Genomic DNA, 144,179 nt, shown 5'->3' on the forward strand with positions numbered 1-144,179 from the left:
AGGTGAAATAAATTTATTTTTAAAATATTTTGCTAACTTATTTCACATTGTATGTTAATGTTTGTTTTGATAGAAGACAAAGAAACAGACGACTGCTATTTTCAACTTGATTTGTTTTTCTACATATAGATCTGGAAAACTGGATATAGTAATTGTTTATTCAAAGAAAACTGGATTTTCCCCTCAATTGGCCAGGCTTTTTCCAAAAGGACAGTTATATTTCTGGCATATTTCACTTATCATTCAAATCAGGTATTTCCAAGGTAATGAATAGAAAAGAGAATTATAATGTCTACCATTTAATCAAGTTGAATCCGTGTTAGGATTTGTTTTATTGTTTTGATTTCCTCATCTCCCAGTCTTTCTTTTCCAATTTATCCTTTATGGTTAAAAAACAATTCTAACATAGCTAGGAACTGAGCGAATGCCGACCTGGAAATCATGTCCTATTGAAACTTGACAATGTAACTTAACTTAGAATAATCTGAACCAGAGTTCTCAAATCATGTTCGTGCACAACACTTTAGGTATTTTGTGCCTGAAGAATCCCATGGACAGAGGAGCCTGGAGTCCACGGAGGTCACAAAGAGTTGGACATGACTGAGCACTTAGATTAAATTTGAATAATATTTTTCACCATTTTAAATAAAAAGTAAATCAGTTCAGTTCAGTTCAGTTCAGTCGCTCAGTCGTGTCCTACTCTTTGCAACCCCATGGACTGCAGCACTCCAGGTCTCGCTGTCCATCACCAGCTCCCGCAGTCTACTCAAACTCATGTCCATTAAGTCTATGATGCCATCCAACCATCTCATCCTCTGTATTCCCCTTCTCCTGCCTTCAATCTTTCCCAGCATCAGGGTGTTTTCAAATGAGTCAGTTCTTTGCATCAGGTAGCCAAAGTATTGGAGTTTCAGCTTCAACAGCAGTCCTTCCAAATTATTCAGGACTGATTTCCTTTAGGATTGACTGCTCGGTAAATGGAAAAAGTAAATAGAATCTTCTAAATCTTAACCTTAACCAGCCAACTCATTGGAAAAGACCCTGATGCTGGGAAAGATTGAAGGCAGAAGGAGAAGAGGGCAACAGAAGATGAGATGGCTAAATTGCATCACCGATGCAATGGACATGAACTTGGCAAACTCCAGAAATGGTGAGGGACAGGGAAACCTGGCATGAGTCCATGGGGACTTGAAGAGTCAGACATGATGGGGCAACTGAACAACAGCTGTTACTAAATTTTTGCTCTACCATGACTCATAAAAAATAAGTATGTGTTAAATACAACAGAAGACTGAGAAAATAAGCCATTATGCTTAATTTAGCAGACTGGCTTTACTTGTTTTGGATATAAGAGTCAGTGGTTATGCTATGTGTTAGAAGCATATAATACTGTCATATGCATGAAAAATCATTAGTTTGAATAATGGAATTGAGTATATCACCATGTCTTAATAATCAGCAATACCTTCAAGTGCTCACTATATATGAACATGTTTGAAAAACAATGGTGTGGAAGTTGTGGTGTTTCTGCACAATGATGGTTCTCTTATTTTAAAAAAGTAACACCACTGAGTGCTCTAAAAGACATACATGGTTGAAAGAGAGAAGTTACTTCAGGAGAGAAGAGAGAAAGGTGGTGGATGTAATAAAGACTGAAATATACTGTAGTCATTCTTACATTTAAAGACATTTCAATCACCTAAGAGTACTGTTTTAGACCATATAATATTCTGAATTTACTACTTTGATCCTTTTAATGGGATGAGTTAGCCTTAAAAGCTTTTTTTTTTTTTTTTTTTATAAATACAAAACCAAAACTATTCAAAAGCTACTGATAAGGGAATAAGGACAAAAAACTACCCTTTCCAGTATTTATCACAGGAAAGTCAGAACATATTTCTGGAGATTGTAAGTAGGAATTATTTGATAATTTTAAATACTGGGGCAAAAGGCAAAAAAGGTATGAGGACAGAGAAGACCCAAGAGATCAAAGGAAGAGAGAATTTTAGACACTGGAAAAAGTGGAACATTTTAGAAGACTAAATTAACACTTATAAGAAATAATCATCTCTGACCATAGCCCTCTGACTTGTCACCATGAAGCTGAAAATAAAAAACTTAAAAACTCTAGTGGGAAATCATTATTTTATAAATGTATATTGTGTATTTGATTAAATCATTAAGCCTTAATTTCAGCTGGAGTTGGAAAATAAAATGTTTATTTCTTAATTACTTCACATAGGTTTTTGAAGCTGAGCCCAAACATTAATTTTCATAAACTAATACTAGTAAGTATGCTCTAGTTTGAAGCCTACAGCCACTGAAATTGAAATTTCTGTGTTCCAAAAATATTTTCACTATTTCCAGCCCATGCAGAAGCCTATGAACTGCCTCTTATTTATTGTCCCAGGTAGCCACTAGACATGTCTGGCTATTTAATATTAAGTTCACACAACTAAAATAAGATCTAAAAATAAAAAAAATTCAGTTCCTCAGTCTCACTAGCCACATTTCAAGTGCTCAATAGACATTCAGAACATTTTTACTCTGAAGTATAACATCCAAGACCACAATACACAAATGCTTTATCACATTCCAATTTTTATCATGATACAAGAGATAACACAATTCGACTTTTTTTGTGGTGGTTGTTTCAGCTAATTATAAGAAGGATTTAAGTATATTTTCACACTTCATCTTAATAACAGATAGAGTTAGGATTAGTCTTGAGCTCAGATTTCTGTTTAGGAGATAAAGTCAGTCAAGGGTTACAAATAAAAATCTTAACACCCTGCATTCCATAAGCTCTGTTTACACAGTCACAGATCTGGCGTCTGTAGCTGTCTCTAGGTAAGCATGAACTCTGGCACATGTGCCAACAACTGGAAGGAAAAGCATTAGGGAATCCAAAGAGTGCACAAAAAACAGACCAAATGGATTACTGCCTATATTTCCAGAGATACTATAGAATATTGTGGTCAAGTTTCTGTAGATCATTTTTGTGATAAACACAGTGACTGACTCATCCCAGTTTGCCTGGGAAGTTCCACGTTTTAAGACTGAAAGTCCCACATTCCAGGAAACGCCTTGGTCTGGACAAAACTGGAGAGGTCAGTCACCCAAGAGGTGAGGGATGGTGCTATGTTTCTTGTATATTTTCTATAATAGAAGCCTATATTGGAATCAAATAATTTTTCTATATTAACATTTATATAGTGGTTAATATGGGTTTCCATATTGACAGTTATACAATTGCTAATACTTCACAAAACCTGCTCAGTCTGTTTTTCTGGTTATTCCACTTCCATGAACTTTGTGTTCTAATGATACCGAATTTCTTGGCTTTCCAAAGTCATGCATTGTAACACTGCTGTGCCTTTGCTCAGGCTGTTTGCTTTTCCATCCCTCCAAACATATAATGAATTTATCCAACAAGGTCCAATTCAAATAGCATCTTGTCACAAATCTTCCCTGATATTTCCCTTCTTCCACTTCCCCTCTTCCCCAATAAAGTGACTTGAGTCCTCTGCAATATTACCAGCATTAAACAAACAAAATTTTCTTATAGCATTTGCTTTCATGGACTAATATGTATCTACATGTTCATTTTCTAGACCACAAGCACAAAGGACTATTTTTATTACCAGTGCCCAACCATTTCTGGCACATAGGAAATGCCCATTGTAACTCATCATATGTTGTTTCATAAATTTTAAATCTTATTTCACATAATCTCATCTGGTCCTTTCAACAATTCTTTGAGCTTGACAAAGTTGATTGTAGTCTATTCATTTAAGCCAATAAAACGGCTTAAAGATAGGGTCTTAGACTAAGTTAGGTAGAGATAATTAATGGGCATAAATCCCAGTCTTCTGACTGCCACTCTCTTTATCAAGTCCCACTGAAGGTTAAAGGGTATCCAACAAGCAGGATTATTCTGTGTGTCGATAAAAGAAAGGTAATCAATATATCCGAAGAGCGGAAAAAAACAAAAAACAAAAAAAACCAGGCTTTGCGTAAAGCTCAGCTTGTCTTTCCCCATCCTTCAAAACCCACCCCAGATGAGCGCTATTTCCCCAGTATAACTCTATAGCATAAGAAATCTGGGCTAAACCACTTGATCTGTGATCAAATTGCCGAAACTCCAATAACCGAACAAGTTTTATTATTGATAAAAATTTTTTTCGTATCATGACTGTCAAGAGATTTTGCTTCAATGTACTCTTCAAATTTTCAGACCGCCTGTCTTGATGGATTCTTTCTACTTTGTCTCGTCTGGCTTCTAGATGCCAGAAAACGAGCCATCATTGAAAATGAGCCATCATTGTCCAAATGGGAGAGGCCTGTGTTAGAAGTCTAGCAAGAGAAATGGCTGTACTGCAGATCTGCATTCTAATTCTGGGCTTTTATCTTGACTCATCCCACTAACCTGGGGAATAAGGCCACACCCACCTCACGGGATGCCGTGAGACCCAAAAGTCAGAGCAACTTTTAATTTACAACTTAGAGCAACTCCGAACTTAGTTCGGAGGCCATGGCAAATGTTTTCATATTTTATCACTTGTGCTTTCCCAATATAATATGATCTAACTAATTTTGAAAATAATATGACCTTAGTAAAGCAAAGTTCAGGTCGGTGCAACGCTGGCCCACCGCACCCGTCTCCCACCCGCTTTTCTCTCGGGCCGAGGGAGGCTGAAGCGGCGCGCTCGCTGTGACGTGTACTCATTCTTGGGCGACTGACGTCACTACCAGGCGCCGGGAGTCACGTCGGCCGGTCCTTCGGCGGGCTTTTCGGGGACAAAGATGGCTATGGCCAGCGATTTCTACCTGCGCTACTACGTAGGGCATAAGGGCAAGTTTGGACACGAGTTTCTGGAGTTTGAGTTTCGGCCGGACGGTGAGCGGAGGAGCGGCGACTGCCGCTACTGGGAGTGATGCTAAGCAGGGGAGAAGAGAGGCGGAGAGGCCGCGAAGGAGGCAGGGTGGGTGGGTGAGCTTGCTCAGGCTCGCGAGTGTACGGTTGGGTCCAGGAGCTTAAAAATGTAGGAAGCGTGGATTGGTTTAGGGGAATAAAAGAGAATTAATCGGTGTCAATTATTTCAGAAAAGCCTATGCTGCCTTTGATCCTAAAGTTCAAACTATAGTAATCAGAATTCTAGAATCATTTCACCGGAAGGGACCTTAAAGGCCTTCTAGTTAATCAACCTAATACTTGGACATTTTTTGAAAACATCCCCACCACACGGTGGACCCTTGGACGCTTAAAATCTTCCTGTAAATAGTAATTTTCAGACGGCCCATTCATCCTGAATGAATTTACTCATTCAGGCACTGTATGGAAGGCAACAAGTCGAAAAAAGCAAATGAGTCCTGCTCTGAAGGCGGGAAGCCCAACGTGTAGAAAAACGAGTGTAATGATGTCTTTCGGGTGCTTAAATACAGTTGTTCTCTATTGGATGCATTAAGACTATAAAAGGGGGCGTGGTTAGTTCTGCAAAAAAGAGTCGGAAATCTTTCGAGAAGGCGACAGCGACAGTTGAGATGAGTATTGGAATGAGAGGACATATTTTCTTGGTCTCAGGGAAAAAAGGAGTCAGACTCCTGAGCGCCGTATGAGCGGGGAAGGAGGGGGGAGGGGAGGTGAAACTGCCAGTTCCCCAACAAGTATGCAGCAAATTCTACATTTTTAAAACTAATTCTGTTTATAGTTGTACTGTATATTGAACTGTTATTGTAACAACAGTAGTCCAACTGCATAGACTGTGTTTTTGAATGCATATTATGTGCTGGGCAACACGTAAAAACAAAAATTGAGGGTACAGTAGTGCATAAGACGTTTTCATTCCCCTCAAGGAGTTATATCTTGGTGGATAACATAAACATAAAACTAAGTGTAAAGCTATATGCATATTAGGTGCTGTGTTCATGCTTTGGACAAAGTTCTGGGAGAGTATGCAAGAAAAATTAGGGGAGGATCACATACTAGGAAAAGGGAAGAATATCAGACATGTCAGGTAGAAGTCAGGGTAACTACATTCTGCAATTATTTGGGGACCTTAATCATCCCTAATCTTCCTGGTTCCCCTCAGGTAATTTCTAAATTTAGCTCAGGAGCCAAATTTACTTGAATTCTCTTTAACTTTTCTTTCTTCAGACTTCCTTGGTGGTTCAGATGGTAAAGCATCTGCCTACAGTGTGGGAGGCCTGGGTTCAATCCCTGGGTTTATACTGTCTTCAGGGTCTTGGCTCGTGAACAGCTTTTAGCTGGTCCGTGTCAATTTTAGCCAGTCACATGGATTAAGCAGTCTTTTCTTAATCTTCAGTTCAGTTCAGTCTCTCCAACTCTTGGTGACCCCATGGACTGCAGCAGACCAGGCTTCCCTGTCCATCACCAACTCCTGGAAGCTAAGTTCAAACTCATGTCCATCGAGACAGTGATGCCATCCAACCATCTCATCCTCTGTTGTCCCCTTCTCCTGCCTTCAGTCTGTCCTAGCATCAGGGTCTCTGCCAGTGAATATTCAGGACTGATTTCCTTTAGGATGGACTGGTTGGATCTCTTGCAGTCCAAGGTACTCTCAAGAGTCTTCTCCCAATACTACAATTCAAAAGCATCAGTTCTTCCACACTCAACTTACTTTATAGTGCAACTCTCACATCCATACATGACTACTGGAAAAACCATAGCTTTGACTAGAGGAACCTTTGTCAGCAAAGTAATGTCTCTGGTTTTTAATGTCTCTGGTGCTGTCTAGGTTGGTCATGACTTTTCTTCCAAGGAGTAAGCATCTTTTAATTTCATGGCTGCAGTCACCATCTGCAGTGATTTTGGAGCCCAAGAAAATAAAGTCTTACACTGTTTCCCCATCTATTTTCCATGAAGTGGTGGGACCAGGTGCCATGATCTTAGTTTTTGAATGTTGAATTTTAAGCCAACTTTGTCACTCTCCTCTTATACTTTCATCAAAAGGCTCTTTAGTTCTTTGCTTTTCTGCCCTAGGGGTGGCATCATCTGCATATCTAAGGTTATTGATATTTCTTTCGGCAACCTTGATTCCAGTTTGTGCTTTATCCAGCTTGGCATTTTGCATGATATACTCTACATAGAAGTTAAATAAGCAGGGTGACGATATACAGCCTTGATGTACTCCTTTCCCAATTTGAAACCAGTCTGTTGTTCCATGTCTGGTTCTAACTATTGCTTCTTGACCTGCATATAGATTTCTCAGAAGGCAGGTAAGGTGGTCTGGTATTCCCATCTTTTGAGGAATTTTCCACAGTTTGTTGTGATCCACACCATCAAAGGCTTTGGCGTAGTCAATAAAGCAGAAGTAGATGTTCACGTACTGTTGAAGCCTAGCTTAGAGAATTTTGAGCATTACTTTGCTAGCATGTGAGATGAGTGCAATTGTGCAGTAGTTTGAACATTCTTTGGCATTGCCTTTCTTCGGGATTGGAATGAAAGCTGACCTTTTCCAGTCCTGTGGCCACTGCTGAGTTTTCCAAATTTGCTGGCATATTGAGTGCAGCACTTTCACAGCATCATCTTTTAGGATTTGAAGTAGCTCAGCCGGAATTCCATCACCTCCACTAGCTTTGTTCATAGTGATGCTTCCTAAGGCCCACTTGACTTTGCATTCTAGGATATCTGGCTCTAGGTGAGTGATCACACCATTGGGGTTATCTGGGTCATGAAGAACTTTTTTATATAGTTCTTCTGTGTATTCTTGCCACCTCTTCTTAATATCTTCTGCTTCTGTTAGGTCTATACCATTTCTGTCCTCTATTGTGCCCATCTTTGCATGAAATGTTCCCTTAGTATCTCTAATTTTCTTGAAGAGATCTCTAGTGTTTCCCGTTCTATTATTTTCCTCTATTTCCTTGCATTGATCACTGAAGAAGGCTTTCTTATCTCTTCTTGCTATGGAAGAAGTCGGCATTCAAATGGGTATATCTTTCCTTTTTTCCTCTGCCTTTAGCGTCTCTTCTTTTCTCAGCTATTTGTAAGGCCTCCTCAGACAGTCATTTTGCCTTTTTGCATTTCTGTTTCTTGGGGATGATCTTGATCACTGCCTCCTGTACAGTGTCAAACCTCTGTCCATAGTTCTTCAGGCACGCTGTCTATCAGATCTAATCCCTTGAATCTATTTCTTACTCTTACTGTATAATCGTAAGAGATTCGATTTAGGTCATACCTGAATGGTCTAGTAGTTTTCCCTACTTTCTTCAATTTAAGTCAGCTCCCAGTCTTGTTTTTGCTGACTGTATAGAGCTTCTCTTCTTTGACTGCAAAGAATATAATCAATCCAATTTCCGTGTTGACCATCTGGTGATGTCCATGTATAGAGTCTTCTCTTGTGTTGTTGGAAGAGGGTGTTTGCCTCTTCCAGTGTGTTCTTTGGGCAGAACTCTGTTAGCCTTTGCCCTGCTTCGTTTTGTACTCCAAGGCCAAACTTGCCTGTTACTCCAGGTGTCTCTTGACTTCCTACTTTTGCATTCTAGTCCCTTATGATGAAAGGGACGTCTTTTTTGGGTGTTAGTTCTAGTAGAAGGCCTTGTAGGTCTTCACAGAACCATTCAACTTCAAGTTCTTCAGCGTTAGTGTTGGGGCATAGACTTGGATTGCTGTGATAATGAATGGTTTGCCTGGAAACAAACAGAAATCATTCCGTCATTTTTGAGATTGCACCCAAGTACTGCATTTTGGACTGTTTTGTTGACTATGAGGGCTACTCCATTTCTTCTGAGCGATTCTTGCCTCCAGTAGTACATACACTGGTCATCTGAGTTAACTTCACCCATTCCAGTCCATTTTAGTTCACTGATTTCTAAAATGTCAATGTTCACTCTTGCCATCTCCTGTTTGACCACTTTGAATTTACTGTGATTCGTGGACCTAACATTCCAGGTTCCTATGCAGTGTTGTTCTTTACAGCATCGGACTTTACTTCCATCACCAGTCACATCTACAACTGGATGTTGTTTTCACTTTGGCTTTGTCCCTTCATTCTTTCTGGAGTTATTTCTCCACTCTTCTCCAGTAGCATATTGGGCACCTACCGACCTGGGGAGTTCATCTTTCGTGTGTCATATCTTTTTGCCTTTTCATACTGTTCATGGGGTACTCGAGACAAGAATACTGAAGTGGTTTGCCATTCCCTTCCCCAGTGGACCACGTTTTGTCAGAACTCTCCAGCATGACCTGTCTGTCATGGGTGGCCCTACAGGTCACGGTTCATAGTTTCATTGAGTTAGACAAGGCTGTGGTTCCATGTGATCAGTTTGATTAGTTTTCTGTGATTATGGTTTTCATTCTATCTGCCCTCTGATGGATAAGGATAAGAGGCTTCTTAATCTTCGATTGAGTATTTTCAGGGAAGTTTCATTTCAGAACAGTAGTTCTCATCTGCCACCACTGTTTGACAACCTTTCTATCAGTAATAATGAGACCCAAAGACAGCAGTTCCTTAGAGATTCACCTTATTAAGATAACCTATCATTTTAGAGGATCTGGATCACGTAACAACTGTACCTAGGCAACTGAACAGCCATGAGGAGAAGCGTACATCAGGGAGTATATCAACATTCAATGTAAATCAGAAAACAAACTAGCCAGTCTTTATTTGGAAGCAGCATGTAGTTTGTATTGCTTCTTAATTACAGTTCTAAAATAGTAGCATTACCATAATACATTGAATTGAAGGAAAATAAATGAAAACGTTTTGGAGTCGTGAGGAAGGAGTGTATATTGGTACAAAGTAGATTTAAGTCTGAATCTTGTGTGACTCTGAGCAAGTTACTTAACTCTCTGTTTTTCTTAACTGTGAATAGGTGAGAGAATGAAACCTACTTTTTAGGGTTGTTTTACAGATTAGATTAAGTGCTCTGGGTAACTCAGCACCAATAAGACATAAATAAGACAATCACACAATAAAGTAAGGTAAACTTTAAAAGAAACGTTAGTTCTTTTTTCAGATTCCCTGTTTAAATCATGATGTTGCTTAAGAAAATGGGTTTTGAAAATGACCCTCCTATTATATGAAATTATATTGAAGGCATGGAGTATAAACAGTTGATTGGCTTCAACTTCAGCCAGCTTAACAGCAAATGCATATCCAACATTGATCTTATACCAGGAGGGAGGAAATATTAATAAAAGTAGTATAATATAGTTTTTACCTTCAAAATTGCGTATGATGTCCTTTCTTTATTATTTTTTTTTAGCAGTTTTTGCTGTTAACAGATTGAATTTTTTTGTACTTCCTATAGGAAAACTTAGATATGCCAACAACAGCAATTATAAAAATGATGTCATGATCAGAAAGGAGGTACGTTCTTTTCAGATGTCTAATTTTTTTACATTAAGCCTGTTTTCCTCATGTCTGTGTTTTTACTTACCTATTTAAAGTACAGGTAAGGCTATAGAGAAGAGGCTGATTTATAGATTGAAAAAGGATTCTTTGTAGCATGTATAACAGCAGAAGAATCAATCTGAATATATTAAGTTGTAGTCCCACATTTGAGCATATCAGTTAATTCATTTTATAATTAACTTGGTCTTTTTACTCTGCTCATTATTTAAAAATAATTGACAATCATGTTTTAAACACAGGATGCATTTTAGATGAAAGTCTCAAAAGTTAGGTATAAGAAAGAGTTTACCGCACTCTGATGTGTATTTGCATTTGTCACTGTTCACCTCACAAATTTTGTGTTAACCACTCAGAGATATTTGATACAAGGTTTTAAGGAGGGAATAATGATACGAAGAGGGAAAAATACGTTTTAAAGGAAAGGGCAAGAGAGTGAAGAAAAAGCAATAAGAGAGATGAATGATTCTCTCCTTTTAGAATCAGAATTAAATTTTTCTCTAATGTTCTATTTGAATACTTAGGGTTGGTAACCACGTTTTATTATTTCTTTCTAAGTTGTGTCAAGACGTAGACCCTGACATTTTATTCCTTGCTTTCAGGCTTATGTACACAAGAGTGTAATGGAAGAACTGAAGAGAATTATTGATGACAGTGAAATTACAAAAGAAGACGATGCTTTGTGGCCTCCCCCTGACAGGGTTGGCCGGCAGGTTTGTAGTTAATAATTCTTTAAACGCATAAATTGTAAACATTATTAATAGAATTGTTGTGTTTCTCCTTATTTGTATAGAATAGATCCTCATTAAATCTTAGATTTTTTTCATCTAGTAGGCACCTGGTAAATGGTTTATAATTGGATTTCACTTTCCATCAATTTGTGAGCTACCTCCTAGTAATAAAGAAGTCAGTTTAGACATCTTTCTGAACAGTCTTCTCTGCAGCCACCGCAGCTAACCTTAGGATGTTTTCACAGTATTAGGATTAATTTCCATTATAGGTTAAGTACTTTTATTAGGACTAATGAGATCTTGCCTGCATGTATGCTCAGGCTTTTCTGACTCTTTTTGATCCCATGAACTGTAATCCACCAGACTCCTCTGTCCGTGGGATTTTCCAGGCAAGAATACTGGAGTAGGTTGCCATTTCCTCTTCCAGGGAATCTTCCCGACCCAGGGATCAAAGCCAAAGCCGTGTCTCTTGCATCTCCTGCACTGGCAGGCAGATTCTTTACCACTGGCACCACCTGGGAAGCCCAATGAGTTCTTAATAAATAATAAAAATACGTAGAAAAAAACACAAATGTTTGTTAAATTTGAGAATTAGGATTCTCACTATGAAAAATTCACTTTCTCTAGATATACAACTTTGAAAATTCTTATTTGCTTCTTTACACTCCAGAGAGAGATTTGATTGGTTTCTTTGTTCAAACTGACCATTGCCTTTGCCTGTCATATTCCCTTCAGAAAAATTGGTATTTCTCAAAGGGCTGCTGAAGAGCTCTGAAGGCCTGATTTCACTCTGTAGAAAGACAGTTTGATTTCTGAATTGGGTCTTTTCAACTGCTGGAAGAATGAGATATGACTGCAGGAGGAAGAAACACTTAATTTCGCTTTTGTGTGTTCCTGAGGATTATACTCTATAACAACTTCTTTGACTAGAAGAAAATGTGGAGAATAGATGCTGATGCTCTGTAGCAGTAACTTAACGCTTCTATTTAAAGAAACATTATTAGGAAAGCAAAGGTAATAGTTAACAGTATTTATTGTATTTACTGTGAACACTTTTAAGAAGTAAATTTAAATCCCTATTTGTTTTAGACATATATATATGTATATATATAGGCATTAAAAATCAGAAACAACAGCAGCAAACCTTTTATTATCTCTTAGACTCAAGGAGAAAGCAGTGTTTTCATCTACCCACTTGATCATGTGTTCATGTGTTTTGGATAATGGGGAGGATTACTTATGCTCTTGAAGTTGTCTGTTGGATTTTTAGGTAAAAGATTTTGATTGCTTGAGAGCTTTAGTTAATTATCCATTCTGTGTGTGTGCCATGCTGCTGCTGCTGCTAAGTCACTTCAGTTGTGTGCAGACTCTGTGCAACCCCATAGACAGCAGCCCACTAGGCTCCTCTGTCCCTGGGATTCTCCAGGCAAGAACACTGGAGTGGGTTGCCATTTCCTTCTCCAATGCATGAAAGTGAAAAGTGAAAGCGAAGTCGCTCAGTCGTGCCTGACTCTTAGCAACCCCATGGACTGCAGCATACCAGGCTCCTCCGTCCATGGGATTTTCCAGGCAAGAGTACTGGAGTGGGGTGCCATTTCCTTCTCCCATGTGTGTGCCATAAAGGGGCATGATTATATCTATTCTGATCAAATACAGAACTGGGAGTGTCTTTAATGGCATCTGTTAATTTAAACTGAAAACTCAATACAGACATAGCCTCTTAATTTTTCATTTTAGATTTGCAGATAAAATATGGAGAAAAATTTATACTTAATTTTGTACACTGGAAGCATAAATCTGTTTTATGCTGTTTTGTTTTCCTAGTTCTTAATTGCAATTGTTTTGTGAAGTCAAAAGAATATGAATCTTTCAGTTTTACAATCCGAGAGTTAAATATTAGTACCACCACGTATTAGTGGTTGCAAATACAAAGTTTTTTTTTTTTGTCTGCTTTTGAGTCTTGGGCTTCACATGTGTAACATCAGTCAATAAAGCTGACCTGAGAAAGACAGGCTTTATTAGCCCAGTTTTGGGGATTACAGAGAATATGTTTTTAAAGTCCCTATCAGCAGGCCTGATACACAGTAGGTGTTAAATAGTGCTGTTATTAACATTATGCAGTTTATTTGTAGAGCCTGGTAGAAAGGATAAATGTATTTGTATTTATTATATTAAAAATAGGCTTAAACCCATATTATTAGTTTTTATTGACATCATAAGAAACATTTCTGTGTAACTCTGAAGTCTGTCATTCATTCGATAGCATCTTCTTTATGAGATCTCGGAAAGCATTTCTTGATTCATCCTAATACTGGGGAACTCTGAGGAGTTGATGAGATTTTTACTTTACAGACATAGTTTATAGTTAACAAATTGTTTCTTTTTTATTTTTACCCCCTCCTCTATTATGGCTAGAAAACTTGCAGCTAAAATCGGGACCTCTTGGTTGTAAGAGGTGAATTTTTACATTAACTACATTTCTCTGTTTTATTTTTTTCAGGAGCTTGAAATTGTAATTGGAGATGAACACATTTCTTTTACCACATCAAAAATAGGTTCTCTTATTGATGTCAATCAGTCAAAGTGAGTATTAAAAGCATTAATAAAAGTTAAAGCATTTTGACTAAATTGACATGATTTATTAGAGAGGCTCATTTTAGAACCATAGCCAGTTTGTTGAGATTACTGTAATTGTATCCTATAGCAATTTATTATGTATGTGTAATCCTCATTTTTATATTAGTGAAGACTTGTTATCAAAGAAGTTAACAGTGTATTTTACTGATTGCCAAAAAATCTTAGTCTGGATGCAGCCCCACAGAATTTAAAAGAAATCCTTCTTGAATATCTCAGCCTTATTAGTTCCGTGTGACATCATTTGCCTCCTTGGGTTTAATACTTGAAAGAAATGGAGAAAACACAGATATAGCTTAAGTATGGCTGTAGCGATATGTGCCTTCCCAAGCTCTGTGTGTGACAGATACCTCTTACTATTATCTGAAAAATCTCTCTGCCTCCTACTACTTCTTTCCACTCTTTCCCCTCAAAATGTTCTTCTAGTGTTATTTTCAAGTTATCAGCGTAACTTGTAATAACTTACTTGTTTGCTTAACTGGTTACAGTGTAAAAGAGAGATAGGACTTTCAGAGAAAAGTTCAGAGAAAAGATAAAGATAGAAATTGTCCAGTACATCAGTTATATTAATAGTTATCAGAAAATCCTTTCTCCTCAGTTCCTTTAATTGTTTTTGGTTTTTGGTCTCTGTTTTGTTTTAAGAATTAATTTATATTATTATGTTGTTTCATCCTTGGAATAAAAAACTAACTTTTATCTTTTAAATTTTAGGGATCCTGAAGGCCTTCGAGTATTTTACTATTTGGTACAGGACCTGAAGTGTTTAGTGTTTAGTCTTATTGGATTACATTTCAAGATTAAACCAATCTAAACTATATGTTTTTTGAAACTGGGTTTATATTTAATTAAGGGGTGGGTGAGGGAGGATTTGTTCATTTATAATATTGCGGGTTGTATGAATGTGAAGCAAACTTTTTTGTATGCAAATTGAAAATAAGACAATATCTAAGCAGGCTTAATTGTTATCTTCACCTAGTCCAAGTGGGTTGAGCAGTCACCACACACATTAAACTGTAAATAAAAGCCACCTTTTGTTGAAATTTTGCTCCAATAAAACATCACAGCCTGGATGGAGAGTGCTTTTGGTTCTTCAGAAGGCCAGATCTCTGATTCATTTTAAAGATGAAAATTGTTCTAGAAGGTGTAACCTATGACAGAGGATCTTTTTTGTAGAAGCATATAGCCAGATTCCCATCTGTTTAAAAGCAATTGTAGATCTCCCCTTGTTTCTGCCACACCTGACCGAATTTAATTTTTTGGTGCTCATAGAAGTTTATAGAAGCTTTTGGATTTTTTATGTTTGTCACAAACTCCTTAGGGGTTATTCACATTTAAATATTTTTGTATAAGCAGTGATTTCCTCAAGGTTACAAAGGTAAAGTCAGTATCCAAAGTTAGACACATCTTTAATTATGTGCCTATTCCCATACTTCACAATACACATGTTTTGTATATCTGTGGGAAATAAATGAGTTCTCATCTCTACAAATTATTTAAAATTTGGACTTCCGTGTGTGTGCGTTTGTGTGTGTCTGTATTTACATCCTAACTCCTAATGAACACAAGTCCCAGTCATATTTCCCAGTTCCCTTCAACCTCTTTCTGATAGACTTGATTACTTTGCCTGTTAGTAACTCATACCCTGGTATTCTGTTACTTTTCCATCTGCACCTTCACTCTGAAAGTATGCAGTCCTGGCAGTCATCATCCACTTTGCCCAAAGATCAGTCAGGTCCCCTCTAGGGACCTTAGGGTGGAAGAACTGGGGTCTGACAGCTAGCCAGGGCTCTGGAGCAGCTAGACTAGAGCAACTCTGGTAAACTTCTGTGCAATAATAGAGATGCTCTCTGTATGAGCAGTCCAGTAGGGTAGCCACTGGATATTGCACGTGGCTACTGAGTAGTTGAGATGTGGCTAACATAACTGAATTTAGAGTCATTTTAATTAAAAGTAATGTTTTCCAATGTTTTATTATGAAAAATTTCAAACATAGAAAACTTAAAAGACCCATATATGTCAATTTAGATTCTATAACATTTTTCCTTTACTGTAAGAAGTCTAAGTTATGTCCTCTTGTTGGATTTTTCATTTACAGATGAAATAACAGGCATAATTGGTGCCCATAGACTTTTTTTTAGTGCTATTTAATTTTTAATAGGTTGAGATAGCCAAATGAGGCTGGTGGCTACCCTTTGGATAGTGTAGCTCTGGAGCACGGCTTGGTCACTTGTTTACTGTGGAGTGCCTTAAAATGCGTATCTTCTTCTGGTTTGCCATGCAAAGTCACCTGGTCTCCAAACCACATCTGTGAAAAACTGCTGTACTCCCCTTCAGGTTGCTTATATGAAAACAAGCATTTCTATTCAAGCTGTAGACCCTGATGAATGTGCAGTATAAAACCATGTTACACTGGATGTCAACTTCAAGGAGAAAAGGAGAAAACTCCTGTGGGCCCACAATGTGTGTGTCTGTATTTACATCCTAACTCCTAATGAACACAAGTCCCAGTCATATTTCCCAGTTCACATTTACTTCATTCTGTGGGTCCTGTTGAATAAGGTAATCCACTCAGGACTGAGCAAGACTGCAGAGAATTAGTCCTTGGATGAGAAAGTCTTTAATGTGTTAACTCTGTCCTCATTCATAACTTCCCCTAGGCTTCCCTGGTTGCTCAGTGGTAAAGAATCCGCCTGTCAGTACAGGAGGTGTGGGTTTGACCCCTGGGTTGGGAAGATCCCCTGGAGAAAGAAATGGCAACCCACTCCAGTATTCTTGCCTGGAAATTCCCGAGGACAGAGAAGCCTGGTGGACTACTAGCCATAGGATCACAAAGAATCCGACACAACTGAGGCAACTTACCACACATGCAGCGTTATATGACAATGAGGTTAAAAATTAAAAAAAATTAATGAATGACTTGAGGGTGAGCCTATAGTCCAAACCGTGTCATAGAGTAGCAAGAACTCTGAAGAATTAAAGTTCTTTATTATGGCACTGCTTCATGGAATTATTTTCCCTTTCAACTTGTGAATAGACTTTATCTCTTAGCGGCAGAGAATCGAATAGTTATCCAAAATCCTTTTTTTTTTGGCCATGATTTTTTCATGCTTACTTAATTTTGTGAGGTGTTCCTCTCATTTTGTTAGCAGTTGGAGGAAGGAAAATTTCTGTTCAGTTCATGGCTGGAGCCTAGTTGGGACAATAGAAGATTTTAACTCAGAATAGCTTTTACTGTAAAGATAAGAAGGACTAATAAAGTAGGTAGTTAGGGAAACAGGAAACTTCAAACAAGATGTTTTGAGTTTTTACTGTAAGAGCCAGGAAATTTCATATGGCTCTGGCGTAAAGTTTAGTCATTAGGACAAATAACCATGGGAGGGGGAACATGGCCAGGTGAAGTTACTCCTCCCAACAGAGTGATGCAGAACATCTTTCCCTGGAAGCTGGTGGTTATTCCTGAAACCTTCACTTCAGGCTGGGACAGGAAGAACAGCCTGCGGCTGTGAAAAGATAAGCCATTGAGGTTTGAAGGTGTGACTAGCAGCTGTGTGCTAAGCCTCTAGCTGACGAAATTAATATGATCAGGAACGGATGGGTAAAATGTGTGGTTTCCTAAATAACACCTTTAAGCAGCCAGGAAGTAAATAAATAAACGCTTTATGTATTCATGCTGTGTATGTGTCATGTGTGTTTTGCACAAAAGTGAAATCAGAAGACTGTACAAGAACATTCAAAATTTTCTTTAATTTTTTTTTTTTTAATCGTTCTGTTTTCTTAAGGAGTGGGCGTAATAAAGTTTAGTGCGTCCATCTTGGGCTTCTTTGATTGAAAGACAATGCTAGGAGTTTCAGTGAGTCCCACCTGAAGTTACTGCTGTTATTTTGTGATGCTGGTTCTCTTCTTATTTAGGAAGAAATTTGCCTTTCTCAGAAATCAGAGCTTAGTAATAAAAATAAACTGGAGCTTAGAGGGAACAGCTACACAATTTGTCTTTCTAGTCATTAACCTCATTCTGTCTCTCTACAAAACTATGAAAAATCTAGGTTTTATAGTTAGTTCCTCTTTTCTTTAACCACCTTGTTCATCAATGGCACATGTAGGCATCATATGTCTTCTGTGTGCTACAGTTACAGTAACAAATGGGACCAATGCGGTACTCAAGGTATGGAGTTCATATATATAGAGGAAATGTAAATACAGGTATGTAAGTAAAAAAAATGTTCTACTCTCATCTAGTCTCCATGAGAGCTGTCCCCCCTCTTACCAGCTCTAAGCATATAAAACAAAAAAGCTCAACATCACCAATATCTCCATGGGGTGGTAAGATATAAAATAACCAGATCTTAAGTCACAATGCTTTTTTTTCTAGAGAGGCAGTGGAATGCTGCCATGTTTCCCAGCTCCTCCACTGTGTTAATATGTACTTGCCCCCCCCCGCCCCACATACTTTCTTCTAAGCATCTGCATTCCAAACTTGACATGTTGAGAAAGAGAACCTGGCTCACTGCGTCAGCATTTCTGGATTGCAGTCCTGGCTCTTTCACTATTTATAGACTCCTTGAACAGAGAGAAGAAAAAGAACATTCACTTATGTTTGAAACCTAAGAAATCCTGCCTGTAGAGCTAATCTAACTGAATTTTTCCGGGTCTATGAAGTAAGTGACATTCATGTTGAACCTGTGAGGAAACAGGCTTGGAAGAGTCTCATGTTCAAATTTTTACAGCTAGAAAGAATTTGAATCTTGGACTTCAAATGATAACATTTAATATTTAATGTTCATCAGCATTAGATCTGGTTAGCACTTTATATACCCTAAGTCTTGGGAGGCAAATATCACTACTTTACTTTTGGTGAGTCTGAGGTTTAAAGAAGTGAAGTGACTTGCCTCAAGTCACCCATGGAAGAGAGGGGCTGGTATTTCAAGCCAGATCTACTCAATTCCAGTGGAAAGAGATTTGTTGAAAATCCAGGCCCTTCTGAATTCAAAGTCCATCTGTGCTCTATGTATTCAGTCAAGCCTGATTTTAAACATGGGTCAAGAATTAGCCTGACAAATAGATGGGGAAACAATGGGAACAGTGACAGACTTTATTTTCTTGGGCTCCAAAATCACTGCAGATGGTGACTGCAGCCATGAAATTAAAAGATGCTTACTCCTTGGAAGAAAAATTATGACCAACCTAGGCAACATATTAAAAAGCAGACATTATTTTGCCAACAAAGGTCCATCTAGTCAAAGCTATGGTTTTTCCAGTGGTCATGTATGGATGTGAGAGTTGCACTATAAAGACAACTGAGCACCGAAGAATTGATGCTTTTGAACTGTGGTGTTGGAGAAGACTCTTGAGAGTCCCTTGGACTGCAAGGAGATCCAACCAATCCATCCTAAAGGAAATCAGTCCTGAATATTCATTGGAAGGACTGATGTTGAAGCTGAAACTCCAATACTTTGGCTACCTGATGCAAAGAACTGACTCATTTGAAAAGACCCTGATGCTGGGAAACATTGAAGGTGGGAGGAGAAGGGGATGACAGAGGATGAGATGGTAGGATGGCATCACCAACTCAATGGACATGAGTTTGAGTAAACTCCAGGAGCTGGTGATGAACAGGGGGGTCTGACGTGCCACAGTCCATGGGGTCACAAAGAGTCAGACACGACTGAGTGACTGAAGTGAACTAAACTGCCACATTTTGACAACATTACTATTTCGCCCAGCCTACTCCCTACGTTCTCTCATCAGACTTCATTCGTTCATTCATTTCTGGCATTGGGATCGAGGGCTCAGAATCTTTCTGTTTTGAGATCGACATAGCCAATGTGGGGTGAGGGTAAAGAGAAGAAAATGCCTAGCAGTAAATATTCCTGAAGTGTCCAGACTCTACCCATGAAATTTTGCTTGTGTGATTGGATTAAATTAGGTTCTGGGAGGTAATTCTGTTGACCACTTGTCCACGATGATAAATGGCAGACTCAGTGGTGATTCCAAGATTAAGGGTTGCATTGGAGAACAGGAGAGAGCCAGCTGAGGACCAGACAACAGGCAGCATAACCTAGGGGGTGGTAGTGGTCAGAACATTCAGTTGACTGTTTATCAAGTAGTCTGGGGAAGACCTGGGAGGTAAAGAATGGGGATGCCTTCTAAAGAAAGGGTGATGGTTTGGTTGTGGCTGAAAGAGAAAGGTAAGCAAGGAATGTGGTTAGAGCCTGGTGAAGTAGGGCTCGTTTGTCTCTGCATAATCAATTTCACCGTATGTTTTCCACATCACTTTCCCCACACTCCATATTCACCATTATCACCTGATTTGGAGAGCAATGTAAATTGATTTCATAGAACCGTACACCTGAAGACTGACAGTATCTGCATCAATTGAAAGTGAATGTCACTGAGAGATTTGGGGGTATTCTGGGAAGATCTGACTCAGAGAAACAGACTTACAGAAACTGATTTCTTTTTGCTGAAAGATCATGTCTTCATGAAGTAAGATTCATAGATGAAACTCAAATAGGAGAATAGTTTATCAGTATCTTTTAAGAATATCAAATGTTATCATTTTCATACAATTAGTATTGTGTAAACAGAAATAACTTTTCTGGGGGGGGCAATTGGTAATATGTATCAAAGCTCTTTAATTTACATACCCCTTGACCCCATATTTTGTTTAAAATGTTTTCCTTAGAAAATATTCAAAAGTACAGGCCAAACATTTTTTATATTCACAAAAAGTTGAAAACAACATAAATGTCCAGCAATACAGGATTTCCTGAATAAATTATGGTATAATCTATATCGATAATAACTATACAATTGTTTTTAAGATCACACTTTAGATGAATTATTTTTAAATGAGGAAACAGTAGAAAACAAGAGATCAAAAGTACTGTGTGTGGAATGACACCAACTCTGATAGCAAACAAAACATACAGATAAAAAACTAGAAGCATATACACCAAAATTTTATAGTGGAATTATGTTTTAAAATACTTTCTAAAATACGTTTATCTGCAATAAACATAAATGGAAAAAGAAATCTTTTATTGTTTTTTTAAATAATTATTTATTCATTTTAATTGGAGGATAATTACTTTACGATATTGTGATGTATGGCCTCTGCCATACATCAACATGAATCGGACATAGGCCTACATGTGACACCTCTCTCCTGAATCCCTCTCCCGAATCCCTCCCTCACCCATCCCCCCAGGTTGTCACAGAGCACTGGCTTTGGGTTCCCTGAGTTATACATCAAACTCCACTGGCTATCTACTTTACATATACATAGTACATGTATATGTTTCAATGCTGAAATCTTTTATTTTCAAATAGCAATCTGTAAGAGAAAGTTCCTAAGAGATGTTATTTATTTAGTCATAATATTTCTTGTGTACATGTATCTAATTTATGCACATACATTTTAATCAGTTGTTTTTGCTAGTAGTTTCTAAGGATGCAAGTTTTTGTTAAAAGATTTACTTTTTGTTTCCGCCAAAGCTATGTTTGTTTGTTTTTTCTGTCCTTCAATGTAGATTTTGAATGCACCTAACTGGTTGGTTAGTTGAAATGGAAGAAGATATATTCATGACCATTTTCCTTTCTCGTCAACATCAGCTTTTGTCATACAATTTCCTTTCATCACTTTGGTCAAGAGGAGGAGCAGAAAATTTTGAGTTACAGCATGATTCAAAGACAATTCATGTCCGCCTCCATTTTACAGCCTCTCATGCACCCGAGGAATCAGGGATTGTAAATGCCAACCTCTCTCACCTTGTTCTGGTCTGTTTTTTCCATCTGCATCACTGAACGGCACAGACACAGGTAATGTTCACTTTTTATTGTCTCAGATCTTTGTAGCTGAGTATCTATTAGTCCTACTTACTTAAAAAAAAGATTCTAGAGAAAAAAGATTCTTGGAATATGATAGTTTATTATAAATGACTTGGCATGAATATAGGAGGGATAGGAAAGCATGTTTTAAAAAAATTGATTGGGTTAGAACTGCATTCACTCTATGGAGATGAAAAATGTAGTTCAGCATTTATGGAAAATTATTTTCTTTTTAAAAAATTGGTTACGATTTTTTCCTTTGTGTTATCAAAATAAAGAGGGATTGGGGGGGGTCAATAACTTTTTATTTAGGTCTAATGATTTGCATATTGTCTTATCCATCTTGAAGTGTTCATGTGAGTAATCAAGTTTAGATACTAAAGAAAAGAATTAAAGAATATAGTTACATGTGCTATTTGTTTTCATTTTTACTGTTTATTAGCATCTTTTCACACTGATTAATATAAAAACAAGGTACATCATAAATATCTACAGTTTAAAGTTTCTTTTTATATTGATATCAACTGATAGATAGAGTCCTTTATGGGTATTAACTAAAGACTGCCTGTTAACAAATTTTATTTTCACATAGGCTTCTCTTGCGGCTAGAAGATTATTTCTCTAAGTTTAAAATGCACAGAATCATTTGGGATTAAAAATCCACGTGTCTGGGCTCTAATGTAAGAGATTTTTATTCGGTACATCTCCCACGAGGCACTGGAATCTGAAATGTTAACCAATGTGCAGTGTTAACCCTCAATAATTTTCTTTTGCAGATAGTATATGGGATATACTTTGGTAGAGTCATATTATAGTTGAAAAGAACAACACAGTATATTTATCTACTCAGGTCAAGAAATAATTATCACAAACTGATATTCCAATCCTTCTAAGAACATTTTACTATTAATAATGTAGATCTGAATACATAATATATATGTATATGTATATACATACACTTTTAAAGCCAAGATATTTATGTTTTTCAAAATCTCAAAAAAAAAATTTTTTGTTTTTTGAATTAATAGTTTTAAAAGTATCTCAGTAATTTGTGATGGTATCACTTTGCCTAACACTTGTATATGTATGTTGAACATTTTGAGCTAAATGGAATAGGACCCAGCCTATTTAATCTATCAGTAAATTAAAAAAAAATTCTTCCCATATTTTCTAATAATATGGCTATAGTTACTAGGAGTATAAATGACTTTAGCAAAAATATTGAAAGTTTCTCATTTCTTATATAAATCAGGCTCAGTCTACGTACTTTAGGCCCTTGAAGGAATTACTGAGCATACATCCACATGCGCACACGCATAATCTTCTTAATCCTAGTATATTTTACAAATGGACATTTTAATTTTTCTTTGGAATGAAATCATTCAGTTGAAAGTTTTAATGCAAAACATATATTTGTTTACTCTAGAGATGAGTGATCAAGAAGTGACTTATTCCACCCTGAGATTTCTTCAATCACCTTCAGAGTCACAAAACAGATTAAGACCTGATGGTACTCAAAGACCTGACAAGACTGAGGAAAAAGGTACACGTTTGAGACATCTAGATTCACTTGACTCTTGTGTGCTTGCTAAGTCACTTCAGTCGTGTCCAACTCTCTGTGACCCCATGGACTATAGCCCACCAGGCTCCTCTGTCCATGGTATTTCCCAGGAAAGAATACCAGAGTGAGTTGCCATTTTCTCCTCCAGGGGATCTTCCCGAACCAGGGATTGAGCCTGTATCTCCTGTGGCTCCTGCACTGCCAGCGGATTCTTTACCGCTGAGCCACCAGGGGAAGCCCTCTTATGGACTGTCAGACTTTTGACGTTAGAAATAAAAAGTTCTATCCATATTCTAGGTGTTTAGTTGATAATAAGAAACCATAATGGTCTTTAATGATCTTTTAAAAAAATTGTGCGAATGTAGAAATTAATGCATTCTTTTAAGCTTGAGAAGGTAATAGAGTGTTTTTATTCAAATTTGGTCAGGAGAAATTCACAAGGACTCTTTTTTAGTTCCCCAACTAATCGAATCTGCACCCTGTGCACTGGAAGTACGGAGTCCTAACCACTGGTCGGCCAGGGAAGTCCCTTGTGAGGGCTTCCAAAGTAAGAGACAGACTAGAGTCTCAAGAAAACATTGCAGTTCCTAGAGAAATGTCTTACAGAATGTGAAGACATGAGAAATACGTATTAGAAGCAGTGTTTTTATTTATTTAGACAAAAGGTATTTTGGTGTCTTAAATATTTACCAAACCTTAATGGCAATGAAGAAACAAAAATGTTCAAATCAAAAGGGCATTCTAACTTTTCCATTCTCTCTCTGTACCTTCGAACAGTGTCACAAACTCTAAACTGAAAATGACTTTTACTGATTTAATGTAGTGTCCATCAGAGATACAAATTTTGGAGATATATATATATATATATATATATATATATAGAGAGAGAGAGAGAGAGAGAGAGAGAGAAAGAGGATCTTGAAAGTAGGAGAATAAATAGAGCATTGCTAGAGAAAAAAATTTTGAAGATAAATGGAGAAAAATTGATTTCTAGGAAGTTCTTAAGAGATGAAGCCCAGTAACATTTGCAGCTTCAGAATACTCACTCTTGGCTACCAATTTCTCATGAATATTGCCTGCTTTTTCCTTCTTCTTCATGATTAGTTGTGATCACAGAAATATGCCTGTCATTGTGGATTCTCATAAGTGAGTATTGTGTTTATTGCCAACTGTGCTTTTGTGGACAGAGGAGCCTGGCAGGCTACAGTCCATAGGGTTGCAAAGAGTCATATATGATTGAACAGCCTCCCTGCAACCCCCGCCCCCGCCCCGACATACACACACCTGTCTGTGCTTTTCTAAGGGATGCACACACACACACACCTTTCTGTGCTTCTGTGCTTTTCTAACAGAAGCATTTTAAAAATCCTCCAATATTCTTTTTGTGGTGTAGAATTTCTGCAATGGGTGAATGTAAGTAAAAAAAACCTGAGACTTTAAAACTATAATTACTAGATGGCAAATTAAAAACAGTGTGTATCATGGATTTCTGTAAAACATTTTTAAAAATTTTATGTATCTTATTTTTGCCTGTGCTGGTCTTGGGTTGCTGCTTTTGGACTTTCTCTAGTTGCAGTGAGCAGGGGCTACTCTCTGTTGCCGTGCACTGGCTTTTCATTGTGGAAGCTTCTTTTGCTGAAGAGCACAGGGGCTTACCAGGTGGCACAGTGGTAAAGAATTCTCCTACCAATGTGGTGTTTGACCCTTGAGTTGGGAAAATTCCCTGGACCAGGAAATGGCAACCCACTCCAGAACTCTTGCCTGAGAAATCCCATGGACAGAGGAGCCTGGTGGGCTACAGTCCATGGGGTCGCAAAGAGTCAGACTACTGACACGCACACACATGCACGTGTGTGCACGCACGCACACACACACACAGACATACACACAGAGATTCTAGGGCGCGAGGGCTTCAGTAGTTGTAGCACACAGGCTCCGTAGTTGTGGTGCATGGGCTTAGTTGCCCCGCAGCATGTGGAATCTTCCTGGACCAGGGATTGAACTGGTATCCCCTGCATTGCAAGGCAGATTCTAAACCACTGGACCACCAGGTAGTTCCTGAAAATTTTTAGAGAAGATTGTTTCTGTTTCAAATGGTGTCCAGGTTGAGATGAGTAGTGGGTCAGGCTCTGTCCTCAACGATCACTTTCTTCCTTCTTTATTTAAAGAGTCTTCAGTGCCCTGGCATGGCATTGCAGTGACTCTTGGGATCCTCTGTTTACTTCTCTTGATGACAATCACCGTGCTGGGTATAAAGAGTAAGTAACTGAAATACATCCAAGTCTGAGTACTAGAAATAACCACTCATTGTGTAGGTACCAACCACGCTCTATCAATTGTTCCATGGTATAATCAGAGAATGTTCCAGGGAGTTTTTTCTTAGTGATTTTTTCCCCAGATATAATCACGGTGTGATTTTCATTTTGTTTATCTATTCCTGTATCTCTGAAGCTGTAATGAGCTGTCTCGTTCTGTATAAGGCATGTTAACATTCTTTCTGATATAGGACTTAGCACAGAAGACCCCCTTTTCCATGGGGGATATCATCTCAGACCCCCAGTGGTGCCTGAAATCACAGATAGCACTGAACCCTGTACATACTATGGTTTTTTCCTATTCATACACACCTACGATAAAGTTTAATTTATAATTTAAGCACAGTAAGAGAATATCTGAATTGTGAGCATCACTACTCTTGTGATTTCAGACCATTATTAAGTGAAATAAGGGTTGAATACAAGCACTGCATACCCTGACAGCCATCTGATGAAGGCTACCAAGTGACTGATGAGAGTGGGATACGTTCAACAAAGGAATGAGTCCCCCTCCTGGGGAACACGAGAGGGATGGCACGAGTTTCCATCACACTATGCGGAAATGCGTGCAATTTAAAACTTATGAATTACTTATTTATAGAATTTTCCGTTTAATATTTTCAGGTTGTGGTTGATGGGGTAACTCAAACTGCAGAAAGCAAAACCAAGGTTAAGGGGAAACTATTGTAATATTCCACCTTCTAAATTTACACCACTTTGAATCTCAGATACAAATTCTTTGAGAAACAACTGTTTGAAAGTGAATTATGACTTTCTCTTAATTTTTAAAAAATCTATAATAAGGAAATGATTTAGTAAAATGAGTGAGTCTATGTATGGATGTTAGATGATGTTGAATGTGCCCTTTAGCTTTCATTTGAGTTCCTTGACATCTTTGGGGAAAAGTACTAATATGTTACACTCAGATAAAACTATGTATTTGGGTCTTCCTCTCTTTTTTCTTATGGATATTCTGTCTATTCCAATGATATTGGTGCAATTTCTTCATGCTGTTTAGTGTACATTTTCATACTCAGAAGATGTGTTGCTAAGTGTTGGTCAGTTTCTCCTTTGGTACCTATTTGTAGACGACACGCTAACTTACAAAGAAATTGAACTGAATGCTTAGATGGTACCATCATAATTTTATTTAGAAATCATGATTTATTTATTCTACACTTAGGTGGCCCATAATGAGAAATCTGGTGTTTCAGTTTATATGGTCATGTTGTAGAGGTGTTACTTTCTAAATGTAAAATTAATAATTAAAGGAATGAAATAGGTTGGTTGTCAAAGTGAGATTTTTTTCTCCTGTCCTAATTTCAACAGTGAAGCTTTATGAGTACTTTAAAAATTATATCTATGCTGTTAATTTTAGTTTCCCAGTATATTCTAGAAAAACATCAACAGGAGGAAGCTCTACGGAACCTCAGTCAGAAGTATGATGTTGTGCAAAACGACAACTACTTAAATAAGCAGCTTTTGACAAAGAAGACTTCAGAATGTGATAGACTAAATGAAACTCTTCAGCAAATAAAAGGATTGTCAGACTTAGTCTTTACAGAAAAGAAGGGGTGCTATCACAAAAAGAAGTCTTCAGAGTCTTTGCCAAATACAGGTATGGAGGAAATCTTGAATTGAAGATTGCACAATTTTCCATTACTTATTCCTCCTCCAAAAGTTTTGAGGCTTAATACAGGCTTATGTTATGTGTTAGGGATCCAGGTCTGCTAGACAACTTTTAATTTGTGCCTCTTAGATGTAGCATGGTTATTTGAGTTTGCTTATCTCAAATACAGGATTGAGACACCAGGAATCATGTTTGGATGAAGTCTTATACTTCCCAAACTCAATTGCAGTTCTTGCCTTCTTATGCTCCCAGAAGGTAAAATAGTATTATATCAGGGCCCCTGAAAATTTGGATTGCTTTAGACCTGCAGGCAAAGTAAGACACTTCAACTTTGTTGCTGACATGAAATATGGAGACTATCAGTAAAAATACATTTAGGCTAAAATAAATGCAAGTCATTTATTTGTATGCTGTTGTAAAGATAACTGTGTGATTGTGTTTCCATTCTGCACTGACTTCAGATATTTGATCTATTTTATGATCAATATGTACTCCCTCCAGGGGTCTTCCCTGGCGGCTCAGCGGTAAAGAACCTGCCTGCAATGCAGGTGATGCAGGAGACATGGGTTCAATCCCTGGGTAGGGAAGATTCCCTGGAGGAGGGCATGGCAACCCATTCCAGTATTCTTGCCCAGAGAATCCCATGGACTGAGGATCTTGGAAGGCTACAGTCCGTAGGATCGCAAAGTCAGACAAGACCGAAGTGACTGAGCATGCACACGCATATTCCTTCTAATACATCTACAAGACTTGCCAGAGTGTTGATGTTCGTGTAACACTGTGTGATGATACTATTCAAAACATCTAAGTAATAATATTAAATCTCATAAAATAATAAACTCTGTTATGCATAATGATGGAATTAATCAACTTGTAAGTATTTTGTTTAGTGTTTATTATACAAAGAGATTTTGCATATTTGATATTATTTAGGTATGGTAGTTAGTAGAAATGTACTGTTTCCTATTACTGAAGAATTAATAATATTTTATTTTTTTGTTTCTTTTGTTTTATTTTTTTACTACCTATAAAAAATTTAGATTTCATGCTGTAGAAAGGTTCACGTCTTGTTTTTTTCCCCTTCTGTGGCCATTTTTCCGTAGCCTTTTTTTTTAATTGTTTACTTTTGGCTGTGTTGGGTTTTGTTGCTGCACGGGCTTTTCACTAGTTGTGACGAGTCGGGGTTTCTCTCTAGTTGCAGTATGTAGACTTCTCATTGCGGAGCCTTCTCTTGGTGTGGAGCATGTGCTCTAGGGCACACTGGCTTCAGTAGTCATGGCACAGGGGCTCAGTAGTTGCGGCTCCCAGGCTCTGGAGCACAGGCTTGATGGTCATGGCACATGGGCTTAGTTGCTCCATGGAATGTGGGATCTTCCCAGATTAGGGCTTGAGCCTGGCTCTCCCGCATTGCCAGGCAAATTCTTTACCACTGAGCCACCAGGGAAGCCTCTTCCATAGTTTTAAATACTCCTCACAAACATGTTTTTTAATGTTATATATTATTGCATTGCATTTGTAACAATTTAAATGTTTTCTTTATTAGACTGTTAGACAGTTTTGTCTTCTATAAATAATCATAAATGTACTTTGAGGGATGAATAATATTTTGATTTGGTATATTTTAAGCAATGAGGACAAGAAAAATTTCCGAAGAATAATTTTAATTTTCTTTAGAAGGCATTTCAGAATCTCTAAACATGTATGAAGTTAATTTTATTATTATAAAAACAGCTTTTCTGAGGTATTATTAATATGCAAAAAGCTACATATAATTAATGTATGCAACTTGATGAGTTGGGACATATGTATATATGGGTAAAAACATCCACAATTAGGGTAATAGGCATATCTATCACCTTCAAAAGTTTTCTTATGTCCCTTTCTGCTCTGTGGTAAGAACACTTAGCATGAGGTCTGCCCTTTTAACAAGTTTTTAAGTGTTTGGTTCATTATTAGCTACAGGCACCCTGTTGTACAGCAGATCTCTAGAATTTGTTCACCTTGAGTAACTGAAACCGTGTACCCATGAAACAACAGCCCTCCCCCAGCTACCCCTTTTCTACTTTCTGTCTGACTACTTTTTACATCTCATACAAGTGGAATCATGCAATATTTGCCCTTTGTCATTGGCTTATTTCACTTAGCATAATTATCCTCGTTTCATCCATGCAGTTACTGATGGCAAGATTTCATTCTTAAGGCTGAGTAATATTCCCTTTATTTTTTATATGTGTGAACTCTATATTTAGTTTTGGCAATAGACAAAAAAGTAAACATGACATTGTTAATTGTTATGTTTCTTGATACAGGGCAATAAAAACAATGTTGATTCTGTAAAAGTAGTCACCTTTGGTTAATCAAGAATGTGCTTCTCAATTGTTCTCTGTCTCTGTTTTCATATCTCAGAAGCCCAGTGCTGGAAAATTAATATTCCCTTTAGACTAGATCACATTTTCTTCATCCATCAATGGACATTCCATTTCTAGACTATTGTGAATGGTGCTGCAGAGACTATGGGAATGCAGAGTTCTCTTGGCATTCCAGACTTCTGATGAAATTCACATTATCATTATTGATAGCTGTTAAGATTTTTCATAATAAGTATCTTCCTCTGCTTAACAAAATACCAGATGAAAAGACGTTTAATGCTTCACCTTATGTATTATAGGCGAACTCAAGGAAGTCTCCTGGTGGTGTTGGGGAGTAAACTGTTACTACTTTACTGCTGAAACTAATAACTGGATGGGATGTAACCAGATTTGCCAAAGTCACAATTCGTGTCTTTTGAAGATAGATGATGCAAAAGAACTGGTATCATGGATTGTTATATGTACTTTTATCCTCTAGGCCTCTGTCTCTTTGGGCCCAAGATACTGAGAAAATGGGGGAGTTTAGAAAGAGGAGCCTTCACTTATTCCTTGTGTCATGACTGTCAAGTGAACAAAAATTGTATAGTTAAGAGTCTCAAAAAAAAAAAAAAATCAAACAGATTTTCCTAGTGAAATATCTTTGGTCTTTCCTTCTGTTAAACTAATTACTTAAAAGTAAGAACCTAAGAACATGAAGACTGTATCACAGAGAGCCTCCTTGAGGATAGGAGTGGCAGTTGCTTCTTGGAGATCGAAACTGATGAGCTAAGTGTGGCATTCATCACAATCCCTAGTAAATATTCCCCTCTTGGTGAATGCTATTCTCAAATACCTTCTTGTTTTCCATAAAAAAGATAAAAAATTAGTGAGCAGAAGAGCTTGCCTACTAATAAGAATATGATCTTGCTATTTTATAAGCATTCAGTACATATTATCTATCAAGATGAGCATGATTATTTCCGAAATGGAAACCCCCTTTAAGATGCAATTTGGGTCTTTGCAATCATCTCCTTTACTTAGGACTCTGAAAAAAAAAGCATACCTTTCCTTTAATGAAGTACTTAGTGAAGTGTAGTTGCTCAGTCATGTCCAACTCTTTGCGACCCCACAAACTGTAGCTTACTAGGCTTCTCTGTCCATGGGATTTTCCAGGCAATAGTACTGGAGTGGATTGCCATTTCCTTCTCCAGGGTATCTTCCCAACCCAGGGCTCGAAGCTGGGTCTCCCGCATTGTAGACAGATGCTTTACCATCTGAGCCACCAGGGAAGTCTTAACCCTTTGGTAAATGGCAGCCTGGAGCCAACAGTTATTTTTTTCATATAAGGTGGTAACTGAAAACCCAAAGGCAGTGTAGTTTAGTAGTTACTATTAGGAATCCAGGAGCCAGACCGCCTGGTACTGAATTCAGTTCTGCCGCTTACGAGCTGGGTGACCCTAGGCAAATTACTTAACCGCTCTGGGCCTCAGTTTTCCCACCTGCAAAATATAGATAATAATGAGAAACATAAAAGTGATGGTAGTTTTACAAATTAGCTTTATGGTAATTTTCATTGCATCTGTAGGCAACGTTCTGGAGGAGGTAATGGCAACCCACTCCAGTATTTTTGCCAGGATAATCCCATGGACAGAGGAGTCTGGCAGGCTACAGTCTGGGGTCTCAAGAGTCGGACACAACTGAGTAACTGAGCATGCATGCATGTAGGTAGCATTTACTTGATCAATATTTGTATATATTATATCAATATGTGTATGTCTCAAAAATAATTGTAAAAAGAGAAAATACAGTGACAATAATATTGCATTTATCTTTTAAATTTATTGCAAATAAAAACTATCCACACACACAAAATGTGTTTTTATAGAGAAACGGTTGCAACCATCAGTCTGAAATCTCTACTTTTATCTAGAAAAACAAAACAAAATTTCTATGCAAATCTAGCAGATATTTTAAATCATAACATGAGAGAATTATGATGTCAAGTCATAAAATAATTTTTTATGTTTGTTGCACTAAAATAATTAAAATTATATTTAGAAATATATTCAGTCATTTGACCAGACATTATGTACTATGTCACTTTGATATATTACATTTGGGGTCATAGTACATATTTCCAAATATGGCCCTGTTTCCCTCTACCTCTTCCAACTACTGAATTACAGCAAGTCTTTTTTTTTTTATGAAGTTGAAGGCTCTAATGCACACATCCCCACAAACATTTGTTATTTTAATAATTTGTTTAGAAGATTTCTTCTTTCACTTGGAATATGTAATGATTATTTTTCTTAACCCTTAAGTTTTCTCTGGACCATGACTTGAATGGTTTCATAAAATGTCATGTATTATTTAACAACTCTTCTATTGTTAGATATTTAGATTTAAACTTTTCCACATTTTAAATAACCTAGTAGACTGGCAGCCATTTGTAACAGAAATAAACTATTAGATGAAAATTAATTTGGAAATGAAAATACAGGGGTTGAAGGAAGAGAGGGTCTTTTAGGAAAGAGGGATGAAGGATCATGTAGAAATTATCAGACCACTGGTAGTAGAAACAGCTGGATCTTTTACCTGACTTTATTTTCATTAATTTAACAGATGGTAATGTAGTCCCATGATATGTTTTGTTTCCTTTACAGAACCTCCTTCAATCCCAGACTTGTCAAAATTACTACTGGATTGGATTAGCATTTAGCAAAATGGAAAATAGGTGGAAATGGATTGACAATGGCATACCTTCTAGACTGTAAGTTTCCAGGATGCATTCAAACTCTAATATTGGTTTTGGGTTGGAATGACTGTTTCTAAAAAGAATCTTCATGTAGCTCAACTCATTTTCAGGTAGAAGTCATTAGTAAGAAGAAGGAGAATGATTTAAAAAGTGTTTCAGGAAGTATAGTTAAAAAGGAAGAGAAGCCTCATACAGAGTTATTAATATAAAATTATGATGCTAAACAGATGTTCAGAAGCATGTGTTATGAGGACCCCAGACTAAGACAGAATCATTAGGTAAGGTGATTGAACCATTCTGAGTCAGCCATAGTGATCCCTTCCACAACCACAAATAAGTATTTTGAGTATCCTCAAAATTCACTTGAAACTCCTTTGTATTAGTGGTGGTGGCAATGGTTTAGTCACTAAGTCCTGTCTGATTTTTGCTGCCCCATGGAGTGTAGCTTACCTAGCTCCTCTGTCCCTGGGATTTCCCAAGCAAGAATACTGGAGTGGGTTGCCGTTCCTTTCTCCAGGGGATCTTCCCAACCCAGGGATTGAATCCGTGTCTCCTGCATCTCCTGCTTTGCATGGAAATTCTTTACCATTGAGCCATCAGGAAGCCTTTGTATTAGTAGTTTATATTAATTATAAATAAACATAAATGTGAATATAAACATACACACATGCATGCATACACACACACACCCACATCCTCTCTATAGTCCTTCTATTAAGTGCAGTACTTTGTGAACTCTTGCATTTACATTTAGTTATAATCTATTCAATGATTTTTTAAAAAAATCTGAACTGTTACATTTTTTATTTTAAGAGTTCTCTTATATCTTCAAATCTGCTTGCTAGTTACTCATGATTTAAAACTGTCTTGAATTTATTGATTTCTTGAAAGATATTTATCATCCTCAATTTATATTTGGTATCTGATCGTTTTAATATTTGAAGTTTTGTGGGTCCAACCTATCACGTCTTTTGTTCATGATGTCATTTTCTTTGTAGTGGTTAGTGATTTTTTTTTTTTTTTTGAGCCTCTGGAAATTATTTGAGGATTGAGATGAAGGTGGCTTCCTCAAGGAAAAAATTTGCCTTTGTTGGCTGTCTTGGGGCATTGTGAATCTGAGCAGTTTTTAATTCTAAATTTGGGCTCTGCAAGTAGTGTGATTCTGGGCTGCAAACCTACAAGAAATGTCATTCAGGAAACAACCTTAATGTAATTATAGTCTGTGAGTACAGTTTCAGGTGAACATTTTCAGGGCCAAAATAAGATGCTCACATTGCATAATTAATTATATCCACGTTAAACACATAGCACTATGCAAGGGGAAAGAAATGGGATAGCCTATCACACTTGGATGGAATGGGATAGGTTGTCACAGTTAGGAGAAGGGGCAAGTGTGTGAAAAGATGGCCTGGATCCTAAGTTACACACTCATCGTCTGACCTAGCTCTGTGGTATCACACTTCCCTGATAATGGTGGAAGGGGCAGACTTGAGATTTTGAGTAAGGGGGCCAACAGACAGAAGGTTCTTGTGGCCAGCACATACCTTTTTTCTACTGGGTGGATACAGGAGCAAGCATGCCTGGTAAGAGCTGCAGCTTTGCAATTAACCTGAGGGGCAGCTATGGATTCTACTGGAGTTCCTCAGGCAGGGGGCCAGAATGAGTGTCACCCATGGGTGACAACCTTAAGACTGAATGTAGAGTGTCTATGTTCATCATGTATATTTTATGTATGATAGTTTATGTCTGCTTGATTCTTTCTTCCTTTCCTATGTTCAGTACACATGGGTTCTACTTACTCTTTGTCTTTGTGTTCAGTTGCTCAGTTGTGTCCAACCCTTGGACTATAGCCCACCAGATTCCTCTGTCCATGGAAGTTTCCAGGTCAGAATACTGGAGTGGGTTGCCATTTCCTTCTCCAGGGGATCTTCCCAACCCAGTGATTGAACCTATATCTCCATTGGCAGGTGGATTCTTTACTGCTAAGAGAAGCCCTCTGCTTACTATATCTAACAAATCGCATAGGTTACTAACTTACTTAACGCGTCTAGTACTTTCTGCTTGTGCTTCACAAGCTATTAATTTCATTTATCTTTCTTAGTTGTTTCTCTTTTTATCTATAGCATATTCAAGTATTCCTAGGTAATATAGCAAATGCAAATTGCATGAGGTGTGGTTTGTGATTTTGGATTGTTAGGTGGGATTATTCCTTTTCTCTTCTGCTTAAATTCAAGGTTCAAGACAGTCCTAAGGTAGTTTGTATTGGAAATATAATCACTTTTGTCTCAACCCTTTTGGTAGCTCGTTGTCTATGCATTGAGTTGGCCACAAAGTTTGGGTTATTCTGTAAGATGTTATGAACTTTTTTGACCAACCCAATAGAATTTTCATCTTGGGCAGAATTCATTCTTTAGTCTGCTACATCTAAGGGAAAGACTGGTTTCAGTGCTTCACTTACCCTTCTGGGTTTCCATCTTTGCTTAACCCTCATAGTCTGAGCATGAATCTGCCTATTGCCAGTCCATGAACTTACTCAAGAGGTTTAAAAAATTTTTTTCAGCATTTTAAACTATTTTCAACAGGAAGATAGTTTTTCCCTATTCTACCACTTTGCTGAAATACAGATCTTGTTTTAGATATTTTTTTCAGTGAAATTTTAATGTTTTAGTTAGTAACTATTAGCTCTGGGGGTAATAGCCCCATAGCTAACTGGGAGAGAGGGAAAGAAAAGATATAAAACATCCATTCAACAACTTCATCTCTGCCTATATTCCAATTCTACTTTTTCTTCTTAAATTATATTCACATGCAACCTTGTTAGTATCATAGAAATTCAGTTCCTCTACTTTTAAATATCTCATTTTAATTGAAATAATTAACACAAGAAAGCAGGTTACTATGCCATGATCCCAACTAGCAATATTGCTCTCTGATAAAAAATTCCCAGTGTGAAACATGTGAGGTTATAGATGTGATCAAGAAGATGTTATTCTATTTAATGGGACAAGAGCAATAGAAAATCTTTTAGTTTATTTATTTATTTGGCTGAGCCGACGCTTAGTTTCAAATATACAGGATCTTTCACTGTTGCATGTAAACTCTTAGTTGTGGCTTGTTGGCATGTGGGATCTAGTTTCCTGACTAAGGATCAAACCCAGCCCCCTTGCATTGGGAGTATGGAGTCTTAGTCACTGGACCATTATGGAAGTCCCAAAAATCTTTTAGTGATGAACTTATTATTAATATTTCCATAGGCCAGATGTTTAGAAAATAGATTTAAAAATATGATTTATGTTGTTGTAAGCTGCAGAATTAAACAGTTGACCATGTATGTTTTCTGTCCTACAGTCATTTGACAATAATGGATCATCGTTTTGGGAAAGATGAATGTGCGTTTTTAACCTCAACAAGAATAGAAACTATTGACTGCTATAAAACCTATAATTGTATCTGTGAGAAGAGAATTGATTGCTTCAATAAACACTAAGAAGAAAAGGTGAAATGGAATGTTGTAAATTTTTTTGTTGTTGGTTTTCTATAGTAATTTGTGGTTAACTATAAATTAATGTTTTTGACTGCAGGACTTAGTTCACTGTAGAAACAGAGATGAGATGGAAGAGGAAGAGAAAACGCTTTTGGACTGTGATCGAAGACATCAGATGCCATGTGTCTTTTTGGGGAAGAGAGAATCATTTTGTCCTTGGAGAGCAATTACCCCTTTCTTTGAATGGCCTTGAGGAATTGCTCTCTCTTTTCCTGAAACAACCCTAGAATCAATTAGACAACTTTGATAAATAGCTTGAGTTTTTTCCTTATTAATAGGATAAATCATTTCAATAGATTCTGGCTTTGAGAGATCATAATTAATAACTGAAAAGTACTTATCCTCCCTCCCACCCCATCTAGATACTTACCTCTCATTAAAAATAATTTTGCTGTAATTTCAAACTTACTGAATAGTTGAAACAGTAGTACAAGGAACTATCATGTAACCTTTACCCATGGTTACCATTTGTTTACATTTTACTGTATATGCATTTTTATAGTTTCTTCCTCTCTGTATCTTTCCTTGCTGATTCATTTGATAATAAATTTAAGACGTTATGCCCTTTTGTCTAAATTTTTCACAAGAACAAAGATTTTGTCCTCTATAACCATAGAACAATTGTCAAAATCAGGAAATTTAGCACTGCTACAGTACTATGAGGGAAGTCTGGTGTGCTGCAGTCCATGGGGTAGCAAAGAGTTGGACAGGACTGAGCCATTGAACAACCAATAGCAGGCTTCCAGTTGATACACTGTCTTTTTCATCAGCTCTAGACGTGGCCCTTCATAATTCGAAACACAGCGTTACAATGTACACAGTGTTACATCACTTTTTATACAAAATGGTAGTGGAAAAGGAAGAAGAAAAAAGACATAATGTCTTATCGTATAACTATAAAAATATAGCTATAAAGAGAGCTGTAAAAAATAGCTACCAATACACTTGTCTCTGTAATAGGTTATGAAGCCATAGTTGAATTTATCACTTTCTATTCCTCCCACTCATTTTTCTCATGAAGCTAATGCCTCAACTAGTTGTGCAGCTGACTGGTGTCGTGATGGTGGCTAGAAGAGCTCTAGTACTGAAAGGTTGTTGCTGAACTACGAAAGACGCTGGGATTCTTGGCCTCTGGAGGAGAATTCAATCCAGGGCCAGAGACAAGGCTTGATCACTCAGAGCTTTTGTGTAATAAAGTTTTATTAAAGTATAAAAGACATAGAGAAAACTTCTGACATAGACATCAGAAGAGGGCAGAAAGAGTGCCTCCCTGCTAGTCTTTAGCTGGGTGTTATATAGCTACTGCTGCTGCTACTGCTGCTAAGTCACTTCAGTCGTGTCGACTTTTCGACCCCATAGACGGCAGCCCACCAGGCTCCCCTGTCCCTGGGATTCTCCAGGCAAGAACACTGGAGTGGGTTGCCATTTCCTTCTCCAATGCATGAAAGCGAAAAGTGAAAGTGAAGTCGCTCAGTCGTGTCTCTTAGCGACCCCATGGACTGCAGCCTACCAGGCTCCTCCATCCATGGGATTTTCCAGGCAAGAGTACTGGAGTGGGGTGCCATTGCCTTCTGCTAATTAAAGAAAGGAAATGTCTCAAAACTCAGAGAATGACACCAGGCCCCTCACCCACAGCATGCATTTTTGAGATAACATTGGCACCAGGATGAGTCATCCTGGACCATAAAACAATTGACATGAATCTTGAAGAAAGGCAGATTTCAATACAAATATATAGTTTCATTAACATAGATTAGGAGAACAATGTATTGAAGGAGGAAACAGAACAGGCTCTATTTTGAAACCAGGACTCCATCTTGGGTTGGACTGTGGACTTGGAGCTACATGCCCAGTATTTATGGAAACGATATACCAACAGGAAAACCAGGCCCCCAGAAGGAACAGCCCCAGCACTCTCAGTCGCCTGAAAGATACCCTAATTATCTGTGTAACCAAATAGAATCATACATTCTATTATGCTTATTGGGGTATGACCACAGGCCTATTGATAATTGTCCACTGTTAACTACCTAGGCTTAAGGCATATGAATCATGGATTAACTTTTACTGTATCTTTCTTTTGTTCAGACTAGTTTCAGCGAATTTGGGGAAGTGGGTTTGGGCATGTACACTTAGGGTATATAAGGTTTTCACAAAAACTGGTCGGGGTCCTTGGTTAAGAGGAGACTGCCTTGGGCCCACCCGTGTCATAAATTGCACTCCACTATCTGCATTGTCCTTCTGAGTTTGCTTCCCAGAACGCGTGGCTACAACAGTATAACATACTGGTTTGTCAAGTCTATTCTGAGGGTTCTGAGCCTTTAGGTGGAACTGACTTGAAGACAGAGTCTGGGGTAAATACATAGCACATTAACAGAGCTTAAGACAAACATTTCCGTAAGAAAAATGCATTGGTTAGCTCAAGGTTTAAGAAAAGTTAAGCTCAGGTGGAACCAGGTGTCATTATGGCAACACAGCATTTTAAAAGAAACTTCTTTTTAAATTTCTATAGAGAAGGGGAAGGAGAAGGCAATGGCAACCCGCTCCAGTACTCTTGCCTGGAAAATCCCATGGATGGAGGAGCCTGGTAGGCTGCAGTCCATGGGGTCGCTAAGAGTTGGACATGACTGAGCGACTTCACTTTCACTTTTCGCTTTCGTGCATTGGAGAAGGAAATGGCAACCCACTCCAGTGTTCTTGCCTGGAGAATCCCAGGGACGGGGGAGCCTGGTAGGCTGCCGTCTATGGGATTGCACAGAGTCAGACACAATTGAAGTGACTAGCAGCGGCAGCAGCAGAGAAGGGGAAAAAAATGTAACACTAGTTTGTTTCTTCCTGCCACTTACGGGAGAGAGAAAAAAATGTCTGACACTTGCAGCCTATTTTCACCGTTTGGAGACCCCTGGCCTTCCCGCCTATTACCCTGTCAGTACCACAATCCTTTATGTCTCAGCACAGAGAGGAATTCAGTGAGAGGAAAGTGGTAGATAAGAATTGATTTATTAGAATAGGACTCTTGTCAGGTTTACAAGTGGGTGGGTGAGAAATGCCATTCCTGGAGAACTTAGTGGGGTACGGTTTAATAATAAAAGGAAAAGTGGGCATGGGGAGAGGAACTTTCTTGTCTTTCTTGAGTAGTCCTTATGCTTCCATCATCAGCTCCTCCTCCACGTTGGGCAAGGGAGTTTTCTTGTCCCTACATGGTCAAGCTAGGTTCATAAATTATTGTTGTTCATGTGTGCACAGAGCACGCCCTAGGGATCATTAACTTTCTGAGCTGGGCAGGATTTGGGTCTCATACCACCATTGTTTTATTGTTTGGGGGCATGTCTTGTGCTTTTGTTGCATGGCTTTGTTGCTAAATAAACTTGCTTGGTTTAGTGGTTAAGCAAACACGATTTTGCTTACAAAAAAGATCTTCATGATCCAGATAACCACGATGATGTGTTCACTCACCTACAGCCAGACTTCCTGGAATGTGAAGTCAAGTGGGCCTTAGGAAGCATCACTACAAACAAAGCTGGTGGAGGTGATAGAATTCCAGTTGAGCTATTTCAAATACTGAAAGATGATGCTGTGAAAGTGCTGCACTCAATATGCCAGCAAATCTGGAAAACTCAGCAGTGGCCATAGGACTGGAAAAGATCAGTTTTCATTCCAATCCCAGAGAAAGGCATGCCAAAGAATGCTCAAACTACCACACAATGGCACTAATCTCACTTGCTAGCAAAGTAATGCTCAAAATTCTCCAAGCCAGACTTCAACAGTATATGAACCATGAACTTGCAGATGTTAAGCTGGATTTAGAAAAGGCAGAGGAACCAGAGATCAAACTGCCAACATCCGTTGGATCATTGAAAAAGCAAGAGAGTTCTAGAAAAACATCTACTTCTGCTTTATTGACTATGCCAAAGCCTTTGACCATGTGGATCACAAGAAACTGTGGAAAATTCTTAAAGAGATGGGAATACCAGACCACCTGACCTTCCTCCTGAGCAATCTGTATGTAGGTCAAGAAGCAACAGTTGGAACTAGAGTTGGAACAACAGACTGGTTCCAAATCAGGAAAGGAGTAGATAAATGCTGTATATTAACTTAAATGCAGAGGACATCATGCTGGGAAAGATTGAAGGCTGGAGGAAAAGGGGACGACAGAGGATGAGATGGTTGGATGGCATCACCGACTCAATGGACATGAGTTTGAGTAAACTCCGGGAGTTGGTGATGGACAGGGAGGCCTGGTGTGCTGCAGTCCATGGCGTCACAAGGAGTCGGACATGACTGAGTGACTAAACTTAACTGAAATGAAACACAATTTGCCCGGTCTGGTGACTCAGCAGTAAAGAATTCACCTTCCAATGCAGGAGACAGAGTTCAGTCCCTGGGTCAGGAAGATGCCCTGGAAAAGAAAATGGCAACCCACTCCAGTATTACTGCCTTGGAAATCTCATGGACAGAGGAGCCTCAAGGGCTAACAGTTCATGGGGTCGCAAAAGAATTGGACACAACTTAGTGACTAAACAATAACAAAAACCTGCTTTCTTGAGTAATCATTAACTTACAGAGGTCTTACATATTTTTTCTACTTACAGTCCCCGAGTGGCATTAACGGCTTGATCACTTACTTTGTCGCTTTATTCTGTCCCTATCAGTTGGGATCCCTTATCTAGTGTAATGACCCCTCCCAACTGTTTCTGTCCTACTGTACAGCCAGGCTTTATTTAATTAGAGTATCTTTGTTATGTCTTCCATTACCTCAGGATCTCTGGGCTACTGTATTTATGTAACTACCCATGACTGCAAGAAGATCAAACAAGTCAATCTTAAAGGAGATCAACCCTGAATATTCACTGGAAGGACTGATGCTGAAGCTGAAGCGCCAGTGTTTTGGTCAACTGATGCGAAGAGCCAACTCATTTGAAAAGTCCCTGATGCTGGGAAAGATTGAGGGCAGAAGGAGAAGAGGGCATCAGAGGATTAGATGGCTGGACGGCATCACCAATGCAATGAACATGAACTTGGGCAAACTCCAGGAGATGGTGAGGGACTGGGAGGCCTGACGACCTGCAGTCCACGTGGTCACAAAGAATTGGACATGACTGGGCGACTGAACAACAGCAGCAACTACCCATGAAGGAAACCTGCCAAACTAGGCATAGAAGGGAGCTAGGACTCGACTGCCCTGAAGGACATCCCCTTATTACAAGTGTTCAGGCTCGGCATAATTTCTCCATCTTGAGCTTCCTGACCTATTACAGAAATGAGGAACCTTTTATTAGATGGAAGCATGCCATTGTTACATAAAATTTAAATACTAATGTAAGGATGGCAATGAACAACAAGGTTAGAATACACACCTTTGGGCCTATTTGTGTTCAGGCCTATCCTTTGCTCTTCCCTCCTCAGCTTCTTATTGTGGGGAAATGAACACCTCCAAGCAGCACTTCCCAGTGTCTTTAACCAGACAAACCCTGAGACAAAACTTAAGTGCTATCAATGCTGATGCAATGCTGGTCCAATACTTTGGCCACCTAATGCAAAGAGCTGACTCATTGGAAAAGATCCCCCAAAGCTGGGAAAGATGGAGTGCAGGAGGAGAAGGGAGTGATCAGATGGGATGGTTGGATGGCATCACTGACTCAATGGACATGAGTTTGAGCAAACTCTGGGAGATAGTGAAGGACAGGAAAGTCTGGTGTACTGTAGTCTATGGGGTCACAAAGAGTCTGACAGGAGTTAGCCACTGAAAAGCAACAACAGTCAATGCTGCTGTACGGCATAGGGCTCGGCTTGGTGCTCTGTGATGACCTAGATGGGTGGGGTGAGGTCGTGGGAGGGAGGCTCAGGAGGGAGGGGACATATGTATACATATGGCTAATTCACTTTGTTGTACAGCAGAAACTAACACAACATTATAAAGCAAGTATATCCCCCACCCCGCCCCCAAAAAAATGTTTTATAGGGCAATGAAACTGAGGGAAAGAGGAAGTGAGGTGAAGGAGGATGGGAAATAAATACAAAATGATACATAACTGAGCTGCCCACTGCTTCACAAATGAACAAAACAAGGTCGTGTGACCTTGGGGAACTTGGCTCTAAAGAAACACTGGAAGTGTAACCCTTGTTTAGGGGGGAGTAGAAGCTTCTGGATACGGCTAAACTCTGAGTGTCCTTATTGAGTTCTAAGTAGTTTCTTAGCATCTTTGTCACCTTCTTGATCAGTAAGTAAGTAAGTAAGTGAAAGTTGCTCAGTCGTGTCCGACTCTTTGCGATCCCATGGCCTATGGACTACACAGTCCATGGAATTCTCCAGGCCAGAATACTAGAGTGGGTAGACTTTCCCTCCTCCGGGGATCTTCCCAACCCAGTGATCGAGCCCAGGTCTCTCACATTGCAGGTGGATTCTTTACCAGCTGAGCTACAAGGGAAGCCCAGTACCTTGAATAAAATTTCCTCTGTTTTAAAACAGAGAGATTTGTTTTCCTTGCTGGGCTTTGATTGGTACAATGTATTTTCTTACTTTCTTATTATAACCATCCTGTGGGATAATAACAGCTTGGAGGTGTTGCAGGTTTGCTCCAACCACTATAATCAAGTCAGTATTGCAATAAAGTGAATGTTGCCATAAAGTAAGTCACACAGTTTTTGTTTGTTTCCCAGTGTATATAACAGTTATATTTACATTATTCTGTAATCTATTAAGTGAACAATAGTATTATGTCTTAAAAAAAAACAAACACAATGTGCATACCAGAAAAAAATTAAAGTTAAAAACTAAAACCAATGTGCATATCTTATTTAGAAAATGCTTCATTGCTAAAATATGCTAGCCATCATATGAGCCTCCAATGAGCTGTATTCTTTTTGCTGTTGGAGGGTCTTGCCTTGATATTTGATTATGGCTTACTGACCAGGGTGGTGGTTGCTGAAGTTTGGGGGTGACTGTGACAATTTCTTAAACTAAGACCTGTGATACATATGTGTACTCAGTCATGTCCAACTCTTTGGGATGCCATGGACTGTAGCCAGCCAGGCTTCTCTGTCCATGGAATTTTTCAGGCAAGGATACTGGAGTGGGTTACCATTTCCTCCTCTAGGGGATCTTCTTAAATCAGGGATCAAATTTGCATCTCCTTCATGTCCTGCATTGCAGGCAGATGACCGCTGGGTCATCAGGGATGCAGAAGTGAAGTTTGCCACATCAATTGACTCTTCGTTTCAGGAACAATTTCTCTGTAGCATGCCATATTTTCAGAAAGCATTTTACCCACAGTAGAAATTTTTTTCAAAATTGGAGTCAATCCTCTCAAATACTGCTGCTGTTTTATCAACTACGTTTGTGTAATATTATAAATCCTCTATTGTCATTTCAATAATTTTCACCGAAACTTCACCAGGATTGGATTCCATTTCAGGAAACCACTTTCTTTGCTCATCTTAAAGAAGCAACTCCTCATCCTTTAAAGTTTTATCATGAGAGATTGCAACGATTCAACCATATTGTCAGGCTCCACTTCTCTTGCTATTTCCACCACATCTGCCATTACTTCCTCCACTAAAATCTTGAACCTCTCAAAGTCATCCATGAAGGCTGAGACCACTTCTTCCAAATACCCATTTATGTTGATACTTTGACCTCTTCTCGTGAATCATAGATATTCTTAATGGCATTTAGGATGGTGAAGATTTTCCCCTCTCTCCTTTCTTCTCTTCCTGCCTTCCTTTCATTATCTACTCATATATGGTATGATTTTCCCCCCTCCATTTTTCAATCAAAATTCTTTACTTCACAGGTACTATTTTTTGGCCTGCTTGCTCTAGGTGATGAGAGAGGCCAGTTCAGTTCAGCACAGTCACTCAGTCATGTCTAATTCTTTGTGAACCCATGGATTGGAGCACACCAGGCTTCCCTGTCCATCACCAACTCCCGGAGATTACTCAAAATCATGTCCATTGAGTCGGTGATGCCATCCAACCCATCCCATCCTCTGTCGTCCCCTTCTCCTCCCACCTTCAATCTTTCCCAGCATCAGGGTCTTTTCCAATGAGTCTGTTCTTCACATCAGGTGGCCAAAGTATTGGAGCTTCAGCTTCAGCATCATTCCTTTCAATGAATATTCAGGATTGATCTCCTTTAGGATGGACTTCTTGGATCTCCTTGCAGTCCATGGGACTCTCAAGAGTCTTCTCCAACACCACAGTTCAAAAGCATCAATTCTTATGTGCTCAGCTTTCTTTATAGTCCAACTCTCACATCCATACATGACTACTGGCAAAACCATAGCTTTGACTAGATGGACCTTTGTTGGCAAAGTAGTGTTTCTGCTTTTTAATATGCTGTCTAGGTTAGTCATAGCTTTTCTTCCAAGGAGTAAGCATCTTTTAATTTCATGGCTGCTGTCACCATCTACAGTGATTTTGGAGCCCCACAAAATAAAGTCTCTTACTGTTTCCACTGTTTCCCCATCTATTTCCCATGAAGTGATGGGACCAGATGCCATGATCTTAGTTTTCTGAATGTTGAGTTTTAAGCCAACTTTTTCACTCTCCTCTTTCAATTTCATCAGGGGGCTCTTTAGTTCTTCTTTGCTTTCCGCCATGAGGGTGGTGTCATCTGCATATCTGAGGTTATTGATATTTCTCCCAGCAATCTTGATTCCAGCTTGTGCTTCATCCAGCCTGGCATTTCACATAATGTCCTCTGCATTTAAGTTAAATAACTAGGGTGATTATATACAGCCTTGACCTACTCCTTTCCTGATTTAGAACCAGTCTGTTGTTCCATGTCCAGTTCCAACTGTTGCTTCTTGACCTACATACAGATTGCTCATTAGGAAGGTCAGGTGGTCTGGTATTCCCATCTCTTCAGAATTTTCCACAGTTTATTGTGATCCACACAGTCAAAGGCTTTGGCATAGCCAATAAAGCAGAAGTAGATGTTTTTCTGGAACTCTCTTGCTTTTTCAATGATCCAGTGGATGTTGGCAATTTGATCTCTGGTTCCTCTGCCTTTTTAAAATCCAGCTTGAACACCTGCAAGTTCTTGGTTCACGTACTGTTGAAGCTTGGCTTTGAGAATTTTGAGCATTACTTTGCTAGCATGTGAGATTAGTGCCATTGTACGGTAGTTTGAGCATTCTTTGGCATTGCCTTTCTCTGGGATTGGAATGAAAACTGACCTTTTCCAGTCCTATGGCCACTACTGAGTTTTCCAGATTTGCTGGCATATTGAGTGCAATACTTTCACAGCATCATCTTTCAGTATTTGAAATAGCTCAACTGGAATTCCATCACCTCCAGTAGCTTTGTTCATAATGATGCTTCCTAAGGCCCACTTGACACATTCCAGGAATCTGGTTCTAGGTAAGTGATCACACCATGGAGAGGCAAGGGTACTTTAAATAATGTGGACATATGTAAGAGTTCTGACAAGAACAGAAACTTTCAGAATGTCTCAAATGTCAAGATTTCCTATTCTACTGCTGAGAATATTTTCAGTTGTTCTGGACATCAGATCTTTTCCTCCCGTTCAGCCTTTAGAAGGGAAAGTGAACCCTCCCAACTCTATTTCTGAACAAACTGTGGAACTTACAGGTAAGATCAAACCTACTGTGTGTCATCAGCTACTGATTCTGGAGAGATTTTTAACATCCTTAATCCTATCTGTTTGGGCTTGATATGTGAAAGTCTGAGATGGTAAAGAATCTGCCTGCAATGCAGGAGACATGTGTTGGATCCCTGGGTCCGGAAGATCTCCTGGAGAAGGGAATGGCTACCCACTCCAGTATTCTAGCCTGGAGAATTCCATAGACAGAAGAGCCTGGTGGGCTACACTCCATGGGGTTGCAGAGTTGAACACGACTCAGAGTAATGAGACTTTAGGAAAGGAGAGCGAACCCCCCCTGAATTATAACATTTTCAAGTAGAACTATATTGAATCAAAAGGAGGTCATTGAATGAAGAATTTTTATTCTGGTAATGAAATAATGCTGAACCATCCAAATTTCCTTGTTAAGAAACTGAATAAAGTGAATTGTAAAGACTAAGAAAAGGCATAGAAAAGGTATGTTTACCTTTCATTTTTTTTAAGAATAATTTTTTTGTGAATGTTTTGTATCATCATTTTAGTTAGCTTTTACTCTTAGTTATAAACTATAATAATCTAGATAGGGAATATTTTGTTTTCTGCTGCTGCTTCTGCTGCTGCTCCTGCTGCTGCTAAGTCACTTCAGTCGTGTCCAACTCTGTGCGACCCCATAGAGGGCAGCCCACCAGGCTCCCCCCGTCCCTGGGATTCTCCAGGCAAGAACACTGGAGTGGGTTGCCATTTCCTTCTCCAATGCATGAAAGTGAAAAGTGAAAGTGAAGTCGCTCAGTCCTGTCCGACCTTTAGCATGGACTGCAGCCTACCAGGCTCCTCCGTCCATGGGATTTTCCAGGCGAGAGTACTAGAGTGGGGTGCCATTGCCTTCTCTGTTTGTTTCTAGTAGTATACAAATAAATGACTATGTGAAATCTTTTTTCCTTATAAGTTGAAAATTTTTTGAAGATAAACACTTTGTATTTAAGTTTAGAAACAAAGTCATTTAAGGAGATCAAATTATTGTGTCATAAACACCTTTACAAATAATTAATTGCTCTTTCTTTTTGGTTTTCCTAGTTTATAATTGCCTCCTGCCTTAGATTATTCATTTGTTCCTTTATCCCTCTGTTTACCGATGCTTACTTAACACTTACTGTGTGCAAGGCACACATTATACTTGGTGCTGAAAATTTAAAGGTAATTAAGTCACAGACCCTTTGCCTTGAAATTCAAATTTCAGGGGACAGAAATAGCTGTAAATAATTAAAGTGCAATGTGAAAACAGAAGTAATTGGATCATAATTAAGGATATCTGAGAACTCACAGGAAGGATGGAGTTAACTCTGCTCAGGCACAGGGAAGACTTTTCAAAGAAATGCATTCAGTCAAGTTTGAAGGAAGACTATGTATTTTGCCAGGTGGAGGAGAAGGAGCATGGCAATGCATTCAAAGTGATTATAGCCCAGATACATTATTTCCACAGACTCTTAGTGCTGCTGGAAGATAGGATGTTGGGCATTGATGGAGAAGCTGTGAATAGGGGCTATCAGCATCAGATTTGGCTAGAGTTGGCAAACAAAGAGCAGTCTGTTTTTTACTTTTTAACCTGTGCTGGGTCTTCAGTGCTGTCAGCGGGCTTTTCTCTAGTTGCCTTGCACAGGCTTCTCAGTGCCGTGGCTTATCTTGTTGCAGAGCACAGGCTCTAGAGCACACAGGCTTCACAGCTAGGGCACAGGGCTTAGTTGTCCCGCAGCACATGTAATCTTTCCGGAACAGGGATTGAACCTGTGTCTCCTGCATTGGCAAGCAAATTTGTAACCACTAGACCACCAGGGAAGTCCCTAAGAGCAGTTTTTAAAGAATCAATGAGACTGAATATTATACAGAGATCGAAAAATACCCTAAGATTTCTGTTCAGTCCCAAACTGTTTTTCTCTTCTTTTTTTGATTACCAGTCCTTTCTGGGACTCACCCATCTTTTCTTTCCAATATAAAGTTGTTACAATCTATGGAATCCCTTAGTACATTAACCCAGACATATCCTTCAGGTGAAATCTTTCTAATTCAAACTTTTGTTTTTCCTAAAGGCAAAAATTATTCAGAGTTCTCTGCTTTTAAGTTTATATTTTAAAAAGGCTTTTATTGAATTTGTTATAATATTGTTTCTGTTTTTTTGTTTTGGTTTTTTGGCCGAAAGGCACATGGGATCTTAGATTCCTGACCAGGGGTCAAACTTGCGCCCTCTGCTTTGGAAGGTAAAGTCTTAACCACTGGATTTCCAGGGAAGTCCCTTAAGCTAATTTTTTATACTGATAATTGCAGTAGGTAAACTAGCAGAGACAAGAAATGTAGTAAAAGATCTTCTAAATTCGTTCTATACTGTGATATGTATAGCTCTTAGCTCTTTTTCTGAAAATTAAAATGCCCTTTTGGATTCACTGTTGTTGTTGTGTAGTCACTAAGTCATGTTCGACTTTTTGCAACCCCATGGACTGTCACCCTCCAGGCTCCTCTGTCCATGGGATTTCCCAGGCAAGAACACTGGAGTGGTTTACCATTTCCTTCTCCAGGAATCTTCTTGACCCAGTGATCGAACTTGTGTCTCTTGCGTGCAGGTGGATTCTTTACCACTGAACCACCTGGACATTACCTTTACTTTAATTTGAGGGTATAAATAGTTAGACTTCAAAAATGTGTTGGTGTCCATTAAATCTTGTGTTAGCCCTAGCCTAGGGGGCCAAAGACTATTGACCAGTCCACGAGCTCTTCTGAATCACCTTTTCTCTTTTTCTTCACACAAGTTACTTTCCCAGCTCCCCTTGTAGCTAGAATGGCTATGTAGCCCACCTTTGGCTACTAAGACTTAAAACAAAGTTGTCTAGCTTTCTGGAATGGCTTTCATTCCCTCTACTCTTTTTTGTCTTGAATACTAAATAAGTTACCTGGAGCTGTGACAACTCTATTGTAGCCATGAGGTTGTCAACACACTCAAGAGCAGCTTCAAAAGCTTTAGAGAGCCAGTGGCATTGATGATGTTGTTGACCTGTCTTGATCTCTGGATATTTTATCATATTTGTCCAGATACATGTCTAAGAGCCACCTACTTGTGGTTGTTGTCAGTTTCAATGGGTTCCTCATTACACAGAAGAAGGAACTCACACTGAATTAAAAATATAAGCAGGATGTTTGACAAGTGAGGATGGACTTAGAAAAAGCCAGATGGGGAAATCAGAATAGCTCTGGATTTATTATCACTATATCTATAAAATGTATTATTATAATCTAGCATTACAGTATACAGAGGATGTGCTGTGCTACAGAAAAAGATAGCTTAGAATGAAAACAAACCAAGACAAAACAAAACAGGAAACCCTTGTGATTTGTGGTTTAAAAATAAAAGGATCTCATGCAGCCAAAGCTGCAACTTCTCAGCCTTTCTTCTGTCAGCTCTGCTTTTATGTATTACGACCTATTGCTTTAATCTGTTTCTGAACACAGTAGGAAAGTCTCTTCAAAATGATGTATATATATATTTTGGTCTGAACACCTTACACATTTGCCCCCCCACCCCACCCCAATTCTCCATTCATCATGGGCACAGCAGCCTCCCTCAAGCCTACAAAAGACCACCAATGGTGTGAAATTCCAACACACACTTTACTTATTTTAGGCCTTCAAAGGAATTCTCATAAAAGAGGAGGAAGATCCCCTCAAATATAATTTTTATAAAGAACAATTTCTCATATGTTGTATGAGAAGTGTGAATTGCAATAATTTTTTTCTTGAATGTATGAGAAAGTTCACTTTCAACCACATCTCATCTCCACGTTTCTCTACCCTTCAGACATGACAGAGAAGCATGTTTATACTGATGTGAAATCTCTTGGCAAAAGGAAGAAAATGCCGTCCAGAACTGCTGACAGGAAATATGAGGGTGGTAAGCATCTATATTTACAGAATCATACATCACAGGTTTGAACATGATCTTATATATTTTAAAATCCACTAAATTTGTAAATGTCTCCCTATAACTTAACTGTCAAGTGTTTAAACTGTGTTTGAACACCTGCTTGGAAATGAAACTCATTTTTTCCCCCAGGGTAGTAGTCAACCACAAATTGTAACTGCTCCTAGAATATTTTTGCTTTACTCTGAATCAGAATATTTCTTCTTGAATCTGGCATGCACAAACACTACTTAGAAGCCTTTTCATGGAAAAGAAGTGATTATCATAAAAGCTTGATGACTTCTTATGTTGAGTCCAGGATTTCAATGCAACAGGGTATTATTTCTTCCTGTGGGTCCATGAATCAATTACAGTGCAGAAAGCATGGCAGATCATCTTGTTTTATTAGTAATAGATGTAGAGTCAAGGTATATTTGCTGTTTAAGAGTTTTTTTGTTTTTAAAGATGATAAATGCTAATGCTAGGGAATTAGCAATGTGTGCCTGGAGAATCCCAGGGGCGGCAGAGCCTGGTGGGCTACTGTCTATGGGGTCACACAGAGTCGGACGCGACTGAAGCGACTTAGCAGTAGCAACAGCATAGGCCTTATACTGTAATGATTGGGTCTTTATCACCATTTTAAATTTTATTTTTTAAAAAATAACTAACTAATTTTTGGCTGCACTGGGTCTTTGTTGCTGCACAAAGCCTTTCTCTAGTTGCAGCAAGTGGAGGCTACTCGCTGGTTGCCTTGTGAGGACTTCTCATCGTGGTGGTTTCTCTTGTTGCAGAGCATGGCTCTAGGCTTGCAGGCTTCATTTGCTGCACACAGACTTCATTCAGCAGTTGTAGCTCTCCATGGGCTTAGTTGCCCCACGGCATGTGGGATCTTAGTTCCTGGACCAGGAATGTCCACTGCACTGGTAGGCAGATTCTGGACCACCAGGGAAGTCTCCTTATCATCATTTTTTAATGGTTCTCTTCTGACTGTCCTTCTCAATAATCCAAGTGACTACTCTGTGCTGGGCTGTTTTCCACAGGTGGCCAGACCAGTGGAAGGACTGAAAGAAAATGTCTTGGTCCTTATGTCTTCAAATAGCTTCTTCAAACTCCTTATTTAAAAATCTGTAATTTTTTGCATACAGGGTTATCGTTACCATCTTTCTAAATTCCATATATATTCGTTAGTATACTGTATTGGCAGAAAAGGCAATGGCAACCCACTCCAGTACTCTTGCCTGGAGAATCCCATGGACAGAGGGGCCTGGTAGGCTGCAGTCCATGAGGTCGCTAAGAGTCGGACACAACTGAGCGACTTCACTTTGACTTTTCACTTTCATGCATTGGAGAAGGAAATGGCAACCCACTCCAGTGTTCTTGCCTGAAGAGTCCCAGGGATGGGGGAGCCTGATGGGCTGCCGTCTATGGGGTCACACAGAGTTGGACACGACTGAAGCGACTTAGCAGCAACAGCAGCAGCAGCATACTGTATTGGTGTTTTTCTTTCTGACTTACTTCACTCTGTATAATAGGCTCCAGTTTCATCCACCTCATTAGAACTGATTCAAATATATTCTTTTTAATGGCTGAGTAATACTCCATTGTGTATATGTACCACAGCTTTCTTATCCATTCATCTGCTGATGGACATCTAGGTTGCTTCCATGTCCTGGCTATTATAAACAGTGCTGCGATGAACATTGGGGTACAAGTGTCTCTTTCAATTCTGGTTTCCTCGGTGTGTATGTCCAGCATGGGATTGCTGGGTCGTATGGCAGATGTATAGAATAGTCTTTTGGACTCTGTCGGTGGAGGGGTGGGGGGGCATGATTTGGGAGAATGGCATTGAAACGTGTAATATCATATAAGAAATGAATCGCCAGTCCAGGTTCGATGCAGGATACAGGATGCTTGGGGCTGGTGCACTGGGATGACCCAGAGGGATGTTATGGGCAGGGAGGAGGGAGGAGGGAGGGGGATTCAGGATTGGGAACATGTGTACACCTGTGGCAGGTTCATGTTGATGTATGGCAAAACCAATACAATATTGTAAAGTAAAAAAAAAAAATCTGTAATTTTAAATTATTTTGCTCTTGTAGTTATAGCAGTTGCAAAAATATAAAAAAAAAAAGAAAAAAATATCCTGTAATTTGTCATAACATTAGGAAAGGGGGCTTAGGACTTAGGACAAACGTGAATTCTATCATTCTACTGTAATGCTTTATTAAATGTTAAATTTCTACACTTTAGCCATTTATTCATAGATGTTGTAGGAAGTCATTATGGGTTGACATATATTTACATATATAAGAATCAAGGGAGATTTCCCTGGCAGTCCAGTGGTTAAGACTGTGCACTGCCAATATACGGGACATAAGTTTGACCCCTGCCTGGGGAACTAAGATCCCACGTGGCCAAAAAATTTTCTTTTGAAAAAGTGAAAAGACATCCTACAGAACGGGAGGAAATGTTTGCAAGTCATATATCTGAAGTGATGTGGATTCATAATAATGAACTCTTACACGTTAACAATAAAAAGATCAGTTACCCAATTAAAAAAAAAATTAAGGGCAGACATGCCCATTAAGCAACTTGAGGCAGAGACAGAAGCACATGCCTGGCAGGCTTCCATGAAGGTTTTTTTCTTTTCCTTTTTTAAAGAATGGATATTTATTTATTTATTGGCAGCATTGCAGCCTGTGGAATCTTAGTTCCCCAAACAGGGACTGAACCTATGCCCCCTGTAGTGGAAGTCCAGAGTCTCACCACTGGACTGCCAGAACAGTCCCGTCCGGGAAGATTTTCTTAAACTTATCTTTTTTTTTAAATGTCTTTATCAGGCAGCATGCCCCATTGTGCTGCAGTTTTCTCCAATAATTTTATGCTTCTGTAATCTTGCTTTGACCTAGATATATAATATTAGTTTTGTTTGAACACTGTTGCAATAATACCTTTAACTTATACGTTGATTGCTTTCATCAGGTTTATTGTTCCAATCCCCTTACTTTCATTTAATCACAGCTGCTTACTGCAGCTTGGCCACATTCTGGGTGCTGTGCTGTGTGCCAGTGATACCAAGGAGATACTGTGTCTTTGTTGCTGTTTATCACAAAGCCTTCTTCCTCTAGACTAAAATACATCCTCAGGAGTGGAAATTATGATCAAATACCTATTGCAGAGCATTTGAAACCTCAGAGGAGGTCAGTGTGGAAGGAGACTACAAGTAGTGGGGAAAATGACAGAAAATGAAAATGAGAAAGTGATCAAATAATGAGGTAAGCTTGAATGCTCATCCTAAGTTCAAAAGGAAGTATTAGAAACGTTTAATGGAGAAGAGAAAGAACCCGGGCTCTTTGGGATTTAGCTGATTTCATGGCTTGAGGAGGGAAAAATTAAGTTTGGAGAAGGGATATATTTAATTGTCATCTGTGAATAAGGAAGCATTTAAGACAAAGTTCATCAATATTCTGGAAAAGGCAAAAGTATGATGATGGTAAAAAGATCAGGGATGTGGAGTGGAGAGATGAACAGACAGAACACATAAGATTTTTAGGTCACTGAAAACACGCTTTATGATTTTATGATGGATATATGTTATTTTACATTTGTCCAAACCCATAGAATGTATTAATATAACACCAAAAGTGAACTCTTAGGTAAACTATGGACTGAGTCAAGACAGGTTAATTGATTATAACAAGTGACAGCAAGTGTACCACTCTGGTAGGAGATGTTGATAATAGGGGAGGCTATCTATGCATGTGTCAGGATAGGGATTCCTTGAGAAATCTCTATAACTGCCCCCTCAAGATTGCTGTGATCCACAGCCAGGCAACAAGAAGGTGGGACGAACTGAGAGAGGAGGACTGGCATATCTACACTATCATGTGTAAAACAGATGACTACTGGGAGCCTGCTGTATAACGCAGAGAGCTCAGCTTGGTGCTGTGATGACCTAGACATGGGGGGAGCAGGAGGGAGGATTAAGAGGGAGGGCGTATATGTATACTTATGGCTGATTCACCTTGTATAGCACAAAACAATACAACATTGAAAAGCAATTATCCTCCAATTAAAAATAAATTTTAAATTTTAAAAAAGTTTTAGCATAAGAAGATTGTTGTGATCCAATCTTTTACTCTAAAAGAATAAAGTCTTAAAAAACTTCTTTTAAAGATAATATACATAGAGGTCAGCTTGAAGGAACTATTTGGGGGCAGTTTGTGACATTTTGAGCATTAATGTTAGTAATATTATAATAGACAAATATATAAATCAATAAAATTGTTTTACAAGGTCATGTGTTCATAATGATATAAAAGAAAAGCTTGTCAGCATAGATAGTTGTAATCTGAAATGAGAATGCTAACAGATTATATTTCAGAAATGTATTTCAAACTGCTGGGCATACACACTGAGGAAACCAGAAGGGAAAGAGACACGTGTACCCCAATGTTCATTGCAGCACTGTTTATAATAGCCAGGACATGGAAGCAACCTAGATGCCCATCAGCAGATGAATGGATAAGAATGCTGTGGTACATATACACAATGGAGTATTACTCAGCCATTAAAAAGAATATATTTGAATCAGTTCTAATGAGATGGATGAAACTGGAACCTATTATACAGAATGAAGTAAGCCAGAAAGAAAAACACCAATACAGTATACTAACGCATATATATGGAATTTAGAAAGATGGTAACAATAACCCTGTGTACGAGACTGCAGAAGAGACACCAATGTATAGATCAGTCTTATGGACTCTGTGGGAGAGGGAGAGGGTGGGGAGATTTGGGAGAATAGCATTGAAACATGTATAATATCATGTATGAAACGAGTTGCCAGTCCAGGTTCAATGCACGGTACTGGATGCTTGGGGCTGGTGCACTGGGACGACCCAGAGGGAGGGTAGGGGAGGGAGGAGGGAGGAGGGTTCAGGATGGGGAATGCGGGTATACCTGTGGCGGATTCATTTCGATATTTGGCAAAACTAATACAATATTGTAAAGTTTAAAAATAAAATAAAATTAAAAAAAATTAAAAAAAAGAAATTTGAACATAAAAAGAAGTTAATAATTTCATTAAATGTATTAATATAGCTAAATGATTTTGTATAAGCTTATATTAATATATGTTTGTGAAGTATAGAGAGATATTTGTTTTAACTGTGTAAGTAAAGATGGGAATATATTGGAAATTATGTAAGCCCAGAAAAAGCAGAATCCAAAGGAGGATGATCATACACAATAAGAAAGCAGAAAGAGGAAAAGAGAGTTCAATTTCGTGCCTTAAAACGATGATTTAACCACACGTTTTAAAAAGGGACTAACTTCAAGAGTTTGATTCCTCTTTTCCTAGGCTTAGACTTTCCAAATGGCCCGAAAATTTAAATGGTACAAGAACGCATACACAATTTTTAATAGTGCTAACAGATAATAGCAATATATAAAAAGGATAGCATAATGCATAATTAAATGTTAGCTAAAATGAGACTTAAAACATGTATCATTTGTAATGGAGATTATTAGGTTAAGAAATACAAAATCTATATGAAAGGTGAGAATTCCAAATGTTCCATTTTTGTAATAAATTAAGTTGAAAACAAGAGCCAACTTAATGGTCTGCAGCTTGAGTTCAGTCATGATGCAAAAGCAAACAATCTAAAAATCAGTTGTTTGACAAACTATTTCCTGAAGTATTTTGCTTTTTTGGTCCATAGAGATTACTGAAAACTAGAAAAGTATTCAAGGATCTAATAATGTAACAACTATTGGACAGTTTAAGTACGATTATAACCTTAGAGAAGTATAAAAATTATAGGAATAACACACGAAATGAAGTTTAAAAGCTACTGCTTTATTTTAAAATAGATTTAAGTACCAGAATAGCAATAGGTTTTGTAATAATTTTACTTGTATTTGCTTCTTGAGGTGTTCCAAAGAGTTAGATACTTTAACTGAAATTTAAAAATTTTATAGGACTTAATTTGAGTACTTAAGTAGAAATTAATGTTGAAATGTTTCAGTAGGTTTCAAATTATCTTTATTAGTGAACAGTGAGTCACAGATTAGCTGGGTGATTGACTCAGTTTCTTAGCAAGCTGCCTTCAAGGTGCGGGTCAGGGGTGGGGTCTCAGGTCAAGACTTGACTAGGGAGCTCCCACCTCCAAGCTCACTCACATGGGTGTTGGCTGGTCTCAGGTCATCATTGGCTACTGACTGGAGACCCAAATTCTTTGCCATGTCGGCCTTTTCATAGGGCTATTCACATCACAGGGGCTTCTCTCATAGCTCAGTTGGTAAAGAGTCTGCCTACAGTGCAGGAGACCCGGGTTTGATTCTTGGTTCGGAAAGATCCCTTGGAGAAGGAAATGGCAACCCACTCCATTCTTGCCTGGAGAATTCCATGGACAGAGGAGCCTGGCAGGCTACAGTCCATGAGATTGCAAGAGTAGGACACCACTGAGCGACTAAACCACCACCACCATTCACATCACAGCAGTTTGCTTCCTATGGGGGTGGGGGAGAGACTGGAGAAAGAAAGAGAGAGAGATGGAAATGCATTGGCTCTCTTGGGAAGAGGATTCCAAAATGGTATGGATACTAAGGGGTGGGGAATTGTAATTGGGGGCCACTATAGAGGTTGCCTGTACTATGAGATATGCATTTGTGCATTTTATAAAATAAGGATGATTCAAATCACAAATATTAGTAAATTTTATTTTTCATTTGCAAAAGCCTTTGGTCATGTTTGCAGTGATCAGTTTGCTTTTGTGTATCCCTGTTAAACTATGACCTTGAGCTCATGCTTTGTGACTCATATCTGTCTTCAGCAGACGATAGACTTGTCACCATGTGAAGTTCTCCAGAAATTCAGGTCGAACAAGATGCATTAATAAGTATCATTTGAAAGATTGTAAGCTTTATTTTATATGGTTGCTGAGGATAATTAGAAACCCAAATAGCAAGAGCACTTTCTGAAAACCTGTAAGACCGATAATAGTCACAATAATTTTGCCGTTTCCAAAGGGGCTCCTCCACTTCTGCTTTTGTAATTTTGTACTATGGCCAGCAGATGGCATCGTCGTACAAATCAAGTTCTGAAATTAAGCTCCTTCAATTTGAAAATGTCTTACTCATAAGAATAAAGAAATAAATACATTCTCATAAGCTGCTACTTGAAATGTTAGTAGGCTAGTATTGCAAATAGATTTGGCAAAATATATCTGTAGTATTAAAAATGCTATCACTTTTTGAACTAATGATTCCACTTTAGAGATCTGTCTTCAAAAAATAATACATATGAACAAGATACTACACAATTTGATTTTTTTATCTCAGTATTATTTGACTTGCCAAATACTAGGAAAATCTTATATCCAACAATAGGAGAAAGGTTAAATATATATGATATTACCCTACAATTGAAAAATACAAAAATTTTAAAATTATATTTATGAAGTATTCAAAATGTAAGAAATGCTCCTGATATAATGCTAGTTGAAAAATCATAAAATAATGTGTAGCTCCTGCTAGCACAAAATATACACAGAAAATATGGAAAGGAAACATATTTTATATGTTTATAGCATATAATTTTATAACAAGATTTTAAGGTATTTTTCTTCATATTTTCCTTGTTCCAATTTTCAGTAATGAGTAGCTGGAAATAGCATCGTATTTTTTAATAAGCAGAAATCAAGTGTGAGAACAAAGAAAAGGGAATAAAAAATTTGTGCTAATCATAATTAAAAATTCTGTCATCTGCTATGTTAAACAATAAAAATATTCATTTATCTAATGATTATCTAGTGTTTTTCACACTGGGTGATGGTTATACAAAAGAAAATAAGACACAGGTTTTGCCTTTACTGAACATATAGTCAACTTGGAGAGAGAGACATATAAACAGATACTATATAAAGTAATGTGACAGGTGCAATGAATAAGACTATTAATGGTCTGATACATTTTCTTTTTCTCATTCGTTAGTCTCAACTCTCCCAGGTTTTTTTTTCCACATTGCACGGGGCTTGTAGGATCCTAGTTCCCAGACCAGAGATGGATTGAACCCAGACCCTCTCAGTGAAAGTTGCAGAGGCCTAAACCCTGGACCAGGAAATTCCCTCAGTTCTCCATTTTGGTCTCCAATATTTGATTTGTGACTGTGATTTACTGAACTTTACACATATTTTTCATTAAGAATTTCCAAGAACAGCCATGACACACAAGTAAATAATATTTACATTATCTATCCAGTGGTTATGAGTACCATTCTGTTGGCAAAGATATTATCTACCTGTGAGAAATGGATTGTTGCTGCTGTGATTAAGGTGGAGGATGATATAAAACAACTGCTATGAAAAACTTACTCGTCTGAGGTTACCAGCATTTTGATTGTGAGGCTGAGATGAGTTTTAGTAACAGATTTTCAAAAGGTTTTCTCTCTTCTCTGGTTTAGCACAGCAGAGTGTATGTGTGAAGAAGGAAAACACGCGGGCAGCTCTTTTTGGAGAGGCATTGCCCTTTTAAAAAAAGCCCTGTATTTTGGGTTGCTTTTCTTCTCTCTAGAGGGATGTGACTGAATGAGTATGGACTAGCACTGGGGTGTGAAGTTCTGAGCCCCACAGGCCACTAAGATATTTCTGGACTGTGGGCCTGAGGGTGTGTTAGGGAGATTGGAGTGGTGGGAGGGGGTGGGGGTGAGGGTGGGAGGTGGATCTTTCTCCCTAAGAATAACAGAAGGTCTGATCCATGGCCTTTCACTTGCTAAACATTTAAGATGCAGTATTGATGAGGGAGATATTAGACAATTGTTTTGAAGGCAGAATAGTGAATGGAAATGCTCTCAACAAAGCACAACTTTCCTTATGTCCAATGGAAAAAAATGCACAACGTGTGTTGTGAGTTGAGTTTTATTTGGGCCAAATGAGCACTACAGCCCAGGAGACAGAATGTCAGATAGTTCTGAGAAACTGCTCCAAAGAAGTACGGAGTAAGATCAGTATATACATACATATATATATATACACACACACACACATATATATATACATATTTATATATTAGTAAAGGGGGGGTTTGTGTAGTTAAGCACACATTTTGGCAGAGGTTTGCTACTAGTCACAAGAAGGTTGCTTCTAGTCATGAGGAGCAATCTCTCTTTTAATGATTTTAGTGCTTCTCTAGATATCAGAAGATGCAAAAAACTGGGCTCATAAACTCTTCTCCTAAAAATATCTAACTATGTAAAGGCCTGTTCTGCCAGTTTTTCTCGGAGCACAGAGGGCTCATTCCTGATCTCCACCTTGGACTCCTTTCAGAGTCTGTTCAAGGTCAGGACCTCAGGGGCCAGTGACTTCATCCTTGTCAGAACCAGATGGTGAACGACAGTTTTTAGCTGGCACTAATTTAGGCTGCAAACGGTTCTGGAGCTTGGTGGTTCTCTCCTCACCCCACATGGTTCTCAGAAACGCCCTGCCTGCCTACTTTTAGACCCCTGAACTAGCCACTTCCTCTCTTTACTCATTTCCTGATATTGTGAGCTCATACTGGTCATCTGGAGGCAAAAATCTAGTCTGCCCAGTTTGTTCCTGTCTCTCACAATTAAATTTTGTGCATGATAGCTCTTGAATGTAAAAAGCAAAATGATTCTGTGGAAAGTCCAATATTTTTGTTTTGGTTTTTGGAATTTCACTTAACAGAAAAGTGGGATGAGAATGTGTACATAATAATTCTCATTACGTTAATGTACACATTATTCTTTATCTGTAAAAGCAAAAGTGAAGTGAAAGTGTAGGTCACTTAGTCATGACCGACTCTTTGTGACCCCATGGACTGTAGCCCACCAGGCTCCTCTGTCCATGGGATTTCTTAGACAGGAATACTGAAGTGGTTTGCCATTTTCTTCTCTAGGGGCTCTTCCCAACTCAGGGATGGAACCTGGGTCCTCTGCATTTCAGGCAGATTCTTTTACCATCTGAGCCACAAGGGAGCTCTTTAAAAGTAAATACAAATATTCTACATAAAGTCACATATATGGATTTGTGTGCCCTTTTGTGAGTCACTTAATGCTCCTACATCTGAGTGTCTTCATCAATAAAATGATGAAAACAATCTGTTATCAAGTTTGTTGAGGAACAGATGAAGTGGCTTAAGTGGAACAGCTACAATAACAAAAATACCCCCCAACTCCCCCAGATTATGCTTGACACATGGGTTTTCTAAATGCTACTTTGCTTCACTTAGTAAACAATAGACACTAAGTGACAGAAAAAAGAATTGGCTCACACTCATCTCTGAGCAAAGAAAGAAAACTACTCTAAAAACACAACAGGGGTTTCCCAGGTGGCTCAGTGTTAACGAATTCACCTGCCAATGCAGGAGACACAGGTTGGATCCCTGGGTTGGGAAGATCCCCTGGAGAAGGAAATGGCTACCCACTGCAGTATTCTTGCCTGGAGAATTCCATGGAGAGAGAAGCCTAGTGGTCTACAGTCCATAGGGTCACAAAGAGTCGGACAGGACTGAGCACGTACACATAAAACAACAACTTCTGGGATCAAACACTCCATTTGCAATCATCAGACGCTTTAATATAATATCAGATTCTCATGTGTATGTTTCTTACTGTTACTATACTGGAATCCATTCTCAAGAGGGCAAATTTAAAGTGAGCCAGGGATTTAAAGGTAGATCTCAAATCAGTAATATTTAAGTTTTATCTTTTTTTCATTGTTTCTAGACCTTGCATGAAAGTAAGGAAAGAGAGGAAGTACTTGTCAGGGTCACCCTGCCTTGCACAGTGAAATGTACATTACCCTGAGCCTTGCAGTACCGTGAGCTCCTTGAGTTTGAGACTTCCTGTGTGGTTTTAGCTCAGATAGTGAGGTACCTCCAGCTACTTTTCTTCCTCTGCTGAGCTAGATATGTTGACAACCTCTCAGGAAGTCTCGGTCTATTTTTATATTTCATTTTCGTAGAGCATTTTGCTATGTCTTTTAGAATGTACTTTTAATTGTCCTCATGATGGTAGAGGGTCAGATTGAGACAGACAAACAGCAGGTGATCTAAAACTCACTTCAGTTCAGTTCAGTTCAATCGCTCAGTCGTGTCTTACTCTTTGCAACCCCATGAATCGCAGCACGCCAGGCCTCCTTGTCCATCACCAACTCCCGGAGTTCACTCAGATTCACGTCCATTGAGTCAGTGATGCCATCCAGCCATCTCAACCTCTGTCATCCCCTTCTCCTCCTACACCCAATCCCTCCCAGCATCAGAGACTTTTCCAATGAGTCAACTTTTCGCATGAGGTGGCCAAAGTACTGGAGTTTCAGCTTCAGCATCATTCCTTCCAAAGAAATCCCAGGGCTGATCTCCTTCAGAATGGACTGGTTGGATCTTCTTGCAGTCCAAGGGACTCTCAAGAGTCTTCTCCAACACCACAGTTCAAAAGCATCACAGCTTTCTTCACAGTCCAACTCTCACATCCATACATGACCACTGGAAAAACCATAGCTTTGACTAGATGGACCTTTGTTGGCAAAGTAATGTCTCTGCTTTTCAATATGCTATCTAGGTTGGTCATAACTTGATGGGTGAATTTAACTCTGATGACCATTATATCTACTACTGTGGGCAGGAATCCCTCAGAAGAAATGGAGTAGCCATCATGGCCAACAAGAGAGTCCGAAATGCAGTACTTGAATGCAATCTCAAAAACGACAGAATGATCTCTGTTCGTGTCCAAGGCAAACCATTCAGTATCACAGTAATCCAAGTCTATGCCCCAACCAGTAACGCTGAAGAAGCTGAAGCTGAACAGTTCTATGAAGACCTACAAGACCTTTTAGAACTAACACCCCAAAAAGATGTCCTTTTCATCATAGGGGACTGGAATGCAAAAAAACAAAAACAAAAACAAAAACAAAACCTCACTTATGTGTTATTTAATTATCATTTAAATATCATTATCATTTAATTATCATGCCAATTTTACTATTGGTTCAAATACACTTTGATAAAGCAATGTCCAACGATGATATTCCCTGAGCTTTAACTAATTCATAACCAAAGAAAGTGGGCTAAGAAGGGTGAGGTGCTGGTAGGAAAGTAGGTGAGCATGAAAAATTGCAAATGTAAATTCACTAAGAGGAGAAGTCACTAGGATGTATCACCTAACAGTGAGTTCAGGGCTTCATCTCTATTTAGGCTGAACTGAATCTCTCTAGCATCATGCTTAATCTTGGTGTATTGCTATCAAGTGAGCAATAATGCTCTATTAGTCTGGACCTGGAATTTACCTTTTTCAAGTATCAAAACTTGAGATGAAGGCAAAAGCATAGAGTTGCAGTTCAGCCTGGTTGTTATTCTTTAAAAACATAATGGGAAGTGGCATAAATGATTCAACATATTCCCTCCCATTTTGTATCTAGGTTAAGAAAGACTTTTACCTTTAGGTACATCCTTACTTCTGAACTATGATTAACCTCTGGGTTATTCAATCTTTTGGTTTTTCTTTTTCTTTTTTTTTTTCTCCTACACATGAGCTTAAAGGGAGGGACTGTTAATAGCTGTGACTCATTTGCTTCCAATGTTAGTATCAGTGGATTTCAAACTTTAGCTTGCATCAGAATCATCTGGAGAATATGTGAAAATACAGAATGTTGAGCTCCATCTCAAGAGTTTCTGATTCAGTGATTCTGGGGTGTGGCTATGGAATTTGCATTTTTAACAGTTCTCAGGTGATACAATGCTTCTGGTCCCAGGGACCATGCTTAAGGACCTCTGCTCTTATTTATTTTTAATTATTTCACAGTGGAAGTATTAATTATGCTTTCATTGTTGCGTAGTTGCTAAGTCCTGTCCTACTCATTTGCAACCCATTAATTGTGTTAACCAATGCCCTCTGAGTGCATCAGTCTGAGAATTCCTTTCTTGGAATTGCATTCTTAGACAAGAGAAATTGCTGTATATTTCTTCAGACAAAGTTCCAACTAGCATTTCCATTTCAAAGCTATGTTTTCTGATTGTTATTTCCCTGATAGAGTCTGCTCTCAGAATGAAAGTTTCTATGTCTTTTCTCTTATTAAGGGTCATTCTTTTATTCTGTAGTAGAATTTTCCTTCTCTTGTTCACATGGGAATTATTGTTAGAACTATTGTTAGTTGCTCAGTTGTGTCTGACTCTTTGCGACCCATGGACTGCAGCTGGCCAGGCTCCTTTGTCCATGGAATTCTCCAGACAAGAATATTGGAGTGAGTAGCCATTCTCTTCTCCAGGGGATCTTCCCAACCCAGGGATTGAGCCAGATTTTCTGCATTAGCAGGCAGATTCTTTACTGTCTGAGCCACCAGGAAACTTGTAAACAAGAAATTCAGTTCACTTCCATCTTGGTCAGGTGTCAGAATTATCCTTTTGTGATTCCAACCCCACACAAGGTATCCAAGTTTCCCACCTTCTCTTGAGGAGAGCTTAAAAGTGCTCAGAACTGTAAGTTGCCCAGAGAAATTAGATAGGTGGTAGGAAATGGATGATCTTGGACAATTGGGTCATTTCTTACTTTCTGTTCCATTATGTTGAAAGGGTCTCTTATTAGTTCCATTCCCATTTCATTTTGTGCTCTGCTTTCCTGCTTTTCCCTTCCACAGTACTTAGGGAAAAATACCAAGCTCAACAAGTACCTCCACTTCAGCCTCCTAGGGGACTTTGCAAAGAAGTGTCAGCTTTGTTCCAGGCTAGGCAAGAAAGAGTGCTTTTCAGGGTGAGTGAAAGGGAGGGAAAACTTGGAGGACTAGAAAACAACCTAAATAATAGTCCTATAACTCTGTTTCTATATTTATATGTTCCCTCATATATATATTAATTCATTCATATATTCTTTTTTTATGCAACAGACATTCATTGAGTTCTTAGTGCCTTTAATTAACACTGTTCACCAACATTTTAGAAATGGAGACCTGATTGAAATAAAAGAGGCATTTGTTTGGGGTTTGTTAGAACTGCAGTCTGGGAGACACAGATTTAAGAGGTACTTGAATCGTGTTCTGATGGACTACCAAATGCAGGAAGCCTATAAAAGCAAAACTCCAAGGCCACAGTTAGTTACATAAGCTGTTTGTCAAGAATTATAATTGGAGCTGGCAAGGAGTAAGGGTGCTTGCTAAGCAAGGAATGGTTGGGGCCTGAAATGGTGGCATAGTTACCAGGGGGACCTTGAGACTTTAATGCTGCAGCTGGTGGATGTTGTTCTAAATATGCCTGAGAGTGGCCTTGGGCTTGATTCAGTTTGGAGAAAATACAAATTCTCAGAAGTGCAGAGTCGTGTCTGAAACCACATTGTCAATGGCTGCTGAGTCTATTTTTTATGCCTGAACTGTGATTACTCCCTTATAATTTCCATTTATCATCAGTACTAACCACCATTTTAAAAGAGATTAGTTCCCCTCTCTTGTACTATTTAAGTTAGAAAGGTGTGTATTTAACCATATATTAAATGTGTATATTGCAAATTAAATATTTAAATGTATACAATTTTAATATATGTGTCAAGTGTGTTTAACATATGTATGTTATGTTAATTTTAGTGGCTCAGTCATGTCCAACTCTTGTGACCCCATGAACTATAGCCCACCAGGCTTCTCTTTCCATGGAATTCTCCAGGCAAGAATACTGGAATGGGTTGCCAGTCCCTTCGCCAGAGCATCTTCCTCACCTGGGGATTGAACCCAGGTCTCCTGTATTGGAGGCAGATTCTTAACTGTCTGAGCCACCAGGGAAGCCCTATATATGTCATAGGTTTTTCTTTTACTCTATAATCAAAGATGATAGAGAATTGATGATTCATGGTACAAATGCAGTTTTATTTTGTAATCACTGAGAATTAAAATACATTTTTTTTGCTTTAGAATTCTACATTTTATTGAACATATTTCTGGAGTTTCTTAACAACATTCAGCAGTTATTTTATGTACTCTTTCAAGAGTCTACTTGATCACAAACATAACACTTGAATTTCTTAAAAAAGTTTGTTCAACATTCTTAAATGCATGACAGTATATAGTTAAAACATCTGGATTATAATTAAAATTATTAGAAATTAATACAGTGCATAAAATTACAAAGAAGAAAAAATTCACTATCCATAATCACCTAAAGATTATTTTAAACTCCCTTCTAGCTGTTACTTATTTTCCTGTTTAATTAAACTAACAATTTAAAAAAAACATAGATTCTTTATAAAAAACTTAACATTTCAGATAAATACAAAGAATAAAACTTTAAAAATACAAAATATTAGAAATAATCATTATGAATACACAACTATAAACATATGACTGTAGGTACATTCCACATGGCTGATTGTCAATAGATAAAGGAAATTAATATTGAGTTCCATAATCATAATTTCCAGATTTGTGTGGTATCCATTATTTATTTATGTCAATTTAAGATCACCATCAATTTTTTCACATTAATTTTCTATGCATGATTTATTCAATTTGATTCAAATTTTTGTTAAGGGAGCCACAGTGACTCAGCAAAGTTGCCACTAACTTTTTTTTATTGTTTTATAAATATCTCTATATAAAGGATATACGTACAGCCTACAATTCACTTACTAGAATGCCATCATTGAAAAGCCATCCAAAAATGCAATTATTTTCACAAAGTGTTTTTTTATCTTAGCAGAGCAATCCAAAAATGCTAATTCAGAAATACATTTTTAAAGAAACTGAGCCAGTTGACTTAAAAAAATCATCTTACATACTCTTCTGCTTAGAACATAGAAGGCCACATCAAAAAGTCATTTCCTCTGACAAGGAAAATCTAGATCATCTACAAAATTTTAACTTTATTTGAGCCTGTCGGAGTGACAAAGTCACAAAGTAAATGGTGCCAAAGAGGGACAAGCTCCCCTTCCCCCCACAACTCTACCCTGAGGAAAGACAGAACTCACAAAGAGCTTTATCTGAGGCAGGGGAGAAACAGTGGCTGCCATGAAAGTGGATAAGATAAAAGTAGCAGATATTTTAACAACCCCCCCCCCCTTTTTTTTTTAATTTGGCTGCCAGGGTCTTTGTTGTGGCATGCAAACTCTAGGTCAAGTCATGTGGGATCTAGTTCTCTGACCCAGGCTCCCTGAATAGAAAGCATGGAGTCTTAGCCTTTAACAAACTCTAGAAGGATGAGTGTGGGCTATCTTGACAGTTTAGAATCCCAAGAGCCCTAAACATAAAGGGAGTCCACTCTCTTTCACCAGGTCTTTTCAACAGACCTCCAGTGGGAGCTCATGAGACAGACTGGGGCAGAGTAGGAGACGCAGGCGAGCCCCTTAGTGATGGAGAGGCACGAAACATCATTTCCCAGATCTTTTTCTCACATGAAGCAAAAACTTTGAGACACTGAGGGAGGGCCAGGAAACTCTCCTACTCCCAGGAATGGCTATTGGGGAAAGAATGGAAGCAAAAAATTTCCTCCATTTTAGAAGAAGTAAGATAAGCCTCCCTGTTTCCCTCCTGGTCTCAGAAAATAAAGTGATGCTAGGAGATGGCTAAAAGCAAAGTCTCTTTGTAGCTGATCAAAGGAAAGCCTTTGACTGTGTGGATCACAATAAATTGTGGAAAATTCTTAAAGAGATAGGGATACCAGACCACCTGACCTGTTTCCTGAGAAATCTGTATGCAGGTCAGGAAGCAACAGTTAGAACTTGACTTGGAACAACAGACTGGTTCCAAATAGGAAAAGGAGTATGTCAAGGCTGTATATTGTCACCCTATTTATTTAACTTCTATGCAGAGTACATCATGAGAAACGCTGGGCTGGAGGAAGCACAAACTGGAATCAAGATTGCCGGGAGAAATATCAATAACCTCAGATATGCAGATGACACCACCCTTATGGCAGAAAGTGAAGAAGAACTAAAGAGCCTCTTGATGAAAGTGAAAGAGAAGACTGAAAAAGTTGACATTCATTCAGCTCAACATTCAGAAAACGAAGATCATGGCATCTGGTCCCATCACTTCATGGCAAATAGATGGGGAAACGGTGGCTGACTTTATTTTTCTGGGCTCCAAAATCACTGCAGATGGTGACTGCAGCCATGAAATTAAAAGACACTTACTCCTTGGAAAGAAAGTTATGACCAACCTAGACAGCATATTAAAAAGCAGACATTACTTTGCCAACAAAGGTCCGTTTAGTCAAGGCTATGTTTTTTCCAGTGGTCATGTATGGCTGTGAAAGTTGGACTATAAAGAAAGCTGAGCACCGAAGAATTGATGCTTTTGAACTGTGATGTTGGAGAAGACTCTTGAGAGTCCCTTGGACTGTGAGGAGATCCAACCAGTCCATCCTAAAGGAGATCAGTCCTGGGTGTTCATTGGAAGGACTGATGTTGAAGCTGAAACTCCAATACTTTGGCCACCTGATGCAAAGAGCTGACTCATTGGAAAAGACCCTGATGCTGGGAAAGATTGAGGGCAGGAGGAGAAGGGGAGGACAGAGGATGAGATGGTTGGATGGCGTCATCGACTCAACGGACATGGGTTTGGGTGGTCTCCAGTAGTTGGTGATGGACAGGAGGCCTGGCGTGCTGTGGTTCATGGGGTCGCAAAGAGTCGGACACAACTGAGCGACTGAACTGAACTGAACTGAAAAGAAAGGAAACCACAGTTGCTCCCACCACAAGCCTTGCACCGTCACAAACAGCAGATTCTACTGCTCAAGGTGGAGCAGGCAACTCTTTCATCACTGGTCCTAGACAAAAAGGTGATGCTGCCAAGGAAAGACTAGAATAAAATTATCTTTAATCCTGAGATAAAAGCAAGGAACTCTCTGGGGCCAAGAGAGGGAAATTCTTTCCTGACTAAGACCCCGACACATACAAGAAAGAGCTTGGCTACTGAGGAGGAGAGGTAGGAATGCTGAGAAAGCCACACTCCTAAGGCTAAGGCAGACAGTATCTGTCTGAGACTGAGATTAGATCAAGAGAACTTTGAATTTCTACTGTCTCCCACACTGTCATACTTGATGTTACAAGCTATAGAAACTTACCACTGAGGGAGGGCAAGAGTTTGGAAAGAGACTCCCTTCAGATCTGCTGAAATTGTAGACTTGAATCAAAAACAGTCAGAACACATGTACACTTATGGCTGATTCATGTCAGTGTATGGCAAAACCCACTACAATATTGTAATTAGCCTCCAATTAAAATAAATAAATTTAAAAAAAACTAAAAAAAAAAAAAAAACACTCAGAAAAAACCTTCAGTTACCAAGACGGCACAGTAAGCATTAGGTTGCAGCACCATATTGCTGAAAATTTGAAGTCTGTATGTAACAAAGACAACCTCAGAAACAATGAACTATAAACCAGCCCAAGGTCCCACACTATTAGTCTTACAGAAGAAGAGGTAACTTTTTTCTAGCCAAACATACAATGTTTGCCATTCAGTAAAAATTATTTGACACACATGTGCAAAAAAAGGAGACAATGACCCATTGCCAAAAGTTAAAATGGTGTGCTGGTGGTTTAGTTGGGAAGTCATGTCTGACTCTTGTGACGCCGTGTAGTCTGCCAGGCTCCTCTGTCCATGGGATTTTCCAGGCAAGAATACTGGAGTGGGTTGCCATTTCTTCTCCAGGGGATCTTCCCAATCCAGGAATCGATCTCAGTTCTCCTACACTGCAGGCAGGTTCTTTACTGACTGAGCTGCAAGGGAAGCACACAGCTGAAATAAACTCAGGTATGTTCAAGACGTTGGAATTAGCATCATCAAACTTTTTGAGAATAACTTTTAACTTGTCAAAATACTAGTGGAAACTTAGGAAAACATACATGAGAATATGGGGAAATTTTATCTGAGAGATGAAGATTATATAAGAAAAGAGTCAAATGGAAATATCAGATGGGAAAAAAAAATAAATCATTCCTTCCATGGGCTTGTCAGAAAACTGGACACATGAGAGAGAGAGGAAAAAGATCCTAGTAAACCTGAAGATAGATCAACAGAAATATCCCAAGTGAGTCACAAAGAATAAAAAAAGAGTGAAACTTGACAGATCATCCAAGAGCTTTGAGACAGTAAGAATCATAGATTTCCCATCTGAAAGTATGCAGACTGGAAGGTGATAAAGTGACATTCTTTGTAGTACTGAAAGAAAATTTCATTAACTACTATAGGGATAAAGACACATATCACATAATGTTGAAGGAATCAGCATAATAAGATGTCTACAAATTCAAAGTGCATATATACCCAATAAAAGAATTTGAAAATACATAAAATAAAAACTGATATAATTGAAAGGGAAAATAGACAAATCCTCGATTTCATTTGGACATTTTGACATACTTCTATCAGCAATTATTCAGGATATTTAGGCAAAAAAAAAAAAAAAAGCGCAGTAAGGATTTAGAAAATCTGAAAGAGCAGTTTGCAACCAAACTGCATATCAGATGTATATAGACCCCTCTACTCAACAATAGAAAAAGCATATTCTTTTCATGTGCACATGGAGCAGAGAACATTCACCAGCATTCACCATAAAAATTTTTTTTTTAAGAAAAAAAGTTATAGACCCATATCTGTCCTGGATAGATCAAAATTTCTTAACAAAATATTAGCAAATCCAATTCAGCAATATAAAAATTACTAACACATCATGACCTAGTGGGATTTGTCCCAGGAATTCAATTTTGTTTCAACATTTGAAAACCAATTAATGTAATTCTCTATTTCAACACAGTATAAAAGAATAACCATGTTGCTGTTATTTAGTTGCTAAGCTGTGTCCAGCTCTTTCTGACCCCACGGACTGTAGCATACCAGACTCCACTGTCCATGGGCTTCTCCAGGTAAGAATACAGGAGTGGGTTGCCATTTCCTTCTCAGGGTATCTTCCCAACCCAGGGCTCAAACCCTTTACTTCTGCATTGCAGGTGGATTCTTTATTGCTGAGCCACCAGGGAAGCCCATACACAGAAAAATACATGAGAAAATCCAACTTATATTCTTGATAAAAGGTCTTAGAAAGTTGTGAACAAAAGATAGCCTGCTAGCAAGCACACCTAAAGAAAAAAAAAAAACAAAACAAAACTGCATCTCACATCATAATTGAAGGTGAAAGACTGAATGCTTTACTCCTAAGATTGAAACCAAAGCCAGGATATACATTCTCCCTACCTTTTTAAAATGTTGTATTGACTCCAGACCATGTAGTTGATCAAGAATAAGAAATACAATGCATAGACTAGAAAAAATGAAAGACAAATTTATTTGCCGAGGTTCTAATTGTACATAGTTTACTCAAAGAATCTACAAGAGATATGACAACTAATCAGTAATTGTATGAAATTTACAGGATATATAGTCCATGTATAATTGTATTTCTATATGAGCGTGGTAGGCAGCCTCTAAAGTGGCCTTTCGTGATTCCTGTCTTCTATTTTTGCCCTTCTGTAACTACACAGGTGTTGATTTGTGGTTCTCTTCTAAGTCTGCTGTTGCTGCTGCTGCTTCCTACATTGGCAGGCAGATTCTTTAGCACTGAGCCACCTGGGACTCAGACAGAGATTCACTCAGTCGTGTCTGACTTTTTCTGACCCCACAGACTGTAGCCCACTAGGCTCCTCTGTCCATGGGATTCTCCAGGAAAGAATACTGGAGTGGGTTCACATGCCTTTCTTCAAGGGATCTTCCCGATCCAGGGATCAAACCCGGGTCTCCCATGCAGATTCTTTACCGTCTGAGCCACCAGGGAAGCCTCACCTAGGAAACATGGTAAAAATAACAATATATCACTTCTTTGGTTAGACTTCCATATATTTTAAAATATGTGTCCATTTCTCTTTAGAGAAATTTATTTTTTCCTTTAATGTAGAAGTTAAGGAGAGAAGAACATGTACTCCTGATGCTTAGGTGAAGCACCAGTCTCCAGATCTCAGGCTAGCAGTTTGATCACAGAGTTCAGACATCTCCAGCCATATGATATGGTAAATACATGCTGGTGGGATCCTGAAGAACAAAGCTTGAATGGTAAAAGTCAGCTAGTTCATCTTCAGTTAAACAATTTAGCCTGTTTTCTATTCTGCTTGCTCAGCTAAGAAGTGTTTGCTTCTTTTTTAATTGGAGTATAGCTGCTTTACACTTCTGTGTCAATTTTTTTCTGTACAGCAAAATGAGTCATCCATATGTGTACATATCCTCTCTATTTTTTGGGTTTCATTTACAATCACCACAGTGCACTGAGTAGAGTTTTCTGTGCTAAACATTAGATTCTCATTAGTTTTCTATTTTGTACATAATATCAATAGTGTATATAAGTCAATCTCAATCTCCCAATTCATCCTCCCTCCCCCTTTCTCTGCCTCAGTGTCCATATGTTTGTTCTCTACTTCTGTGTCTCTATTTCTGCTTTACAAATAAATTTATCAGTACCATTTTCGAGATTCCACATATATGCCTTAGTAGATGGTATTTGTTTTTCTCTTTCTGACTTACTGCACTCTGTGTGATAGTCTCTAGGTCCATTCAGATGAGATCAGTTGCTCAGTCGTGTCCGACTCTTTTCGACCCCATGAATCGTAGCACGCCAGGCCTCCCTGTCCATCACCAACTCCCGGAGTTCACTGAGACTCACGTCCATCGAGTCAGTGATGCCATCCAGCCATCTCATCCTCTGTCATCCCCTTCTCCTACTGCACCCAATCCCTCCCAGCATCAGTGTCTTTTCCAATGAGTCAACTCTTTGCATGAGGTGGCCAAAGTACTGGAGTTTCAGCTTTAGCATCATTCCTTCCAAAGAAATCCCAGGGCTGATCTCCTTTAGAATGGACTGGTTGGATCTCCTTGTAGTCCAAGGGACTCTCAAGAGTCTTCTCCAACATCACAGTTCAAAAGCATCAATTCTTCGGCACTCAGCCTTCTTCACAGTCCAACTCTCACATCCATACATGACCACAGGAAAAACCATAGCCTTGACTAGATGAACCTTTGTTGGCAAAGTAATGTCTCTGCTTTTCAATATGCTATCTAGGTTGGTCATAACTTTCCTTCCAAGGAGTAAGCGTCTTTTAATTTCATGGCTGCAGTCACCATCTGTAGTGATTTTGGAGCCCAGAAAAATAAAGTCTGACACTGTTTCCACTGTTTCCCCATCTATTTCCCATGAAGTAGTGGGACCGGATGCCATGATCTTCATTTTCTGAATGCTGAGCTTTAAGCCAACTTTTTCACTCTCCACTTTCACTTTCATCAAAAGGCTTTTGAGTTCCTCTTCACTTTCTGCCATAAGGGTGGTGTCATCTGCATATCTGAGGTTATTGATATTTCTCCCGGCAATCTTGATTCCAGCTTGTGTTTCTTCCAGTCCAGCGTTTCTCATGATGTACTCTGCATATAAGTTAAATAAACAGGGTGACAATATACATGTCATTCCTTTCTATGGCTGAGTAATATTCCATTATATATATACGTACACCATGTCCTCTGCATCCATTCCTCTGTTGATGGACATTTAGTTTTTTTTTTTTCCTATGTCCTGGCTATTGAAAGTAGTGCTGCAATAGGCTTCCATCTTGGGTGCTCTCTCTCTCACTCACTCACTTTGAGTTGTGAGCTGCCCAGTGGAGAGGCTCACCTGACAAGCAACTGATGGTATGTTTATATGAATCTCAATTAACAATGGTTAAGTGATTTGAATAGATACTTCACCAAAGAAGATATACAGATGACAAAAAGATGGTTAAAAAAATGATTGATTGTTAGTAAATGCAAATTAAAGCCACAACAAGGTACATGCACCTATCATAATGGCTAAAATTTACAATATGAACAATGCCAAGTGCTGGTGAAGGTGTGAGATATCTGAAAATCCTCATGCAGATGTGAAATGGTACAGCCACTTTAGAAAACAATTAGGAATTTCTAATGAAGCTAAATATACACTTACCATATGACCCAGAAATGAATACCTAGGTATTCACACTAGGGGCTTCCCAGATGGCTCAGTGGTAAAGAATCTACCTGCCTATGCAGGAGATGTGGGTTTGATCCCCTGGTTGGGAAGATGCCCTGGAGAAGGAAATGGCAACCTGCTCCAGTATTCTTGCCTGGGAAGTCCCATGGACAGAGGAGCCTGGTGGGTCAGACACAACTGAGTGATTAAACAACAACAAATTCACACTGGAGAAATGAAAACAGACATCCACACAAAGCCCTATAATATTAATGTTATGACTTTATCATTATCACCAGAAACAGCCCATATGTTCCCCACCTTGTGAAGAAATGACAATAGAACAATTGTTGAATGAATAACAATTTATACAATGGAATACTCTCAGCCATAAGAAGGAATGAAATACTGATGTATACAACAATATTCATAAATCTCAATAGCACTTTGAAAAGAGAAAGAAGTCATAATAAAAAACCTAAACATCATTATGAATTCACTCATATTGAAGAATCAGATTAGTAGTTGTCAGGGACAAGGCTGATGTGAGGGGATTGTTTACAAAGGGGCATGAGGCAACTTTTTGGGAGATAGAAATGTTCTCTATCTCTGTTATGCATGTGGGTACAAGCTACATATGTGTTAAAAATCATCAAATTATACTCTTGAAAGGATGACAATTACTGCATGTAAATTTTAAATGAATATGATATTTTATTTAGGGAGACGCTTGAAACTTTATATTAAAACCTTTATGAAATTCCTAGGTTTAACTTTGATCTCAAATAAATAAAAATCTAAGTTGATAAGAGACCCTATTTCTGTAGAAAGAGTCCAAGATTATTTGTCTATTAGATAATGCCACACACATGTATTCAGTGTTTATAATGTGCATTATCCTTTGAATTGCAAGAATATATTAATGAGAAAGTCAGGTAAGACTCACACCTCTTTGGTGATATAATCTAATGAAACTATTTAGCAAGAATTCTAATGCATACTTTTAAAAAATATTTTTAGCCACAGTGTGCAGTATATGGGATCTTAGTTCCCCAACCAGGCACTGAACTCACACACCCTGAACTGCAAGTGTGAGGTCTTAACCACTGGACTACCAAGGAAGTCCCCTGTATTCTATTTTTATTATGGGAAATATTTGGAGGAATGGGAAAATGTAAAAAGATTATAACCTAGCTTGGTTGTTGTTCAGTTGCTCAGTCGTGTCTGATTCTTTGCAACCCTGTGAACTGTAGCCCGCCGGGCCTCCCTGTCCGTCTCCATCTCCTGGAGCTTGCTCAAGCTCATGTCCATTGCGTTGGTGATGCCATCCAACCATCTCATCCTCTGTCACTCTGTTCTCCTTTTGCCCTCAGTCTTTCCCAGCATCAGGGTCTTTTCAAATGAGTTGGCTCTTCCCATCAGGTGGCCAAAGTATTGGAGCTTCAGCTTCAGCATCAGTCCTTTCAATGAATATTCAGGGTTGATTTCCTTTAGGACTGACTGGTTTGATCTCCTTGCAGTCCAAGAGACTCTCAAGAATCTTCTCCAACATCACAGTTCAAAAGCATCAATTCTTCAGTGCTCAGACTTCTTTATGGTCCAGCTGTTACATCCATACATGACTACTGTATGGATGTAAAACCATAGCTTTGACTAGATGGACTTTGTCAGCAAAGTAATGTCTCTGCTTTTTAATATGCTATCTAGGTTGGTCATAGCTTTTCTTCCAAGGAGCAAACATCTTAATTTCATGGCTGCACTCACCACCTACAGTGATTTTGGAGCCCAAGAAAATAGTCTGTCACTATTTCCATTGTTTCCCCATCTATTTGCCATGATGTGATGGGACCAGATGCCATGATCTTAGTTTTTTAAATGTTGAGTTTTAAGCCAACTTTTTCACTCTCCTCTTTCACCTTCATTAAGAGGTTCTTTAGTTCCTCTTTTCTTCCTGCCATAAGGGTGGTGTCATCTGCATGTCTGAGGTTATTGATATTTTTCCCAGCAGTCTTAATTCCAGCTTGTGTTTCATCCAGCCCAACATTTTGCAGGATGTTCTCTAATACAAGTTAAATAAACAGGGTGACAATATACAGCCTTGATGTACTCCTCTCTCAATTTGGAACCAGTCTTTTGTTCCATATCTTGTTCTAACTGTTGCTTCTTGACCTGCATATAGGTTTCTCAAGAAGCAGGTGAGGTGGTCTGACACTCCCATCTCTAAGAATTTTCCAGTTTGTTGTGATCCACACAGTCAAAAGCTTTAGCATAGTCAATAAAGCAAGTAGATGTTTTCCTGGAATTCTCTTGCTCTTTCTCTGATTCAGGGGATGTCAGCAATTTGATCTCTAGTTTCTCTGACTTTTCTAAATCCAGCTTGAACATCTGGAAATTCTCTGTTCACATACTGTTGAAGCCTAGGTTGGAGAATTTTGAGCATTACTTTGCTTATATGTGAAATGAATGCAATTGTGCGGTAATTTGAACATTCTTCAGCATTGCCATTCTTTAGGATTGGAATGAAAACTGACTTTTCCAATTTGATGATATATTGAGTTTAGCACTTTACAGCAGCGTCTTTTAGGAATCAACAAAAGCTTTCTTAAATAAGCCATTTAATTTTTTCATCTGAAACGTGACAGATACATAACATTTAGCCCACTATAATTTGGAAAGACAGAAGGTGAGAGTGATAGAACTGGGCACACAGGACAAGGGATTGGCTTAAGTCAAATGGTGGCTTCAGTCAAGTGAATTCATTAGAGTATAAAATTAGAGAATAAAAGGAGAGGATAGCTACAGTTGTAGGAAGGTGCCTAAAAAATAACTTAAGAAATAAGTTATTTCTTAACTCACATATTTGAAATGCCTTAAACTATTCATATGTATTTTTAGCTCTTTCTCCATAATTTTGATTTATCTCTTTGTTGTTCAGTCTCTAAGTACTCTCTGACTCCTTTGAGACTCCATGGACTGTAGCCTGCCAGGCTCCTCTGTCCATGGGATTTCCCAGGAAAGAATACTGGGGTGGGTTGCTATTTCCTTCTCCAGGGGGATCTTCCCAACCGAAGTGTCGGACTCGTGTCTCCTGCCTTGGCAGGTGGGTTCTTAACCCCTGACCCATCAGGGAAGCCCAATTCATATATATTTTATCTCTTTTCCATAGTTTATCATTTGTTTATGAATATCAAATAATTTCATTAACAAAATGGTAAGCACACAGAAGTTTCTCTAAATGTATTTATTCAATTGTTGATATTGTGAATAATAAGACATGCTTTCTATTCTCATGGAGTTAACAATCTATTATATATTTAGACTCATTATCTCCAGTAGTATCTTTTAGAACTTTATTGAAGTGTTTCCTTCTCAAGTGAGGTCTTCCATCATTATCCCCAAACTATCACCTCTTTTCCAATATGTTTTTCTTAGTTTTTAAAAATCACAATTTAGTATAGTATGCACTTGACTTACTGGTTTACTGTCCTCCACCTCACTATATTATAAACCCCATGAGCCAAGAGGTAGTTTACTTGCTATATTTGTTGACTGCTCTATCTTCAGCATTTAGAACATAGCCTGGCATAAAATTACGTGATCAGTAAAATGCACATAAAATGAGTTAACTAATGAATGTGCTGCTTTCATGGAAAAACACAAATAATTTTAAGATCTTCTGTACAAATTATACCTTTTAAGTTAGAGATCCCTTAAAAGATGCATCCAAACCTTAAAATAAAATTGGCCAGAATTCTGGAAAAAAAAAAAAGTCAAATTTTCTACCTTCTGATGTATCTATTATCATAGCTCAGCAATAGTGGGTCTCAGATGCAAATGTGCTAGTTGAACACAGGACCTTATTATCTGATGTTGAGCAGACTTTAAATATCCTGATCCTTTAACCTCTTGTGTGAAGGAAGAACAGCATGAATGTGATTCTAAGGGGAGGCTTCCTGTGTGGGACGCATCACAGAGCAGTTAGACTCTTCTTACTCTGCTCATATTGTCACTTTGCTAACTTTTTGGTTCATGAGACAGACTCCTTGCCAGAACTTGGAATACCAAACCATGAAGCATAAACCACACAGAGGTGAGATGATCTCAGGATAACTGGCCATAAGTACAATTTAATAATTTAGCCTATGCTCTTGGGAATTAAGCTTCATTGCATGTTTTGTAGTAGATATAGTTTTCTGTAAAGTATACATCTTGAACAATACATTGATGATAATGGGAGGATATTTGAGTTTTCTTTTTCTTTTGTCGTTTAATGAAATTTGGTCTACGAGGTACACAGATACATATACAAACAGAAGCAAGAGACAAATGGTGCCTAGGAAACTTTTGGAATAAGTCTGCATATTCTTATCATTAAATTTTCTACCAGAAACATATTATTACAGTCATGTATAACTATAACTTGTGCACTTAAAATTATTACTTGAATTTTTTTTTCCATATGTGTATGTAAAGCTTGTTAGATTTTTCTGTGCCTCTGTTTACACATCTATAATATGGGGATGTATAACTTTGCGGTTTCCATTATACAGAATTGTTGTGAGGATTGAATAAACGAATGCATATAAATACCTGAAATAGTACCTGGGACATAGTGAGTTGTTTGTTATTATTGTTATTATTATTACATTAACCTAAAAATTACAGTCATTGACTATGCCTAAAAATGACATAGTCAATTCCCAGAAATTTAATGAAATGGATGATGCAAAGACTAGAACACATTCGGAGAGCTGGATATCAGATTTCCATACGGAGAATGTTTTAATAATTATTTTTTGAGAAATTCTTTTTCATTGTTATTATTGTTTAGCTCTAAATATATACAGATCAACATGTTTTGGACAGGACATTTGACTTGATTTATAAAAATGTCAGTTGAATGTGATCAACTTTTTGGTTATAAACAATGATAATAAACAGTATAGATGCCTAGATTTAACTTAAAATATGACAACTCAGAAGATACTATTATTGCCTTAATTTCTTTGCAATATGCCCAGCTTTCCTTTTTCAACACCTTTATTTAATTGGTAAATTGAAGTTGCAGAATGTTACATTTATAAAGAAACATTAAAAATGTTTATTTTTAGTACACATATAGCAGTAAGTACTTAGTAAATTCTTGTCCATAAAGCATGAGATTATATGGTTATTAATTGTTATAGTCTTTTATTAAGATATCATTTTAGAATTATTGATACCTTTAAAAATAGTTATTAACCTTCATTTCAGTTATAATACAAACTGTTATTTTATCCAATTATTATGATGAGAATGGATTTTGTTCCACTTCCCAGAAAACAATGGCGAGAAGATTGACTATACGACGCTCCCACTTGTTGCTCCTGATCGGCGGACAGGTGAGAGACCTGAAATATCTCAAAAAGAAGGTAAATATTTACATATATACTTAGACTTCATAAGATCTTTACTTTGGAGTTTCTGTTTACAGAAACTGTCAGGTGTGTGTGTGTGTGTGTATGTGTATTCTTATTATTTAAATGGAAAAGTCTTATTATCCTCCAAAATTTAATTCTGGAGGATATGAAGAGAGGAAAGTTAAGTGTGAAATTGATAGTGTTAGAATTAATCAACGGAGAAGGCAATGGCACGCCACTCCAGTACTCTTGCTTGGAAAATCCCATGGACGGAGGAGCCTGGTGGGCTGCAGTCCATGAGGTTGCTAGGAGTCGGACACAACTGAGCAACTTCACTTTCACTTTTCACTTTCATGCATTGGAGAAGGAAATGGCAACCCACTCCAGTATTCTTGCCTGGAGAATCCCAGGGACAGAGGAGCCTAGTGGGCTGCTGTCTATGGGGTCGCACAGAGTCGGACATGACTGAAGCGACTTAGTGGCAGCAGCAGCAGCAGAATTAATCAATATCTATTTTGAAGCCTGTCTTCCTCAGACTCATTTTTATTTGATTCATATTTTAATTAATCACATGCCCATTTCAAAAAAAGACTCCACAAGACCAGGTTTACTAATATATCATCCATACTTGGAATAGTGTCTGGTATATAATATATGCTCAACAAATATTTTTCAAATGAATTTTCATTCATTAATATAATCATTAATTTCTTCATTCAATGAATTTTTTTTGCATGGAATCATGTGTTAAGCATTATGATAGATATTCATGCTGCATAGATGAAAGAGAGAAATTATGCCTTCAAGGATCTTACTTTGCCGCAAGAGAAATGGCAAGTATACAGTTTTGAACAAATGCTATATAAGAATATAAATGAGATGATGAGAGATCAAAGAAGGATACCATTTTGAGTTGGGTTAAGAATAAAAGTGGATTAAATAGAAAAGACTCCTTGATTGGGGTAAGTCTGATGGAGAAGGAAGTGGAGGAACGTTCCAGGTGAAGATAAGGCATAGACATGTGTGGGGTGATGGAACAGTAACCAGCAGGATTTAGATGGACTGAGGAGACTGAAGGCAGGTAGGCCAACCTCTTGCAAGGGATCTGGGAAAGAAATCAGTGTTCAGAATACAGCTGTGGCATTAGGGATGGGAATGGAAGAACTTAGCAGAGAGACTTAAGGAGGTAGAATCATCAGGTTTCTTAAATTGTAGGATGAAGGGAGTAAAAAGACACAGAAATCAAGATGATTTCTAGGCTTTTGACATGGGATACTTGGTCAATTATGGTGCCATTCAACAGGATATGAAAGGCAGCTGGAGGGGCCCCAAGGTGAGGAGGATAGCTTTGGACAAAATGTTTTCAATACTTGTGAAGAATGGGTGAGCCTGCAGATTAGAAAACTGATAGTATTTGAGTGTATAAATTTAGAAGTCATGAAAGAGTCTGACACGACTGAGTGACACACACACACAAACACACACACACACACTTGATGTAAGATTTCCTCTTCTTGGGCTCTAAAATCACTGCAGATGGTGACTGCGGCCATGAAATTAGAAGATGATTGCTTCTTGGCAGGAAAGCTATGACAGGCCTAGACAGTATGTTTAAAAGTAAAGACATTGCTGACAAAGGTTCATACAGTGAAGGCTATAGACTTTCCAATAGTCATGTATGGATGTGAGAATTGGACCATAAAGAAGGTTGAGTGCCAAAGAACTGATTGTTTCAAACTGTGGTGTTTGAAGAAGACTCTTGAGAATCCCTTGGACAGCAAGGAGATCAAACCAGTCAATCCTTAAAGAAATCAGCCCTGAATATTCTTTGGAAGGACTGATGCCAAAGCTGAAACTCCAATACTCTGGCCACCTAATGCGAAGAATTGACTCATTGGAAAAGACCCTGATGCTGGGAAAGATTGAGGCAAAATGAGAAGAGGGCAACAGAAGATGAGATGGTTGGATGGCATCACTGATTCAAACGATGTGAACTTGAGCAAACTCTGGGAGATGGTGAGGGACAGGGAACTTAGTGTGCTGCAGTCCATGGGGTTGTGAAGAGCTAGACATGACTTGGCAACTAAACAACAAAAGGGATGTAAGTGACAGATGAAACCATGACAGCAGATGACATCACTCATCAGCATAGCACAGGGAACACTGCTCAATATTCTATAATAACCTAAATGGGGAAAGAATTTGAGAAAGGATAGATACATGTATATGCATAGCTGAATCACTTTGCTGTACACTTGAAACTAACACAATTTTATTAATCAACTACATTCCAATATAAAATAAAAATTAAAAAAGATTATGCAGATGAAGAGAAGGGGCCAAGGACAGATACTAAATACAAATCATTTGAAGATTGCACACACAGGGCTTCCCTGATGGCTCAGCATTGAAGAATCTGCCTTCCAATGGAGGAGACACAGTTTCGATCCTTGATGTGGAAGATTCCACATAGCAATTAAGCCTGTGCATCACAACTACTGAGCCTGTGCTTTCAAGCCCACGAGCCACAACTACTGAAGCCCGTGTACCTAGAGCCCCTGCTCCATGAGAGAAGCCACTGCAATGACAACCCTGTGCATTGCAACTAGAGAATCCTGTGCACCCCTGCTCACTGCAACTAGAGAAAAACCCATGCAGCAATGAATACCAAACACTGCCAAAAAAAAAAAAAAAAATTAAAGAAAAAAAGATTGCACACACAAATACAAAAACAACTAGGAAGTGACATCAAGAAAACTATGAGTGTTAACAGGAAAGGAAAGGGGGGATATCCTTTTTTCTCTTATCTCAGATGCAGGATTTTCTAGCTTCACAAAATAAATGGTGGATTGTGTCTCACTCTGACTCCATGCTACTTTTGTGTTTTTATTGTTTATAAGAGTTTATTTAATATTAGGATAATCTGTTCTTCTAACTTTTAGGACTTGCTTTTAAAATAGTGTGAAGCTATTGCTTTCTTTGTGAGAATATTTTAGACTCATTTTCATTAATGGTTATGGGCAGGTATGAGATTCAAAATATTCACAACTAGCATGGCACAAGCTCAACCAACCTGAAAATACAGCAGTCTGTAAACATCTGTTGTATCCTAGTATCTGTTAAATACAAAGAATTTTTCTTCAGGAATAAGTTTTGGTAAATTAAATATTTCATTGAATTTGCTCATTTCATCTAAATTTTCAGATAAATTGTAATGCTTCAGCACTCTGTATCCTTCTTTCCTGAATTATTTCTTACCATTTTCTACCAAATTATAATTAAAAAAAACTTATTTAATTATTACCCACCTTTCCGTCACACTGCCCCTCCCCCCATGTTGGTAATATTAGTTCCATAAGAATAGGGATTTTTGTCTCTTTTTTTTACCTGCTTTATTCCCGATGCTTGGAATAGTAGCTGGGCCACATTGTGTGCTCATAAATATTTGCTTAAATGAATAAGGTTTTTATTATCTTTGAATTCTCTTCTATTTTTGGTCTTTTTTCCATTCATTATATGATTAATTTCTACCTTCTTTCTTTTTATCCATATAGTCAGGAATTTCATTAATCTTTTAAAAGAACCAGTTTTGAATGTGTAGATCCTGTTTTAAACTTTCTATTTAATGAATTTTGCTTATCATTTATTTTCTTTTTTTCTCCTAGTTTCTTAAATTGAACTCATTTACATATACCCTTTATTAACATATACCCTTATTTTTAAATGTGAATATTTTAATCTTAATTTACCATGTATTTTTCCACTTGGAAACAGATATACACCCATTTTAGAAAAAACTTACTCTCAATTCCAATATCTGAGGTAAATCACCTTTGTTACTTTGGCATATTTTTCTTTTGCACATTTTTTCCCTTTGCTTGATTAAAAATAGTTCTGTATACAATCTAGAGGGTGGATTTTTTTTTTTTTTTTTTACTTAAAATGTGATCTCAATACAAATTTCTGCAGTATTAACTTTGGACTAGTGTAGAGCTTCTACACTGTATGTATAGTGATATTGTGACTAGAGATCTATACACATAATATAGTCATTTAAAAGTGTCCTTCAATGATGTAACTAAATACATAAATATTTCAAGTTATTTTTAAACGAATGTCATGGTTTCGGGGTCCTTTTACACTTAAAAATTTCAAAGAACTTAACTAAGTACACATTACAACGCTAGAATATTTCCTTTCTTGATGTGGTCAATTGGAGAAATGCCCTGGACTTTGGAGAATGAAACAAGAGGACAGTAAAAAATTAAAAGCAAAACCAAAAACAATTAGTTGTGTTTTATTTAAAAGTAAAGGTTAAGTGCTTACTGAGATGTGGAACTGCTGATTATATATTTTTGGAGCAGTACAATGATATCCCTCTTGACTAGGTCTCAGACATTTTCTGGGCAAAACATAGTTACAGTCATCTTGGAATTCTCATTATACCCCTTTACTCCTCCTCTATTTAATAGAAACTTACTACAGGCAAGATCCTCAGCACATTATACATATTAACCCATTAAGTTCTCATAGCTAATCAATGAATTAGAGCCTGTCATTATCTTCATTTAAAAAAAGAAAAAAGAAAGAATTTAAATAACTTGCCTAAGTCACATAAATAAGTGATAGAACCAGGGTTAAACCTGGAAATCTTGGTTCTGGAACTTATGCTCTAAAATGCATGCTGAGTCTCTTTGTATCTTGACCAGAGATGTTGCCAGATTCTAAAATCTGGATAAGCAAACCTGAGAGTGGGTGGGGCTGTGGGGGTCAATCTGTGCTCCTGATGGTCTGGGGAACAATGTGTCTTCCTTATACCAACACATCTCACCCTGGTCTCTGTATTTTTTCCTCTGGGATAATGATTATTCCTGCAATTGTCTCAATATGCTAATTAATGCTGAGGACATTTTTATTCTATGAAGCAACACAGGATAACAGGTTAAAAAGGCCTCACAGGAATGCAGAATTTCATTCTCAGCCTCAGATCCAAACAACTCAACAAATACAAAGAATTCCTGAACATGACAGAAAGAAAGGTATGTGCAAGATTTTAAATTTCCATCATGCTCTGAATGTTAGACCATTGAGAATTTTTCATGATCTTTTAGGAAACCATAGAGAACACCAGAATTATTATTGCAGCTAAATTTTAATGTGTCTTCTACTAGAGAAAAATGCTCTTTAATCCTATTTATTCAAACTACGCAGTGTAGAAGTAATTATCTGGATCACCTCATTGGAGATTTTGAGGGCACTGTGGAAGAGAGAATGGCTTATTTCTTGCAGAAAGCTCAGGGTTTTTCTGACTTCCAGGAATCCAACAGATAAGTATTCTAGACTAAACTTGAGAATATTTCTCTTAGAAAAATACCTATTTTCCTTTAAAATAGTACCTCACTTCAAGTTATCATCATAAGAAGTTGGGGGCAAAGCTCAATGCATTTTGTAGTCAGAACTGGGTTTTAACATATTCCGTCAATAATTAACAATGTAACTGTCAACTTAAAAAATGCACAATATGAGAGTTTCAAGTTAAGTTTTATTTGAGGCAAAATGAGGACAGTAGCTGAGGAGAGAGCACCTCAGATAACTCTGAGAAATTTCTCCAAAGAGACAGGAGGAAGGTCAGTATATATATGATTTTTGTGAAGGGAGAGTATGTGCAATCAGGCACATATTTTCCCAGAAGGTTTCTGCTAATCTCATAAAGATTTTACTGGTCATGAGGAACAGTCATCACTATGAAGGATTTTAGTGCTTTTCTAGATAGGAGGAGACAGAAGAATTGGGCTTATAAAATCAGCTTCTAAAAATATCTGACTATCTGAAGACCTGTTTTGCCAGATCTCCCTCCCCACCCCCAGCCACCCCAGAGCACAGAGTGCCTCATTTCTGCTCTCCACCCTGAATTCCTTTCAGGGAGTGTTGGAAGTCAGCAGCTGCAGCTGTACCAAATTTAATCCTTATAGAGGTAGATGCCAACAAGTGCCAATTTGTAGCTAACCTAACAGTAGGCCAGTTACCTAATTACCAGTATCTACACCTCGGTTTCCTCATCTGTAAAGTAAGAATGGTAACAGTCTTAGAGTGATTGTTGGGACTAAATGAGATTATAAAAACCATTCAGTTCAGTTCAGTTCAGTCGCTCAGTTGTGTCCGACTCTTTGCAACCCCATGAATCGCAGCACACCAGGCCTCCCTGTCCATCATCAACTACCGGAGTTTACTCAAACTCATGTCCATCTAGTCAGTGATGCCATCCAACCATCTCATCCTCTGTCCTCCCCTTCTCCTCCTGCCCCCAATCCCTCCCAGCATCAGAGTCTTTTCCAATGAGTCAACTCTTCGCATGAGGTGGTCAAAGTACTGGAGTTTCAGCTTTAGCATCAGTCCTTCCAATGAACACCCAGGACTGATCTCCTTTAGGATGGACTGGTTGGATCTCCTTGCAGTCCAAGGGACTCTCAAGAGTCTTCTCCAACACCACAATTCAAAAGCATCAATTCTTTGGCATTCAGCTTTCTTCACAGTCCAACTCTCATATCCATACATGACCACTTGAAAAACCATAGCCTTGACTAGACGGATCTTTGTTGGCAAAGTAATGTCTCTGCTTTTTAATATGCTATCTAGGTTACCACATGATAACCTTTCAATTTTTGAGAGTTACTATTAATTAAATATGCAATTATATATAAAGAATACTCCAAATAATACTTTCTTCCCCAAACTACACATTTTTCTTGAGGTATGGAAAAGAATAAATTTCTACCAGGACAATTTCCACACAGTCAATTTCTCAATTTGTCCCTGAGTGATTCACTCAACTAATTAAAAATATTTTTCAGTAGTATGTGTCTACTTTGAGTTACTGTGCTAAAGGGAGACCAGTCAGAGGACTTCTGTGATAGTTCAGACTGGATGTGACTGTGACTTGCCTGAGCAAAATGAAAGCAAGACATAAGATCAGGGTGCCTTTAACTTCCTACATGCTTCTTTCTTCAGAGGGCTTTCTAGGACCTAGAGTGTGCTCTCCATTTCTTTCCTTCTCCATTGCCATAGTCAGGAATTTCTCCTTTAGCCTGTTTTTCTTAAGATTTTTTTTTAAGTGTACCATTTTTAAAGTCTTTTATTGAATTTGTTACAATATTTCTTCTGTTTTATGTTTTGTTTTTTTGGCTGTGAAGCATGTGGGATCTTAGTTCACTGACTAGGAGTCAAACCTGCAGCTCCTGCATTGGAAGGCAAAGTCTTAAACACTGGACCACCAGGGAGTCCTTCCCTTAGCCTCTTTTTCTTTTTTAAATTAATTTATTTTTTATTGCAGGATAATTGCTTTACAGAATTTTGTTGTTTTCTGTCAAACCTCAACATGAATCAGCCATAGGTATACATATATTCCCTCCCTTTTGAACCTCCCTCCCATTTCCCTCCCCATCCCACCCCTCTAGGTTGATACAGAGCACCTGTTTGAGTTTCCTGAGCCATACAGCAAATTCCCATTGGCTATCTATTTTACATATGGTAGTGTAAGTTTCCATGTTATTCTTTCCATACATCTCACCTCCTCCTCCCCTCTCTCCCCCTCTCCCCGTGTACATAAGTCTATTCTCTATGTCTGTATCTCCACTGTTGCCCTTTAAATAAATTCTTCAGTACCATTTTTCTAGATTCCATATATATGTGTTAGAATATGATATTTTTCTTTCTCTTTCTGACTCACTTCAGTATGTATAATAGGTTCTAGGCTCATCCACCTCCTTAGAACTGTCTCAAATGCATTCCTTTTTATGGCTGAGTAATATTCCATTGCTATGACCAGTGTATTCTCTTCACAGAGCTCTATTAGCCTTTGCCCTGCTTTATTCTGTATTCCAAGGCCAAATTTGCCTGTTACTCCCGGTGTTTCTTGACTTCCTACTTTTGCATTCCAGTCCCCTATAATTAAAAGGACACTTTTTTGGGGGGGGGTGTTAGTTCTAGAAGGTCTTATAGGTCTTCATAGAACTGTTCAACTTCAGCTTCTTCAGAGTCCCTGGTCGAGGCATAGACTTGGATTACCGTGACATTGAATGGTTTGCCTTGGAAACAAACAGAGATCATTCTGTCGTTTTGGAGATTGCATACAAGTACAGCGTTTCGGACTCTTTCGTTGACTCTGATGGCTACTCCATTTCTTCTGAGGGATTTCTGCATGCAGTAGGAATATATATGGTCATAGGAAGATATAATGGTCATCTGAGTTAAATTCACCCATTCCCGTCCATCTTAGTTCACTGATTCCTAGAATGTCGATGTTCACTCTTGTCATCTCCTGTTTGACCACTTTCAATTTGCCTTGATTCATGGAGGTAACATTCCAGGTTCCTATGCAATATTGCTCTTTACAGCATCGAACCTTGCTTCTATCACCAGTCACATCCACAACTGGGGGTTGTTTTGCTTCAGTTCCATCCCTTCATTCTTTCTGGAGTTATTTCTCTGCTGATCTCCAACAGCATATTAGGGAACTACCAACCTGGGGAGTTCATCTTTCAGTGCCCTATCTTTTTTGCCTTTTCCTACTGTTCATGGGGTTCTCAAGGCAAGAATACTGAAGTGGTTTGCCATTCCCTTCTCCAGTGGACCACAACTGTCAGACCTCTCCACCATGACCTGTCCATCTTGGGTGGCCCCACACGGCATGGCTTATTTTCATTGAGTTAGACAGAGCTGTGGTCCATGTGATCATATTGGCCTGTTGTCTGTGATTGTGGTTTCAGTCTGTCTGCCCTCTGATGCCCTATCTCAGTGCCTGCCATCTTACTTGGGTTTCTCTTACCTTGGACGTGGGGTCTCTCTTTATGGCTGCTCCAGCAAAGCACAGCCACTGCTCCTTACCTCCGGTGTGGGGTAGCTCCTCTTGGCCACCACCCCTGGCCTTGGGCCTGGGGTAACCCATCATTGCCAACATCCATTGGATCATTGAAAAAGCAAGAGAGTTCCAGAAAAATATCTATTTCTGCTTTATTGACTATGCCAAAGCTTTTGACTGTGTGGATCACAATAAACTGTGGAAAATTCTGAAAGAGATGGGAATACCAGACCACCTGATCTGCCTCTTGAGAAACCTATATGCAGGTCAGGAAGCAACAGTTAGAACTGGACATGGAACAACAGACTAGTTCCAAATAGGAAAAGGAGTACGTCAAGGCTGTATATTGTCACTCTGCTTATTTAACTTATATGCAGAGTATATCATGAGAAACGCTGAGCTGGAGGAAGCACAAGCTGGAAACAAGATTGCCGAGAGAAATATCAATAACCTCAGATATTCAGGTGACGCTACAGAGGAGAGTGAAAAAGTTGGCTTAAAGTTCAACATTCAGAAAACTCAGATCATGGCCTCTGGTCCTATCACTTCATGGCAAATAGATGGGGAAGCAGTGGAAACAGTGGCTGATTTTATTTTTCTGGGCTCCAAAATCACTGCAGATGGTGATTGCAGCCATAAAATTAAAAGACGCTTACTCCATGGAAGGAAAGTTATGACCAAACTAGACAACATTTAAAAAGCAGAGACATTACTTTGTCAACAAAGGTCCATCTAGTCAAGGCTATGGTTTTTCCAGTGGTCATGTATGGATGTGAGAGTTGGACTCTAAAGAAAGCTGAGTGCAGAAGAATTGATGTTTTTGAACTGTGGTGTTGGAGAAGACTCTTGAGAGGCCCTTGGACTGTAAGGAGATCCAACCAGTTCATCTTAAAGGAGGTCTGTCCTGGGTATTCATTGGAAGGACTGATGTTGAAGCTGAAACTCCAATACTTTGGCCACCTGATGCGAAGAGCTAACTCATTGGAAAAGACCCTGATGCTGGAAAAGATTGAGGGCATGAGGAGAAGAGGACGACAGAGGATGAGGTGGTTGGATGGAATCACCAACTCAATGGACATAGGTTTAGGTGGACTCTGGGAGTTGGTGATGGACAGGAGGCTTGGCGTGCTGTGGCTCATCGGGTCGCAGAGAGTTGGACGTGACTGAGTGACTGAACTGAGTTGAACTGAATATTCCATTGTGTATATTTACCACAACTTCTTTGTCCATTCATCTGTCCATGGTCATCTAGGGAGCTTCCTTGTCCTAACTACTGTAAATAGTGCTGCAATGAACATGTGTCTCTTTTAATTTTGGTTTCCTCAGGGTGTATGCCTAGGAGTGGGATTGCTGGGTCTTATGGTGGTTTCATTCCTAGTTTATTAATGAATTTCCATACAGTCTTCCATAGTGGCTTTATCAATTTACATTCCCATCGATAGCGCAAGAGTGTTCCCTTTTCTCCACACCCTCTTCAGCACTTACTGTTTGTAGACTTTTGGATGAGGGCCATTCTGACCGGTGTGAGGTGATATCTCATTGTAGTTTTGATTTGCATTTCTCTAATAATGAGCAATGTTGAGCATCTTTTCATGTGTTTGTTAGCCATCTGTATGTCTTCTTTGGAGAAATGTCTGTTTAGGTGTTTTTTTCCCACTTTTTGATTGGGTTGTTTGTTATTCTGGTATTGAGTTGTATGAGCTAATTGTATATTTTGGAAATTAATCCTTTGTCAGTTATTTCATTTTCTATTATTTTCTCCCATTCTGAGGGTTTTCTTTTCACCTTGCTTATAGTTTCCTTTGCTGTGTAAAAGCTTTTACGTTTAATCAGATCCCTCTTGTTTCCTTTTGTTTTTATTTTTGTTACTCTAGGAGGTGGATCATAGAGGATCTTGCTTTGATTTATGTCATCAAGTGTTCTGCTTATGTTTTCCTCTAAGAGTTTTATAGTTTCTGGTCTTACATTTAGGTCTTTAATCCATTTTGAGTTTATCTTTGTGTAGGGTGTTAGGAAGTGTTCTAATTTCATTCTTTTGCTTGTAGCTGTCCAGTTTTCCCAGCACCATTTACTGAAAAGGCTGTCTTTGCCCCATTGCATATTCTTTCCTCCTTTGTCAAAAATAAGGTACCCATAGGTGCATGGGTTTATTTCTGAGTTTTCCGTCTTGTTCCATTGGTTTATATTTCTGTGTTTGTGCCATTATCATACTGTCTTGATGACTGTAGCTTTGTAGTATAACCTGAAGTCAGGAAGCTTGATTCCTCCAGCTCCATTCTTCTTTCTCAAGACTGCTTTGGCTATTTGGGGTCTTTTGTGTTTCCATATGAACTATGAAATTTTTTGTTTTAGTTCTGTGAAAAGTGCCATTGGTAATTTGATAGGGATTGCATTGAATCTGTAGATTGCATTTGGTAGTATGGTAATTTTCACAATATTGATTCTTCCTACCCAGAAATATGGAATATCTCTCCATGTATTTATGTCATCTTTGATTTCTTTCATCAGTGCCTTATAATTTTCTGTGTACAGTTCTTTCATCTCCTTAGGTAAGTTTATTCCTAGATATTTAATTCTTTTTGTTGAAAGGGTGAATGAGATTGACTCTTTAACTGCTCTTTCTGATTTTTCATTGTTAGTATATAGAAATGCAAGTGATTTCTTCCCTTAGTCTTTCAGTTGAATCTTAACTAGGTCTTAATTGACTATAGTAATTAGTATTTCTTAGCTCTATGTTTATTTACTCAGAGACACTCTCTTACTATATCCCTCCTCTGAATATCAACTAGGAAGGGTTCCAGTAGTCATCTAAATTTTAAAAACAATATTTTTGTTATTGGTGTTTTTCTTTTCTATCTTAGAAGTAATAAGATTTACAAGGAAATAGGAAGTGGCAACCTACTCCAGTATTCTTGTCTGGAATATCCCACGGACAGAGGAGCCTGGAGGACTATAGTTCATGGGGTTACAAAGACATGACTGAATGCACATGCACAGCTCCAAATAAGGGAAATACCATGCATATTGTAAGCAAGATAAGAAATAACAGATTGGTGATTTTAAAAAAGTAAATGTTACTTGGAAAGAAAAGAAAAAATTACATCCCTTCCCCTCATTTCCTTTGCATCATCAAATAATGTTTAAATTGGGAGCACCAATGATTTAAAAACAGAGGCAAATACTTCTAATAGATGGTAAGTTTTTTTTTTTTTTTCCTTAATAAGTGAAATGATACTCCTGTGAACCGAATGGGTTACAATAGCTACTTCGTGCCAGTGCTAATTCATTCTTAACCTGTATGCTTTTGTGAGACAAAAGCTCAGAGAATATTACCTAGATTGTAGCCTTGTGGCACTTTATCTTCAGTTTACACATTCTTTTGACAGTGTTCCAAGCAGCATCTTCTGGACGTATTATAGCAGTAATACTAGGAATTATATGTGTCATCCTTTTGGGAATATCAGCATTTTTTGCTACTAAGTGTAAGTATTCTACAGAAACTTCATTCTTTTTTTTTATTTATGTTTTTATTGGAGGATAATTGCTTTACAGAATTTTGTTGTTTTCTGTCAAACCTCAACATGAATCAGCCATAGGTATAATACATATATCTCCTCCCTTTTGAACCTCCCTCCTGTCTCCCTCCCCAATACAGCAAATTCCCATTGGCTATCTATTTTACATATGGTAATGTAAGTTTCCATGTTACTCTTTCCACACATCTCACCCCCCACTCCCCTCTCCCCATGTCCACAAGTCTATTCTCTATGTCTGTTTCTCCATTGCTGTTCTGTAAGTAAATTCTTCAGTACCATTTTTCTAGATTCTGTATAGGTGTGTTACAATATGTTAATATGATATTTATCTCTCTCTTTCTGACTTACTTCACTCTGTGTAATAAGTTCTAGGTTCGGCCACCTCAGGACTGACTCAACTCCATTCCTTTTTATGGCTGAGTAATATTCCATTGTGTATATGTACCATAACTCCTTTATCCATTCATCTATCAATGGACATCTAGTTTTCTTCCATGTTCTAGCTATTGTAAACAGTGCTGCAATGAACAATGGGATACATGTGCGTTTTTCAATTTTGGTTTCCTCAGGGTATATGCTTAGAAGTGGGATTGCTGGGTCATATGGTGGTTTTATTCCTTTTTTTTTTTTTTTAAGGAATCTCCATACCATCTTCCATAGTGTTTGTATCAATTTACATTCCCACCAACAATGCAAGAGGGTTCCCTTTCCTCCACATCTTCTCTAGCATTTATTGTTCATAAACGTTTTGATGGCAGCCATTTTGACCAGTGTGAGGTGATATTCCATTGTGGGTTTGATTTGCATTTCTCTAATAATGAGTGATGTTGAACATCTTTTCATTTGTTTGTTAGCCATCTGTATGTCTTCTTTGGAGAAATGTCTGTTCAGGTTTTTTTTTTTCCACTTTTTTATTGGGTTGAGAAACTTCATTCTTTATGTTAAATTTTATCTAAACATTTTGTCTTTTCCTAAAAGGAGAGTTAAGGGGGGGATGATTTGGGAAAATGGCATTGAAACATGTATAATATCATATAAGAAATGAATTGCCAGTCCAGGTTCGATGCAGGATACAGGAAGCTTGGGGCTGGTGCAGTGGGATGACCCAGAGTGATGGTATGGGGAGGGAGGTGGGAGGGGGGTTCAGGATTGGGAACACGTGTACACCCGTGGTGGATTCATGTTGATGTATGGCAAAACCAAAACAATATTTTAAAGTAATTAGCCTCTAATTAAAATGAATAAATTTAAATTAAAAATAAAAGGAAAATAGAGAGATTTGAAGCCAGAAAGCCTGGGTTCTAACTTTTCAACAAACTAATTGTATGTCTCTTCTTTATTAAATAAGAATAATAAAAGAGAAATAAAAAAAAAAAAAAAAAGAATGAACTATGTTGACATTTGAAGATTTCACTCTCTCATACAGTTTCTAGAATGTGAGAAACAAAATTGAAATTATGGGAGAAGATTTAAATTTTTTTTCTGATTTATAATATTATATATATATTTTCTTCATTTTGCAAATGAAAAGTTTAGTGTAAAAAGTTTATATTTTACCTGTTAAACTAACTGTCTAACTAACTAACTGTCTTCTGCTGATGATTTTCAGATTTTCAAAATTCTTTTAATTATCAGAACATGTTGGATAGTGACCCGCAGGAATATGATCAGAACATGTTGGATAATGACACGCAGGAATATGAGAAAGCCAGGACTCCTATGAAAAATAAATGCTTTTCAAAGGATTGGTTAAACTCAGGTATGTAGTAACATACAAGCACTCATAATTAAAAACTGGTATAATGACTTATTGCTAGGCAATCTCCATTTTATTATTAAACTCATGATCTACAAAAGTGAAGTATGGTAGAGATATTTTTTATTCAAGAAGATACAATTTCTTGCCACATGGTTTGCCTGCATCTTTGAACTGTAGATAATCAAAATTTAGTAGTTTCTGTTTATTGGTCTGTCAGTTAACTGACTTTGCAAATAAGAAATGAAATAACTTTTGAGTTTCTTTAAGAGTCATATCAATCAGCAAAGGAAATCTTTCAGTGCATTCAATTTAGTATGGATAAGATATAGTATAATTGCTTAGTAGTTTCCTACTTCTTTATAAGACAATATTTTCCACTGATCCCTTGTGAAATGGTACTGTCTTATGTCACTTCCCAGGTGGCTCAGTAGTGAAGAATCCACCTGCGAATGCAGGAGATGTGGGTTCGATTGTTGGGTTGGAAAGATCTGGAGAAGGAAATGGTCACCCATTCCAGTATTCTTGCCTGGGAAATCCCATGGACAGAGGAGCCTGGCAGGCTCCTTGGGGTTGCATGGGGTTGCAAAAACAGTCGGGTAAGGCTTAAGGGACCAAATAGCAACAACTGTCCTGTGTATCACTTTGCTAACTCAAGTCCCTTGAAACATATCCCAACTCCTGACTTGGTCATATGGGTAAAATTTACCTTGCAAGCAATCCCATCCTATCTCTCAAAGTCATGGATAACCTGAAAATTCAGAGAGCTTCCCTGAAGTTTCTCCAGGTCAACAGTCAATTCAATAAGACTCTTATCTATATCCATCTACTAGTTTTGATAAGCACTCTGGTGGGACTTTAACTCTCTGTGTGTTTTGCTTACCACTAGCAACTAGTTGCTTAAAATATTCTTGCTAGAATATAATTTAGTTACTTTGGTTTTGTCTTCTATGAAAATACTTTAAAGATGCTTTTTTAGTAACTTTATTTTTTGTTCTTACATTTTTCAGATGGTAAAATTTGATGGGTAGGAGAAAGGAGAAATGGATTATTTTCTTTCTTTAAACTAATAATTGCTGTTGTTGTGGTTTAGTTGCTAACTTGTGTCCAACTGTTTGTAACCTCATGGAGTGTAGCCCACTAGGTTCCTCTGTCCATGGGATTTCCCAGGCAAGAATACTGGAGTGGATTGCCATTTCCTCATCCAGGGGAATCTTCTTGACCCAGGGATCGAACCCGTGTCTCTTTTGTCTCCGCATTGGCATGCTAATTCTTTACCATCGACCCACCAAGGAAACCCAAACTAATAGTCACCGTACTTTGATGAAGCTAGAGAGTTCCTGGAGGAAAGCATTGTTAGTATTGATACAAAAATTAAATATCAAAAGCAATACAGTTTTTGTGCTCTTAAATATTTCCTACTCTTACATTCATGTCCTGGTGCCCATGGCATCTTGGAGAAAACTTTGCAGAAAAAGAAAAGTACTCTTTCCCTCTGAACGACAGATACGTTATTTTGCATTTTGAGTTAGCAGTGATGTCCTCAGAGCTCATGGAAAGTAGTAAGTCCTGTAGAGCTGGGAAGGATGTCTGGAGCAAAACTTTCCAGGAAGAGAATTAGACTAACTTAAAAACTTTTTTTTTTTTTTTAAAGAAAAGTACAGGAACAAATGGTCTTGCTGTGAAGAGAAATGCTACTATTTTTCTGACATAGATAAAACCTTCGAAGAGAGTCGGAAATTCTGCACCAACCAGGGCTCTCATCTGCTGAAGATAGAAGATGAAGATGAACAGGTAATGAGTTCTGAAGTTGTAAATTTTTCCCATTTTTTTATATGCAAGGAGAAAATTGCTAAAAATTTTTAAAGAACATCTGAAACTCATGTGTTTGTTAAATGACAATAACTTGTCTTTTGAAGTCAAATAGAAAACTTTGTAGTAAATAAAAAGAATCCCTTGTTGGTGGGAATTACAGTGTCTCAATTTTAGTTTTGTCTCAGAAAAACATTAAGCTCTGGTAATGATGCTCTACATCTGCTCTAGGAAGGAAACTGAGGTTTCTGAACAAAAAGGCATCTCTCATGAAACCATTATGGGAGTTGCCCTTTTTTCATGTTTCTCTGTTCTGAAGTCCTTTAATAATAATGGATCTTTTAATATGTTGATACTTTTGGCACACATTGGAGTGGGTAGCCCTTCCCTTCTCCAGGGGATCTTCCCAACCCAGGGATCAAACCCGTGTCTCTTGTGTTTCCTTCCACCAGGGAAGCAGAAGGAATGATTAGACAGTAATAAATAGTCCTAATTGAAAATGTAAAAAAAAGATTTTGGTAAAAATCATAATTGTTTATCTTCACATTATTTTCTTTTTATTTTGTATCGGGGTATATAGCCAATTAACACACAATGTTGTGGCAGTTTCAGGTGAACAGCAAAGGGACTCAGCCATATATATACATGTATCCACTCTCCCCCTAACTTCTCTCTCATTCAGGCTGCCACATAACATTGAGCAGAGTTCCATGCTCTAGGTCCTTCTTGGTTATCCATTTAAAATATGGCAGTGTGCGTTCACATTATTTTCATTTTTTATTGTTAAAAAAAAAGACTAGGGATTAAATTACACATAGGGTTCTTCCTTCACAGAACTTTGTTCAGTCTTTGGTGTCTTATTTTTATTGGATTGGATTATCTCGAAAAGGAAGTGTCAGCCCCTGGATGTGGGAAGATGGTTCTTTGATACAATATAAACTGTAAGTATCCAAAACACTTGAAAGCTTCAGTTTACTTGTTAACTATGGAAATGAATTGCACAGATAAGTTTCATTAAGCAAGATTTTCTGACCTCAAGAGCAATTCTAATTTTAATTTTGTAAAACATCCTTGGCATTACAAAAAACACTGCTGACTTCCATGTTTCTATACTTGTATTCATGCAGTTTCCTCAACCAGTAATACTTTCAGTTAAAATTTGTTTTCTCTTTGAAGTCATTCTTGGTCTCCTGCTTTGAAATTCGTTCCCCTTTTATGCTCCTAATTAGCATTTCCTTTTCTTTACCATCTCACATCCAATCTAAAATATTCTGTCTCTGACCTTTTGTTAATCCACAGCACACAACACATAATACTCGATGGTTGCTTCAGTTCAGTTCAGTCACTCAGTCCTGTCCGACTCTTTGTGACCCCATGAATCGCAGCACGCCAGGCCTCCCTGTCCATCACCAACTCCCGGAGTTCACTCAGACTCATGTCCATCGAGTCAGTGATGCCATCCAGCCATCTCATCCTCTGTTGTCCCCTTTTTCTCGTGCCCCCAATCCCTCCCAGCATCAGAGTCTTTTCCAATGAGTCAATTCTTCACATGAGGTGACCAAAGTACTGGAGTTTCAGCTTTAGCATCATTCCTTCCAAAGAACACCCAGGACTGATCTCCTTTAGAATGGACTGGTTAGACCTCCTTGCAGACCAAGGGACTCTTAAGAGTCTTCTCCAACACCACAGTTCAAAAGCATCAATTCTTCGGCACTCAGCCTTCTTCACAGTCCAACTCTCACATCCATACATGACCATTGGAAAAACCATAGCCTTGACTAGACGGACCTTTGTTGGCAAAGTAATGTCTCTGCTTTTCAATATGCTATCTAGGTTAGTCATAACTTTTCTTCCAAGGAGTAAGCATCTTTGAATTTCATGGCTGCAGTCACCATCTGCAGTGATTTTGGAACCTCAAAAAATAAAGTCTGACACTGTTTCCCCATCTATTTCCCATGAAGTGATGGGACCAGATGCCATGATCTTTGTTTTCTGAATGTTGAGCTTTAAGCCAACTTTTTCACTCTCCTCTTTCACCTTCATCAAGAGGCTTTCTAGTTCCCCTTGACTTTCTGGCATAAGGGTGGTGTCATCTGCATATCTGCTGCTACTGCTGCTAAGTTGCTTCAGTCGTGTCTGACTCTGTGCGACCCCATAGACGGTAACCCACCCATCCCTGGGATTCTCCAGGCAAGAACACTGGAGTGGATTGCCATTTCCTTCTCCAATGCATGAAAGTGAAAAGTGAAAGTGAAGTCGCTCAGTCGTGTCCAACTCTTTGTGACCCCATGGACTGCAGCCTACCAGGCTCCTCCGTCCATGGGATTTTCTAGGCAAGAGTACTGGAGTGGGGTGCTGTCGCCTTCTCCCTGCATATCTGAGGTTATTGATATTTCTCCCAGCAATCTTGATTCCAGCTTGTGCTTCTTCCAGCCCAGCGTTTCTCATGATGTACTCTGCATAGAAGTTAAATAAACAGGGTGACAATATACAGCCTTGATGTACTCCTTTTCCTATTTGGAACCAGTCTATTGTTCCATGTCCAGTTCTAACTGTTGCTTCCTGACCTGCATACAGATTTCTCAAGAGGCAGGTCAGGTGGTCTGGTATTCCCATTTCTTTCAGGATTTTCCACAGTTTATTGTGATTCATACAGTCAAAGGCTTTGGCATAGTCAATAAAGCAGAAATAGATGTTTTCTGGAACTCTCTTGCTTTTTTGATGATCCAGCGGATGTTGGCAATTTGATCTCTGGTTCCTCTGCCTTTTCTAAAACCAGCTTGAACATCTGGAAGTTCATGGTTCACATATTGCTGAAGCCTAGCTTGGAGAATTTTGAGCATTACTTTACTAGCATGTGAGATGAGTGCAATTGTGCGGTAGTTTGAGCATTTTTTGGCATTACCTTTCTTTGGGATTGGAATGGAAACTGACCTTTTCCAGTCTTGTGGCCACTGCTGAGTTGTCCAAATTTGCTGGCGTATTGAGTGCAGCACTTTCACAGCATCATCTTTTAGGATTTGAAATAGCTCAACTGGAATTCCATCACCTCCACTAGCCATCCAAGATGGGCAGGTTATGGTGGATGGTTGCTTAACAACTTAAAAATTATCAATATGGATATTAATGAATTTTATAGACATAAATAGAGGGTAGCTGGAAATGTAGGGTTTCAGTGACTAGTTGCTGTTGTTGTTGTTTTAGTAGCTAGGTTGTTGTGACTCTGAGATCCTATAGCTGACACTGTAGCCCTCCAGGCTCCTCTGTCTGTGGGATTTCCCAGGCAAGAATACTGGAGTGACTTGCCATTTCCCCCTCCAAGGGATCTACCCAATCCACATATCAAACCAGTGTCTCCTGCATTGGCAGGCAGATTGTTTATTGCTTAACCACCAGGGAAGCCCTCAATGACTAGTTCCATGGTCTAAATCAAATATCTTCACTGTTTATCTAGATTTCATCACTGTCTAGCAAAGCCCATTTCATATTACAAATAATACACCATTAAGAAACAATCTGAAAATGAATTGGGTTGGACTCAGTGTGCTATGTTTTTCCCCATTTTTCATGATGTAATTTTCTATGATAATTTTTAAGATTATATACATGCCCCCCCGACAGATACTATTAATAAATAAACTAAAAAAGTCTTAACAACTACAAGTGGCAGAGATGGGCTGAGAACTAGGTCACCTACTTCTGAATTTGGTCCTTTTTACACTACACTAGTATTTAGAGTGCCTTTTATTTGCTGTAATAAAGATTTGTTCCAAATTTGCAGTTAATCACATGAGATGCACTCTTTTATATTTCTGCACATTTGCACATACTATATCCTTTATCTGGATTATCTGTAGTTCCACTCTTCATCTGGTTAAATCCTAATCATTAATTTATTTTATTTTTAGTTGCTTGGTAGCTCAGTCAGTAAGGAATCTGCCTGCAATGCAGGAGACCAGGGTTTGATCGCCAGGTCAGGAAGATGCCCTGGAGAAGGAAATAGCAATCCACTCCAGTATTCTTGCCTGGAAAATCCTATGGACACAGGAGCCTGGTGGGCTATAGTTCATGGGGTCGGAAGAGTTGGACATGACTTATCGACTAAACCACCACCACCATAGTTGCTTTACGATGTGCTGTTAGTTTCTAATGTACAAAGAAGTCAATCAGCAACATATATACATAAATCTCACATAAACACAAATTCCCTCCTTTTTGGATTTCTTTTCCATTTAGGTCACCACAGAGCATTGAGTAGGGTTCCCTGTGCTATACAAAAGGTTCTTATTAGTTACATATTTTATACATAGTAGGAATAGTGTATATATGTCAGTCCCAACCTCCCCATTCATCCCACCCAGCCCCCTTTCCCCTTTGGTGTCCATATGTTCGTTCTCTACGTCTGTGTCTCTATTTCTACTTTGTAAATAAGATCATCTTTACCAATTTTTCAGATTCCATATATGTGTGTTCAGTTCAGTTCAGTTCAGTCACTCAGTTGTGTCCGACTCTTTGTGACCCCATGAATCACAGCACGCCAGGCCTCTCTGTCCATCACCAATTCCCGGAGTTCACTCAAACTCACGTCCATCCAGTCAGTGATGCCATCCAGCCATCTCACCCTCTGTTATCCCCTTCTCCTCCTGCACCCAATCCCTCCCAGCATCAGAGTCTTTTCCAATGAGTCAACTCTTCACAGGAGGTGGCCAAAGTACTGGAGTTTCAGCTTTAGCATCATTCCCTCCAAAGAAATCTCAGGGCTGATCTCCTTCAGAATGGACTGGTTGGATCTCCTTGCAGTCCAAGGGACTCTCAAGAGTCTTCTCCAACACCACAGTTCAAAAGTATCAATTCTTCAGCGCTTAGCTTTCTTCACAGTCCAACTCTCACATCCATGCATGACCACAGGAAAAACCATAGCCTTGACTAGATGAACCTTTGTTGGCAAAGTAATGTCTCTGCTTTTCAATATGCTATCTAGGTTGGTCATAACTTTTCTTCCAAGGAGTAAGCATCTTTGAATTTCATGGCTGCAGTCATCATCTGTAGTGATTTTGGAGCCCCCCAAAATAAAGTCTGACATGGTTTCCACTGTTTCCCCATCTATTTCCCATGAAGTGATGGGACCAGATGCCATGATCTTCATTTTCTGAATGTTGAGTTTTAAGCCAACTTTTTCACTCTCCTCTTTCACCTTCATGTACAATATATATACGTGTTGTTTTTCTTTCTGACTTTCTTCATTCTGTATGACAGTCTCTAGGTCTATTCATGTCTCTGCAAATGACCTGATTTCATTCTTTTTTATAGCTGAGTAATATTCTATGGAATATATGTACTGTATCTTGTTTATACATTTCTCTGTTGATGGACATTTAGGTTATTTCCACATCCTGCCTACTGTAAATAATGCTGCAATGAACATTGGGTGCATGCATCTTTTTGAATTATGTTTTTTTTGGGGTCACTAATTTATGAGATAAGTATATCAGTTATTTATTTGTGCGTGCATTGATTTAATCATTCATAAAGTATGCATCACATTCTATGCAGGGATTCAGTCAGCTAAAATCTTCCCACATCAAAACTGTGTTTCTTGGCAAACTCTTTCCCCCTTGTCTGAGTTAGAAGCCACTCTTCTGTGCCAAATAAATGCATCTTTCCCTCTCTTTGTGTAAACTCTTTGAGGACAGAAATAGATTTACTCTGTATCTACATTCCAGAATCTTGGTAATATGATAATATTTTAGAAATGTTTGTTAAGTGAATAAATAGAGAGATAACTAAACGTATAACTCCCTTCTTGTCTATAGTAGTATATCTACTGGAAATATGATTTATGTCTGAATATTAGACTCAATTTTTATTTTTCCCCTCTTTAACAGAAATCTGTTGAATTCAAAAATAAACAACAACTGTGCATATGTCACAGCAACCAAAGTAGCTGCCACAGTGTGCACCAGGCAGTTTTTCTTTATTTGTGAGAAGAATTATGCTAGTGTTGATCTCAAACTATCAGAAGATAAATGAAGTAGTCGACATTCTGGTGCATCCGTCTGTTACCTGCAAGATGCAAGTAAATGTTGTGTTCCTGACACTGGCTGTTTGTTAATTGCATATGTAAGATAACTTGTAAATTTGATATAGATGCTTTAAATGTTGGAGATTCATTTGCATGGGGAGGGGGGTTGACAAGCACCTTCTTTGACTTGATTTCAAGTGGAATTAATTTTGATGGAAAGATGAAGATTTAACTCAGAAACTATTAGTAATATTCTTTTCCCCTCTATTTTGGCCGAATTTTCCTGCAACATATGGTATCCCTCATATATATTGTGAAGAAATAGGCCATACACTGAGCTATTTTTTAACTGATGTTCAGGAAATCAAGATGAAACATGATATGACTATGTACATCCATTTTTATTTTTCTGAGAAGTATATTTGTACTTTCAGAGAGGATGAGTTATTTCTGCACTTCCACTTTATCACTTTTAAAATTGAAGATTTTTACAATTAATGTAAGAATTCATAGTTGAAAAATAAAAAATATATATATAAAAAAATAGAAGCACGTTGAATAAAAACTGATTCCATAATCCTTTCTCCTGATTTTTTGCCTTTCCAGTTACACTGTTAACATTTGGATTCTATCTTTCCAGACAGTTTGGCTAACGTTTTGCTGTAGATACTGTTGCATGAAACTTTATTACATATACATCTCCGTGAATGTATTTGAATATTCTATAAAGTAGAAATAGAGAAGAAAAACTTCCATGTCAAATAGTATGCATCTTATAAATCCTTAAGTATAGATACTTTCTGCAAAAGCTTTTAATTAGTAGCCACATATACAATACATGTATACATTTCTTCAAACCCTTACTAATATATTACATTATCAATTTTTAATAGGCACAAATGTTCTTTTATTGTTTTAACTAATACTTCCACATTATCTGTGAGACAGAGCACCTGTTCTGTTACTTATTTGTCAATTATTCCATGCGTGGCTATTTTATTTTCTTTATTCATTGATTTTCTATTTGTTTGTCTTCCTCCTTTTCTTTACTGATTATAGAAAGTAATTATAGATTACTGATTATAGAAAGTACTGATTATGTCTTTTTGTATTTTCACTTGGTATATTTTCATTACCTTTCAACTTAGTTTTTCATGATTTTTATCTTATGTATAATATATAAGACAATATTTTTCTTTTTTATTATTTTATTTTATTTTTTCTTTTTTATTAATTTAGTTAATTAATTTATTTTACTTTACAATATTGTATTGGTTCTGCCATACATTCACTTGAATCTGCCATGAATGTACATGTGTTCCCCATCCTGAACCCCCCTCCCACCTCCCTCCCCATCCCATCCCTCTGGGTCATCCCAGTGCACCAGCCCTGAGCACCCTGTATCATGCATCAAACCTGGACTGGTGATTTGTTTCACATATGATATTTTACATGTTTCAATGCCATTCTCCCATATCATCCTGCCCTCACCCTCTCCCAGAGTCCAAAAGACTGTTCAGTACATCTGTGTCTCTTTTGCTGTCTCACATACAGTGTTATCATTACCTTCTTTCTAAATTCCATATATATACATTGGTATACTGTATTGGTGCTTTTTTTTCTGGCTTACTTCACTCTGTATAATAGGCTGTAGTTTCATCCACTTCATTAGAACTGATTCAAATGTATTCTTTTTAACGGCTGAGTAATATTCCATTGTGTATATGTACCACAGCTTTCTCATCCATTCATCTGCTGATGGACATCTAGAACACTTTCTAACACCATACACAAAAATAAACTCAAAATGGATTAAAGATCTAAACGTAAGACCAGAAACTATTAAACTCCTAGAGGAAAACATAAGCAAAACACTCTGACATAAACCACAGCAGGATCCTCTATGGCCCACCTCCCAGAATATTGGAAATAAAAGCAAAAATAAACAAATGGGACCTAATTAACCTTAAAAGCTTCTGCACAACAAAGGAAACTATAAGCAAGGTGGAAAGACAGCCTTCAGAATGGGAGAAAATAATAGTAAATGAAGCAAAGGACAGAGAATTTATCTCAGAAATAGTGGGCCAAAGAACTAAACAGACATCCCTCCAAAGAAGACACATAGAAGGCTAACAAACACATGAAAGATGCTCAACATCACTCATTATCAGAGAAATGCAAATCAAAACCACAATGAGGTACCGTTTCACGCCAGTCAGATGGCTGCTATCCAAAAGTCTACAGGCAATAAATGCTGGAGAGGGTGTGGAGAAAAGGGAACCCTCTTACACCGTTGGTGGGAATGTAAACTAGTACAGCCACTATGGAGAACAGTGTGGAGATTCCTTAAAAAGCTGAAAACAGATCTTCCATATGACCCAGCAATCCCACTGCTGGGCATACACATTGAGGAAACCAGAATCGAAAGAGACATGTGTACCCCAATGTTCATCGCAGCACTGTTTATAATAGCCAGGACATGGAAGCAACCTAGATGTCCATCAGCAGATGAATGGATAAGAAAGCTGTGATACATATACACAATGAAATATTTTTCTTTATCACACTTAGGAGTCACGCTTCACTTAAGGAGGCCTTTTCTCTCTAAAATTTAAAATAATGTTTATCTTTATATTATTTTAGGGAACTTTTAATTTCTGGAATAGGTGAAGGTTTCTATGAACTGAAGTAAACAGTTATTTGAATTTTAATGAACATTAAATTTATTGAAGCACTTGTCTCTTGGAAAACTAATATATCAAACTGAAAATTTAGTGTATAGAACTCAAACATTTTTTCTTTATTTTTGAACTTTTTATTTTATAGTGAAGTGTAGCCAATTAACAATGTGACAATTTCAGGTGGACAGCAAAGGGACTCAGCCACACATATAAGTGTATCCAGTTCAGTTCAATTCAGTCACTCAGTCATGTCCGACTCTTTGCGATCCCATGGACTGCAGCACATCAGGCCTCCCTGTCAATCACCAATGCCTGGAGTTTACTCAAACTCATCTCTATTGAGTCGGTGATGCCATCTAGCCATCTCATCCTCTGTCATCCCCTTCTCCTCCTGCCCTCAATCTTTCCCAGCATCAGGGTCTTTTCCAATGAGTCAGCTCTTCCCATCAGGTGGCCAAAGTATTGGAGCTCCAGCTTTAACATCATTCCTTCCAATGAACGCCCAGGACTGATCTCCTTTAGAATGGACTGGTTGGATCTCCTTGCAGTCCAAGGGACTCTCAAGAGCCTTCTCCAACACTACAGTTCAAAAGCATCAATTCTTTGGTGCTCAGCTTTCTTTACAGTCTAACTCTCACATCCATATATGACTACTGGTAAAGCCATAGCCTTGACTAGAAGGACCTTTGTTTGAAAAGTAACATCTCTGCTTTTAATTTTATTTATTTATTTAATTTTTTTTAGAAAGATGGTAATGTCTCTGCTTTTTAATATGCTGTCTAGGTTGGTCATAACTTACCTTTCCAGGAGCAAGTGTCTTTTAATTTCATGGCTGCAGTCACCATGTGCAGATTTTGGAGTTCCCCCAAATAAAGTCTGTCAGTGTTTCCCCATCTATTTGTCATGAAGCGATGGGACCAGATGCCATGATCTTAGTTTTCTGAATGTTGAGCTTTAAGCCAACTTTTTCACTTTCTTCTTTCACTTTCATCAAGAGGGTCTTTAGTTCTTCTTCACTTTCTGCTATAAGGGTGGTGTCATCTGCATATCTGAGGTTACATGTATCCATTCTCCCCCAGACTCCCCTCTGCCTTAGGCTGCCATATAACATTTAGCAGTGTTCCTTGTGCTATATAGTAGGTCCTCGTTGGTTATTCATTTTAAATATAGCAGTGTGTATATGTTGATCCCAAACTCTGTAACTATCCCTGTAGAATTCAGATATTTTAAAGCAGAGTCTCTCACATAAGACCAATTAGCAGCTACTTACAGACAACACATTACGACAAAAATCCCAGAAGACAGGGCAGAGGCTCAAGTACTCCATTGGTTCACAGAGATGGAGAAGGATTGCATGGAAGGATGAGAAGAATGGTCACAGTCTGACCACTTGTCCCTCCCCCAGGTCAGCACTGCAGAGGGTCTTCCTGAGCCTACAACTTCTCCCAGTAGGTAAAAGAGAGCCCAAGGTGGACATCCAGCTTCCCAGCATTGTGGATCACTTCCTGGGTGATTCATCTGAGTCTTGCATCAAGAAGATGCAAGAATCTGTGGGGCTTCAGCATGGACACCAGATTGGAACAGAGAAAGGATATGGAGCTTAGTGCTGGAGCAACCAGCACTTACTGGAGCAAGCAGCACTTACATCTCTGCAGACCATACTTCTCCTCACAGTGGTACCTGAGTAGAGATCCCAGCCAGCAGCTGAGTCCATTTGTACAGGGGCTTCCCTGGTGGCTTATTTGGTATAAATCTGCCTGCAATGAAGGAGACCTGAATTTGATCCCTGGGTTGGGAAGATCCCCTGAAGGAGTGCAGGACCCAGTATTCTTACCTGGAGAATCCCAGTGGACAAAGGAGCCTGGTGGGCTAGAGTCCATGGGGTCGCAAAAGTCAGATACAACTGAGCAACTAAGCACACACACACACTCCAAACTCCGTGATCTAATGCCTGATGACATGAAGTGGAACTGATGTGATAATAAGAGAAATAAAGTGCACAAAAAATGCAATGTGCTTGAATCATTTTGAAACCATCCCCTCCACCCAAGCCCATGAAAAAATTGTCTTTGTGAAATGCCCCTGGTGTCAAAAAGGTTGGGGACCACTGTAATTTGCAGATATAAGACGAGGCTTTGTCTCCCAGAGAACTCCCTTTTTCAGTTCAGTTCAGTTCAGTCGCTCAGTCGTGTCCGACTCTTCACGACCCCATGAATCGCAGCACGCCAGGCTTCCCTGTCCATCACCAACTCCCGGAGTTCACTCAGACTCACGTCCATCGAGTCAGTGATGCCATCCAGCCATCTCATCCTCTGTTGTCCCCTTCTCCTCCTCCCCCCAATCTCTCCCAGCATCAGTCTTTTCCAATGAGTCAACTCTTCGCATGAGGTGGCCAAAGTACTGGAGTTTCAGCTTCAGCATCATTCCCTCCAAAGAAATCCCAGGGCTGATCTCCTTCAGAATGGACTGGTTGGATCTCCTTGCAGTCCGAGGGACTCTCAAGAGTCTTCTCCAACACCACAGTTCAAAAACATCAATTCTTCGGTGCTCAGCTTTCTTCACAGTCCAACTCTCACATCCATGCATGACCACAGGAAAAACCATAGCCTTGACTGGACGGATCTTTGTTGGTAAAGTAATGTCTCTGCTTTTCAATATGCTATCTAGATTGGTCATAACTTTCCTTCCAAGGAGTAAGCGTCTTTTAATTTCATGGCTGCAGTTACCATCTGTACTGATTTTGGAGCCACCCCCCCCCCAAAAAAAAAGTCTGACACTGTTTCCACTGTTTCCCCATCTATTTCCCACGAAGTGATGGGACCAGATGCCATGATCTTCATTTTCTGAATGTTGAGCTTTAAGCCAACTTTTTCACTCTCCACTCTCACTTTCATCAAGAGACTTTCTAGTTCCTCTTCTCTTTCTGCCATAAGGGTGGTGTCATCTGCATATCTGAGGTTATTGATATTTCTCCCGGCAATCTTGATTCCAGCTTGTGTTTCTTCCAGCCCAGCGTTTCTCATGATGTACTCTGCATATAAGTTAAATAAGCAGGGTGATAATATACAGCCTTGACGAAGTCCTTTTCCTATTTGGAACCAGTCTGTTGTTCCATGTCCAGTTCTAACTGTTGCTTCCTGACCTGCATACAGATTTCTCAAGAGGCAGATCAGGTGGTCTGGTATTCTCATCTCTTTCAGAATTTTTCACAGTTTATTGTGATCCACACAGTCAAAGGCTTTGGCATAGTCAATAAAGCAGAAATAGATGTTTTTCTGGAACTCTCTTGCTTTTTCCATGATCCAGTGGATGTTGGCAATTTGATCTCTGGTTCCTCTGCCTTTTCTAAAACCAGCTTGAACATCAGGAAGTCACGGTTCACGTATTGCTAAAGTCTGGCTTGAAGAATTTTGAGTATTACTTTACTAGCATATGAGATGAGTGCAATTGTGCAGTAGTTTGAGCATTCTTTGGCATTGCCTTTCTTTGGGATTGGAATGAAAACTGACCTTTTACAGTCCTGTAGCCACTGCTGAGTTTTCCCAATTTGCTGGCATATTGAGTGTGGCACTTTCACAGCATCATCTTTTAGGATTTGAAATAGCTCAACTGGAATTCCATCACCTCCACTAGCTTTGTTTGTAGTGATGCTTTCTAAAGCCCACTTGACTTCACATTCCAGGATGTCTGGCTCTAGGTCAGTGATCACACCATCGTGATTATCTGGGTTGTGAAGATCTTTTTTGTACAGTTCTTCTGTGTATTCTTGCCACCTCTTCTTAATATCTTCTGCTTCTGTTAGGTCCATACCATTTCTGTCCTTTATCGAGCCCATCTTTGCATGAAATGTTCCCTTGGTATCTCTGATTTTCTTGAAGAGATCTCTAGTCTTTCCCATTCTGTTGTTTTCCCCTATTTCTTTGCATTGATCACTGAGGAAGGCTTTGTTATCAACTCCCTCTTTAGTTCTGCCTAATTTGGGCATCTAAACAACAAAAATATTGGAAGGACTGATGCTGAAGCTGAATGTCCAATACTTTGGCCACCTGTGCAAAGAGCTGACTCATCGGAAGAGACCCTGATGCTGGGAAAGATTGAGGGCAGGAGGAGAAGGGGATGACAGAGGATGAGATGGTTGGATATGAGTTTGAGTGAACTCCAGGAGTTGGTGTTGGACAAGGAAGCCTGGTGTGCTGCAGTCCATGGGATTGCAAAGAATCGGACATGACTCAGTGAGTGAACAACAACAAACAAGATGTGCAGGCCTAATCTGCTGTCTCTCTCAGATTGCATAGTCCCCCTACTGTTGAATACAGTCCCCAGGCCCACCCAACCAGTAAATGTAACCATAGCGTCTGGGAAGTTGTGTAGTTCAAGCGCTAGTCTGCCTACAGTGGGGATTGAGGAACCAATCCAGCCAGTAGAGCTGAGCTAATGGCCCTGTCTGACCAGAATGATTAGTGCAAAATTCTGCCTTGTTTGTTTGGGTCTCCAGCTGACCAGCTGACCCTTTCATTGAGCCTGATTTGTCACCCTGCTTGAACAGGAAAGTGGGTTTGTGGCTGCACGTATTTCAAAGAGTAGCTTTGAGTCCCACTCAACAATGCCTGACCAAAGCATCCAGGAGTCCGCATAACCCACCCTACAGCCTGGTTTGAAGTAAATGCCCGAGCATAGAGCACAGCCCATCTGAGCTGAGCAGCTCTGCCCATTTGCTTCATCTATCAGGGGAGCCCAGTCAACAGTCCTTCCCAATTTGGGTCCCCAGCCAAGAAGCTGTACCAGCATAGAAACTGTTGTTCTGACTGGATTGGAAACAGATTCAAAGATGGTCTATGGCTGAAGATAGCCTCTAGCTCCATCCAACCCAGAAGCCTAATCAGAACATCTGGCAACCAGTATAGCTTATCTCATAGCCCATCTTATGATAACACTTAAGCAGAAAGCCTAGGCAGTGCTTCTGCCCACATGCAAAGCTGAGTCAGTGACCCCATCTGGCTAAGGAGTTTGGTGGGCAGCTCTACCAGATGTAGGTACCCAGTTATTGAGGTGCAATGCTATGGTCTTCAATTCAGGCCCTGCCCAGGGAGGCAAGCAAGTTTACAGACTTGCCCAGCAGCTGAGTAGAACACATAATCCCACTCAACTAGGAAGTCTGAACAGAGTGTCTGAGCATTCACAGAGCCCATCTTACAATTGCCTGGCCAAAAAATTAAGGTAGTAGTCCTATTCAACTGCTCTCAGCCACTGGAATCATGCAACCTCAGAGCTCAGGGAATGCCCTTGCCCAAATAGAAACCCCAGTGGCAAGCCTTGCCTGACTAAGAATGCTCTCAGCTGACCCACCCAGAACCCCAAGCTGAGCTGACTGATGTAGGATGATCTCTTCCAAATGAAACATGTAAAGTCTGGATGAGAAGATGGCTTACTCAAGTGTGCAGATACCAAGGATAATGGATGATAAAGAATGAGGTAAACAGGACATCAATAAGGGAAACTAGTATAGCTCCAATAACTGACCCCAAAGAAATTAAGATCTATGAACCATCTAACAAAGAATTAAAAAATAATCCACTTGAAGAAATTTTGTGGCCTATAATACATGGATGGACAACTGGCAAAATTAGGAAAATTGCATTAAAAAAACAAAAACAAAAACAAGAACTTCAAAAGATAAATTGAACTCATTAAAAAGAAGAATTTAATAATACAATGACTAATCTGAAGAAATCAATAAAGAACTTCAACTTCACTTGAAAAAACAACCAATAGAAAATAATCAGTAAACTGAAAGATAGGTCATTTGAAATTATCCAGTCAGAGAAGCAAAAATAAAGTATAAGGAGTAAAGAAAGCCTATGGGGCTTTTGATTCCTAGATGGCTCAGTGGTAAAGAATCGCTTGCAATGCAGGAGACACAAGTTTGACCCCAGGGTCAGGAAGATCCCCTGGAGAAGGAAATGGCAACCCACTCCAATAGGAGCCTGGCAGCCTACAGTCCGTGGAATCTCAAAAGAGTCAGAGAGTACTTAGCAACTGAATAACAACAACAAAAACAAGAAGACACATTATAAATAAATTGCCAAAAGTTGAAGATGAAGAAAGAATTTTGAAGGAAATCAAAAGAAAAGCAACTCATCACGTGAAGGAAAACTCCCACAAGACAACAGGTGGATTTCTCAAAAGAAATTTTGCATAACATGAGAGATTGGGATGACATTCAAACTGTTGAAATAAAAACTGTCAAGGATACTGTACCTGGCAAAGCTGTCCTCCAGAAATGAGGGAGAGATAAAGACTTTCCTGAACAAAGAAAATCTGAAGGAATTCTTCATTTCTTTTTTTTTTTTTTTAATATACTGACATGCCTTGTGTTTATCTTTTTTTAAAATTTTATTTTATTTTTAAACTTTACATAATTGTATTAGTTTTGCCAAATATCAAAATGAATCTGCCACAGGTTATACATGTGTTCCCCATCCTGAACCCTCCTCCCTCCTCCCTCCCCATACCATCCCTCTGGATCGTCCCAGTGCACTAGCCCCAAGCATCCAGTATCATGCATCGAACCTGGACTGGCAACTCGTTTCCTACATGATATTACACATGTTTCAATGCCCTTCTCCCAAATCTTCCCACCCTTTCCCTCTCCAACAGAGTCCATAAGACTGTTCTATACATCAGTGTCTCTTTTGCTGTCTTGTACACAGGGTTATTGTTACCATCTTTCTAAATTCCATATATATGCATTAGTATACTGTATTAAGGAATTCTTCATTTCTTGACTTGCATTAAGAGAAATCCTAAAGGAGGTTCTTCAAAAAAAAAAAAAAAAAAAAGGAGGTTCTTCAAGAAGAAACAAAAGGTGTCTCCAGCTTCACCAGGGTCTTCCTAATGCCTCTGTTCCAACTTAGAAGATTTCATTCTTGCCCTGTTCATGCCCTCATTTTAAAGGTAGGCACCCTTTGAGGTTGACAATTCAATTTGTATTGCAATTCAGCTAGAAGCAGGTTGAAATTCTAAATTTAGTTTTTAGTGATTTCAGCTCTACAGGAGATATGGGTCTCCTTCAGGGCTCACATAGAGGCGTTCACATTATTGATGTGATGCTTAAGTGACAGCACTGTTTTATATTCCCTCCAACAGTGCACAAGGATTCCAATTTTTCCACATCCTTGTCAATGCTTACTATTAATATTTTATTTTATTTTTTTTAATAGATAAAGCAGAAAAATTGCCAGCAGAAGCATTAACTGGAGAAGGCAAATAAAGACCTCAATCTTTTGTTATTAAAGACAAAACTGTAAGCAGAAATGCTCCCAAATAATTTAAATTTTGGTGTATCAATATATTAGTTACCTCTTTGCCCTTTCATACCGTTAATGGGGGTGCCTTTGGCCACCTGATGCAAAGAGCCGGCTGACTGGGAAAGACCCTGATGCTGGGAAAGGTTGAGGGCAAGAGGGGAAGGGGGCGACAAAGGATGAGATGGTTGGATGACATCACCAACTCAATGGACATGAGTTTGAGTAAACTTTAGGAGATGGTGAAGGACGGAGAAGTCTGGCCTGTTACAGTTCATGGGATTGCAAAAAGCTGGACATGACCGAACAATAACGACCAACAAAACGTTATTAAACAAAAATGACATATGTAGACATTTTAAAGGTCTGAAATAAAGCAAATTATCTCCCTTCATCTCTTTTATTTTTTGTCACATACATTCCTGTTTATTTGCTAGTTAACTCATTTTTCTCTTTTCCTTACATTCTAATATAACCAATAATTTTGGACTCAATTTCTTTATACTCACCTAATTTTTACCAGCTTTAAAATGAAAAAAAAAAAAAACAAATAGATGGAAACTGCTTATTAGAAATACATAATACAAAAATAAAAATTACAAACTTATTTTGGAAATTTATTTCAAAATTGTATGTACTTTGCCTGTTTCCTCCCTTATCAGGAATATTTCTCTCTTTATGTCTCATATTGTTTACTTATTAATTTGTTTCATCTTGAGGTTGCACCTTGGTTTCTATGAATTTATTATCCTTTCAATCAAGGACAATAGTTTATCCTTTTTCTTTGATACTGGTTAGACTTGGTGGATGTAAAAACAGTGAAACATGATTTATAGTTTAGTGGGACAAGAAAGGCTAAATAAAACTGGACGAAAAAAGGAAGTACAGAAAACATTATAAAAAACACTAAAAATACATTGATATTTTGGGTGTGAAGGTATGTGGTTGTTTTAGGGACAGGAAAGTGGGGGAAAATGTGTTTATAATCAAACAACTAATAAGGGCCCTATTCTTTACTCAAAATAGTTGAAAAGATAGCAAAAAATCCTCAAAGATGTGATATACTCATAGTCTGATAATATTTTATATTTTTACTTGCTGTAGATACTGTTGAAAAATATTCAAATCTATACAGTTAGAAAGATTTTCTAAAACCTATCATATATGTTTTAATTGCCATAAACCCAGAACCTGATTTTAAAAGGCTCAGGATTGAATACTGCTAATAATGGCTTTTCCTTGGTTGTTGTTCAGTCACTAGGTCATGTCTGACTCTCTGTGACCCCATGGGCTGCAGTATGCCAGGCTTTGCTATTCTTTATTATCTCCTGGATTTTGCTTGAACTCATGTCCATTGAGTCAGGGATGCCATCCATCCGTCTCATCCTTTGTCACCCCCTTCTCCTCCTGCCCTTAATCTTTTCCATCATCAGGATCTTTTCTAATGAGTTGGCTTTTCGCATCAGGTGACCAAAGTATTGGTGCTTCAGCTTCAGCATTAGTCTTCCAATGAATATTCAGGGTTGATTTCCTTTAGGATTGACTGGTTTGACCTCCTTGTCATTGATGACTTACCCCAATTTTTTAGAAACACAAATGTACTGGTTGAGGCTTCCCTTGTGGCTCAGATGATAAAGAATCCACCTGTGCCGGGAGCCAGCTTAAAAACCATATTTCAGGTGTCTGGAACAGCTCCAACATTGGTTTAGATTTAGGGAGAATTCATAATCAAATAACGACCATGGAACATTCCCGATTAGATTTTACTGCTGCAAGAGTAGCAGATGACTTCTTCCATATATTCTCTAACTTTATTTCAGGAAAGAACATGCTTTGTACTATTTTTAGCTATGCTGCTGTAGCTGCTCTCATTCTGCTTTTCATAATTATTTTTCTTTGTATTGTCAGAATTCTTTGACAGAGCACTCAGAAGCTCGCGACTGAATTGCATCTGGCTGTCTTTTTTTTTTTTTTTTTATTTTTTTTTTAAATTTTACATAATTGTATTAGTTTTGCCAAATATCAAAATGAATCCGCCACAGGTTTACATGTGTTCCTGTCTTAAGAAATAAAAAAGGGGGAGATGCTGGGAGCCAGCATGGGAGTTCCCACCCATGACAAGGTCATGCGGGAGAGCCCTGATGGGCAAGGCGAGTCAGGGCTCAAGGGCGCCCCCTGGATCTGCCTGAGCGTCTACCCCCAAACCAGAATCTGTCTGTTTTACTATTTTATGACTTTTACCAACTCCCCTGACATTAACGGGGGGCTATCCCCGATCACCTTTCTCTGAAGAAAATTAACTTAGAGCTCTAGTTAATAATTCTCCTGGGCATAATAGGAGTGTTTCAATTCAAACCACTCTGATGACTTTCTAGCTTGCCTGACAGGTTTGTTCGGATTCACAGCCTCCCAACCACGAGAGGCATGGGAAGCTTTATGTATTCTAACAGTGCAGAGCTTCTCAGAGAGTTAAAATTGTTATAATAGAACTAGTAGAGGATTTCTTTGTTGAGCTAATGCTTGCTGCCAAGTTTCCATATCCCTTACCTGCTGTGTCCCTGGGAGTGTATTGATTAATATAGTTGGTGTATAGAAATGTAAGTAGTAGCTTTAATGCTTGTAACCTTGGACCCTTGAGTTAATTCTTTTCTTGTTATAGCCCACCACACTTTTGCCCTATAGGGATGCAACTTTATCTAATGCTTTTGGAGGGTAGCGCCTGGCTTTAGAATAATCACCTTTAGAGAAAAATAAGTTTTCTGAAGAAAGGGTCATAAAATGTTAACAGGCCTCCTGGCCAGAAGATGATGTAAATCACCTAAAGCTTTTGCATATGATAAGTTTGCAGAAAGAAAGCCTGGCTTCAATAAGGATCAAGGACTGCTGACCTTGCATGACTCTACCCACCCCCCCACCCCAAAAACTACTTTGGAAAATAAAGTGTGGGCCTTTCTCATCAGGCTTGGTATCCCAGTGTCATTCTTTCTCTTTCCTTTTCCTTTTCAGGCTGATCCCCTGGAGCGCGGGGGCCCTCTGTGTTCACTTTCCTGCCTGGGCTTCTAAGACCCACTCGAGAAGGTGCCTAAGATGGGACACCTTCCGCGATTCGAGAGGGTGCCTGCGGTCTACGTGAACAGAGCAAGTCCTGTGCTGGGGCTTTATTGGCTTTCTGTATAAATGAAGGAATATCAGCCTCTTTTCTCTCTTCTATTTTCTTAACTGCAAAATTCTTTCCCTGTCTCTTTCTCCTTTTATCTATTATTTATCTTTTAATCGCCAACACCATCCTCCCAAGAGAATCCCTGGACCCAACCGGGGCTGTACCCCGCACACCTGCAATGTGGGAGACCTGGATTTGATCCCTGGGTTGGGCAGATCCCCTGGAGAAGGAAATGGCAACCCACTCCAGGATTCTTGCTTGGTAAATTCCATGGACAGAGGAACCTGGTGGGCTACAGTCCATGGGGCTTAGTATTAGACAATAATAACCATAAAGTCTGTACAACTTTTAAAATCAGTGGAGACAACACATTACTGTAAATATATGCTAATTTTTTCATCAATTTTCCAACTGGTTGCTTTTTAAAAAATTATTTTTTATTGGAGTACAGTTGATTTACAATGTTGTGTTTCAGGCGTGCAGTCAAATGATTCAGCTATACACACACATATATCTATTCTCTTACAAATTCATTTCCCATTTATGTTTCTACAGACTATTGAGCAGTGTGAAAGTGAAAGAGGAGAGAGAAAAAGTTGGCTTAAAATTCAACACTCAGAAAACTAAGATCATGGCATCCGGTCCCATCACTTCATGGGGGAAACAGTGGAATGGCTAACTTTATTTATTTATTTATTTATTTGGCTCCAAAATCACTGCAGATGGTGATTGCAGACATGAAACTAAAAGATGCTTACTCCTTGGAAGCAAAGTTATGACCAACCTAGACAGCATATTAAAAAGCATTTAATATGCTTTTTTACCATTACTTTGCCAACAAGGGTCTGTCTAGTCAAGGCTATAGCTTTTCCAGTAGTCATGTATGGATGTGAGAGTTGGACTATAAAGAAAGCTGAGCGCAGAAGAAGTGATACTTTTGAACTGTGGTGTTGGAGAAGACTCTTGAGAGTCCCTTGGACTGCAAAGAGATCCAACCAGTTCATCCTAAAGGAGATCAGTCCTGGGTGTTCATTGGAAGGACTGATGTTGAAGCTCAAACTTCAATACTTTGGCCACCTGATGCAAAGAGCTGACTCATTGGAAAAGACCCTGATGCTGGGAAAGATTGAAGGCAGGAGGAGAAGGGGATGACAGAGGATGAGATGGTTGGAGCACTGACTCAATGGACATAAGTTTGGATAAACTCCTGGAGTTGGTGATGGACAGGGAGGCCTGGTATGCTGCACTTCATGGGGTTGCAAAGAGTTGGACTTGACTGAGTGACTGAACTTAACTGAAATGAAGTTATGTTATACAGTTGGTCCTTTATATATTTGAAATATACATATTTCAAATGAGCAGTGTGCTCATTAAATTTTTTTTTCTTATTGTGATTGAAGTCAGATACTGTAAAACATACTATTTTAACCATATTTAAGTGTACAGTTCAGTGGCACTAAGTATATTTACATTGTCATGCAACTCTCCATCATTCATCTCCCAGATTTTCACCTTCCTAAAGTGAAACTGTCCCCATTAAATACTAACTTTCCATTCCCCCTCCCCATCCCTTATCCTCCAGCCGTGGCATCTACTAGTGTATCAGCACTTTCTGACTGTATGAATTTGTCTATTCTAGATACCTTGTGTAAGTGGAATCAAACAATATTTGTCTGTACCTAATGTAAATTCTCCAAGCCAGGCTTCAGCAATACGTGAACTGTGAACTTCCAGATGTTCAAGCTGGTTTTCGAAAAGGCAGAGGAACCAGAGATCAAATTGCCAACATCTGCTGTATCATTGAAAAAGGAAGAGAGTTCCAGAAAAACATCTATTTCTGCTTTATTGACTATGCCAAAGCCTTTGACTGTGTGGATCACAATAAACTGTGGAAAATTCTTCAAGAGATGGGACTACCAGAGCACCTGACCTGCCTCTTGAGAAACCTATATGCAGGTCAGGAAGCAATAGTTAGAACTGGACATGAAACAGCAGACTGGTTCCAAATAGGAAAAGGAGTATGTCAAGGTTATATATATTGTCACCCTGCTAATTTAACTTCTATGCAGAATACATCATGAGAAAGGCTGGGCTGGAAGAAGCACAAGCTGGAATCAAGATTGCCAGGAGAAATATCAATAACCTCAGATATGCAGATGATACCACCGTTATGGCAGAAAGTGAAGAGGAACTAGCAAGCCTCTTGATGAAAGTGAAAGTGGAGAGTGAAAAAGTAGGCTTAAAGTTCAACATTCAGAAAACGAAGATCATGGCATCTGGTCCCATCACTTCATAGGAAATAGATGGAGAAACAGTGGAAACAGTGCCAGACTTTATTTTTTGGGGCTCCAAAATCACTGCAGATGGTGACTGCAGCCATGAAATTAAAAGATGCTTACTCCTCAGAAAAAAAGTTACGACCAACCTAGATAGCATATTCAAAAGCAGAGACATTACTTTGCCAACAAAGGTTCATCTAGTCAAGGCTATGGTTTTTCCAATGGTCATGTATGGATGTGAGAGTTGGACTGTGAAGAAAGCTGAGTGCCGAAGAATTGATACTTTTGAACTGTGGTGTTGGAGAAGACTCTTGAGAGTCCCTTGGACTGCAAGGAGATACACCCAGTCCATTCTGAAGGAGATCAGCCCTGGGATTTCTTTGGAGGGAATGATGCTGTAGCTAAAACTCCAGTACTTTGGCCACCTCATGTGAAGAATTGCCTCATTGGAAAAGACTCTGATGCTGGGAGAGATTGGGGGCAGTAGGAGAAGGGGACGACAGAGGATGAGATGGCTGGATGGCATCACTGACTCGATGGACGTGAGTCTGAGTGAACTCTGGGAGTTGGTGATGGACAGGGAGGCCTGGTGTGCTGTGATTCATGGGGTCACAAGGAATCGGACACAACTGAGTGACTGAACTTAGAACTTAGAACTAATATGAAGTGGCTTCCCTGGTGGCTCAGTCATTAAAGCATCTGCCTGCAATGCAGGAGACCTGGGTTCAGTCCCTGGGTTGGGAAGATCCCCTGTAGGAGGGAATGGCAGCACATTTCCTGGCCTGGAAATTTCCATGGATAGAGGACTCTGGCAGGTTACAGTCCATGGTGTTGCAAAGAGTCAGACATGACTGAGTGATTTTCACTTTCATTTTCATAGTATATTGGAATGCATTTTTAAGGCTAACTGAATATTTGTCCTACAAGCAGATTGTACCTTTTAATTTACCCCTTTATGCTATACACAATACAGTGAGTACATGTTAATCTTAAACTCCCACTCTATCACCTTCTTTTTTTCTCCCTCAGGTGACCGTAAATTCTTTCTCTAAGTCTGTGAGTCTGTTTCTGCTTTGTAAGTAAGTTCATTTGTACCATTTTTTTTTTTTTTAAGATTTCACATATAAGTGTACAGATGAACCTATTTCCAGGGCAGGAATAGAGACACAGACAAAGAGAATGGGCATGTTGACACAGTGGGAGAAAGAGAGGGTGAGGAGAATTGGTAGATCAGAATCAACATGTATACACTATTATATCAGACAGCTAGTGGGAACCTGCTATAAAGCACAGGTTGCTCAGCTCGGTGCTCTGTGATAATCAAGATTGGGTGGGGGTGGGGTGGCGTGGGAGGAAGGCCCAGGAAGGAGGCAACATATGTATACATATAGCTGATTTGATTCATTGTACAGAAGAAACTAACACAATATTGTAAAGAATTATATTGCAATAAAAATGTTATTAAATATCACCTAGTAGATTCCTTAAACCTCCCAACAGACTACACTTGTGTGGAAGGTACTCCCGATGCTGCTGAAGAGGATGAGGCTTCCAAAGTTAGCTGCCTCACTCACTGTTGCTACAGAGAAAGTCATAAGTATGAACTGCAGTCAGCTCTTACCACCCACACCACTGGATGATATCACTACACTGAGAGCATAGAAATCATATGTATTCACCCCTAGAATACATGTTCAAAGCCAGTTTTCTGTCTTAATTATACTTTACCAATAAGAATGCTGTTTAGTCGCAAAACAAATGCATTTCTGTTCAATGACACATTTTAGGATTGGAGAATTTGGCATAGAAGGTACAAATTGAGATGTACTGCAGCCAAGTAGAGTAATTACATCCATGAGCCTCGAAGTTCATGGCACACAAATATGCCTAAAAACTAAGCTTTGCCCTTATGAGAAAGTCCACATGCATGGAGAATTTCTAGAACACTTTCCTTGTTGTCTTTATTTATGTCAGAAACCTCCTCCCAGAAAGCAACCCATTAGATCCTAGCAAAGAAAAATAAGTCAAAGACAAACCTACAAGGACAAAAGGTAGAAATTTTCAAATGTGCTACCATTATTTAAAGGAGATAAGACAGTTTTGCTTTGGAGGCAATGGGGGAAGGAAACATAAACCATGGAAAAGTGCTTTTGAAAAGACTTCAAACCATATAGCTGACATAGAAGTGGGTTTTGGTTATTACTATACATTTCTAAGAAGAATTTTAAAGCATCGGACATAAGGGTCCTTTGATGCACAGATCAATGTGGTTGATAAAAAAAACAAAACAAAACTTTTGTTCCTGTCTAACACACACTTTTAGGGTTAAATGGGGCATTGAACTATTCACTGAATTAAACAAATCATAATTTATAAATACATGCTCTGACAATTTTGGCTATAACTAGAACAGATGATTTTTTACTTTGATGCCTTAAAAGGACTACATTCAACCCCACTCAACATTTTGAGTCTGTTGCTTTGTTTCTTTCTTGATTTCTATTTATTATTTAAACAGAAAATCTCCTCCTTTAGATAATTTAAAGAGAAGACAAGAAATAACTAGAAATCTATTATTATTCAAATTAGCCAGCCCAGTTATGTATGTATTTTTATTACTGCAGTCTGTCAAGCAATGTGGTTATCAAAATGTTTGTTAAAGATATAAGTTGCTTATGCACATTTTGACATAAACATTTTGTGACATAAAATAAGCAAAATGTGACATAAGTACATTTTGACAAAAATTTTACTTATTTTTACAGTTTTTATCTCATATATATATATATTAGGGATTTACCTTCATTCTTTAAAAGGAAAAATGTATGAATCATGTCAGGTAGAACATGGATATTATTTCCTTTTTGTTTTTATTAATATAACCTTTTATTTTGTTGTTAACCATTTTCTAATCTCATGAGATCCTGAGATGACCATTTTAATTCAGATTTATGGTAACTGCTAAAGTTCAGATTTGAACTGATCTACAGATGTCCTCACAATTTGGGGCTTTAGTTCTTTGTGACTCTTGTCTGACAGAGTGTGGAGTAAATGAGATACTGACACCAGTGGAAACTTTCTGTGTGGGAATATTGAAGGCCGTTTGATCATTGGCTATCTTTTTCTCTGACATTGTCTCTCTAAGGCCAGTCATACATTTCAACAAGGACCTCCTAGTCTCAAAGCAGAAGTGAAAGGCCAGCAGAGTGAGCTCATCCTAGCTGTGTTCCTGACCAAGCTTTTCCTCCTGTTGGTGAAATCTCAAGGCATAAACACAGGTACCATCAGGCACTGTGGGTCACGCTGTTGAACAAAGAAGGATAAAGCAGGTAAAGGAGAATTTGCTAGTGGGAGACCATGTAGAAAGTTACAAGGATTTTGTATCATTGCAAGAAAGAATTCACTTTGGGGTCCGTGTTAATTAATATCTAATGTTAACCCTGTTTGACCCTATGGATCAAAATATTTAATATGCCGAATATGAGTTTTAAATATACTCAAATGTTTTGGGGAATATTTAACTCTTTTTAAGGTAATATACATTTATGGGTTTTTTTTTTTCCTCTCACCTCTAGGGGTGGCAGCCAACTGGTTAGCAACTAATTATGCAAAGCTTGAACTCCCTTGTCTTAAAGTTAAATGTAATGGAAAAAGTTCAAGTGTTTGGATAATATGATTATTTTTCCATTAAAATATACCCAGGTTTATATAACAAATGTATTTTCTTGTTATTTGGGTGTACAGTTATTGAATTATAAAGTAACTAAATAAAAATCAGTGAGCTAGGAAAATATGTCCTTGAAAAAGTATTTACTTTGTAATTTGTCACTGTGGTAGAAAGAATATTTATTGCAAAATGGTTGGTAGTATATTCATACATCTTATTATCATTTGATGATTGTTCAAATCAAGTTTCCTCAAATTATAAAGAAATTAAAAGGTGAAATACTATGATATTAATATTTTAAGAAACAAGAATAAAATCTATTTAGGAAGACCAGTTATCTGGTTCTTTCTATCGAGTTACCAAAAACATTATTTTTTGAAAAATTATTTTCAAAATTTATTTTGAAAAATTTTTGAAGATTATTATTTTTTGAAAAATGTTTTTCCTCTTAAATAAATAGTCATTATTTATTTATATTTCTAGGGAAGAGACATCATTATGTATTTTTTGTGGAAGTGTTTATATAAACTAATTATAGGCAAAGGATCATATTTTTGTAATTTTAGAAGCCACTGATATAACACACATATTTGAACTAAATATATATTACATATAAAATATATACTTTAATTTGTACTTATATATATTTATTTATTTGAACTAAATACTTTTGTTTACAACAAACTGTGGAAGAATATTAAAGAGATGGGAATACCAGATCACCTTACCTGCCTCCTGAGAAACCTGTACACAGGTCAAGAAGCAACAGTTAGAACCGGATATGGAACAATTGACTGATTCCAAATTGGGAAAGGAGTAGGTCAAGGCTGTATATTGTTACCCTACTTATTTAACTTCTATGCAGAATACACCATGCGAAATGCCGGGCTGGGTGAAGCACAAGTGGAATCAAGACTTTGGGGAGAAATCTCAATAACCTCAGATATGCAGATGACAGCATCCTTATGGCCGAAAGAAAAGAGGAACTAAAGAGCCTCTTGATGAAGGTGAAAAAGGAGAGTGAAAAAGCTGGTTTAAAACTCAATATTCAAAAAATGAAGGTCATGGCCTCTGGTCCCATCACTTCATGGCAAGTAGATGGGGAAACAATGGAAATAGTGACAGACTTTCTTTTCCAAAATCACTGCAGCCCTGAAATTAAAAGATGCTTGCTCCTAGACAGCATATTAAAAAGCAGAGACATTGCTGAAAAAGGTCCTTCTAGTCAAAGCTACAGTTTTTCCAATAGTCGTGTATGGATGTGAGAGTTGGACCATAAAGAAAGCTGAGTGCTGAAGAATTGATGCTTTTGAACTGTGGTGTTAGAATTACAAATTATGCCTCAGTTATTTGATGTTACTTCCTAAAATGCCTTCTCTTGAATCCCACAATTTCTGCCTTTTTCTCAAACTGAGAAGATTGTCAAATTTGAGTGTGTGTGTCTGTCCTAAAGAGGGATTACTCTATTCAGTTTCAGACTATGGTTGCCGTTTGGGCATGATACAGGCACTAAGTGACCAAATACAAATTTGCAAGAGAAGCTCTAATTCTAGATATTTATGTGAGAATGAAATATACCATTTCCCAAATTGTTGCAATGAATTCGTTTATTTTAAAAACAGTAAAAGCTTAACATAACATACCCATGAACTGTAATGGCCTGTTAATGAATCATGTAGAGACTGTTGTAAGTAATCACAAAGAGAAATTTTAAAAGTATTTTTTTTCTGATATTTTGAGATCAATAGTTATTTGGCATCACTTATTTCAGATTAGCATGCTGATCATTCATTTAGCTCTTTCTATTATTTCATGATAAATGTTGCTATTTTTCAATGCTATTAAAATGCCTTATTCAATGCTGCAAAGGATTCTTGCTGTGTTCTTTGCCTTCAGACCTCAGAAATGAGCCAGGAGAAAGTGATATACATGGAGCCAAAAATCCTGTATTCAAAGAAAAAGAAGGACAAAAGATTTCAGAGTCATAAAAGGAAAGGTAAAGTTTCTTTTTCATTTGTTTTCTTGTTTTCTGAAAATATTATGATGTTAAGTAAGAAAAAAAGAAATCAAAATTGTGTCCACACATATTTGATATTACATGCCTAGTTCTTTATATACTGAGGTGTGCATACGTGCTAAGTTGCTTCAGTCATGTCTGACTCGTTGAGATACTATCAACTGTTGCCTGCCGGGCTTCTCTGTCCATGGGATTCTCCAAGCAAGAATTCTGAAGTGGGTTGCCATGCCCTCCTCCAGGCGATCTTTCCCACCCAGGGATTGAAACTGCATCTCCTGCAGCTCCTGCATTGCAGGTAGATTCTTTACCACTGAGCCACCAGGGAAACCCTTATATGTTGCTTTTCAGTCACTCAGTCATGTCTGATTCTTTGTGACTCCATGGGCTGCAGCATGCCAGGCTTCCCTGTCCTTCACTATCTCCTTGAGTTTGCTCATGTCCAATGAGTTGGTGATGCCATGTGACCATCTCATCCTCTGTTGTCCCCTTCTCCCACCTCCAATCTTTCCCAGCATCAGGGTCTTTCCTAATGAGTCAGTTCTTCTCATCAGGTGGCCAAAGTATTGGAGTTTCAGCTTCAGAATCATTCCTTCCAATGAATATTCAGGGTTGATTTCCTTTAGGATTGGTAGATTTGATCTCCTTGCATTCCAAGGGACTCTGAACAGTTTTTTCCAGCGCTTATATACTGAGGGATATAAAAATATAATAGTAATGAGATTTGTGGTCACAGTAATTATAGATATTAATTTTAAACTCCAGAACAAATTTCCATTTTGTTCTAATTCTGTGTTTTTTTTTTAAATTCTTGATGCTTAATATATTTATTTATTTATATATATATATATTGCTTTTTGATTTTGTACAGAATCTCCATGGCATATCATTGCAATAATCCTGGGAATTGTATGCTTGTTTCTCCTACTGGCAATCACAGTCTTAGGATATATGTGTGAGTACCATATATACACATTTCTTATGAGTGAAAAGAGTCAGGATGAAAAATGAGATACTATAACTAATGAACTTCTGTTGATATAAAGTTGTATAGAAATCATTAATGATCATGGATGGTGTTGATAATAATATTGATGATGATGATTTTATTATTTTGCTGTCACTGAGTGTTTATGCCACACAGAATAGTGTGATAAGTGTAATAGCACAAAAATCTTGCTGATTATATAATGCTGTTTACATACACAGTGGAAATTATTTTTCAAGTATGATGAGGTTTTCCATATGACCAAAGAGTTGGGAAAATATTTATTTGAATATTACATTCATTATTATATACATTAAGCATATTGTTATATACTTAAAGATAATAATGTTTAAATTGCAACGGAAAATAAATGATTTATTTTCTATATGATTAAATGTTATAAATTTTACATAGTTCATATAAATTTTCAAAAATTCTTATACAATGCTTGTTTCCAATATCTTTTCCTCATGATCATTAATTCTTTGTTTCACTCATTCAACAAACAATTTTGAGGATCTCTTAGGATCAGGAACTATGTATGGCATCAAAGATACAAAAATTAAAGGAAAAGTCATTTTTCAATGAGCTCAGTTTAAAGGAAAATATTTTTTAAAAAATGAACCAGTATTTAAAATAAAATATTATTAGTATAAAGGATGATGGCATGAAGATATCAGATGAATGGTGTATAGCATGCTGAGGTCAAGAAAGCTCTCCTGTAGGATTTAATAATTGATAAAAAGGGAAGGTAAGAAATAATTAGGAGGCTCAGGATAGAGAAGGCTCATTCAGGTAAAGAATAATATGAAAAAGGGACAGATGTACATGCTGGAAACATTCAGGTTTTGGACCAAAAAAAAAAAAGTGGCTAGAAGGAAGTTTGGCTAGGTATGTAACTTCATGGAAATCTTTTGTACCATGGTGTGTGCATGCATGCTAAATCGCTTCAGTTATGTCAGACTCTGTGACCCTATTGACTGTAACCTGCCAGGATCCTCTGTCCATGGGATTCTCCAGGCAAGAATACTTGAGTGGGTTGCCATACCACCCTCCAGGGGATCTTTCTGACCCAGAAATCGAACCCACATCTCTTATATCTCCTGCATTGCAGGCGGATTCTTTACCCACTGAACCACCTGGGAAGCCCTTGTACCATGTTAAGAAATTTTAAATTTGCCTTAAAATCAAAGGAAACAATTGAAGTATTTTACATTAAGGAAAAACATAACTCATATTACATGAGCAGATCTGGATTCTGGAAAGTCCAGTCAAGGTAGACTGGAAAGATCAGATAGGGGATTATATCCAGATGAGAAATGAAATGTTGCCTGCCATGTCAGTAAACAAAGGATGTCACAATCATCAGTGATTGTAGGCATCAGGGGTGGTAGGCTGGTAAGCCCAGAGGGAAGCAAAAGAATACCTGTGATTTAGCAGCCATCAGACTGAAGCCACTCCATACAATGAGCCCCAAGGACACTTAGTATATGAAAACACAGCATACTGGCCCCAGATAGCTGAGATGCATATCAAAGGAGTGATTTCTGTGAGCCCAGACTCTAGTATATTCCTGTACAAAGAGAAACGCTGAATCTTAATTTGAAATATCTAGTTTCCTTTATTGTTTAGATAACAATAATCTTTTGAAATTTAGACTACCTGCCTTTTATTGCCAAACTCCTATATAACCTATCTCTCCCTCCCACCCTCACCTCTTCAGATTGTTCTTTCAGAGTTACTTGAAGTGCTTCCTTCCCAGGGTTTGAAGTCTGAAAAACTCCCACTGAATAAAACATAACTCTCAACTTTTAAGTTGTGAATATATATATTTTTTAGTTGACACAGACTAGGGGTAAGAATTTCAGACTTTTTCAGTGGGAAGCACAAATTTTTTCTGCAATAGATTGATGGATACCTGTGTGTTTATAAAAAGGGAAGCAAGAAGGTAAGGGGAACTTAGGCTTGATGGCTATTGTTTCTATGTGAAGTATTGATAGCAGATGAAGCCATCTTTTGAGAGAGAGTCAGGAGGGGTCATAGATAATTTAGGAAAAGACTGAATAGCTATTGAATTAGGAAAAGAATGTGACTCAATAAACACATTGTGTAGTATTGAAGAGCATAATGATGATGAGAATTGTAAATGTCGATCAGCACTAATCTGTATCTGAACAGTTCTGTGACCTTTTTGTCATTGGACTTTCAGAAGTTTGTGGGCAGGCAATGTGATGAGATGAGTGATACATGTCTATCAGAGTTGGCTATTTTAAGATGTGCCTAAAGACTATTCTTCAAATTGTTGGAAGTCTTGCCCAAATCAGTTCTCTACTGTGTGGCCTTCAATTCAGTTCAGTCGCTCAGTCGTGTCCGACTCTTTGCCACCCCATGAACCGCAGCTCACCAGGCCTCCCTGTCCATCACCAACTCCAGGAGTCCACCCAAACCCATGTCCATTGAGTTGGCGATGCCATCCAACCATCTTATCCTCCATCATCCCCTTCTCCTGCCCTCAATCTTTCCCAGCATCAGGGTCTTTTCCAATGAGTCAGCTCTTCGCATCAGGTGGCCAAAGTACTGGAGTTTCAGCTTCAACATCAGTCCTTCCAATGAACACCCAGGACTGATCTCCTTTAGGATGGACTAGTTGGTTCTCCTTGCAGTGCAAGGGACTCTCAACAGTCTTCTCCAACACCATAGTTCAAAAGCATCAATTCTTCGGTGCTCAACCTTTTTTATAGTCCAACTCTCACATACATACATGACCACTGGAAAAACCATTGCCTGACTAGATGGACCTTTGTTGACAAAGTAGTGTCTCTGCTTTTAAATATGCTGTCTAGGTTGGTCATAACTTTCCTTCCAAGGAGTGTCTTTTAATTTCATGGCTGCAATCACCATCTGCAGTGATTTTGGAACCCAGAAAAATAAAGTCTGATACTGTTTCCACTGTTTCCCCATCTACCTGCCATGAAGTGATGGGACTGGATGCCATGAGCTTAGTTTTCTGAATGTTGAGCTTTAAGCCAACTTTTTCACTCTCCTCTTTCACTTTCATCAAGACGCTCTTTAGTTCTTCTTCACTTTCTGCCATAAGGCTGGTGTCATCTGCGTATCTGAGGTTATTGATATTTCTCCCGGCAATCTTGATTCCAGCTTTGCTTCCTCCAGCCCAGCGTTTCTCATGATGTACTCTGCATATAAGTTAAATAAGCAGGGTGACAATATACAGCCTTGACATACTCCTTTTCCTATTTGGAACCAGTCTGCTGTTCCATGTCCAGTTCTAACTGTTGCTTCCTGTGTGGCCTTAGACAGACAAAAAGGAAAGGGAGGTGGGTGTCTACTAATCACAAGAAATGGCAGTATTTAGAAACTAGAAGTATTGGTGTGCCTTTTAAATTAAGGTCCAAAATATAAACATTGGAATGGATTAATGAATCAGAGCAACAGTGATATTTATTGTAACCAAGAACATTAAGAGACTGTGCAATTAATGTTTCTAGAGCTTTTTTACAAGTAGACATTGCATTTGGCTGAATGGTGATGAGTGTTAGCACAGTTTGAAACAACGATTCTCAATTTTGTAACAAATTCTCCAGTGTTTTGAAAAATGTTCCTACACTTGCTTTTACATTTTTTATGCACGAATTTTTGGAAAAGATGGCTGTTTCTCTCAGAGTTTTTTAACTCTCTTTTTTCATATTATAAGTCGCCCTTTGAGTTCTTTTCTCATAGGTGTTCAATGAATCCATTATAAACTTGTGCTAAAAAAAGCCAAATCCCTTAGGTTACCCTTAAATGAAAATATTAAATGCTAAATCAAATAGTGAATACTAAATTTCACAAATTTCAAAATCTTTATTTGAAGAGTATATGACATAAAAGCCCTTTATTTCAGTTTATATTCTCTGTTTTATAAATGTTGATTACTGTTTTACATACTTAAAGTATTATAATTTATAGCTATATATAAAAATAAATTTTATGTTCTGACACTTTAAAATATTTTAATGTTACATTTTCTCTGATCATACTTTCATTTAGTCAATATTGTTTATTTTGTAATTCAGAATTAAATTATTGTAATAAAATGATCTATTGAAACCATTGATTATCTTAATTTTACAATATGGATTGAAGATTCTCAGACAAATTCTAAGTGCAATACACAAGATACGAAAGACACAAGAGAAAGGAATGTTTCTGTACCAGGAGCTGAGGATCACTCGGTTTTACCACTTGGCACAGGTAAGTACTAAATATTGAGTCTGTTAGCTGACAGATTTTTTTCATGGAATTATCCCCTACTCCTTGGAAGAAAAGTTATGACCAACCTAGATAGCATATTGAAAAGCAGAGACATTATTTTGCCAACAAAGGTCCGTCTAGTCAAGGCTATGCTTTTTCCAATGGTCACGTATGGATGTGAGAGTTGGACTGTGAAGAAAGCTGAGCGCCAAAGAATTGATGCTTTTGACCTGTGGTGTTGGAGAAGACTTTTGAGAGTCCTTTGGACTGCAAGGAGATCCAACCAGTCCATTCTGAAGGAGATCAGCCCTGGGATTTCTTTGGAAGGAATGATGCTGAAGCTAAAACTCCAGTACTTTGGCCACCTCATGAGAAGAGTTGACTCATTGGAAAAGACTCTGATGCTGGGAGGGATTGGGGGCAGGAGGAAAAGGGGACGACAGAGGATGAGATGGCTAGATGGCATCACCGACTCAATAGACATGAGTTTGAGTGAGCTCCAGGAGTTGGTGATGGACAGGGAGGCCTGGCGTGCTGCGATTCATGGGGTCGCAAAAAGTCGGACACGACTGAGTAACTGAACTGAACTGTACCGTTTCAGTGATGTTATTCACTCGCTAAGTCCTGTCCTACTCTTTGTGACCCTATGTACTGCAGCACACCAGGCTTCCCTGTCTTTCACCATTTCTGGAGCATGCTCAAATTCATGTCCATTGAGTTGGTGTTGCTATCTAACCATATCATCCTTTGCCACCCTCCTCTCATTTTGCCATCAATCTTTCTCAGCATCAGGGTCTTTTCCAATGAGTCATCTCTTTCCATCAGGTGGCCAAAGTATTGGAGCTTCAGCTTCAGCATCAGTCGTTTCAATCATTATTCAGGGTTGATTTCCTTTAGGATTGACTGGTTTGATCTCCTTGCTGCCCAAGGGACTCCCAAGAGTCTTCTCCAGCACCATAATTCAAAGGCCTTTTCAGTACTGTAAAACTTTACACTCAACTTTGTTAGGACCTTTAATTATGCTCATTCTTTCTTATCAAATCAATTTTATCAATTATAGTTAATTGAACACTGACTTTCCAAAGAAGCTCCTATTAGCCCTTTATATTGTTTTGATTATTTTGTGCTTGTGGATGAATTTTTACCTATATAGATTCCTTGGAATTAATGGTTATGTCATGCTCAGTCTCTCAGTCGTTGTCAGAGTCTATGTGACTCCTGGGCTCCACCAGATTCCTCTGTCCATGGGTTTCTCCCAGCAAGAATACTGGGTTGGGTAGCCATTCCTTTGTCCAGGGGTCTTCCTGACCCAGGGACTGAACCTGGGTTTCCTGCATTGTGGGCAAATTCTTTATCATCTGAGCCACAGAGAAGCCTGGAATTAATACTATTTCTATATACTTACACCGATGGATTTCTTCCTTCAGGGAGAACTGCTCCATTTTTCTGTAGTCTATTTGTATTCAAGAAGTCAAGATTTATCAATCTTAACAATGGCCTTGGGTCTGTCAGGCTCAACAGTATTCTTACCTACAGACTTTGGCAGGAGAACTATTGCTAACATAACTGTGGGGATGCAGGAAAGTTCATTCAGTTTGAAGTAAGCAGTGAAATACAGAAAAGTGCAGGTCTCTAAATGGTCTTGAGGTTGTGGATGATGGTGGTTTTTATTTTCAAGTTAAAGACTATGGTACATGTCAAGGAAGCTGGTCCTGCTGTGGAAAAGACTGTTACTATTTTTCAAAAACAGAGGAAAATTGGATGGAGAGTAAGAAGTCATGCCAAAAATTGGGCGCTAGTCTCATTAAGATTGATGACCAAGAGGAGCAGGTATGTTTACTTTACTACATCAGAATAAGTGCTTTAGAAGTTCATATGTCTTAAGTTAGGATAATTGTATAGGCTTTTCCTCCAATGTTATCTGTTATTTCATCAGTTTGATTTGAAGCACTGGTCCATATGGGTGCAGACTTACCTGCAGGGCAGGGGACACAGGTGTAACAAAGACTCGGAAGAATTATTTGTTAAACCTAGAGAAATAGCTTTCCTGTGGATGTGGGTGCCATGGGATGATTTTCAGTCTTTCGATTATATGTGTTGCCTCTACACATTTTAGTATACATCAGATTGCTCAGTATTCAGCCGCTAGGGGCTAATTCAGGGCAAATGAAAAACTGCCTTCAATGATACAAACAGTTTAAAAGAGACAACATCTCATTGTACTGAGTGCTATTCTTCCACCATCAGTGTTTGGGAAGGAACACATTTGTAGAGAAGGATGAGTTTTTTATTTTCATGATCATAGGAAATATAGAATGAAAATAAAAGTGAATGAACTAGCTGGAATGATTCTTCAAAAATGAATTTTTACCTTACTTATAATCCTGAGTGACAGAGGAAGCTTCTTTTTCCTGGAAGAGAAAATCTAGATTACATTTGCCATCACTTATAAGATTTGAGAATATAAAGCTTATCTAACAGATTATGTAGATTTCCTTCTACTGATTTAATTCAGGCATTGAATTTAATTCTTAATATTTAGTCCTGGAAATGTTATTTCTGTTAGTGTCTTATGAAGTACAGCTTAAAGCCCTATGTTTTCTTATTTATGAAAGTTATATTATCATAATAATAATATGAATGAATCAGTCTTTACTATCTAAGTAGTGGGATATGAAGCCAAAGAAATACAAATATCCAGATACAGATTACAAGTTCCTTGATCAATTTGAACCTCAGTTGTAATCAGTTCCCAAGTGATATGAGTTTTATTTTACCCCCGAGAGTTTGTTTTAATCCATTTTTTTCTTGTAATTTCCAGTTCTGTTCTCTTCAGTTTTATTCCTGCCATTGAAGTTTCTGGACTTAGAGCTTCATTGAATCTTTGTACTTTTGATTTGCATCTCCCTGATATCTAGTGAGCTTGTTATATCTCCATGTTTATAGTGCCTCTGTTTTATTTATTTGAAATATAGGTTCTTGTTCTTAATTTTGCTTATTTTTCTTATTGATTAACTTTGCTTTCTTATTGATTTTTAGGGATATTTTATTTGTTCATCAAACTAAATCACTACAAAAATCTGCAGATTTCAGACTTGTCTTTTTGTATTCTTTAAAGTATCTTATGATGAAGAGAAGTACTAGGTTTAGAGCAGTCATGTTTACCTATGTAATCTATTTTACATGGACTTTTAAAGTCCATGATGTTCATCCTTTTATATATTTCATCCAGACACGAGGAATAGAGTGATTCATTCATGAGGCCTTTCCACTTTCATTTCTTTTCTTCACAATGGAGAAATTAGTGCCTACTCTATTTGTCATAGGGGTATTTGAAAACAAATGTGTCCAGCATCTTATGAGAGTTCCCTGTAGTAAACTGTATTATTGATATTGTGAATAATGCTAGTGATTCTAATTTTCCCACAGGTCTTCATTCAATCAAAAATAAAATACAATCATTGGATTGGGTTAGAGAAAAAAGGGGATCGTCATCCCTGGAAGTGGCTGGATGGCACAACCGTTTCTAAGAATCTGTAAGATTTTATTTCATAGTCTCCCCACTCCCTTTCATTCTCAGTACCTGATTCATAAATTACAGGTCAAAAAGAGGAAATGGTCCTTGGGAATTTAGGGAACATCTTTAATTCCAGTCATCTCACTTCTCAGACCAGCAACCAAGTGCACATCTCAGGCCCCAGATAATCACATCCAAAAAGCATTATATCTACCCTCATTCTTTGGCAGTAGGAATGAATGATAACAAACCAAAAAATACCAAGTAATTTATATAGCATATTAGAGGATTGTAAATGCTATGATGTGATATGCAGCCCAATACATTTTGTCATAAAGGTGCTATATAAGTACCTTCCTGTGATGGAGGTAAAAAGAAGAGAGTTCAAGCTTCTTTGTTAGAAACTATAAGAATAATTGCCAGTAATTTTGATGGGGCATATCTGGAATTCAGTTTTAGATATATGGTGGATAAATATATTAAACATTTAATTACCTGCAGGATGTCACATGAACATTTTGGTACACTATTATCAAGTTCAGATGAGAGGTCTATTCATGCCTCAGTGCAGAGATGGTATTAATACTATGAGGCTGGAAGTGAACATAAGGAAATCTAAGGTCTGGGCCCTTGGACATCCAAATGTTTAAGATTATAGAACTCAAAAACATTACTGACCAATATAATATTGTAAAGCAATTAACCTCCAATTAAAATAAATAAGTTTATATTAAAAAAACATTACTGAGAAAAGTGGTTAAAAATATGATTAAGTCAATGAAGAGGGTAGGTTCATGGGGTACATTAAAAAGAAGGACTACTTCAATAAGCAAAATGTGAAAGGCTGGTGACTTTTCACTGCTAATTTTGTTACTTGATATTAATACTTTAACTGAGATTCATGAACAGTTGGAGCAAAATTAAAATACATTTTCTTCTATATATTGTAGCCTTGTCCTAAAATGCAAAATCCATGTTCCTTAATCTCCTTGCTCAGTTTCACAGATTTTTAATGCTTTGTTTCATGTGGAAGGCATTAGGCTCATTGGGGGAAAAAAGTAAACTCACATTTTCTTTCTTTCTTTTCACTGAAGAATAGATGACATACTATATTATATTATTAGCTTCAGGTATACGACATAGTGATCTGATGCTTAGTTATAACATAAATTGATCATTACAATAAGATGAGTCCCCCCGCCCCCCGAAAAGACTAGTAACCCTCTGTCACCACAGAAATTTATTGCAATATTATTGACTATATATTATATTCCCAGTAACTTACTCATTTTATAATTAGAAGTTTGTAACTTTTAACCCCCTTCATCTATTTTTCCCAGCTTCTCACTTCTCTTCTCTCTGCAACCACCAGTTTTTCCGCAGAATCTATGAATCTGACTATGTCATATGGGGCCCAGTGGCACAATCCACTCTGGTCACTGGAGCCAGGTGCCCCGGGGTATCTCCTGTATGGGCTGCATGTGTCCTATTGTTGTGGTTTAATTACAATTGCTGTGGGTGTACAGGTTGGTGGGTTTGGCCTGCAGGTGGCCAAAGTATTGGTGCTTCAGCTTCAGCATCAGTCCTTCCAATGAATCAGATCAGATCAGTCACTCAGTCATGTCCAACTCTTTGTGACCCCATGAATTGCAGCACGCCAGGCATCCCTGTCCATCACCATCTCCTGAAGTTCACCCAGACTCACGTCCATCGAGTCAGTGATACCATCCAGCCATTTCATCCTCTGTCGTCCCCTTCTCCTCTTGCCCTCAATCCCTCCCAGCATCAGAGTCTTTTCCAATGAGTCAACTCTTCTCATGAGGTGGCCAAAGTACTGGAGTTTCAGCTTCAGCATCATTCCTTCCAAAGAAATCCCAGGGCTGATCTCCTTCAGAATGGACTGGTTGGATCTCCTTGCAGTCCAAGGGACTCTCAAGAGTCTTCTCCAACATCACAGTTCAAAAGCATCAATTCTTCGGCGCTCAGCCTTCTTCACAGTCCAACTCTCACATCCATACACGACCAAGGGAAAACCATAGCCTTGACTAGACGAACCTTTGTTGGCAAAGTAATGTCTCTGCTTTTCAATATGTTATCTAAGTTGGTCATAACTTTCCTTCCAAGGAGTAAGTGTCTTTTAATTTCATGGCTGCAGTCACCATCTGCAGTGATTTTGGAGCCCAGAAAAATAAAGTCTGACACTGTTTCCACTGTTTCCCCATCTATTTCCCATGAAGTGATGGGACCAGATGCCATGATCTTCATTTTCTGAATGTTGAGCTTTAAGCCAAATTTTTCACTCTCCACTTTCACTTTCATCAAGAGGCTTTTGAGTTCCTCTTCACTTTCTGCCATAAGGGTGGTGTCATCTGCATATCTGAGGTTATTGATATTTCTCCCGGCAATCTTGATTCCAGCTTGTGTTTCTTCCAGTCCAGCGTTTCTCATGATGTACTCTGCATATAAGTTAAATAAACAGGGTGATAATATACAGCCTTGACGAAATCCTTTTCCTATTTGGAACCAGTCTGTTGTTCCATGTCCAGTTCTAACTGTTGCTTTCTGACCTGCATACAAATTTCTCAAGAGGCAGATCAGGTGGTCTGGTATTCCCATCTCTTTCAGAATTTTTCACAGTTTATTGTGATCCACACAGTCAAAGGCTTTGGCATAGTCAATAAAGCAGAAATAGATGTTTTTCTGGAACTCTCTTGCTTTTTCCATGATCCAGTAGATGTAGGCAATTTGATCTCTGGTTCCTCTGCCTTTTCTAAAACCAGCTTGAACATCAGGAAGTTCATGGTTCACATATTGCTGAAGCCTGGCTTGGAGAATTTTGAGCATTACTTTACTAGCATGTGAGATGAGTGCAATTGTGCGGTAGTTTGAGAATTCTTTGGCATTGCCTTTCTTTGGGATTGGAATGAAAACTGACCTTTTCCAGTCCTGTGGCCACTGCTGAGTTTCCAGATTTGCTGGCATATTGAGTGCAGCACTTTCACAGCATCATCTTTCAGGATTTGGAATAGCTCAACTGGAAGTCCATCACCTCCACTAGCTTTGTTCTTAGTGATGCTTTCTAAGGCCCACTTGACTTCACATTCCAGGATGTCTGGCTCTAGGTCAGTGATCACACCATCGTGATTATCTGGGTTGTGAAGATCTTTTTTGTACAGTTCTTCTGTGTATTCTTGCCACCTCTTCTTAATATCTTCTGCTTCTGTTAGGTCCATACCATTTCTGTCCTTTATCAAGCCCATCTTTGCATGAAATGTTCCTTTGGTATCTCTGATTTTCTTGAAGAGATCTCTAGTCTTTCCCATTCTGTTGTTTTCCTCTATTTCTTTGCATTGATCGCTGAAGAAGGCTTTCTTATCTCTTCTTGCTATTCTTTGGAACTCTGCTTTCAGATGTTTATATCTTTCCTTTTCTCCTTTGCTTTTCATTTCTCTTCTCTTCACAGATATTTGTAAGGCCTCCCCAGACAGCCATTTTTCTTTTTTGCATTTCTTTTCCATGGGGTTGGTCTTGATCTCTGTCTCCTGTACAATGTCATGAACCTCATTCCATAGTTCATCAGGCACTCTATCTATCAGATCTAGGCCCTTAAATCTATATCTCACTTCCACTGTATAATCATAAGGGATTTGATTTAGGTCATACCTGAATGGTCTAGTGGTTTTCCCTACTTTCTTCAATTTCAGTCTGAATTTGGCAATAAGGAATTCATGGTCTGAGCAACAGTCAGCTCCTGGTCTTGTTTTTGCTGACTGTATAGAGCAGTCATTCTCCATCTTTGGCTGCAAAGAATATAATTAATCTGATTTCAGTGTTGACCATCTGGTGATGTCCATGTGTAGTCTTCTCTTGTGTTGTTGGAAGAGGGAGTTTGTTATGACCAGTGCATTTTCTTGGCAAAACTCTATTAGTCTTTGCCCTGCTTTATTCCATATTCCAAGGCCAAATTTGCCTCTTACTCCAAGTGTTTCTTGACTTCCTACTTTTGCATTCCAGTCCCCTATAATGAAAAGGACATCTTTTTTGGGTGTTAGTTCTAAAAGGTCTTGTAGGTCTGCATAGAACCATTCAACTTCAGCTTCTTCAGTGTTACTGGTTGGGGCATAGACTTGGATTACTGTGATATTGAATGGTTTGCCTTGGAAACGAACAGAGATCATTCTGTTGTTTTTGAGATTGCATCCAAGTACTGCATTTTGGACTCTTTTGTTGACCATGATGACCACTCCATTTCTTTTGAGGGATTCCTGCCCACAGTAGTAGATATAATGGTCATCTGAGTTAAATTCACCCATTCCAGTCCATTTCAGTTCGCTGATTCCTGGAATGTCGACATTCACTCTTGCCATTTCTTGTTTGACCACTTCCAATTTGCCTTGATTCATGGACCTGACATTCCAGGTTCCAATGAATATCCAGGGTTAATTTCCTGTAAGATTGACTTGTTTGGACGCCTTAGAGTCCAAGGACTCTCGAGAGTCTTCTCTTGCACTACAATTTGAAAGCATCAATTCTTCAGAGCTCAGTCTTCCTTAAGGAACAACTCTTACATGCTAACATGACTACTGGAAAAACCAATAACTGTGACTATATGGACCTTTGTAAACAAAGTCTCTGTTTTTTAATATACGGTCTAGGTTTGTCATAGCTTTGCTTGTCATCAGTTCAATTCAGTCTCTCAGTCATGTCCAACTCTGTGACCCCATACACTGCAGCACACCAGGCCTCCCTGTCCATCAGCAACTCCCGAAGTTTACCCACTCATGTCCATTGAGTCAGTGATGACATCCAACCATCTCATCCTCTGTCAACCCCTTCCCCCGCCTCCTTCAACCTTTCCCAGCATCACGGTCTTTTCAAATGAGTCAGCTCTTCCCATCAGGTGGCCAAAGTATTGAAATTTCAGGTTCAGCATCAGTCCTTCCAATGAATATTCAGGACTGATTTTCATTAGGATGGGCTGGTTGGATCTCCTTGCAAGGGACTCTTAAGAATCTTCTCCAACACCACAGTTCAAAAGCATCAATTCTTTGGTGCTCAGCTTTCTTTATAGTGCAACTCTCACATCCATACATGACTACTGGTAAAACCATAGCTTTGACTAGATGGACCTTTGCTGCCAAAGTAATGTCTCTGCTTTTTAATATGCTGTCTAGGTTGGTCATAACTTTCCTTCCAAGGAGCAAGTGTCTTTTAATTTCATGGTTGCAATCACCATCTGCAGTGATTTTGGAGCCCCCCAAAATAAAGTCTGTCACTGTTTCCACTGTTTCCCCATCTATTTGCCATGATGTGATGGGACCAGACGCCATGATCTTAGTTTTCTGAATGTTGACATTTAAGCCAACTTTTTCACTCTCCTCCTTCACTTTCACCAACAGACTCTTTAGTTCTTCACTTCCTGCCATAAGAGGGGTGTCATCTGCATATCTGAGGTTATTGATATTTCTCCCTGCAATCTTGATTCCAGCTTGTGCTTCTTCCAGCCCAGCGTTTTTAATGATGTACTCTGCATGTAAGTTAAATAAGCAGGGTGACAATATACAGCCTTGACATACTCCTTTCCTGATTTGTAACCCATCTATTGTTCCATGTCCAGTTCTTTTTTTTCTTGACCAGCATAGAGATTTCTCAGGAGGCAGGTCAGGTGGTATGGTATTCCCATCTCTTTCAGAATTTTCCACAGTTTATTGTGATCCACACAGTCAAAGGCTTTGGTGTAGTTACTAAAGCTGAAGTAGATGTTTTTCTGGAACTCTCTCTTTTTTTCGATGATCCAACTGATGTTGGCAATTTGATCTCTGGTTCCTCTGCCATTTCTAAATCCAGCTTGACAATCTGGAATTTCATGGTTCACGTACTGTTGAGACCTGACTTGGAGAATTTTGAGCATTACTTTACTAGCATGTGAGATGAGTGCAATTGTGCAGTAGTTTGCGCATTCTTTGGCATTGCCTTTCTTTGGGATTGGAATGAAAACTGACCTTTTCCAGTCCTGTGGCCACTGCTGAGTTTTCCAAATTTGCTGACATATTGAGTGCAGCAGTTTTACAGAATCATCTTTAATGATTTGAAATAGCTAAACTGGAATTCCATCACCTCCACTAGCTTTTTTCATAGTGATGCTTCCTAAGGCCCACTTTACTTTGTATTCCAGGATGTCTGGCTCTAGGTGAGTGATCATACCATCATGATTATCTGGGTCATGAAGATCTTTTTTTTGTATAGTTCTTCTGTGTATTCTCGCCACCTCTTCCTAATATCTTCTGCTTCTGTTACTTGTCATAGCTAGTATCTTTTAATTACATGGCTGCAGCCACAATCTGCAGTGATTTTGAGCCCAAGAAAATAAAGTCTATCACTGTTTTCACTTTTCTGTTTCTATTTACCATAAAGTGATGGGACCGGATGCCATGATCTTAGTATTTTCAAGAAGGAGTTTCAAGCCAGATTTTTCACTCTGTTCTTTCCCCCTCAAGAGGCTCCTTGGATCCTCTTTACTTTCTGCCATTTGAGTGGTATCATCTGCATTTCTGAGGTTATTGATATTTCTCCTGGCAATCTTGATTCCATCTTGTGATGCATCCAGCCTGGCATTTCACATGATGTACTCTGTGTATAAGCTAAATAAGCAAGGTGACAATATACAGCCTTGACGTACTCCTTTCCCCATACCGAACCAGTTCATTGTTCCATGTCCACTTCTAGCTGTTGCTTCTTGACCCACACACAGGTTTCTCAAGAGTCAGGTAAAGTGGTCTGGTACTCCCATCTTTTTAAGAATTTTCTAAGGTAAGCTGTGATCCACACAGTCAAAGGCTTTAATGTAGTTAATGCAGCAGAACTAGATGCTTTTTAGGAATTCCCTTGCTTTCTCCATTATCCAATGCATGTTGGCAATTTGATTTCTGGTTCCTCAGCCTCTTTGAAACCCAGCTTGTACATCTGGAAGTTTTTGGTTCTTATACTGCTAAAACCTTGCTTGAAGGATTTTGGATATAACTTTACCAGCATGTGATATAAGTGCAATAATATGGTAGTTTGAGGACTTCTCAGATGGCACTAGTGGTAAAGAACTTGACTGCCATAGCAGGAGACATAAGAGACACACATTTGATCCCTGGTTAGGGAAGATACCCTGGAGGAGGGCCAGTATCCTTGCCTGGAGAAATCCATGAACAGAGGAGCCTGGTGGGCTGTGGCCCATAGGTTCCCAAAGGGTCAAATATGACTGAAGTGACTTAGCAGGCAGCAGACAGTAGTTTGAACATTCTTTGGCATTCCCTTCTTTGGGACTGGAATAAAAATTGACCTTTTATTGAAGATATCTCTAGTCTTTTCCTTTCTATTGTTTTCCTCATTTCTTTGCATTGCTCATTTAAGAAGACTTTTTTTTCCTCTACTTGCTATTCTTTGGAGCTCTGCATTCATTTGGGTATATTTCCATTTCACTCTTGCCTTTCACTTGTATTGTTTCTTCAGATGTTTGTAAAGCATCCTCAGACAACCACTTTGCCTTGTTGCATTTCTTTTTCTTGGGAATAGTTTTGGTCACTATCTCCTGTACAGTGTTATTGATTTTCATTCATAGTTCTTCAGGCACTATATCAGATCTAATGCCTTGAGTTTATTTGTCACCTCTAGCTGTGGATGTGACTGGTGATAGAAGCAAGGTCCGATGTTGTAAAGAGCAATATTGCATAGGAACCTGGAATGTCAGGTCCATGAATCAAGGCAAATTGAAAGTTTGTCAAACAAGAGATGGCAAGAGTGAAGAGCTGATTCATTGGAAAAGACTCTGATGCTGGGAGGGATTGGGGGCAGGAGGAGAAGGGGATGACAGAGGATGAGATGGCTGGATGACATCACTGACTCAATGGACATGAGTCTCAGTGAACTCCGGGAGTTGGTGATGACAGGGATGCCTGGCGTGCTGCGATTCATGGAGTTGCAAAGAGTCGGACACGACTGAGCGACTGATCTGATCTGACTGTATAATCATAAGAAATTTGATTTAGGTCATACCTGAATTGCCTAGTGGTTTCCCCTACTTTCTCAATTTAAGCCTGAATTTTACAATAAGGAGTTCATAAACTGAGTCACAGTCAACTCCAGGTCTTGTTTTTGCTGACTGTGTAGAGCTCCTCCTTGAGTTGCAGAGAACATAATCAATCTAAATTCAGTATGGACCATCTGGTGATGTCCATATGTAGAGTCTTCTCTTGGGTTGTTGGAAAATGGTGTCTGCTATGTCTAGCATGTTCTCTTGACAAAACTGTTAGCCTTTGCTATGCTTCATTTTGTACTCCAAGGCCAAACTTACCTGTCATTCAAGTATTGTTGCCACGAGTATCCCATGAACCCTTAAAAAATGCAAAAAAGATATGACACCAGAAGATGAAACCCCAGGTCAGAAAGTATCCAATATTTTACTGTGGAAAAGCATAAAGAAATTACTAATAGCTCCAGAAAGAATGCAGCAGTTAGGTCAAAGCAGAAACGATGCTCAGTTGTCAATGTGTGTCTGGTGGTGAAAGTAAAGTCTGATGTTGTATAGAACAATATTGCACAGGAATCTAGAATGTTAGGTCCATGAATCAAGGTAAATTGGACGTGGTTAAGCAGGAGATGTCAAGATTGAATATCAACATCGTAGGAATCAGTGAACTAAAATGGGCAGGTATGGGTGAATTTAATTGTTATATGTTAATTGCTTAGTCATGTCTGACTCTTTGTGACCCCATGTACTGTAGCCCACCAGGCTCCTCTCTCCATGGAATTCTCCAGGTAAGAATACTGGAGTGGGTTGCCACTTCCTTCTCCAGGGGAGATTCCTGGCCCAGGGATCAATCCCATTTCTCCTGCATTGCAGGCAGATTCTTTACTATCTGAGCTATAGGGAAGTCCTGAATTTATTTGGCTGACCATTACATCTACTACTGTGGCCAAGAAATATAGCAGCCCTCATAGTCAACAAAAGAGTCCAGAAAGCAGAACTTGGGTGCAACCTCAAAAATGACAGAATGATCTCAATTTGTTTCCAAGATAAACCATTCAAAAGCACAATATTCTATGTCTGTGCCCCAACCACTGCCCCAACCGCTGAAGAAATTGAGGTTGTCCAGTTCTGTAAAGACCTTCAAGATCTTCTAGAAGTAACACCAAAAAAAAAAAAAAAAAAATGTCCTAGACCCAGAGGAATGGTATGGGGAGGGAGGAGGGAGGAGGGTTCAGGATAGGGAACACATGTATACCTGTGGTGGATTCATTTCGATATATGGCAAAACCAATAAAATATTGTAAAGTTAAAAAATAAAATTAAAAAAAAGCTGTCCTTTTTAACGTTGGGGATTAGAATGCAAAAGTAGGATGCCTGAGTCATAGGAAACTAGATCTATTTTTATTTCTAATTACAATGAACATGTATACTTGTGGCAGATTCATTTTGATATATGGCAAAACAAATACAATATTGTAAAGTTAAATAACATAAAATTAAAAAAATAATAAAAAAGGAAAGGAAGATATTCAAAAAGAATAAAATAAAATGAAGTTAAATTAAAAAAACAAAAAAATTAAAAAAAATAATTACAATGAACCAAATAATATATATTTTTTTATATTTAAACACTTCCCAAATTTTCAGAAGTCTCAAAAGAATTTTTCAAACTACATATCTAGTTCATGTATATATCCCATTCTATACTATCCTTTCTACTTCTTCCTTATCTCTAATTGACCACTGGCAATATTTTCCTTAGTTTTAGACATAATTATACTTTATAATTCCACAGGTAAATATCTGTTACAAGATAAACATTCCATCGAAATAATTACATCTATATGTTTTAAATTTGTGATAATTAAATTTTGCTGAAGAATGACTTTCTAAAATAAATATGTTTTTCTGATGCAGGGATTTCCAGAATTCAAATGAAAAATGTGGAAGCCTCAAGCCAAAACATATTATTCCTGATGTTTGTGCTAAGCAGTTTCACTATATTTGTGAAAAAACGTTTACTTGCCTTAATAATTAAAGGAATTACTGTGATCAATGTCTTAATACATTCATCCTTTAATAGATATTAGGGAACAAACTTTAATTATTCACTAACTTAAATTACAAACAAATTACTCAACTACATATGATTTAAAAAGGATTATGGTATCTCAACATCTGTGAGAAAAGATGAATAAGTTTTGTATATAGAAAATGATAAATCCAAAATTTGTTTATTTTTTTAAATTTCAAGAATCAGTAAATCACAGAACATGAAACAAATTCATTGAACTGAATAATGATTTTATATTTATTTTCTTAATCATTTACTTGAATTTATTTGAATAGATAATTAGTGCATTCAGATTGCTCAAACTATGAGATATGAAATAATGAGCAAAGTCTCTTTACTCATTTCCTATTCACCTAGTTTCCTTGTTAGAGGCAAATACATAACTAGTTTCCTGGATAACTATAGATAATGGTTATGTTTCTTTATATTTTAATGTAAAAAGTATCTTGCAGATTGTTCCATGTCAGTACTTAAAGAGCTGTCTCATTTTTTGTAAAAGATTGCAAGTGTTGCACTAAATCCCTGGAGAAGGAAATAGCAACCTACTCCAGTACTCTTGCTTGGAAAATCCCATGGACAGAGCAGCCTGGTAGGCTACAGTTCACAGGGTTGCAAAGAGTCAGACATGCCTGAGTGACTTCACTTTCACTTTTTCATTGCACTAAATGGATGTGCCAAAATTTATTAAACCAGTTTATTTCAATGAGTATTTAGGTTTTCCCCAGAGTTTTGTAATTATAGAAAAACTTTACAGTAAAAAGAACAATATATTAAGTGTTATTTTCTATACATCTTACCTATACGGGATATATCCATGAATGTAATTTCTGTGTCAACAGATGTACATACTACATTTTAATTGATATTTATTGTTTACATAGAGATTATACACCTGTTATATCCAAATAGCAATGTTCAAGGGTGATACTTTCTGACATCTTTGCTATAAAAGCGTGTTAGCAATCTTTTTGATTTTACCAATAAAATATTTACCAAAAATACTTTTGTTTTGTGTCAAATAAATTACAATTCTGTATTACCTGAGCATCTCTTGATAGCATTTATTTTTATTAAACTATTTGTCCACATCTTTGTCAATTAATATCACAAACAATTCTGAGCAAAAGAAAACAGACACATAATAGTTTATCCTATAAAATTCCACTTATTTATATAGAGTGAAATGAGATAAATCAAAACTCTGATATTAGAAATTTAGGACAAGAAATATACAGTGTGAACTTGCTCCCAGAAGGAATAGTAATTGATAATAAATATTAGTTACCATGATGAGGGATTATTCCTGGAGATAATGTACAAGGGGCATTTCTCAGTTGATGGTAATATTGTGTTTAATAATCTGAAGCTGAGTTACAGAGGTGTTGTATTTATTTCTCGGGGGTGGCATAACAAAGTGTCACAGCTTAGGTGCCTTAAAACAACATAATTTTTTTCTATATAGTTTTGTAGGCCAGCAGTTCAAAATAAATCAAGTGTTGGCAGGACCAAATTTTGTGAGACTCTGGTAAATCCTTCATTACTTCTTCCTAACTTCTGACATTTCTTTTCATCTCTTGGTTTGTCCCTGTGTCACTCTAGTCTTTGCCCTTGGTACCATACAACATTTTTCTTTTGTGTCACTGTACAAATACGCCTCTTTTTATAAATAGCCCCATCATATTTGATTAGGCCTTTCCTTAGTGGCATCTACAGAAATTCTATTTCCAAATAGGACACCTTGACCTATTTTACCTTGAATACACCTGCAATGACCCCATTTCCAAAAATGGTCATGTTCACAAGCATGGGAGTTAAGATTTCAGCAAATATATTTTTTGGTAACACAATTTAACCCATAACAATTGTAAAAATTAATAATATACACATAATGATTTATTTGGAGATGGCAATGTCACCCCACTCCAGTACTCTTGCTTGGAAAATCCCATGGATGGAGGAGCCTGGTAGGCTGCAGTCCATGGGGTTGCTAAGAGTTGGATATGACTGAGAGACTTCAATTTCACTTTTCACTTTCATTCATTAGAGAAGGAAATGGCAACCCACTCCAGTGTTCTTGCCTGGAGAATCCCAGGGACGGGGGAGCCTGGTGGGCTGCTGTCTATGGGGTAGCACAGAGTCGGATACTACTGAAGTGACTTAGCAGCAGCAGCAGCAATGATTTATTTGGATTTCTTTGTGAGTGCTTTAGAAAAGGCAGAGGAACCGGACATCAAATTGCCAACATCAGCTGGATCATCGAAAAAACAAGAGAGTTCCAGAAAAACATTGATTTCTGCTTTATTGACTATGCCAAAGCCTTTGACTGTGTGGATCACAATAAACTGTGGAAAGTTTTGAAAGACATAGGAATACCAGACCACCTGACCTGCCTCTTGAGAAATCTGTATGCAAGTCAGGAAGCAACAGTTAGAACTGGACATGGAACAACAGACTGGTTCCAAATAGAAAAAGGAGTACGTCAAGGCTGTATATTGTCACCCTGCTTATTTAACTTCTATGCAGAGTACAACATGAGAAACACTGGGCTGGAAGAAGCACAAGCTGGAATCAAGATTGCCGGGAGGAATACCAATAAGCTCAGATATGCAGATGACACCACCCTTATGGCAGAGAGTGAAGAGGAACTCAAAAGCCTGTTGATGAAAGTGAAGGAGGAGAGTGAAAAAGTTGCCTTAAAGCTCAACATTCAGAAAACGAAGATCATGGCATCTGGTCCCATCACTTCATGAGAAATAGATGGGGAAACAGTGGAAACAGTGTCAGACTTTATTTTTGGGGGCTCCAAAATCACTGCAGATGGTGACTGCAGCCATGAAATTAAAAGACGCTTACTCCTTGGAAGGAAAGTTATGACCAACCTAGATAGCATATTGAAAAGCAGAGACATTACTTTGCCAACAAAGGTTCGTCTAGTCAAGGCTATGGTTTTTCCTGTGGTCATGTATGTATGTGAGAGTTGGACTGTGAAGAAGGCTGAGCGCCAAAGAATTGATGTTTTTGAACTGTGGTGTTGGAGAAGACTCTTGAGAGTCCCTTGGACTGCAAGGAGATCCAACCAGTCCATTCTGAAGGAGATCGGCCCTGGGATTTCTTTAGAGGGAATGATGCTAAAGCTGAAACTCCTGTACTTTGGCCACCTCATGTGAAGAGTTGAGTCATTGGGAAAGACTCTGATGCTGGGAGGGATTGGGGGCAGGAGGAGAAGGGGACGACAGAGGATGAGATGGCTGGATGGCATCACTGACTTGATGGACGTGAGTCTGGGTGAACTCTGGGATTTGGTGATGGGCAGGGAGGCCTGGCGTGCTGCGATTCATGGGGTCACAAAGAGTTGGACACGACTGAGAGACTGGACTGAACTGAACTGAACTGAACTGATGAGTGCTTTATTTCCATAAAATTTTGTTTAATAAAAGATACCATTTATATTAGAAAAATTAGATATTAGGAGTTAACAATAAAAAATGAAAATGCTATGTAGAAAAATATAAAAAATTCATAAATATTAAAAAAAATCTAAATTACTAGAGACATAGCTCTTAACAATGCATAGAAAGATTTAATAATGTTAAATATGTTTCCTCTCCCTAAAGTGTTTTGAAAGTTTAGAGAAACTAAAACAAATCTTAACTTAATTTTTTCTTTGAACTTAGTCATTTAATTCTAAAATGTCTATGGTAGGACAAGCAGCCAATAAGAGTCATGATATTTCCAAAGTTAAAGAATAAGAGAATTTGGAATGATAAATGCTAAGCTGCATAATATGAAAATAATAATTTAGACCATTTGATATTGAATCAGGGAGAGGTGAATTGATCACTGAACAAAAGAGAAGCATGGCAATGCATAAGGAGATTCACCAAATATGTTAAATTAGAAGAGAACTGCTATCAATCAAGCAATGTCAAAACTACAAATAGCTGGAGCTGGCATGCTCCTTCTGAGAAGGCATACTTTTTGAAAATTAGCTTTCTTGAGGAATACTTGATATTCAATACATTGTGGATATTGAAACTTTAGAATGAGCTTCCCTGGTGGCTCAAATGGTAAAGAATTGGCCTGCAATGCAGGAGACCTGGGTCTGATATCTGGGTTTGGAAGATCCCCTGAAAGAGGGCATGGAAACCCACTCCAACATTCTTGCCTGGAGAATCCCCATGGACAGAGGAGCCTGTGGGCTACAGTCCAGGGTCACAAAGAGTCAGACATGACTGAACAGCTAAGCATGGTGCAAACTGTAGAATATGACATTTGACATATATTCATACCTGTGAAATTATTGGAACGAGTATGGTATGAATATTTATTTTACTCCAAAAAATTTGCTTGTGTCTCTTCACAACCCTCTCTTTGCCACTCTTTGCCCACCTTCAACACCACATGACCACTGGTATGCTTTCTGTCACTTTAGATTGGTTTGCATTTTCTAGAAATGTATAAATGTGAAAGTATACAGTATGTACTTTTTCTGACTTCTTTCACTCAGCATCATTATTTAGATATTCATTCATGCTATTGTATATCAAGAGTTCATTCTTTTTAATTGCTGAGTAACATTCCACTGTACAGATATACCACCATTATCCCTACATCTGCTGTTGGAGTGTTGGGGGAGG

The 144,179-nt window shown here is 38.3% G+C and overlaps 4 protein-coding genes across 4 annotated transcripts; all 4 read left to right on the forward strand.

Moving 5' to 3' along the window:
* The first annotated feature begins 4,726 nt into the window (after positions 1-4,726).
* Positions 4,727-14,808, forward strand: MAGOHB (mago homolog B, exon junction complex subunit). The gene is made up of 5 exons (XM_019961550.2): positions 4,727-4,900; positions 10,273-10,331; positions 10,976-11,086; positions 13,605-13,687; positions 14,450-14,808. The coding sequence occupies exons 1-5, from the start codon at positions 4,807-4,809 to the stop codon at positions 14,547-14,549; spliced, it is 447 nt and encodes a 148-aa protein (XP_019817109.2). The 5' UTR covers positions 4,727-4,806; the 3' UTR covers positions 14,550-14,808.
* A 6,538-nt stretch (positions 14,809-21,346) lies between these two features.
* LOC109558820 (killer cell lectin-like receptor 2) lies at positions 21,347-36,278 on the forward strand. Its single transcript, XM_019960138.2, has 8 exons — positions 21,347-21,556; positions 22,992-23,108; positions 25,295-25,384; positions 26,820-27,059; positions 29,740-29,882; positions 32,083-32,189; positions 35,523-35,670; positions 35,756-36,278. The coding sequence occupies exons 2-7, from the start codon at positions 22,994-22,996 to the stop codon at positions 35,659-35,661; spliced, it is 834 nt and encodes a 277-aa protein (XP_019815697.2). The 5' UTR covers positions 21,347-21,556; positions 22,992-22,993; the 3' UTR covers positions 35,662-35,670; positions 35,756-36,278.
* Positions 36,279-45,214: 8,936 nt separating this feature from the next.
* Positions 45,215-100,136, forward strand: LOC109558577 (C-type lectin domain family 7 member A-like). The gene is made up of 9 exons (XM_070788741.1): positions 45,215-45,312; positions 49,146-49,238; positions 77,527-77,619; positions 82,533-82,646; positions 89,851-89,946; positions 91,610-91,759; positions 93,411-93,550; positions 94,403-94,509; positions 99,454-100,136. Exons 2-9 carry the CDS (start codon positions 49,148-49,150, stop codon positions 99,596-99,598), a joined length of 936 nt encoding a protein of 311 aa, XP_070644842.1. The 5' UTR covers positions 45,215-45,312; positions 49,146-49,147; the 3' UTR covers positions 99,599-100,136.
* Positions 100,137-119,300: 19,164 nt separating this feature from the next.
* LOC139183198 (C-type lectin domain family 7 member A-like) lies at positions 119,301-130,512 on the forward strand. Its single transcript, XM_070790088.1, has 6 exons — positions 119,301-119,688; positions 120,578-120,677; positions 121,567-121,650; positions 125,827-125,934; positions 127,613-127,764; positions 129,364-130,512. The coding sequence occupies exons 1-6, from the start codon at positions 119,647-119,649 to the stop codon at positions 129,472-129,474; spliced, it is 597 nt and encodes a 198-aa protein (XP_070646189.1). The 5' UTR covers positions 119,301-119,646; the 3' UTR covers positions 129,475-130,512.
* Positions 130,513-144,179: the final 13,667 nt, after the last annotated feature.

Source organism: Bos indicus, chromosome 5 (genome assembly GCF_029378745.1).
Source record: "Bos indicus isolate NIAB-ARS_2022 breed Sahiwal x Tharparkar chromosome 5, NIAB-ARS_B.indTharparkar_mat_pri_1.0, whole genome shotgun sequence".
Taxonomy (NCBI): Eukaryota; Metazoa; Chordata; class Mammalia; order Artiodactyla; family Bovidae; genus Bos; species Bos indicus.

Excerpts from the sequence above, each read along its gene's own strand:
- LOC139183198 (XM_070790088.1), top strand. The coding sequence starts at position 119,647 with ATGGCCGAAAGAAAAGAGGAACTAAAGAGCCTCTTGATGAAG. Across the intron at positions 119,689-120,577 it reads TAAAGAGCCTCTTGATGAAG|ACCTCAGAAATGAGCCAGGA; the intron begins GTGAAAAAGGAG and ends CTTTGCCTTCAG. Across the intron at positions 120,678-121,566 it reads TCAGAGTCATAAAAGGAAAG|AATCTCCATGGCATATCATT; the intron begins GTAAAGTTTCTT and ends GATTTTGTACAG.
- LOC109558820 (XM_019960138.2), top strand. The coding sequence starts at position 22,994 with ATGAGTGATCAAGAAGTGACTTATTCCACCCTGAGATTTCTTCAATCA. Across the intron at positions 27,060-29,739 it reads AGAGTCTTTGCCAAATACAG|GCGAACTCAAGGAAGTCTCC; the intron begins GTATGGAGGAAA and ends TATGTATTATAG. Across the intron at positions 29,883-32,082 it reads TAGATGATGCAAAAGAACTG|AACCTCCTTCAATCCCAGAC; the intron begins GTATCATGGATT and ends TTTCCTTTACAG.
- MAGOHB (XM_019961550.2), top strand. The coding sequence starts at position 4,807 with ATGGCTATGGCCAGCGATTTCTACCTGCGCTACTACGTAGGGCATAAG. Across the intron at positions 11,087-13,604 it reads CTGACAGGGTTGGCCGGCAG|GAGCTTGAAATTGTAATTGG; the intron begins GTTTGTAGTTAA and ends TATTTTTTTCAG. Across the intron at positions 13,688-14,449 it reads ATTGATGTCAATCAGTCAAA|GGATCCTGAAGGCCTTCGAG; the intron begins GTGAGTATTAAA and ends TTTAAATTTTAG.
- LOC109558577 (XM_070788741.1), top strand. The coding sequence starts at position 49,148 with ATGACAGAGAAGCATGTTTATACTGATGTGAAATCTCTTGGCAAAAGG. Across the intron at positions 89,947-91,609 it reads AGCATTTTTTGCTACTAAGT|ATTTTCAAAATTCTTTTAAT; the intron begins GTAAGTATTCTA and ends GATGATTTTCAG. Across the intron at positions 94,510-99,453 it reads TCTTTGATACAATATAAACT|AAATCTGTTGAATTCAAAAA; the intron begins GTAAGTATCCAA and ends CCTCTTTAACAG.